This window comes from Scleropages formosus, chromosome 7, assembly GCF_900964775.1.
Source record: "Scleropages formosus chromosome 7, fSclFor1.1, whole genome shotgun sequence".
Lineage (NCBI taxonomy): Eukaryota > Metazoa > Chordata > Actinopteri > Osteoglossiformes > Osteoglossidae > Scleropages > Scleropages formosus.
Window position 1 is genome coordinate 29,814,906 of NC_041812.1, and position 121,896 is coordinate 29,936,801.

Here is a 121,896-nt window from a genome sequence, read left to right on the forward strand (position 1 = left end):
GCTGTCCTGAAGTAGCACTTATTTTGCTGAAAGTGCATGGACATTTCCACAGAGAAGAAAGCTAGATCCAAAATGTTGCCACTTCATTGCCACATGACCCATATAGGCTGAAATTTGACTAATTTTATCTTTAGGTAACAAAATCTGTAGTAGTCCCCAGCAAGGTAATAACCCTGAATTACTCCAGTAAAAACTGCCCGGCTTTACCAATGAGTAAATAAGGACTAATATAAGTATAATATAAGTAAATAAAACTCACTCCCTTTGTGAGTTTTATATCTCTTCTTGCTGATCAGTGTCAGCTGGATTTTTTGGGCTCATTTTATGAGCACTGAAAAAAAGCTCAAAAACATTCACTTGGTATCTTCTACATGTCACTGTCCCCACACTTGTCAAACAAAGCACATGGAATACCATTGCACCCCATCAAAACTTTGGACAAAACTGTGGATGGCCATAACTTCCAAAGTAAAATAAAAGTGCAACTGGACAGTATAAATCAGAGTTGAAGCTTGACTAGAAGTATCTGAAGATGAATGGCAGCCAATTTCCATATTCATCTGTCCGGCCGTGCACTCGTGCACCTCACCCAGATGCACATTAATGTGTGAAATGATAGCTGGCACTAAGTTCACTGGGCAATTACATCAGGGCAAATTTCCATAACAGAATGTGCAGCTGCTCGACACTGCCATGTGTGGAGATTTCTGGAAAGGGCGACTGGGGACACTGCAGTGCTGGAGCCCTTGGCCTCTCTAAGGGATTCCACTCTCAGTGGGTTAAGTGTGCCAGAAACTTCTGACTAAGAAAAGCTGTAGCTGGCAAAAATCTGGAGGAGACCACCTGAACAGTGGCGTGTTCCCTTTCCCTCACAAGTAGCATGGCAAGTAATTGCAAAAATCTGGAGGAGACCACCTGAAAAATGGTGTGTTCCCTGTGCCTTGCAGGTAGCATGGCAGGTAATCAATAGGACTTGTGTCATGATGGAGCTTTGAGAAAGGCCATTGATCTAAATTTCTTCTTTATTTAGCTGACACCTTGGTTCAAGGTAACTTAGGTAGTGAATAAAACAGTAGTCAGAGGAGTTTTAAGGCAATTAAATCAGATAGGTTTGTATACTTCCTCCCAGTGTAGTACACTTAAGCAATAAAAACTAAGAGTAAAAATTACCTAGTTGTAATCATGTTAAATAGTTGCAAAGAGATTGGGAGGCAGCTGGCAGAATCGGGGTTAGAGCTGTTGCCTTTGATCCCAAAGGTTGCAGGGTTGAGTCTCATCTCCAGCTGTAGTAACTGTGGGCTGCAGAGCGAAGATGCCGTAAATCCAAAACTCCATCGGACCTAGATGCTTACTAGTCACTCTTAGCTGCTTTTCAGTCTGCTCTCTCTTCAGCTAAAACCTCCTTCTTCCACAACAAAACACAGTCTGCATCCAAAAAACTACACAGACTCTTTGCGACCTTCTCGTCCCTTCTGTGTCCCCCGCCGCCTCCTCCTCCCTCTTCTCTCACTGCTGAAGACTTTGCTTTATTTTTCCGAGATAAAGTCAAAGAGATCACTGATAAATTCTCACCATCGACCCACCCAGTTCACGCTGGAAGCTGTGAAGCTATCCTCTCCAAATTCAAGCCGCTCATCGAATCTGAAGTCACTGACCTCCTGATATTGGACAGAGCCACCATCTGCTCGCTTGATCCGATCCTATCGTCACTCCTACAGAACACTTCCCCGCAACTCTCCTCCTTCATCTCTACAATCATCAACTCCTCACTCTTCTCTGGCTGTTTCCCAGCTGCCTTCAAAACTGTTCTAATTTGACCTCTGTTAAAAAAATCCTCCCTGGACCCCAATATGGTTGAAAATTACAGACCGGTCTCTTTCCTCTCCTTCCTGTCTAAAACCCTAGAGCGGGCGGCCTGTGATCAACTGTCTGATTTCCTCACCTGGAACCATCTCCTCGATGGTTATCATTCTGGTTTCAAAGTTGGTCACTCCACTGAGACTGCCCTTCTGGCAGTATCTGACGCTCTCCAAGCTGCTAGAGCCGCCTCCCTCTCCTCGTCCTGTCAATCACCAGATTCTACTCTCCTCTCTTAACCAGCTTGGAATCAAAGGTGGAGTACTAAGATGGTTTGAGTCCTACCTCTCTGACAGATACTATCAAGTGGTCTGGCAGAGCTCTCGTTCTTCTCTTCTGCCTCTCTCAACCGGTGTTCCACAGGGCTCGGTACTGGGTCCTCTTCTTTTCTCAATCTACACCTCCTCCCTCGGTCTGGTCATAGCCTCCCATGGATTCAAATACCACTGCTATGCTGATGATACCCAGCTCTTCCTTTTCTTTCCACCTGGTGCATCAGACATCTCCATACGCGTTGCTGCCTGCCTGTTGGACATCTCTTCATGGAAGTATGATCACCACCTCCAAGTCAACCTCTCCAAAACAGAGATTCTTTACCTCCCAGCTGGCCCGTCCTCCTGTCACAATCTATTGATCAAACTGGACAACTCACTCATTTCGCCTAGCTTCTCAGCTAAGAGTCTGGGAGTAATTGCTGATGCGAGTCTGTCATTCTCTCAACATATGGAAGCCACAACCCGGTCCTGCAGATACATCCTGCATAATATTCGTTGGATCCGTCCCTACCTCACTACTGACTTTGCCCAACTACTTGTCCAGGCCATGGTGACTTCCCGTCTGGACTACTGCAACTCTCTTCTGTGTGGCCTTCCTGCTAATGGCATCAAACCTCTGCAGAATGCTGCTGCACGAGTTGTGTTTGATTTGCCAAAGCGCTCCCATGTATCTCCTCTACTCATCTCCCTGCACTGGCTTCCTATAGCTGCCCGAATTAAATTCAAAACCCTGGTTATTGTGTACAAATGCATCAATAGAAGTGCTCCCGGCTATTTACAAGACTTAATCAACTGCTACACCCCAGCCAGGCCCCTTCGCTTGTCTATTTCTGCTCGCTTGGTGGTCCCACTCACGAAAGGTAAAGCTCAGAGGTTCTCAGTTCTGGCTCCGTTGTGGTGAAATGATCTTCCCCTGTCACTCAGATCTGCAGAAACTCTGTCTATATTCAAGAAAGGTTTGAAAACTCACATTTTCCAGATCCACTTTGCCCGAGATCTCTCCAGCTTATTTACAGTGTAACTGTTCACACATCATAACTCTATAAGCATCCCCAGATACAACCTTTATTCACCCACTACTCTGGCATTGTACTTGCTTATTTGTGTATCTTCTAATATTTAAAAAAAGAAAAAAAATGGTTGGAGGATATCGGGATTTTTCTATCCTGTGTCTTATGCACCTACTCGAACGATGAACCTCGGTGCAGCAAGTGGTAGGTAACAAACTAGGTTTGCTTGAGACTTTCATGTCTGCAGCTATGTTTCCTTCTCTCAATGTAATGCATAAATTGTACTTTTGCCGAGATGTACATCACTTTGGACAAAAGCGTCTGCTAAATGAATAAATGTAAATGTAAATGTAGTACCCTCGAGCAAGATACTTACCCTAAATTGCTCCAGTAAAATTACCCAGCTGTATAAATGGGTTTGTAACTGTAAGTATCTTAACATTGTAAGTCACTTTGGATTATAGCCTTAGCTAAATGATTAAATGTAGATTAGTAGACGATCCTACCATTGCTATTTGCCTTTGACGAAGGTGTTGGCTAAGAATGGCTTATGATGGCATCAGTTTCTTCAGTAGATTACCATCTATACATAGAAAAAACTATAACTTTACAATGCATAATCATATCGCTTAGTCGACACCTTTAAGTTGTTCTCAATTTATACAACTCGGTATCCACTGTATAAACTTTAAACACCTCTGTTGACTGGAACCAGCGCCATTCAGGCTAAAGGGCCATAGCTTTCACACAGCAAACTGTGGTCCTGAAAATCTAACACTCTCTATAAGTTAAATAATATGGTTTTAGATAAATATGTTAATAATGTAATCTGTCACTGTTAGCAGTGAAGGTAGATTCTTTTAAATTTGCATGAAGAACAAGACTCATCATTCGTTATTGGTTCCAGTGCTCCTTCTTTTGGGACATGAAGGCAAGTTCTCTTGTGATGTTCTCCTATATTCCTCTCCCATTAATCCATCTCAGCAGGGGGCCTGGTGGCGCGGTGGCGCAGTGGGTTGGACCAGGTCCTGCTCTCCAGTGGCTCTGGGGTTCGAGTCCCACTTGGAGTGCCTTGCGACAGACTGATGTCCTGTCCTGGGTGTGTCCCCTCCCCCTCCAGCCTTACACCCTGAGTTGCCGGGTTAGGCTCTGGTTCCCCGCGACCCTATATGGGGAGAAGCAGTTCAGAGAATGTGTGTGTAATCCATCTCACAGCTTGGCCAACTAACCTATGGCTGTCCATGACCTGCAGATCATCCAGTTCTGTTAAATTTATGTAGTAATACTACATTTATTTTTGTTTAATAGCATTATTTGCCATATTTAAAGACCTTTACTACATTTCAATGCATTTTTAAGTTCTTGCTTGGGCTGAATTTGTGCTCACAGCTTTACAAATCCACAACAGGTAGCATAATATCAGAGATGAATTAGAACAGATGGTGTCAGTATTGCTGGAGAAAATTTGGTCACATCATTGTTAAGTGCCTAAATGCACCTGTCTGGATCAGTCCAATATTGAGAGATGATGCCATATTCTCAGTGCCTCTATTGATTCTTCAGGTTGGGATAAACAGCCCATAAACAGCCAATGTTGCCAACACACAGACATAGATTATGTTATCTTGCTCACCCACTTGAATCCTTCCGATTGACGCGTTTGATCTAATTGCAGCAGCAGGGGAGTTCAATACAGCCAGAGGCGATAAACAGCTTTAGCTTTTTTCGTTCTCTGTGTTAAGGAGAAGGGAGGTGAGATATCAGAGCTTGTTTGCATTTGAGTGATCACTTCCTTGTCAAGCATCTCAGTCAAGTGCTCAGAGTCATCACCAACATTTGATTTCCTCACAACTTCAAGCACTTACCATAATTTTACTCATCATGGAAAAGTAGCATTTAAACTTAGAAACTAAGAATTATAAAGAAATACTGCATTGACCTTGTTTTTTAACAAAAGCCTTTGGAAACTTCATATTCCGTATTTGCATAGTGCATCAGAACAAGGAGTTGAAAAGCTGAATTTTGTTATACTTGTTTAATGGCAATAAAGGTGAATTGAATTGAAAAATAAATAAACATAACATTGATAAGCAAAAATCCATTTTTGGTATTATTCCACTTTTCATTTTTGAAGTGGTATAAAATATTCAATACATTCGCCCTTGAGGCAGACTATTCTGCTGTGCTATGTGTAGCTCAGCAGCATTTTGGTCACTCTTATGTGTAGACAGACAAGACATCCTACCATGAGTCGTGTGACCGTGTAAAGCCAACTGCCGACAACTCCTCCCCCTTCCCAGTCCAGAGGGGTTTCGTGTGGAGGACACATCTGGCAGTAAATGAAACCAAAAAAGGTAACACAAGAGCTTCAAGTCTGATGACTCAGTCAAGGTGAAACTGCTTAGTGTAGCACCCAGTCTAACTTTAGCCATGACCCGAGCCCATGCACACAAACAAGGAACACGACTACGGAATATTACCCCATATCACTCCCCATGTTCTTTATGCAGATAGAAACACACTAACAATTCAATTCAGTTCAATTTGTTTTATAAAGTGCTCTTCTCATGCAGTGACACAGAGCGCTTTAACACAGCAGCATTTTGTACCAACTGTAGCCAACATTTTCACCAACAACCGTAATGAGGAAAAAAGATCCTGCTGAATGCATCTCAGCTATGAGTGGCAACATGTGAATGAGTGTGGCTGCAATCCCCATGATGCTTTGGTGTGCTTGGTCAAGGCTGTCAACAACGAAACATGGCACACTCTTTCCAGCAGCTGTTCATACAGGTACGTGAACCCTGTAGGGATGATCGTTATTCTTGTAGGAAATAGTAAAATAAATGTAGAAAACCTACACCTTGAATCTTAGAATAAACATATAAAATGCACAGATGATAATAATTTTCACACCTGATTATACTTACCTACTTGTTTTAACTTATGTAACCTGGGGTTCACTTATTTTTCCACCTGCACTACTTCCTTGTTTGTACATTACATTTAGTCATTTTGCAGATGCTTTTCTCCAAAGCAACTTACAATGGATACTATGTAGTGTTACTAACCCACAAACCTTATTCAACAACATGACTTACACTGCTAGATATACTACTTACAATGGGTCATTCAACTACACTCAGTGAAACACACTCACTCTGTGTCACACACACTATGGGGGAACCTGAACAGCATGTCTTTGGACTGTGGGAGGAAACCAGAGCACCCAGAGGAAACCCACACAGACACGGGGAGAACACGCAAACTCTACGGAGACTGAGCCAGGATCAAACCCATGTCCTCTCACACCACCCAGGCGCTGTGAGACAACAGCACTACTCATTGTGCTACCATGCCATCCTGGATTAATAAATAAAATTCCAAACATGCATGACTTCCTTTAAAGATGGAATTGGTCATTACATCTATTGTGTCAAATAAGACAGACTGGTTCTGATAAAGTAATGATTTCCTGGTAAAACTAAGGAACACAAGGAGTTCCTGTACCATTAATATACTGTATATGCTTAATACTGCATACATGCATATGCACAATGTTCAAACTAGAGTATGCATTCTCACACACACAGACTGTCTGAAACTGCTTGTCCCAAGGCCGGTCGTGGCGAACTGGAGCCTAACCCTGCAACACAGGGTGCAGGGCTGGAGGGGGAGGGGACACACCCAGGACAGGACGCCAGTCCGTTGCAAAGCACCCCAAGCGGGACCAAAATCCCAGACCCAACAGAACGCAGGACCCGACCAAACTTGCTGTGCCACTGAGCCCCCCTATGCATTCTCAGAAACTATCATTATTATTTGTTGTTTTTCTTTACTTAGTAATGGCCTTTGTTAAGGTTTGGTTAGTATCAAGCAAGTGCTTACAAGGTCCCAAGAAAATGAAGTGATGACAATGCACAGCATCTACTTCAAATGTCAGAAGTTATATTTTCTACTTCACATATGTGCATATGTCACAAACATTAAAATATTTCCTTTATAATTCAATCATCTTTTATATACTTCTTTTATTAAAACTAGGGGATGAGACTTGCAATATCTTGTTAAGCATATAATAGAGATGGGAGTTGATTGCTGTCCCAGATCAATAACATTAATTTAAAACAAATTAAATCTAAATGTTTCACCGCTCATTTAATACCTATAAAATTATATTAATTTTTTTATATGGACGTGAAAGGAACCTTTATTTATACTTTTCTGTTACTCTATGCAGTGATAAATTATGTTTCATACATTGTTATTTTAATACCATAAGGACCTTTATTAATAAAGCAATATATAATATTAACATAAGACCTCCTAAATTTTACAATAGCTGTAAAAATGTAGGCATAGTTAAAATCCCAAGAAGCAGAATAATGTAATTTATACCTGTCTATTTACAAAACTGTACTGAGAAGCTGCAGAAAAAAACTTGCTTCACAGATACTGTATATCAATCAATTTGTCACGCCCACAAGTCAAGCAGCTGCACCTGACGACAATCAACAAGGCCAGGGACAAAGGCAGCGCCGTCCCGGCACGGGGTTGCGGAATCTTGCAACGCCTCCTTGCTTGACTTGTGAATTCAGTGCTTCGTCCCTTACACCCTGTTCCTCATTCCTGTGTTCACCTGGCTTTTGACCTCTGCTTGTTTTCCTGTGTACTGAGTATTGTCTTGCCGCAGAAATGACGCTTTCACCCTGGAAGACTGACGCCTGTCCCTGACCACCGATTTCGTCTGCCTCTGTGTTTTTGGATCCAGAATAAACACACCCGCACTTGGGTCCAAAACACCTATGTCCTGTCTCCGAGCCTTGGTGCTGACAGAAGATTCCGCCACTAGTATGGACCCAGCAGAGTTGGAGTGTCTGCAAAGGCGGTGTCTGTGCAGGGGGTCCTGCTTGGCTCCCACAAGCAGACCCTGCGTCAGATCCTAGAAACCTCCAGGGCTTCGTACAAGCGCAGCCGGTCGCCAAACCAGCTGAGAGGAATGCTCCTGAGATGGCGGCGATTGCTGGGGGCATTCCCAGTGCCGTTTCCGCAGCGCCTCCTGCATCATCAGAAGCCACCTTGAACATGGACCCCCAGTTGGCCACGCCTGAACGGTATGACGGCTCACCTGAGAAGTGCTGGGGATTCCTCCTCCAATGCAAGCTGGTGTTTGCAAGCCAGCCACACGCCTATCAGACAGACGCCAGTTGTACCACTTATATGATTTCTTTGCTGACCGGACCCACGCTGGATTGGGCAACGGCCATTTGGCACAAACGCAAGGCCACCACGTATGAGCGCATTCGGAAACAATTTCAGGCGGTGTTTGACCACCCACTCTCAGCTTGTGCCGCCAGTGACCACCTGATGACAATCTGGCAGGGCAGTCGGACCGTGGTAGCGTATTCCTTAGAATTCAGGACCCTGGGGGAACGAAGCGACTGGAACCAAGCCGCCCTCCTGGCATCTTTCATGCGTGGTTTACACCCGTGGATTCAAGCTGAAGTAGCCTACCGTGAGGAAGACTAGACTTTGGACCGGTTCATTGAAACGGCCTTTACCACTGACAACCTCGCACGGGACCGATTGCCACGCCCTTGGTTGTCCCTCGTGGAACCCCCCGCAACACTGGACGTCCCAGAGCCCAGGCAACTGAGCCAAGGGCACCTGACCCTGGTGGAGAGACAACAACGGATCCAGGTCCCTTGTGCCTCTATTGCGGAGGGTCTGGGCATTTCAGAGCCGACTGCTCCGCCAGATAACCCACCAGGAACCCCCGCCAGAGAACAGAGGTGAGTGCCCCATGTCGCTCAGATACCCAGTTGATGGTGCCGATAGAGGTGTGCTGGGGGTCGCCCGGGTGCAGGCGCGAGCGTTAATAGACTCCGGGGCTGCCAGCTGCTTTATGGATCCGGTCTTTGCTCAATGGCAGGGCATCCCAGTGCGAGAGTGTGATATTTACGCTGGGAATTAGTGCCCTGGATGAACAGCCATTGGGCACCGGTGTGGTGGAACGACAGAACGAGTCAGTACAAGTGCGTGTGGGGGCTTGTCATACGGAGGATCTCTCATTCTTTCTGATTTGGTCCCCCGATATGCCTTTGCTACTGGGGTTCACCTGGCTAGCAAAACACGGCCCGGCTTTCTCATGGAGCACTGGTGAGCTAGTGGCATGGGGACTGCAGTGCATCAACACATGCTTAGCCCTTACATTCCAGGCCACCTCGGTGGAAAGCCCAGACACCGCTGTGTTGGTAGCTAACCCTGCTGAGTATCAGGAACTTGCCAAAGGTTTTTAGCAAGAGCAAAGCCGCAATGCTCCTCCCTAACTGACCTTGGGATTGTGCAATTCATCTATGGCCGGGCACCACTCCTCCTCGGGGTAGAATTGTGAAGATTGTGCATTATATTTTGCATTGGAGGTCCGTCGCTGCTGTTTGTGGTGTTTCAGGTAAATGTAGTTGTTTTGCTACAGCTTTTTCCCAACGCGCATTCGTGTTGTGTAGCTGTGCGGATAGACACAATCGGTTGTCTGTCTGTGTAGTGTTGCATGGCAATGTAATTAATTTGTTTGTTAAATAGTATTTAGTGGTTTGTTGGGTGAACGTTCTCCGGATCATTTCTGTGTCTCATAGCAGGGAGTGAGTGTGACTCGGTGGTTCGATTAATCGCGTCTGTTTGTTGTTTGTTTTGGTCATCATTGTTGGAGTAGTTTCGGTTTCAATTAGGAATCTCAGCTGATAGGTAGTAGCCCAGTTTAAATAGCAGCTGGTGATCCGTAGCAGCAGCTTCTTGGTGCAAAGACAAGGGAGTCAACCTGTGGGAGTCCACCGAGGAAGGCCACCAGCACATTCATCTGCAAGGGATCATGCTCCCAACATTTTGACCGTCAAAGTCTTCTACGGTAAGCGAGCAGTGCAACTTCACCACCACCGGAGACCTGGGCGCTCTCGCTGCTACAGTAACCTGGTCTATCTTCACCTGTCAAACCTTCTGTCTTGCTCTACTTTCTCCATAGGACTCTGGAACTTCCAGTCCACTGTGAGAAAGGGCTGACTTCATACCACCCTACACGTCCCATTTCTCACTGGACCTCCTGGCCCTAATTGAAACCTGGATCACCCCAGACAACTCAGCCACACCTGCAGCACTCTCCACTAACTATTCTTTCTCTCACACCTCTCGTTCCTCTGGCAGAGGTGGATGCACAGGCCTGCTCATCTCTCCCTGGTGGGAATGCTTTATCTTTCTTCTTCCCTTGCATGATCTGTCCTCATTAGAATGGCATGCTGTCTCTTTCACTGCCCCAATCACTCTTGTTGTGGTTGTTCTTTATCGCTCTCCTGGCCCTCTCGGCTGCTTCTTGGATGACCTTGACATCTTCTTGAGCTCCCTGCCAGGGGACAACTCTCCGCTGATTCTCCTGGGTGACTTCAACCTGCATGTTGATGACATTCATGCAAGCGGCCTTCTGTTGCTCCTACAGTCCTTTGATCGCTCCCTGTCCCAATCCCCTGCTACTCATAAAGAGGCAATTGTCTTGACCTTGTATTTTCCCGCAACTGTGGCTGTCCTGCCCTCTCTGTCACTCCGCTGCATGTCTCTGACCACTTCTTCATTTCCTTTCAATCCTGCCTCGCCACTAACTCCTTGCCTGTTTCTGCATCCGTTGTCACCTTTCATCCCAACTTAAAATCTCTCTCACCTTCCTGCTTTCCTTCTGCTACTCTGGCCGCTTTCCCTTCTGCCGCACAATTCTCGGATCTATCTACAGATGATGCCACTAACACTTTCCTCTCTGTGCTATCCTCCTCCCTTGATTCTCTCTGTCCTCTGTCTTCTAGACCAGCACGTCCCATTGCTACCCCATGGCTGTCTGATGCGCTACATGCTAACAGGACCAAACTGCGGGCTGCAGAGCGAAGATGGTGTAAATCCAAAACTCCATCGGACCTGGATGCCTATCAGACACTCTTAGTTGCTTTTCAATCTGCTCTCTCTTCAGCTAAAACCTCCTTCTTCCACAACAAAACACAGTCTGCATCTAAAAAAAACCACACAGACTCTTTGTGACCTTCTCATCCCTTCTGTGTCCCCTGCCACCTCCTCCTCCCTCTTCTCTCACTGCTGAAGACTTTGCTTTGTTTTTCCGAGACAAAGTCAAAGCAATCACTGACAAGTTCTCAGCATCACCCTGCCGGGTTCACGCTAGACCTCCCTGCAAAGCTATCCTTTCCAAATTCAAGCCGCTCTCCGAATCAGAAATCTTTGACCTCATGATACTGCGCAGAGCCACGACCTGCTCGCTTGACCCAATCCCATCGTCACTCCTACAGAGCATTTCCCTGCAACTCTCCACCTTCATCTCTAAGATCATCAACTCCTTGCTCTCCTCTGGCTGTTTCCCAGCTGCCTTCAAAACCGCTCTAATTTGACCTCTGTTAAAAACCTTCCCTGGATCACAATCTGGTTGAAAATTACAGACCAGTCTCTCTCCTCTCCTTCCTGTCTAAAACCCTAGAGTGGGCAGCCTGTGAACTGTCTGATTTCCTCACCCGGAACCGTCTCCTCAATGGTTATCAGTCTGGTTTCAAAAGTTGGTCACTCCACTGAGATGGCCCTTCTGGCGGTGTCTTATGCTCTCCAAGCCGCTAGAGCCGCCTCCCTCTCCTCAGTCCTCATCCTCTTCGATCCGTCTGTGGCATTCGACACAGTCAACCACTGGATTCTACTCTCCTCTCTTAACCAGCTTGGGATCAAAGGTGGAGCACTAAGATGGTTTGAGTACTACTTCTCTGACAGATCCTATGAAGTGGTCTGGCGGAGCTCTCGTTCTTCTCTTCTGCCTCTCTCAACCGGTGTTCCACAGGGCTCAGTACTGGGTCCTCTTCTTTTCTCAATCTACACCTCCTCCCTCAGTCCGGTAGTAGCCTCCCATGGATTCAAATACCACTGCTATGCTGATGATACCCAGCTCTTCCTCTTCTTTCCACCTGGTGCATCAGACATCTCTGCACGCATTGTTACCCTGTCTGTTGGACATCTCTTCATGGATGTCTGATTGCCACCTCCAACTCAACCTCTCCAAAACAGAGATTCTTTACCGCCCAGCTGGCCCGTCCTCCTGTCACAATCTATTGATCAAACTGGACAACTCACTCATTTCGCCTACCTCCTTAGCTAAGAGTCTGGGAGTAACAATTGACGCAGGTCTGTCATTCTCTCAGCACATCAAAGCCACAACCCAGTCCTCCAGATACATTCTGCATAATATTCGTAGGATCCGTCCCTACCTTACAATTAACTCTGCCCAACTACTTGTCCAGGCCATGGTGACTTCCCATCTGGACTACTACAACTCTCTCCTGTTTGGCCTTCCTGCTAATGCCATCAAACCTCTGCAACTTCTACAAAATGCTGCTGCACAAGTTGTTTGATTTGCCAAAGCATTCCCACGTATCTCCTCTTCTCATTTCTCTGCACTGGCTTCCAATAGCTGCCCGAATCAATTTCAAGACCCTGATTATTGTCTACAAATGCAGCAATAGAGCTGCTCCCAGCTATTTACAGGTCTTGATTAACCGCTACACCCCAGCTACACCCCTTTGCTTGTCTACTTACGCTTGCTTGGTGGTCCCGCGCACAAAAGGTAAAGCACAGAGGTTTTCGGTTCTGGTGCCGTTGTGGTGGAACGACCTTCCCCTCTCACTCAGAACTGCGGAAACTCTGTTTAAATTCAAGAAAACATTGCTGTTGGCCTCCGACCTTCTCTCCTACAGTGGGCACATGATTCTCCAGCAGAAGGACACCCAGGCCACCAACAGACCCTCTCCCTCATTCAAGGATGGTATTGGTAGCCATCCATCTCAGAGGATGTACAGGAATTTGTAGAGGCCTGTGAAGCGTGCTCACAAGCCCGGTCTTTCACCCAGAGACCAGCAGGCCTGCTGGAACCCCTGCCGGTCCAAGCGTGGCCCTGGTCCCACATCTCGATCAGCTTTGTGGTGGAGCTCCCCATGTCCCAAGGTAATATCATGATCTTAACTATCCTTGATTGGTTTTTGAAGGCCTGTTGCTTGGTGCCCTTACCACAACTCCCGTCAGCTCTAGAAACAGCTGAAGCCCTGTTCCATAATGTTTTCCGCCTCTATAGCCTCCCAGATGACATCGTGCCAGACAGAAGCCCACAGTTCACGTCCCAATTGTGGAAAGCATTCTGGCACAAACTAGGGGTATCCATAAGTCTGACATCGGGGTACCACCCGCAGGCCAGTGGGCAGGTGGAAAGACTGCATCAGGACCTGGTCAGGTTCTCGCGTGGCTACTGCAGCCAGAAACAGCACCAATAAGCTTGAATACGGGGTAGAGTCATGCCCACAAGCTAAGCAGCCGCACCTGACAACAATCAACAAGGCCAGGGATAAAGGCAGTGCAGTCCCGGCACAGGGTTGTGGAATCTTGCAACATCTCCCTGCTCAGCTTGCGAATTCAGTGCTTCATCCCTTACACCCTGTTTCTCATTCCTGTGTTCACCTGGCTTTTTATTTTGCTTGTTTTCCCATGTACTGAGTATTGTCTTGCCCCAGAAACGACGATTGCACCCTGGTAGACCGACACTTGTCCCTGACCATGGATTTCATCTGGCTCTATGTTTTTGGATCCGGAATGAACACACCTGCACTTGGGTCCAAAACACCTACCTCCTGTCTCCAAGTCTTGGTGGTGACACTATTACTGAAATTATGGATGGCTTTTTAATTTTTGCTCCAAAAATCAAATAGTTTTAAGATTCAAAACCAATTTTTACCACTTCCAGAAGTCAGGACAACATGATGAGAATTGTGACCTGAAGATCCTCTGGGACCATTTAAATTTATTCAATTAGCAGACGCTTTTCTCCAAAGCGACGTACATCTCAGAGAAATACAATTTGTGCATTACATTAGAAGAAAGAGAGACCAAATGAAGGACTGTAAGGCTTCCGTACAAAAAACATCTGCGCAAACATTGTCTGACTGTCAAAAGGAGGCTGGAGAAAACACCAGAAGTCCTGCAGGATTATAAAAAGAAATAACACCAAGTGAATTAAATCGGGCAGTTTTCTTATTTAACAGAAGTTTCTTTAAATAAATATTTCAAATAAATGGCACTTTTGAATATGTGAAACAGCAAAAAAAGCCTCGGTAGGAAGGTACTTTCTTTCAACATCATCCCCATGTCTGGTAGGAAACACAGCCCTTCATCTCTCTAATAAAGTCCATTTCAATGTTAAAGACGGATTTGATTAGGGGACATCAGAGGCCCTGGGTGCACCCGACTGGAGACTACAGTACATGAGCTGGTCTCCACTAACAGCTCTCCCATGACCTCCACTCCGCCCAGGACCCCTGAACAAGGCTGAACTGGAAATAACAGCAGTTACAAAACCCCAAATTCTTCAGTTCTGAAGCAAAAAATACCTCAATCATATAAATGGCATGTTTATAATCACAGAGTTGAAATCTGAAGCGGCATGTGTCAGTAATTTAATTTCTTACATCTTGGTCTCTGGCATCCCAGGTGATTAAGGCTGATGTTTCAAAAAATATAACCTGAACAAGGACCTAAAAGGCCCTGGAATGGAACACAGCTGCTGGCAACACACTTACAGGGGTATCCGTGTATGAAACAAAGAATTACAAAAAGGTACTCATTCAAGAAAAGCAATTAAAGTTTAAGATCAACAGATTCCTTGTTTTCAGAGATTCGCATGATAGAAAGAAATCACTGATTTAATTTTGCATCAGAAAGAAATAGAGCAATGTTATTAAAATGAGATGGCATTATATTGCATTTCTCAGTCACATGTGAAACCCATTTAAAGCCATTAAGAGGCCCTAATGCTGTCCTCTGTCAACGAGGTAATTTAAAATCCGCCCAATTAATAGGCTCCTGGGGAAGATGGTCTGTAGCAGTTTTATTTCATTAACATTTACCATTTCACAGCAGCTACAGCAGAAGCAATTGAGCTGGGGCTGGGAAGACTCACCTAGAGAACTCAGTGTCTCAACATCCTCAAATATAGTTCAGAAGTATAAGTCACTTTTTAAAAATCCATTTATTCCAATGGTTCAAGGACATGCTATTTTATTTCTAAGATGACAAGTGTTGTCCCTTTGACTGGCATTTTATCCAAAACACACACACACACACACACACATACACACACACACAATGTCCACAACCGCTTGTCCCGAGGGGAGTCGTGGCAAACCGGAGCCCAACCCGGCAACACAGGGCATGAGGCTGGAGGGGGAGGGGACATACCCCGGGCAGGATGCCAGTCCATGGAAAGGCACCCCAAGCAGGACTCAAACCCCAGACCCGCCTTATCCAAAGCAGCTTCTATGTAGTAATAATCAGTTGTAGTGAGTAGGGTTGCGATGAATGAAAGCCGATCCCAGAAGCAATTGGCACAAGGCTGAGAGGAGTACAGCCTAGTTTGGATGCCAGTCCAATACAGAGTAGCTATAAATGCACATAATCACACATCCATTCACACACTATGGTTAATTGAGTGTCATCAATTCTCTTTGGAATGTGAGAGGAAACCAGAGCACCCAAAGGAAACCCATGCAGACATGGGGAAAACCTGAATTTTACAAAGACTGAGCAGGAATAAAGCACATGTTCTCTTACAGCATTGCTACTCCCTGCATCACCATGCTATATATACACACACACACATTTTCAGAACCGCTCATCCCTTACGGGGTCACGGGGAACCGGAGCCTACCCGGTAACACAGGGCGTAAGGCCGGAGGGGGAGGGGACACACCCAGGACGGGACGCCAGTCCATCGCAAGGTACCCCAAGCAGGACTTGAACCCCAGACCTACCGGACAGCAGGACTGTGGTCCAACCCACTGCGCCACCGCACCCCCTTCGCTATATATATATATATATATATATATACGTATATATATACATATATACATATATATATAAAACATACATATATATGTATGTGTGTATAATAAAAGTGCACTAAAAGAGAACAAACAAGAAAACCTTACAAAAGTCAACAGAATTCCAACTGTACTCTGGGAAACAAAAGAAAAATCTTAATTAACCTAACTATTCAGTTAATCAACTTGCTAACTCCAAGCCCAAAAAGGGGTCACAACCCCAAGGAAAGTCTTCCACCATGACTGACTACACTATTCTTACACACACACACACACACATTGACTGAAACCGCTTGGCCTGAGCGGGGTCGCAGCGAGCTAGAGCCTAACCCAGCAACACAGGGCATAAGGCTGGAGGGGGAGGGGACACACCCAGGACAGGACACCAGTCCATCGCAAGGAACCCCAACCAGGACTCAAACCCCAGACCCACCAGAGAGCACGCACAGGCCTAACCTGCTGTGCCACCACACCGCCACTATTCTTACACCACCTTTTAAAAAAAACTAATTGAACAGATACTGTAGGCAGTACATGTGGTGTTTTACACCAAAAACAAATCATTGAGAGTTTTGTAAAAGAAAGGTTCCTGCCAGCCTGTAGGGTGTAAGTTGACAAAGGATAATTGTCATTGGTTATTTCTTAAGTGAAGCGGGAATTGTTATTGGCAGCACTATATATGACGCGGGCTTTTTCGCACGGGAGCAGACGAGGTTCCGCGGTATGAAGGAGATTGTGACACAAGCTACTGCTCTTAATAAACTCTTTAATTTGCGCACTTCAAGTGGTCCAGTGCTTTGTTTCAGTGAAACCTCCAAAGAATGGTGTACCTTCCTTTCTGACACCACAGTACATAAATGGCATTAACAAAAAAAACCAAAGTATGAAAGCTAACTAACAGAGAGAGAATACTGTCAAATGTATCCCAAGAGAGCATTTTCCAAAAACAAGTTCTTTAAAATCCTCCAGGAAGTGCCTTTTCACATGGAGGAAATCCCGCCTTCCTGGTTCAGCGAATCACGATCATCCTTCCTGTGTCAATGATGATGGACGGGTGTCCTGCCCATTCCTATTCTGGGGACGGGAAAACCAAAAGGAGAAAGAGAAATGGACAGCCCTGTAACATAGTAGTATATAGGATTTTTATTAAAGCTAGCAAGAGGTTATAGGATGTGATGTAAGAAACAGGAGAGGTTAGGGTAGTCTATCTAACAGGTGGTGTGCATGTTTGATGTGTTACAATAACAAATATAGAAGAAAGCCACAACAATGTAGGCTTGTGTGCTTCTTTAAATATAGTGAAGACATGGCCAAAACAACAGGGTCTCAAGTAGATGAGATGATGAAAATGCCCAGTATGTACACATTAAGGTGCCATACCATTCTTTGAACATCTGAAGTTTTAATATTTAAAACACATATGCCACATGTATGTATTTATGTGTATCTCAGGAGCAGTATTTAAAAAAATATTTTCTCTACTATCATTCAGCCATCTTTTACATTAATTTTCTGACCTAATCCCCAAAGGAGCCCTTTTTCAAAAGTGCTTCTCTTTAAATTTCCATGTCAGACACAGAGCCCCATATATTTTAATTCTCCATAACAATGTTTGCATTTATAATAATAACCTCAATTTGAGAATGTCTGCTCTTTCGTCTGTGGAGACACGCTGTGAAGCTCCGGAGCCTGAGGTAGAGAGGAGCTGTGCCGCGGAAGAGGGAAGCTGCTTTGGGAAACGAAGCCGCGGAGGGAGAAGGCGAGAATGAAACAAAGCTGCAACCTGACGCCAGTCTAATGGGCTTATCGTGGCGGGAGCCAGCAGGAAGCCGCTTTGATGAAGACGTTCTTTTGCAGCGCCTTTAGCACATGCAAGCCTTCTGCGTTGTATTGACTGTACAGCAGTGAGCCGCAGGAATGGTGCTCCCACTCTTTGTTCAGCTCGGGATTGAAAGTGACTTTGGTGGTGCCGTCGCTAATTGCTGCATTTAGATTGGTCGCTGGGACCCGCCACTGTGTCACGCAGCATCTCTTCCAGTTGAGGTCTTCATTAACAGCACTCCACGTGGCCGTCCAATCACTTTGATTCCAGACCTTATTCCACATACATGCACTGACATTCTTGGAGCACATTCTTCTACTGCTGGTTCTGCTCATGTTGCTAAAATGGAAAAGGGATTACTCCTGACCTTTTACTAGTTTGTCACCGTAAACTGTGGTATTCCTTTCAAATAAGGCAACTCTTCAACTGTGATCTCAGACGGTTATTTTATGTCTTCTACAGTAGTTTTTCAATATGAAAGAGAGAAAATCTTCCCTTCAAAATTAGATGTCCAACACCACTATCATCTCAGGACAGGCAGAAACCACCCTTCTGGACACCCTTTTATACTACAGAGAAGTCTTGTCAAAAATGGTCTTCACAGAAGAGTTCCTCCAAGCTGGAAACAAAGCCAAGCAACTCAGCTACACACAAAACCACAAGGACTGGTGTGCAGAAAAATAGCAGTAGGTGGTCTGGACTGACAAGTTAAAATTTTACAATTTTTGCTCTAACGGAAGGCAGTTTGTCCATCGAAGGGCTAAAGAGCACTACATGGATGAGTGTCTGCACGCAATATTGAACCACGCTGAATGTTTCCTGCAGGTTTTGATCTGCATTTCTGCAAATGGAGTTGGTTATTGCTGCATGTAGCATAATGAATCATAATTAAGAATGCAGGTAATCATTGATTAACAACATATGCAACTTATGATCACTCGGACTCGCAACGGCCATCCCATCAGGCAGCTCCATCTGTTTTACAGTAACGTCAGCCAGACTGCTGCAAGGCACTACATTTCTCATTGACTCAGTCCATGTTTCTATCAGTGACTTCATTCTATTTACAAAAACGTTTTACTTACAGAACATTTTGTTTGTGACTCTGTTCAAGTCACTCTTGTACAATGGATAGCAAATGATGACACAAGCATTCTGGTGGTCCTTCAAAGAAAAATGAAACCACATTTACAAAGAAAGTGAAAATAATAGTGCAGCATGAAAATATTTATGAAAATTGGTGGAAAAATTTAACATGGGTAAAAACTGGTGAAAAAATTTAGAAAAGCCATGTTATACAATGTAACATTCATGCATGTTAGTTGTTTATATATCCTTACAATTTATGTAATGCAGTGTAAAGGGATTTGTGACTCACAATTAAGTTGACTTACGGCGAGGTCATCGGAACAGAACCGTAAGTTGAGGGCAACCTGCGTATAGGTCGAAAAATGGAACTTAATGTATTTTACAGAGTTTGAGAGTGCTGTCTCCTTTTTCATTCCAGTAAAATTCCCAGAGAAAACCTTTACAAACAAGGCAAGAATTGCAAACTGCACAGAGCTTGGGCAACTTACAGAGTGAGACAGAAGGCAGGAGAGGCTGCCAACGAGCCTGCAGGTTACCTTCTTTCAGAATGCTCTTCCACACAGATATGGGCACGCTTGGAATCGCCCATGTTCCAAGGTGAACGCTCTGGTTTGACGTGAAAGGGATTATTCCTGCTAATAGTGTCAGGCATCTTTTTCTTTTGCATTGTACACACAACAGGGAGTCTGGATGTAGGCCTACAGGAAGAGTCTTGTTGAGTCTTCCTACAAAAGGATTCACACAGTGTCAGCATTTTATGTGCTGCAACTCTGCATGGAGCAGCCTTATCACGAAGGAAAGCAGCTGCTGCAGAGGTGCTCCAACAAGTATCCTATTCTCGAAGGACATCCTTTTGGGATTTGAAAAAAGAGCAAAAAAAAGACCGTATTACAGTTTGGTCTATTGCCTGTTTGACTGTAAATCTCGATTTATGCAATGACCTACATACAGAGGAAAGGGAATCGTGTAGTCTCAATACATTTTTGAACCATTGTTTATTCTCAGAGCATGATGTTACACTTTCATATGCTGATGTCTGTTAAAAGTAGATTTCTATATACCATCACCAAATAATATATGTATTAGCTGTAAATAAGATAACATTTATTTGCTATACATAAAGCATTATTTGTGAATGACTACTGTTAAAAAAAAAAAAAGAAAAACCATTGGCTGGTAAGTATGTTTATCATTAAATATAATGTGAGTAGGAAAAACAAACATAAAATCCCTCCCCTAAATCATATAATTCCTCGTTTGATATAGCAAAGAATCAAGAAGCTATGAAAATATGTTGCCCTGTATGATTTCTACCGGGTGAATAACCTAGTAAGATAAGCTTAGAAAGTAGGATTCCTCTTAATATAATCACCCCAAAAACAGTCTTACTTGTATTTTATGACGAGATGGTGATTACATGAAGTAAAATAGAAAAAGCAATCTTTCAGCTGCAAAAAAGCATAGAGTGTTTTATCTCCTGGTGGCAATGAGCGTGAGCATATAAAAAAAATCTTGTGTCAAACTTCTGCTTTATTTGCAGAAATATATATTTTGAAAAACATTGTGTTTTAGTTTTGGAAGATCAGTACTGTACAGAGATGGTATTTTGATGATTTCTGTCTGCAAATTGACCAAGCATCCATTTACAATATTTAAATAGATGCAGAAAGTGAAAGCAATATTTATTGTGCAATTTAGGATAAATGTTGTTTATAAGAACTGTATAGCGATACATATATACAGTTCCTTTGTAATACCATTGCTTAATTGACATCATGAAGAGCCTGCCGCAAAGAGAGTGTCAGCTTTTGGGGAAAAGAAAAAGCTGAACAGACTTGGGCAAGTTCAGTTTGGAATTGAGTGATGGTATTTTGATGGTTTCTGTGTGCAAATTGACCAAGCATCCATTTACAATATTTAAATAGATACAGAAAGTGAAAGCAATATTTACTGTGCAATTTAGGATAAATGTTGTTTATAAGAACTGTATAGGGATACATACATACAGTTCATTTGTAATACTATTGTTGAATTGACATCATGAAGAGCTGACAAGGACACTTCGAAGGATGAGGCTGCTCCACATGAACTGTTCCCCACACTTGGCAACAGTCATCTGCAGGTCTAGCACTACATCACAGGAATGGACACATGCATGTCTGTGGACAGCCCAAGGAACTGGACTGCCCACAGGATCCTGCTGCGATAGTAAATGGTTCTGGCACTCCGTGGAGGCAGGAGGGCTGGAGGGACCTTCTCCAAGCATTGCCTGAACACGCTTCACACATTAGGCTGGGGTGATATTTTTGTACAGTCTGGGAAACTAAAAACTTCCTGGAGGATGGGATCTCTGCCAGTTCATGGAGGACCATATTGTTGCCCAGCCCCTTCACCATCACTAAATTATTGTTTTTGCAAGTGCTTTTAGTCAAAGTTGCTTAAGGATTTACATTGACTCATTTAGCTGACACTTTTCTCCAAAGAGGCTCATAATGTTGAGCTACCATTACTTAGCCATTTACACAGCTGGGTATTTTTTTTACTGGAATGGGTCAGGGTAAGGACTTTACTCAAGGGTACTGCAACGGAAGGTAAGATTTGAACCTGCAATCTTTAAGTCATTAGGTAGCATTTCTAACCACTCCAGTAGCTGCTGTCCCCTATAACTAGTCTCCTAGTACTGAACTGGTCTCCTGGTCCAGTGATAGTTAAGGTTGCTACATCAGGACCACTCCTGACACATGACCTAGTTTGACCAGTACTGCAATTAACTGTATGGGATTATTGTGGACATACTATACAGCCATAAATACACTTCCACTGTGCTGTCTCAGTCTGCCTCCAAACATAACTCAGCAGAAATGAGGTGGGAAATGTCGTCTGAAATGTCAAATCTACGACACTTTCAAATGTTCAAGCAAGTTTATGCAGTAACCCATGGAAATGCAGTTAGCTTAAAAATGCTATTTGCAAAACTTACATTGAAGGAAAAACACTGTTTTGGCTCACCAAACACTTTTTAGTACTTGAAATAAATAATAATTTCACTGTTACATCTTTTGACAACTTCATAATTTTTCTGGATCTCTTTCCCAGGTGTGAACTGAGCTCTGATCACATAAAATTCATAATGGATATACACGCATGATGAAAATCTGGGCTCGGTTAACAAGGCAAATGTGCAAGAAAGCAGATGCTGTGACAATGACAGTTCACACAACAGTCATATTTGATATCACCAAGCATAGATAGGACAAGCAGTAATTGAAGATGGATGGATGGATGGATGGATGGGTCCTTAGGTGAAATGTGAAGAATGGATTTTTGTTCCTACAACAAAATGTTCAAACATATTACTGCAAGCCTTTTACAGAGCACCAGGCAGTATAGTGGGTACAGTAGTCACCCTTGGGTTTGCAGGTTGTATGGGCTCATATCCCACTCCTTGCTATAATACCTCTGAGCAAGTACTGTGAACTGCAATAGCAAAAGATTCTCCAGCTGCACACATACACACATCGTCTGAAACTGCTTGTCCTAAGCAGGGTCGCAGGGAGCCGGAGCCTAACCGGGCAACACAGGGCATAAGGCTGGAGGGGGAGGAGATACACCCAGGACAGGACGCCAGTCTGTCGTAAGGCACCCCAAGCAGGACCCCTGGCATCCTGTCCTGGGTGTTTCCCCTCCCCCTCCAGCCTTGTGCCCTGGCGTTGCTGGGTTAGGCTCCGGCTCACCGCAACCCCACTTGGCACTCGTGGTTTCAGACAGTGCATGTGTGTTTTCTTCACTTATACATTTGGTAAAATTTATGTGCTGCAAACTTAGCTTCATGTGGCCAGCTGATAGATGTCAGCAAAACACACACATACACACACACACAAGTGTGTGGGACTGACATGACTGACTGACTGATTGACTTGAGCTGGACACTTTAAGCTCATATTTGATGTTCAAGTGTATTTGTGCTCAGGGACAACGGAAATGGTGGATGTTACACATTTATGGCATGAATCAACATTCAGCAGTTAACAGAAGTTTTTAGAAAAATTATAATCTTCAGTGATTTACAAGTTTTCTGAGTTTCAATGTCACTCAGAGTTAATAAAATCATTCCCACCAATAAATTATTCCATTTTTTTTCCATTTGTTAGAGCAATGTCTGAGACTTTTACCGAACCTAACCCGTTAATGAAGGTATGTGTCCTTATATAGCTATTATTGAGAGTTATTAGCTATTATTAAGAGTATACAACACTAACCAATGTGCCACCTTCAGTAACTAGAGTTGGACTGCTCCTCCCAAGCACATTGGTAGATTACATTGTCACTCTAAGCATTCACATTCTCACATTCTGAGTTCTCTGGCTGTCATCTGGTATTATTGTTATTACTGTTACCATCATGTATTGCTATTGCTGTTGCACTACTCACTGTCATTGTCATTGATTTGTTTGTGCGATAGTTCTATTGTCTCTGTCTTTGTCTATAGTCTGTGGAGAAGCATTCAGGAAGAATTTCATGATGCTTGTACATGGTACTTGTATCTATGACAATAAACTTGAACTTGAACTATTGATTGTGACTTTTTGTTACATAATTGTATGTAGAGTTATATATATATATAATAGAAAAAATGAATGAATGGGCCCCACCCTGGAGCCAGGCCTGGGGGGGGGGCTCGTATGCGAGCACCTGGTGGCCAGGTCTATGCCCACGGGGCCTGGCCAGGCTCAGCCCGAAGCCAAGACGTGGAGCCGCTCTTCGGTGGGCTCACCACCTGCCGGAGAGGACATAAGGGGCCAGTGCGTTGTGATTTGGGTGGTGGTCGGGGCCGAGTGCCCGGCCGACCCAAACCTCGAGCGCCAACTCTGGCTTTTGGGACTTGGAGTCACCTCACTGGTGGGGAAGAAGCCTGAGCTAGTGCAGGAGGTTGAGAGATACCGTCTAGATATAGTCGGGCTCACTTCCACTCACAGCTTGGGTTCTGGAACCACTCTTCTCGACCAAGGGTGGACTCTCCACTATTCTGGCATTGCCCAGGGTGAGAGGCGGCGGGCGGGTGTGGGCTTATTAATAGGCCCCCAGTTCAGCCGCCATGTGTTGGAGTCTATCCCGGTGAACGAGAGGGTTGTCTCCCTGCGCCTTCAGATCAGGGAACAGTCTCTCACTGTCATTTGTGCTTATGCGCCTAGCGGCAGTGCAGAGTACCCGGCCTTTTTAGAGTCCCTGGGGGGCGTGCTGGAAAGCGCTCCCACTGGGGACTCTGTCGTTCTACTGGGGGACTTTAACGCCCACGTAGGCAGCGACAGTGACACCTGGAGGGGCGTGATTGGGAGGAACGGCATCCCTGATCTGAACCCGAGCAGTGAGTTGTTATTGGATTTCTGTGCTAGTCACGGTTTGTCCATAACGAACACCATGTTCATGCATAAGGGTGTCCATCAGTGCACCTGGCACCAGGACACCCTAGGTCGGAGGTCGATGATCGACTTTGTAGTCGTTTCTTCTGATCTTCGGCCAAATGTTTTGGACACTCGGGTGAAGAGAGGGGCTGAGCTGTCAACTGATCACCACCTGGTGGTGAGTTGGATTTGATGGCGGGGGAAAAAGCTGGACAGACCTGGCAGGCCCAAACGCATAGTGAGGTCTCTGGCGGCTGTCACGGCGGCAATCCCCGAACACGGTGGTGGACAGCAGAGGTAAGGGATGCCGTCAAGCTGAAGAAGGAGTTCTATTGGGCCTGGCTGGCTCATGGGACTCCTAAAGCAGCTGACGGGTACCAGCAGGCCAGATGGAACGCGGCTCTGGCAGTCGCCGCAACAAAAACTCGGGCCTGGGAGGAGTTGGTGAGGCCATGAAGGAAGACTTTCGGTAGGCCTCAAAGAGATTCTGGCAAACCGTCCGGCGACTCAGAAGGGGGAAGCAGTGTTCTGCCAACACTGTTTACAGTGGAAGTGGTGCGCTGCTGACCTCAACTGAGGATGTCCTCGGGCGCTGGAAGGAGTACTTTGAAGATCTCCTCAATCCCTCTGACACGCCTTCCGTAGAGGAAGCTGAGGCCGGGGACTCGGAGGGGGACTCGTCCATTACCCTGGCTGAAGTTGCTGAGGTAGTCAAAAAACTCCTCAGTGGCAAGGCTCCGGGGGTGGATGAGATCCGTCCCGAGTTTCTCAAGTCTCTGGATGTTGTGGGGCTGTCTTGGCTGACACGCCTCTGCAGCATTGCGTGGAGTTCGGGGACGGTGCTTCTGGACTGGCAGACCGGGGTGGTGGTCCCTCTTTTTAAGAAGGGGGACCGGAGATTGTGTTCCAACTATAGGGGGATCACACTCCTTAGCCTCCCTGGGAAAGTCTATGCCGGGGTACTGGAGAGGAGAATCCGACCGATAGTTGAACCTCGGATTCAGGAGGAGCAATGCGGTTTCCGCACTGGCCGTGGAACACTGGACCAGCTCTATACCCTCACTAGGGTGTTGGAGGGTTCATGGGAGTTTGCCCAACCAGTCCATATGTGTTTTGTGGACCTGGAGAAGGCATTTGACCATGTCCCTCGTGGCATCCTGTGGGAGGTACTTCAGGATTATGGGGTTCAGGGCTCGCTGCTACGGGCTGTTCGTTCCCTGTATGACCGGAGCAGGAGCTTGGTTTGCATTGCCGGCATTAAGTCAGACCTGTTTCCGGTGCATGTTGGACTCTGCCAGGGCTGCCCTTTGTTACCGATTCTGTTCATTATCTTCATGGACAGAATTTCTAGGCGCATCCAGGGAACGGAGGGTGTCTGTTTTGGTGGCCGCAGGATCTCGTCTCTGCTTTTTGCGGACGATGTGGTCCTGTTGGCTTCATCAAATCAAGACTTACAGCGTGCACTGGAGAGGTCTGCAGCTGAGTGTGAAGCGGCGGGGATGAGAATCAGCACCTCCAAATCCGAGGCCATGGTTCTCAGTTGGAAAAAGGTGGATTGCCCCCTCCGGGTTAGGGGGGAGTTGCTCCCTCAAGTGGAGGAGTTTAAGTATCTCGGGGTCTTGTTCACGAGTGAGGGAAAAATGGAGCGGCAGGTTGACGGACTGATCGGTGCGGCGTCCGCAGTAATGCGTTCATTGTACCGGTCTGTTGTGGTGAAGAAGGAGCTGAGTCGTAAGGCGAAGCTCTCAATTTACCGGTCGATCTACGTTCCTACCCTCACCTATGGTCATAAACTCTGGATCATGACTGAAAGAATGAGATTATGGATACAAGCGGCAGAAATGAGTTTCCTCCGCAGAGTGGCTGGGCACACCCTTAGGGATAGGGTGAGGAGCTCAGCCACCCGGGAGGAGCTTGGAGTAGAGCCGCTGCTCCTCCGCATCGAGAGGAGCCAGTTGAGGTGGCTCGGGCATCTGTTCTGGATTCCTCCTGGACTCCTCTCTGGGGAGGTGTTCCGGGCATGTTCCACTGGGAGGAGGCCTCGGGGCAGACCCAGGACACGTTGGAGAGACTACGTCTCCCGGCTGGCCTGGGAACGCCTTGGGGTTCCCCCAGAGGAGTTGGAGGAGGTGTGCGGGGAGAGGGAAGTCTGGGGGGGCTCTGCTTGGACTACTGCCCCCGCGACCCAGTCCCGGATAAGCGGAGGAAGATGGATGGATGGATAAAATGAACAGAGTTTCATACTGGCCTACATACTTTTGTAAGGTGGAGAGCTAACATACAGGCAGTCCCCAGATTATGAACGAGTTCCCTTCCTAAGTCTGTATTTAAGCTGGATTTGTACGTAAATTGGAACAGTTAAGTACGATTCATATGTAACATTAATCAAATATTCGTCTTGGTATGCAGTATATAGTGTACCTTTCTATGCATAAAAAACATTAAACACTTCCGGATACACTAAAACATCTTTAACATAATAATAATAATAATAATAATAATAATAATAATAATAATAATCCATCCATTTTCTTTCCCGCTTGTCCTAGAAGGGTCACAGTGGCAACAGGGAGAGCAGAGAGGCCCATCCGCCTCTGTCCCACCCAACTTCCTCCAGCTCAGCGTGGGGGATCCCCAGCCGTTCCCAGGCCAACTGTGAGATTTAATCCCTCCAGCAGGTCCTGAGCCGACCTTGCAGCCTTGTCCCAGTTGGCCGTGCCTAGTATACTTCCAAAGGGAGGCACCCAGGGGGCATCCTTATCAGATGCCTGAACCACCTCAGCTGGCTCCTCTCAATGTGAGGAGTAGCGGCTCTACTCTGAGTTCCTCCCGGATGGCCGAACTCCTCACCCGGTCACGGAGAGTGAGTCCCAACACCCTGTGGAGAAAACTCATTTCAGCTGCTTGTATCCATGATCTTATTCTTTTGGTCATTACCCAAAGTTCATGACCATAGGTGACGGTAGGGACATAGATCTTATTTGCCTTATGGCTCAGCTCCCCCTTCACCACTACAGTCCGGTACAGCAACCGCATTACTACTGCCGCTGCTCCCAGTCTGCGGCCGATCTCACGCTCAAGATACTTAAACTCTTCCACCTGGGGCAAATTCTCTTCCCGTACCTGGAGGAAACATGCCATCCTTTTCTGGAGAGAACCATGGACTCAGACTTTGAGGTACTGATCCTCATTACAACCGCTTCACACTCGGCTGCAAACCATTCCATTGCATGTTGGAGGCAACCATGTGACAGTGCCAAAAGGACAACATCATCCGCAAAAAGCAGAGACGTCACCTTCTGACTCCCACACAGAAAGCCCTCCTAACCTCGACTGCGCCTTGATATCCTGTCCATGAAGACCACAAACAGGAGTGGAGACAAGGCACAACCTTGGCGGAGTCCAACACCCACATTGAATGGGCGTGACTTAATGCTGAGTATGCGGACACAGCTCTCGCTCCACGTGTACAGAGACCGAATGGCCTGCAGTCGCGACCCCAACACCCTATACTCCCTAAGCACCTCCCACAGAATTTCCCGGGGAACACGGTCAAAGGCCTTCTCCAAGTCTACAAAACACATGTAGACTGGATTAGTGAACTCTCATGCCCCCTGAGTTATCTGTGAGAGAATAAAAAGCTGGTCCACTGTTTCACGGCCAGGGCAGAATCCTCATTGTTCTTCTTCAATCTGAGGTTCAACCATCGGCCAGAGCCTCCTCTCCAGCACCCCGGCATAGACTTTCCCAGGGAAGCTGAGAAGTATGATACCTCGATAGTTGGCACACACTCTCTGGTCCCATTTCTTAAAAATAGGGACCACCACCCCAGTTTGCCAATCCAAAGGCACTGTCCCCGAGGTCCATGCAACATTGCAGAGACGTGTCAACCATGACAACCCTGCAACATCCAGGGCCTTAAGCAGTTCCAGGCGGATCTCATCCACCCCCGGTGCTTTGCCACTGTGGAGCTTACTAACTACCTCAGTGACTTCCACCAGGGAAATGGACTCTGACAGCCCAGAAGCCTTTGGCCCTGACTCTTGTAGGGGAGACATATCTCTTGGGTTTAAGAGTTCCTCAAAGTGCTCCTTCCACCTCCCGATAACATCCTCATTAGAGGTCAGAGTTTCTCCACCCTTGTTGAGCACAGCCTGAACGAGGCTCCTCCAACCCCTCCGAAGCTGTCGGATGGTCCTCCAGAAGCACTTTGAAGCTGACCAATAGTCATTTTCCCACCATGACTGGCACCAACAAGCTTTTGGATGCAGTTGTGCCTGGCTGCTTCCACAATGCTGGTTTTGAAGAGGGTCTATTCAGACTCCATGTCCCCTACCTCCTCCAGGACATGGAAGAAGCTCTCCCGGAGGTGCAAGTTAAAATCATTCTGGACAGGGTCCTCCGAAAATCGTTCCCAGCACACCCTCACTAAATGCTTGGGTCTACCGCTTCTGTCCATCAGTTTTCCTCGCCATCTGATCCAACTCACTACCAGATGGTGATCAGTTGACAGCTCAGCACCTCTCTTCACCCAAGTGTCCAGAACATGTTGCCTCAAGTCAGATGAAACGACTACAAAGATGATCAGTGACTTTTGGCCCAAGGAGCTCTGGTACCAAGTACACACATGAACATCCTTGTGTTCGAACATGGTGTTTGTTATGGACAAACCATGACTAGTACAGAAGTCCAATAACATTTCACCATTCAGGTTCAGATCAGGCAAGCCGTTCTTCCCAATCACCCCCTGCCAGATTTCCCAGTCATTGCCAACATCAGCGTTCAAGTCCCCCAACAGGACTGTGGAGCCTGTAGGTGGGGTCCTGTCCAGAACCCCACCCACCCTCTTCAAGAAGGTTGAATACTTTGAACTGCTGTTTGATGCATAAGCACACACAACAGTCAAAGTTTCCTCTCTGCGACCTTAAGTCGCATTGAGGCAACCCTCTCGGCCACCAGGATAAACTCCAACTGTATGGGAGCCAGCCGGGAGCTTGTGAGTATCCCCCCATCCGCCCGGCACCTCTCACCCTGTGCAACTCCTGAGCAGGAGAGAGACCACCCTCTATTGAGGAGTTTGGTTCCAGAGCCAACACTGTGAGTGGAGGTGAGCCCAACTATATCTAGTTGGTATCGCTCAACCTCCCCCACCAGTTCTGGCTCCTCCCCCCAGTGAGATTACATTCCACGTGTCAAGAACCAGTTTCTGTCACAAGAGGCCGCGACACCATGCGCTACCCTGCCAACTCCTGCCGCCTGATATACATCGCATCCAACCCCCATGTTGGACTTTGCGGGTGGTGGGCTCACATGGCCCCCCACATTGCCTTTTCAGGCTGAGCCTGGCCGGATTACGTGGGCTGCCCGCCCACCAGGGGCTCGCCTAGGAACACTACCCCCCAGGTCTGGCTCCAGGGGTAAACAGGGTAAACGTTCACTTGTTTACTTTTTCCATGGAGGTTTTCGGATCGTGTTAGTCTGGATTTTCACTCCAGACCTGTTCGCCTTGGGAGACCCTACCAGGAGCATATTGCTCCCGACGACATAGCTCTGGAGATCACGCCACGCCAAGACCCCAATCCAGGAAGGGAATAATAATAATAATAATAATAATAATAATGACAATAGTAATAAATGTAACATAGTATTTAAAATAGAATTAACAAAAAAATTAAATCCAAATACAGTAACACATGAGACACTTTTCCCGTGTCATACTGAGCACACAGGAGACTGAGGTAGGTGTGTGTTTGTGTGTGTATGGACCCAGTCATTGTCGGTACACAGGGGAGCAGGAGAGATTTGCGGTTGGGGACAAGTGTAGGTCGGTTGATGCACAAACACAGGTCTTGGGGCGAATCCAGAGTCGTGGTCAAAGAGGCAATGCCTGAGTCGGGAGCCATGGATGTCGGGAACAAGGGATTGAGGAGGATGAGGGACTTGGAAGGCTGGGTGGGTTGTCATGGGTTTACTCCCAAGCGCTGGAGAGATGGATTTCTCAAATGAGTTTCCACAGGTGCAGGATGTGTAGGTGCAGCTTCTTCATACCCTGCTACTCTGATTTTGGGCAGGTGTGGATGTTAGGGCGAGGTCGTGGGTGTGACAGTCTAACTGAAAAGAGGGAAGTCTTTGTCCTACCTCAGGCTCACACACCAACGAACCACTGTAGATGTGCAATGTTCTGATGTGTGTCACAAAGTAGCGTCATTTGTTATTACGAACCATTGTATGTAACTCGAATTTTTAACATAGTAGACTTTACGGGGGGTGGTTCGTAACTACAGGTTGTACTGGAGTTGGATGTTTGTAACCTGGGGACTGCATGTATTTACTTTTAATAGATGTATTTATCTCTACGCAGAGTCAAGGCGAAGTAAAACACGCTCCAACCAGAGAGTGTTGGTGACATGCTTTCTCAAAGCTGCCAACTGATCTCACAGAGAGTAAGAATTTCAAGGACCAGGGGTTTGCAGCAAATATCTGGGTGATAATATCCCCCCCATCCTCTAAGCAATGACAGGACACGTTTCCCATTCGAGATTTTTTTTTATAAGGACCACAGAAACAGATGTGTTAGACATAAGTACGCAAGGTGACATTTCTAATGTTGCAGAGAACTTCCAAACCCTCACATCCCCCCCACCCCCACAACAAGGGAGAATCGGATTCTCAGCTGTGTTTACTTTCCACTCCGGGAAAGCCTCGCCTGTCTCCCTTTGAATCCGAGGTGCATGAATTCTTTATAGCTGCCGCCCCTGTTTTCTGACAGCCCAGAATGGGAACCCACAGAGGAGCCCGGCGAGACAGGCAAGAGGCTTTGTTCTTTGCGCCCAGGATGAGGAACAGAGCTCTCACCCATCCTTTGAGGAGACACTTTGTGAAGGCCTTTAAAACGTGCTAATCGGACATGTCATGCCCCCAAATTAGACACCCTTGTCAGCCAGAGGAGTCAGTGCCCCTACCAGTAGGGGAGAGCTACTCCTGTAGCAGTAGGAAACATAGGCACATGCTCACCTGTTCCACTATCAAGTGAAGAGAGGTGGCCTACTAAGTGTTGTATTGCGCACACAGACAGACACAGACTGACTGAAAGCGCTTGTCCCAAGCAGGGCTGCAGCGAGCTGGAGCCTAGCCCAGCAACACAGGGCGCAGGCCTGGGGACACACTCAGGACGGGACACCAGTCCGTCACAAGGCACCCCAAGCAGGACTCAAACCCCAGACTCACCAGCCAGCAAGCAAAAGCTGCTGTGCCACTGCACCCCCCTGTTGTATTGCAACTGAACAAATACAAAAAAGTGTATTTTTTGGTTGGCTGGTGCAAAAAAAAAGGCTTGCATGACACTGCTACAAGGTATTTTTCAGAAAATTAACATGATATAGAAAAGCATGGTGTAATTTTTCAAAACATTAATGACTTTTTTGCACAGCATTCCAACAATGCCGTGTGCTGGAATTAAATGGTTCACACTAGTAACGTTTTTGTCTCCAGTGAAGTAACAACAAAACTGAAAAAATCACCCAAATCAATTTATTAGGCAGAAGTTGGGCTTTTTTTGCACAAAATGTTGTTGCTAAATTTATTTGTTTCTAATGTCACTAAGTTAGGCTCTGGTTACGGCCTACTGGGACCATCAATGGACCCTGCTAGCTACAAGAATTGATCACTCGCAACACCCAAACCATATGTTTAATACTATTTTTTAAAAAAAAATGGGAAAAAAAAACCCTGTACGCAGCTACTCGTGTAGTGATTTTGGTTTACACAGTGGTATGTGACAAATTGACTGCACTCAAGATTTAAGTATCTGCATTCAAATCTCTCCCTCTGTTGATGTAACACACATATTTTTCTCCAAGATGTATGTCGCTTTGGCGAAAAGTGTCTGCTTGAATGAATAAATGTAAATGTCAGTGCAACTTTTGGAGAGCGACTAGACTTTTCCACTGAAGAAAGGGAGGGGTTAGTCTGGACTGCTGTGGAGGCAGTAGGCAGGGAGACCCATGCTGGATGGCAGGTGCCAGGCTGGGAGCTTATCTCCTCACTGCCAGCCTTGTGGCCACCAGCCATGCCCGCGGCAGGTATAAATGTGCCAGTAGAGGACGCAAGTCACCTTTGGCTCCCTTCTGTGCACCAGGAGTACTGCAGATCACTTCCAGAACCCAGCTGGCACCAATACCTTCTTGGACGTCTGCTACAAAGACAATGGCTTCACACATACAGTGCATAATGAACTTGAAATCAACTTTTAAAGGACTTTAAAGTAAATCAGCAGTAGCAGGTATTACTTTTAATGGCTAAAGCCAGGTTAGAAACCTGTAAGAAAATTGCCAGTAAGTGGATTGTTGTGTTGCTTCAGCAACATTTCCAATGTTGAAGATGCCACTTCTTGACAGTGAAAATGTCAAGATCACTGAACATTTAAGCCAAAGAGATATTAACTGCTGTGAATATGATAACCAGAGCCACTTTGAAAAAGTAAATCGTGTTTCACCTAAATCTGGTCTAAGAACCACATGACTTTGCCATTCTCAAGAAATCATTGACAGTGTGCACAATTTTGGTTATGCAATAAGTTTTTATGGAAATATTTTAGTTGGTCCTTAGTCACACAAACATATGGTCATCATGGAAGTGAATGCTGCTCAATGTCACCCTGGGTTCAGGATGTTTTTCTTTTTTATTTCCAGAGACCAAAAAATAAGACTTTCAAACGTTTCCATTTTTTAATGATTTTTTTTTCCATTATTCATAGGATCTTTGGTGTTCCCACAACACTTAGTTGTACTTTATTAATCTCCATTTCGCTTCTAAAATACACTGTACAAACACCCTTAAATCACATTTTCCTTCAAAAAAAAAAAAAAAAGACACCTTCTTGTTACTACAAATACAGTCAGCAGATATCATGCAGATAAGAAGTTATTTCAAAACCGGTCCTGCAAAGAATGCCTCCTACAGGAAAAATGCATGTAAAGAAACAGCTGAGTGACATGATAGTTTGTCTGCCTTTATTTCCATTTGTTTAGCAAGAAAAAAGATAATATCTGATCTAGATAAGCAATTGTGTTTGGCTAACCTGCTCAAGATTCAAAAGCCTAGTACATGCTCTCGGTTGTAATAAAAAGTGGTTAGCATAATGCCTATAGCTAAAATCATTACGTTCAAGTTGAGTGTTGTGCAAATCTAAATTACTTACTGAACTATGAATATAAAAATTAAACTTGTGGCTCCCATGCCAAAAGACTTAACAGAAATGTTAAACCTGAACAGAGAAAATGTGTATGCATGATGCTTAAGATATGAACTAGTGACGTAGTCAGCCAGAAAAAGCTATAATTTGATTAGTTTTCTGTGTAATTTCTATAAAGGAGTACATGGATAAAAAAAAAAAAAAAACCTTAATGAAGTGTGCTATAAAACCAAAGACCTTGAAAAGAGAAAGTCCATATTCACCCTCTCACCATAGATGTCTGACAATGTTTTTTAAAGACAGGTACTCTCAGTTCACCATAAGTTCTTCCTTCAACTTCTACTACAATGAAATGGAACCCAAAGCATTATAATGCTGTACAGTACCGAAAAGCACAGCAACAACCTAACCACCAGCACATCAATTCAAGGCATTTTTCTGTAAAACAAAGAAACAACAAAAAGAAAAAAAAACAACTAAATACATGAAAAGAAAGTGAGACGACAACACCACAAGATGTCAGATGTAGTTTTTGAATGTTGCTGCAATCCTTTAGACAGATTTGGGTCACACTAATACACTGAAATTAAGTATCTTGTTCTTGCTTATTCTTTTTGAAAACCTTTCAGGTTAACTGAAATTGGCTGAAAGAGCCTGTGTGCCCTGCTGCCATGGTTTCAATGGTAAACTGTTTGATAGCAAAATCAAAGAGGTATGCTTCAGGAGTATCACACATTGCAAATATTCTTTATAAAAAAAAAAAAAAAAAAAAAAAAAAAAGACATTTATGGGTGGGAAGGTCTATAAATTTTTGATGGAGTTTTGGAAACAGCCTGATGAGACAATTAAAAAATGCCAAGTTTTGTGTATCTTTTCATTTACAGATTCCTGAACAGCATACACTGGCTGTAGCACATTTCAAACATGACAAATATTTGTTATTTTACTACTTAATGTATTTTCCCCAATCAGAGAGAGAGATGCACCCACTGAATTACCTTTTTTGCTCCTACTCCCTTATGTTCCAAGACCTACAGTAGCAAGAGAAAAGAATGATCCCTGTCTACAGAGGGCTGAATGTATGAAATACAGCACGAAGCATGAATCCCAAGGTTACTGACAATCTTCCACCTTCACCAATCTTCCTTGGTTTCTTCAACCACTGGAAGAAATCAGAGAGGATGACTCTGGGACTTGTACTATTCTGACATGAGCTTTCTGTATAAACTTCAAGCCACAACCTTAGCTTAAAAAATTAAAACACACAACAAAATAAGAAACAAACAAAATAGGCTTTGAAATTAGCGGTGATGCTTCAACCTCTTCTGTGCTACCAAAGTCAGAGGCTGAAACATAAATGAACGAGCTGCTAATAACAGAGTACATCATCACAGTTACCAACGCAATCTTCAAGTAACTTGTCAACCCGATGGCAGACAAAGGATACACTGCTGCAAAGACAGAGTTGTTAGCCACCACTATTCCATACACATAGTCTTAAATGTGTTACATTTACAGCCTAAGGGGAAAGAGCAACAAAAAGAAGTCTTCTAAGACCATATTCACTGTACGCATGTTCTCTGAAGGGGGCAGTTTTATCTTTGCATCTCCGAATGCCAAGATTGCCAGCTACTAAGCCTCAACACTCAGCAAAAGACCTCCTTAAAACAAAACAAAAACCATCTAAACTAAAAAACACAAGCGTTTCAGACCAATGCTAACTTTTAAACCACAATTTAAGACAGAACCCTGACAGCGGTATGTAAGCATACATTCATCTTCAAATAAAGGCCTTGCCAACAATCACTTTGAAGCGATACCAGCACAACATATTATTAATGTGAGCCTGTATCAGCGGGGTCCTTTCTCTACAAGTCTGCACCGTCCTCAAGGCACAACTTGTCCGAAGCCATGTAAATTTAAAAAGCTTGTTTATTGTTTCTTCTACCATCCCACTGTCCAAAAAAGCCATATAAAGAATCCTAAATCCTTCAAGGCCATAAAGGGTATCAGGTTTTTTAGGATTTTGGCCCCAAAGAAAGGAAAGACCCCACTATGGCAAAGACCCTTTTCACTGTAGGTTGTGAAGTGCAGGCACTATTCAGAAGAGGGCTGGAGTATGAAACCTCGATCAGAGGATGGTCCCACTGACTTTTCCCATAGGTTTCGCTACAAATTTTAAAAGCGAAAAATGCAAAGGTTTTCCACAATGTGAATTCACTTTAATGTGTATTTCCATAATCTCATAATCAGTGATTGAGTTTTAAGCTCTTTTTTGCTTATAAATTCAGCTTTGGAGACTCCCAGATATCAAAACCGACACCCCTGATATAGGCAAGAGATAAACGCAGAGAAGACAGTAATCGTTCCAGGTAACAGACAACTTCAAGTTAGCATTTGACTATCTACTCAAGCTGTTCTACAGTACAATTCTCGCCTAGAGCATTGGTCACCGGTCAAGATCACATTTCCCCCTGTTGAAAAACACCCTCATCATCTATTGTATTAACCGCTCTTTGACTCTTTGAAGCAAATGGGGGGGATACAGTAATCGTAGTGAACAAACATTACAGTCCATCCCAGCAGTAATGCAGAATCATCACACTTATAAAGACAGCTTTCTCGCAATATGTGTATATGTTCACGTATGCTATGTACAAAACCCTTACTCATTGGGGGAGCGGGGAAGACTGGGGAGGGAACCAATGTCCGGAAACAACTTACAGCATTAACGGCAAACATAAGGACAGCGACAACCATTAAAAAGAGTGCTTTAAAAAGTATATATGATCAAGTCACGTCAGAGGGAAAATTCCACACGTTAATGCCTCTTCTTCACCACTAAAACATCACACTGTCAAGTTCTTGTGTAGCTTTTTTCCTCTTTTCCTTTAACTCTGTTTCCATGAGTCTACCTATGATTATGGTTGTGCGGTGCAAAGGATTGAGGAACAACTGCCTACTAGAGTCAGTGTCTACACTGTACGTGTGGACACTGGCAGCAGTTCCTTCCTTTGGTTGTTGCAACGAAGATACCGAAAAGACTGGTGTCATTAACATGGGGCGTATCCTTCTCTGAAATCTTACAATGATAAAACAACCCTGCTAACAATTTACACTGTGTCCCATTATAAAAATGTGCTTCTTTACTGGGAGTTATGTGATGAAACTTTTCTGAAAACGATACTGTGTTAACTGGCGCCATCTGATTATTTACTAGCGTCAGAAGGTTTACATCTTATCAGTGCATCGCATTTCTTTCTGGAAATGAGCAAAGTGTGTGGTCTTTTGCTGGCAGGATGAGGTAACAAGGGTCCAGTCTCAACAGGAGTGTGGGAGTTCAGCAAAAGAGCAAAGAAGCAGGGCCACCAAACCCTGTTTGTGGATTTGAGCCAAAGCCAATCAGGCATCCAAGCTCAGGAAAGAGCCTGGATAAGGCCCTCAGCTGACTTGGTGATAACTCTGACCTATCTCTTAGCTGGCTCTGACGCTCATTCCTGCCTAAAGTGAATGCTTATCAAGAATTCAAGTGTCTTTCGTCTCATGATTCAGCAGGGATGCTTTATTCTCCGATCACAAGTACAGTCGAAAGTCAGCTTTTCACATGACATACTGCAGGCTTCACTGCCCCCCCTCAAGTTCAGTAACCACAGCAAAAGTACAGAGCAGCTCGACTGGAAAGAGATGCTACATTTATCTGCTAAGTCTCCTCCCCCCACCCCGTCCCCACAGGCATGCACCAACATACGCTCACTAAAATTGACACACAGGTGTTTTTCAGTGCTTCCCAGCAGTCTACCTGCTACAGCAAGACTTCGGTTAAAGTATAGGAAACCCGCGGATCCTCCCACTCCTCAGCTCCCTAGTGTTTTACCGATTTCTAGTGGTAACAACCTTGTGCAGAGCCTGCTCTTGGTAATATCAAGTTTTTTTTTTTTTTTTTATTTTTTAGCTAAGTCCCAGAGGCTCTTGCAGATGAAATTCTTCATCTGGACTTTTGCTGGATGAAAAGTTGAGTGGGGGAAATGAAGACGAGATTAAACCCTGACATCGACCTTCACTGTAGGACCGCAGGTCCATATAAGTACTAGTGCAAAGGAAAGCAATGATAGTGCTTTCAGAATTTATCCAGGTCCTAAAGCACAGGAAAATGCTTGCCCCATTTATGATTCCTTTTCAAGGTAAATTTCTTGTCTTAGAATCTAACACGCTCTGGTAGCAAACAAACTTCATGTTGACAATGATCACCTGTGTGTACGAACAATGCAATGGTACAGGGAGAAGGCGTTGCCAACACAGACAAACATTTTGACCAAAAAAGTGGGCACATTCGTTCTTGAAAATTCACAGCAATAAGAGGGGATGGAACTACAGTTTTAAGTAACAGGGTTATTACAGATCTGGTCTGATCCTCTGTCTTGAGAAACTGACTGCAAATATCTGTGGCAGGAATGCTGAACTTCAACTGCTTGTCAGTTAAACACTTGCAAGCTGTACAAGAGGATTCAAAATACATTATTTTTTCCATAAATCCCAGGAACATTATTTGAACTCACAGCTGCTAGGCTGGCACTGGTAGACTTGCCAAGGAAAAAAGAAAATATATATAAACATGGCACCAACCGCATAACACTCATCTAAATATGTACATATTAAAAAGAACCTAAGGTGGTGTTACGTACTTACATGGCACTTTGGATGCGGTAAACATTTTTTTTTCTTCAAGCTTATGTGAAATAAAAGGACAGCAAATGCAGTATTGGTACCTCAATAATAGAATTCAAGTACAATTTTCTCTCTTGGAATGACTGTAGTAAAGGTTCTTGTTCTCCATTTGGGTGACAGTCAAACTCTCCAATTAAGTGCAATGTAAGTAAACCAACAACTCCCCGGGACCTGAATAAATACCCTAGTGCTTGAAAAAGTAACAGATGGAGGAGTGGTGGTGGACTTCTGTTGGTTGGGGGAAGGAGACGAAAGGAAAAGGAAAATCAGCACCTCTCCGTAAACAAATAAGGCTGATGGAGGAGCAGACATCACCAGAAAGGATATTCCTGTGTCGCAACACTGCCAGTCTTTAGTGCAAGTCTCCGGTGACAGTCTCAGCAGCGACGCCCATCCCCTGTGAGCTGGCGTGCTGCTACTGTTACTGGGCACTGGTACCAATTCAATGCCACTCTACCTGCTGTGTGGAAAGTCAGGGTAGGCGCTGCTGCTGCTGCGATTGTTGTTAGGGAAGGAGCGGGAGGGGGAGGAGCTGGAAAGAAAGGGGCGGGGCACAAGGGTATCCATCTGGTTGCCCTCGAACACATCATCAGTACCTGCAGGCTGCTCAACACCGCGATCTGTCGCCTCGGGGGCAAAGATGTTGACAAACGGCGAAGGTGCTGCCACTGTAGGTTGACCCTGCACCACGGGAGGCTCAGTGGGGCTGGAGGACCTGTGAGTCAACTGTAGCATGTGGGCTGGGCTGGGGGCATGCCCCAACCCCAAAGCCATGGGACCCTGGGCACTAGTGGATGGGCAGCAGGAGAGACCAGGGAGGCCGGGGGGGGAGGAAGCGCTATCACTTGCCACAGGAGCCCCCCCACCCTGTGCCACACCAGCTGCTGTGGACTCTGCCCCTGTCTGTGAGCTACGGTGGATGCGGTGACTGACAATGATGTTGTTGCCGAAGCCGCCCATGGATGCCATGGTGGTGCTCTGCTCCCGTTGAACCACGGCTGTCATCCCCCCCTCAGCAATGAGCCGACGGATCCGTGACAGGGCGTCTTCGCTGGATCCGTACTCCGAGGCGTCACCTATGGGCATGGAAAACTGATTAAGTGAAATGCCTGTTTAAAAAGATACAATAAGGTAGGCCTTAATTAAACAAAATGGTCTGCAGGTCAACGTACGCTTTAGGTCTCCAGCTGTACAAAAAAGGGCATCAAAACAAATTTGGGCTGCATTTGAAGAGATATTTTTAATTAATATATTGGTGGTACCAGCAATTTTTGAGACAGTATAAAAATTTCATTTTTTGAACTGAATGCAGCCAGACAGCCTGCTGTATACTGCAAAGCAGAAAATGAGATTTGGGGCTTTTCCCAGCAACCACTTTCCCTACAGCATTTTAAAAAAAAAGCTGTAGTATCATGGACTGAGCAGTTCACCCAAGTCAACTCTGAATACTTGTTTTTGCTTCCATTGGCACATAGAACAAACACATTTTGGAACTGCAAATCAGATTTCTTTACTGGTTGTTCCAAATCAGTTCTCTGAAAACCAGAACAAAGTTAACTGTCCACAGTTTTTCTGCACTTAAACGCAATTACTCTACACAGTCATGCAGATGGATGTGTCAATATCACCCATCATCACACAAACAAGCAGAACCCCCAAAAGCAACCAACCAATATTTTGTGATACAACAAAAAAAGTTCTACATAAAGTATCATTAAATCATTACAAAATACAAAACTGAACCATCACTGTAAGCCATATGGTCACACCCAGAACATTACCAGCGTTTTATAGACTTACTTAGTGTGACGTTTCCTTCTTTCAAAGGAGGATTTCCCCTTGAAGATGACTTGTAACAAAACAGCGCATTTATTTATGCTGATTTGTTTTTCACAAAGGTGGAAAAACTGTGTACATGTGTTCGGCACAAGGGACAGACAAATCAAATGTGGGCTAGGAGCTAGAACTGTAATAATCATGTGGCATTTCTACTAGGGCTAAATACTAATAATATTAAGATGAGTGTAAAAATGGTAGTACAGGGCAATACTTTGTAAATGTTTGCCTGCTGAGTTATCATGGGGGAGGTGACAGTGTGGTTATGGGACATAAAATCATTAGCTCCTCCCGATGACCACGTCAGTTGGATAATTACCCACGCTGCCGGTGGCTGACCCTGTCTCGGTAGTCCCATCCGCAGGGCCGCTGGTGGGTTGCAGAGCATGAGGAAGCGTCTCCGAGCTCCTTCCGCTGCTGGTGCTGGGGAGCGGGCCTTCCACTTGCACCATACCTGCAAATAAAGAGGAGAGGGCTATAAACGTGTTCGCTTCGTTCCAGACTGTTTGGGGGTCAATGGGTCAGACACCGTGCTGAGGATCTTTGTTCAAAGTTCAATCACTAAAAACTCTTAGATGCATGCAGCTCTGCAAGACACTATAGTTCAAGGTTTATTGTCATAAGTACAAGTACCATGAAATTCTTGTTTGAGTGCTTCTCCACAGACTATGAACAAAAAAAAAAAAAAAAAACAATAGATAATATTGCACAAAACAATAACAATAAATAATGCCAATAATTAACAATAGACAGCCAGAGTACTTAAAACTGAGAATACTTAAAGATGATACTATAGATGGCCATTACTTTGTTTATATGTCTATATTAAGACACTGCAAGTAATTAAAAGGTTTTTTGTGGAGAGCAGCTGGTGAGCCTCAAACGCTTAAATGTCTTAAAGGTTAAAACTCATCTCTGACAGCTGAAGTGACTGGCCATTAGCTTCCAGTCAGGGGCTATAGGGCCAATTGCTTTCCACTAATCTCAAGCCCCTGTTATTGGATAGGGCTACATATGCAATGGGTAAATAAGTGGTTAAGGCATCACACTCCCTGATGACTTGGATTGTTGCTCTGCTGCAAACACAGAAGGCTGTGCAGAAGAAAAAGAAAAAACTGGGAGACAAGTGTGTAAAAGGAACAGCATGTCATCGGCAAGGTGTTGGGCCATGACGAAGCCACTGCAGCGCATCTGTGTCAGCACCTCCAATACTGCAGATGGAGCACTTTAAGTCACAGGGATGGAGGTGGAGGGGAGAGAGTGACTTCAGTAAATGTGTGAGAGATGAAGCCCCTTGAGCAACACACCTCAAATACTGAGCAAGCAACCAAGATAGGTCTGTGTCCAACTCCATTACCGGCGTGTGTAAAAAAACGTCTTTCATTTACACAGCCACAACAGAGTGATTTTGTCTATTATTTATTTCTATTTCACTGCTTACCTGGCTCACTATATTTTGTCAATTATACAGCTTGGTTTTTACAGGAAAAACTTCAAGTGTTCAAATGTAATGAATGAATTGTTCTCACGGGTTGTGCTATGTTAGTGAGAAATGTGTTGATCAATAGTAGTGAATCAAAAAGAGAAGTACAAGACAAAGATATAAAGATTGTGCCATGTGCTAGCCATTTTCTTTGGGCACTTGCAGAGACTAAAGCAGTTTTTACAAACAGACAAAGTCCACTAAAGTCCACATTAAAGAATATAACTGCAGTAGTATTGAGCTGTGCAAAAAAAAAAAAAGGTGAACATGTCAATTACAAGATAGAGACCTTCTGCAGATTGAAGGCTGTTGGACTCCTGCAGGTCCCGGTCTGTCTGGGTCTCGGCGTTCTGCAGTTGCACGATGGGCGTCTGTGTGCCCTGTGAGGTTACGGAAGGGGTAGGGTGGCGGGGCTGCAGGCCAATCGCATTCATCAAACCCATGTCCCTGTCAGACCTCCAGTTTGCTCTGCTTGTCCTTGTTAAAGAGATTGAGGAAAAATCTGAAAGTCAGCCTTCAGTCTTCCAATAACCACATCAATTTTTACATGCAACTGCACAATATCTTTTTCCAATGATATTTGTCAAAAGTAACTGATAACTCTGACCACTTATTACAGCAGCCCTGCTCAATGTGAAAAGAGCCATTCTTAGGGCTTTACAAGGCCACGGTGACCAAATGCATGTCTTTAACCATGATAGCTTCTGCTGTTGAGAAACACTATACTATGTTCATAGCTGCATGGTGGCTCTCACCCAGGACGCTCAGAGCCCCGCCCGCTGACAGCACCAGCACCATTGTTGATTGAGAATATGGGTTCGGTAGCGAGCTCGGAGGAACCATCACCGTCACACCTGGAGTCCAAGAAAACAGAAGGAAGGAGACATCAGAGTGGGCCCCTGGCACTTCCAGTTGGTTCACAGCTTCCCTTTAAAGCACACGAGGGCTGAGCTGCAGATCAAACTGCTGCACGCCAGCTCCTGGGACAGAACAAGAACCTGGCACATTAACTGGTGGAGGAAAAGCAATGGGGAATTTTGTTCCAGAAAGTAATTATTTAAAAAAAAAAAAAAAGAAAAAAAAAAAAAAACTTCCTAAACTTCACATATCCCCTTTATTAAAGTGAATGGGAATAAATCTTAGTGGTTTGTACCTGTTTTGTTCCAGAAGCCTGCAAAAATATACAGCTATCAATCTGTAATGCTGGACACAATGAAACTTTGGAGGAAAGCAGAAATAAAATCTCCCACTGGTTCTTAATAAAAGGAAACTGCTGGAGTGGTACCACTCTTTTTTCACTTTCACATTCCACTTCACATTTATCCAGGGATAGCACTTTAAAGCTTTCTCACAATCTTTATTTAAAAATGCACATAATAAATTGTCTCCTCTACTTTTCACCTTATCAGCTTCATAGCTGTATTACTGATATTACGCTCAACAAATGTATTCCTTCTAATGACACTGTGGAACAGCAGTTATATTAAGACCTTCTGCTTTCATATAATGCTATTGATGGTATCATAGTAACACAAAAAATATTTTTGTCTGAACAGAAGACGACCACTTTTCGCATTTTTCATTTTTAACCTACAGAAGATTTATGGTTTAGGCTATGGCACATCAAATGTCATTTAATGTAATACAATTCTCCCTGAATTCACAGAAATTTGGTTATGTTTTAAGCACCTGCTATTGTCTAAACCAACTTGGTCAACGTATCAAGAATGTAGTGAATTTTGCTTCTCTTCTCTTCTAGCATTACTTAATTTTTTTAGCTTCTGAAAAAGAGACATTTACATTTATTCATTCAGCAGATACTTTTCTCCAAAGTGACGTACATCTCATAGAAAACATGCTTAATATGAGCTCTCAAAGATTACACTTCTACCTGTATGAACTGAAACCAGCACAAAATAAAATGAAAATTAGCAACTGGAATCGATACCTCCACTGATGTACCTCTAGATCTCCTGCCTGATTTTGCCCACTTAGAAATCCAACATTTTTTCCTTTTAAGAGCTAACCTTCTGTTATGTACACAGTGGCAATGATCTGGTTTGTGTTCATTTCACAGTCTTCCAGCAAAAAGCCTGAATTTTTCCACCAATTTCTTTGTCTCCCTTTCATGTAAATAAGGAGTAAAAGGAATGACGAAAGTCCCCTGGCAAGTTGTTTCAAGGTATTTAATACCGATTTTGCAGTATTCTTCTGAAGAGGAGAAACATGAACTTCAAAATGAATTAAATTTGACCAAAAAAAAATGTATCCTGTCCATATCCCATTCATTAAAATGTTCCTGGCAGCCTGTAAGGTACTATTCACCATTTGCTCTATGTCAGCAAAAATCCTTTGGCTAAGCAACTGTGACCCATATATTCCGCTTAACTGTTTCTTCTGGACACCACACAAAATGTCAAGTAATAGTTAGGTATAGACCTAACACTGCACCATATGGGGTTGGAAAAAAAAATGCAAGAGAGACATCAGTTGCAAGTTATGACCTCACCAACAGCAGACCTGGTTCCAGCTGACTAGGACCTTGCCGACAGCCAGCTCCAGTGACTTTTCCAGTGAGGTGTGTGGATGTCAACCCTATCGGTTACAGTAGTTAGAGAGTAGGATGTGGAGGACTTACACAGGCCTGCAGATGACCAGGTCCCCTTTGTTGGTCCCATAGGCCAGCCCCATGCCCGGCTCAGGAAGCCATCTGGCAGAATTAATACTGACGTGTCTCCGTTGGTCCGGGGCCATCGGGTAAACCACATTGAACACTCTCTGTGGACGGAGAAGTACACGATGACAAACTGCAGAGAAACACTCAAATTCACAGCAAGCATACGCATTTGTGCCCAGCAGGTATGACAACCTGGAGCAGAGCCAGACCTAAAGGGAGTACCTAGAGCTTAACGATGCCTTGACAGAAGGACCGTCCAACAAATGCAACAAAGCACAAGTTTGGCAGTGGGCTATAGCTCTAAATAGTAAGAAAATTTACTACATTCTCTGTCACTTGGGAAGGCACTGCAGGCTACTGTAGTGTACTTTCAAGAGCTCCTATAGTTATTTTTGGATGTTCTTCTTCAGTACAGGAAAACGCGAAGCCTGGACACTTTCAGTGTATCAACAAGACCTTAACTTAATTTTTTAAGCTTTATTGCAGGCCACAAGAGTAGCTACTGTGGGTTGACATAATAAAGCAGTATAGGTCTTGGCTCTGGAAGAACACCTAGAAAAACTGAGGTCTCCCTGATTGCTGTCTGGAGAACCACAAGAGCAAGAGGCTACCCTTAAATTACACACACCACAAATTAGCCGTTATTTCAAACTCTGCAGTGGAAATTTCTACCAATTCTTAGACAAGTAAATCTGTAAACCACTAATAGTTTTGACTATTCAACAGCCATATTTACATTTCAGTATCATTCTTTAAGACTGCTGATACACACCAGGAAATCTGATGGCTTTGCAGAGGTCATGCCAGCAATTATGAGGTAAATTCAAAAGGCTGATTCAGTGGGTGAAGAAGGAATGAGAATAATTGCCTCAGATGTCACAGAATGAAATGCCTTCACTACTTCAGCAAGTTTACAAATGGAAGCAGATGTACCCATGGAAGAAAGTACAATTACACTATAGGCAAAAAGTTCAAGGGGGGAAAATATTGAAAAATTTAAAAATCTACTTTTATTGGTCAGCCCCCCTGAATGAACTACAGTTGCACATGTCTACATTTTGTCCTGACTGTGCCAGATGCTCCTTCATATTAACTGAGCTGATGCTCCTATGAAGTACGAAAGGGAATTAAACCCAAAGCGCCTTTTCCTTACACAGATGAGCAAAGTGCAAGCCCATTACATGAATTAACACTTTATCTGAGCACTGCACAAAGACCGGTGCTGTAACACATGGGCTGGGGTGGCAGCTCTACAGCTTGGCCATCCTTATGACTTGAGTTTTCTGTACAGGCTGGCCTCATGTTCATAATTGAAAAACGGGTCAAGTTTCAGCCTACTAAAATGAGGGAAAAGCTTCCCAATAACTCTGAAAAGTAAAGGAGGTATCAAGATAAACAACACATACTGCAGAAAGCTTGCGGCTTGGTGTGGGAGTTTAACTGAAAAGTACTTGATGATAGTGACTCTCCAGGTATGTGAATCAGGTCTTATCCACTTAAACTGCTGGATATTCGATAATGACGAAAATTCAGGTCAAGTGCCTTTCTTAACAGAATAACAGCAGGCCTCATTCTGGGGCATCAAGTGAAGTTCTCTAAACTCTCTTGTAAAGAAGATAAGAAGCACCTGAGATTCACAAGGAAAAGAACTTAAGTTTCTGGCAGGCATCATTAAAACTTCAGAAAAAGCAGACAGTTTCTGCAAGCTCATCTAAAGACACAAAAAGCCCACTCTTTGAAACAGATGTAATCACTGGGGGGGACACGAACAAGCAGAATCAAAGTGTGCTGCTACTCTTACAAACAGTATAATTACAAATCAAGCCCTTCATTAATGCAGCCTTTGCCCAGCACTTAGTTAGAAAGGACTTGATCAACCAAGCTTCCCTGTGGTCCACTTAACTGACTGTCTTCATCAAGGCAGGCAGGATTTCAAAGTTTCCTCAAATCCCTGAAAACCTTGACTGCCAGTTGTGACAAACACGGAACAAGGCAGCAATTAAGGAACCAAACGACAAATCTGATCGGTGACAGCGTGCTGGAAGGCAGAGTCATTATTGGCAATATTACTTGGACATCTAAGACAAGGAAATTAGTCTTCAAACTAATTAGCTGTTGCACAACTATTTCTAAGAGTCTTCAACATTACAACATGAACCTCACTGTATCAATGCCTTGATTGTGACTTTATGATAATCTACTAGGCATTTATGTGTTTTGACCTTGGTACCTTTTTCGCCATCTATGCTATCCAGCCATAACATGTACTTGTAATAATGCCTCATTAAAAGGTGACTATTCCCCAGCTGCTGGCCCATTTCAGGCCCCACTTCTCACCATGGGACTAAATATGACTTGGGGTGATTAGGTAAAAAACCACATCCTGAAAGGCAGCGCTGCTTCACTGCAAGCTGTTACAGCATCTTTGATTTTAGATCATGGTGCTGGGGGAAACAGAAACTTACCCTCATGGACGTCTCTCCTCCGTGAGGCTGCTGGAGGCGGAACACCTGTGCCACCATATGATCTGGGGTGGGGTGCAGCAGGATCCTGCGGGAGGCTAGGCCCACCATCACGTAGCGGCCCATGGGGGACAGGCTGACCGAAATTGCATTGGGACCTGTCGGGGTGGGGTGGGTAAGAGAAACAGACAAAAATGTACATAATGCAATATAGTTTTTTTAATTTAAACTACAGACAACCCAATTTACTAGTAACTCAAAATTCACAGTAAAAGTAGATCAAGCCATAACCAAGCCATTTTGTGGGAACCTCTTAGCCATTCCCAGGAAGATGGATTTGATGGTCTTCAAGATCAACCTCCACATGTTCTGTTTTGAAATGGGTCCCTGATATGGATTTCAAATTATGGCTGCAAATCTAAATGTTGAGCAAGAGCACATACCTGCAGGTTTATCTGAAATCCTTCAAAGTATCACTTGAATTACAAAATCACTCATGGAGGTATACGTCTTATTCACAACACTCAGCAAAGCTGCAGAACATTCTATGGCAAGCAAATTCTGTGCCGACAAATGCTGTGCGTAATCTGCCTTAAATCAGACTTTCCCCCATGCTGCGATAACCTTCAGGGCACAGAGTGTTCAGGCTATTTAAATTGGGGCATGTTTTAACACATTTTTAACTGCTGACATAAAGGCAAGTTTTGCTTAGTCACTTGTAATAAAGCAGCATGCCAATGAAAAGTCTTTTCAAGATGGTTCTCTTGGGTTTGAAAGAGAAAAAAGGAAGTGTGTTGGATCAGAAGGACCAGAATGAAACAGAACTGTGCTTCAAGGGCGCATAACTAAACAAACACCCTCCTATTGTCACCTTTCTTAGTACTTTTTAATTCTGTATATTGTACATTGACTGCAAGTGCTGTCTTTCATGGACAAATTAATGCAAGGAAAACTGGACATCTGCAGGTATTATAATTAATGCCTGGATTATGCTGTAGCTTCACACCACTAAGATGCATTTTTGGTGACCTTTGAGTTCTTCCTTTCGTTGTCTAAAAACGGTAACTCTTGTGAATGTTTATAAAGAACTACAGATATGCTATTCACTTCAGAATCAAAAAGTTGTTGAACTCTTTATTTCGATACCTACAAAACAGTGTATCAATGTTTCATGTATTCCCAGAATATGCCTTCACTGGGACACCCACCAAATCTCTTGGTGTAGAGCATCTCCCCAAGATTGTGTGGGGCTAGAGAATAGACGGCCAGGATGCCCTCATCTGGAAAGCCCCGCTGGCTGCTGGGAATAAATACGGCCAGGAGCTGCCCATCGGCAGAGATGTCACAGCTGGCATCGTTGTAGATCTTACAGCTCGGCACCAGGACATTGACAGTGGCTGCACAGAAAGGAAGACAGGAAACAGTGAACAATTTTAGTGATTTCCATGCATAGTTTGCTCTGTTCCTCTGCACCACAAATTTAATCATCTCTGGGGTTGTGGCAACCATAAAATACCTTATATTATCCTTTAAAAAGAAGCACATAAGAAGCAAAACAGGCTGCAAGCAGACTCACTAGTTACAAAAATGGCTTGTGTGCAACAAAGTGGGTCTAAAGTGTCAGTTTAGACTTGCACTCTTGAGAATTTTGCCAAAAATACCAGCATTGTGAAATACAGGTATAGCCTGGTACACGGTAGACTTTTGGTGTAACGGCCCTAGAAAAGTTGTACTTATGGCATATGGACCCACTGCTCCCGGTATTACATACAGTATTATTTTCTAGTGCTTGTGGGAGATTTTCCCCCGATGATTTAGTCATGTGCCAATGAGGCGCAGACTTTTCAGTAATCTATTATAACCTCTTCTTAAGTTTCCTTTGTTTTCAAATTGTTTTATTATAGTTGAGATCTTTTCCATGTACCTCTCAAAATTTAAGAGGGATCTCAATACCCACCTCTTTCAGACTCACTTCTCCCTAATCTCATAAGTGGTTGACAGTGCATACGTGCTTGGTATGCATAATAAGTTTAATAGCAGCTTGTTTGGTCATGGAAAAGCCTATCTGCAGCAACTCGTGTAATATCTACTGGTTTATAGAGTGGTATGTGACAAATTGACTGTACTTAAAAATTAAGTGCTGCATTGCATCCAAATTTCTCCTTCTGTTGATGTAATGCACTTTTTATATTGTTCTGAGATGTGCGTCGCTTTGGAGAAAAGCATCTACTAAATGAACAAATGTAAATGTACTGTATGTGTTTTTCAAATGTTTACATGCACTCGCTGTACAGAAGTTTAGTAAAAAATACATTTCTGCTGCAATTTAGTCTTTGTTAATTAATTGTTTATGTTTAATATTTTACCACCATAATGGTTTGATTACTATTTCTTGAGACTCTTATTAAGTGTCTGAAGAGAGTTTTTAGAAATATTTGTGCACGTCCATAAAGTCCAGGAACACATTTTTTTGCCCATTTAAAATAATTGGATAGCACCTCCCGGTTTACAGACTCTTTGTTTTCAGGAATGAATTAAGTTCATATAACAGGATATACCTGCACCTTGTTTTACACAGGTAAATACTTGGGTTAATTTCATGACAGACACAACGTAACAAAAGTACAGAATTAAAGGGGAAGTTTGAACTTTAACATTTTGGTTCTAGTAATATTATAATATTAAACATAATTAATGCACTTGTATTTTTCTGTGAAATATACGTCGCTGTGGAGAAAAGTATCTCCTAGATGAATACATGTAAATATAATTACATATATATATTAATACAATTAAAAGCAAATAAGGGAGAAAAAATGACACCAAATATGCAATAAAAAGGTAAACTTTCCCTTTAAGCAAAAAAAGTTTTAAAACTGCTCTGGACATTTCATTTCACCAAAAACGGCACAAGGTAATAACAAACAGCAAGTACCAGAGAGATAATTCTAAGGACCTAATAGCTCTTGAAACGGGCAGGCTATTAAAATGTGTCAGCAGCACTTGACTTTAACACTGTGCCCTTGGTTTCAAAGAAATTGGCGCAGAAGGGGTTTCGATTTTCCAGATTCACACAACCACTCTGTCAAATCCATGCAAGAGCTGCCGACATTCCACATTCAAACATCTGTTCACCGTTTCTGAAACACAAACAAGGCTCCTAAAACATCAAGGTTAACATGCAGCTCAGGATGAATTACAGTGCTGCACGTTTATCGAAGGCATAGGAGCCGACAGCAAGACGGTGAAAGGTGAAAGTATAAAGTGTGTTTTAGAGAGAAACAAGGCCATTCCTGACACCTTCCATCTAGACCAGGATACAGGCTTATTGTTTCACTCAACCATTCAAAAAAAACTTTGAGCAAAAAGTTTTGTTTTTCCCCCCAAGTAACTATCCAAAGTCTTGTTTTGGGACAAGAGTTTATGGAATAAACAGCCTGATTATTCTTACATACCTGGCAAACAAGTGTTTTTTAATGATATGGTCTACACCTGAAATTGTCTGTTTACATGTGGAAAATTTACATTTCATCTGCATGACCATCAGAAACTGAAGATTCCATGCAAAGATGTCCACCACTGTCTTGAGAAAAGATGGCAAACTGCACAAGAGGATAAGTAAATGACAGACTGCAATCTGAGAAATAGATGCCTTACACATCCTCAGCTGCTTACTTAAGCTTACTTGGCTGCTTACTTAAATATTTCCTTCAATTTCTTGGCAATCTAATGCGCAAAATAATCTTCATTTTGAAAAACAACAATAGACTGACATGATTCTTGAGAAAGTGCTTTCGTTTTAGCCATTTTTGACCCCACAAATGAACAGTAGGAACAGCAGTACACTGAAACCCAAGGAAAGAACATTTACTTGCTTAGCAGCTCTGCTAACACAATTACAATGGTCTCGCTACTATTAGGACCATTACCATTAGAGTTTACTCTCCATAGGAGCTGAAAATGGGGCTTCGTGCTCATATGTGAATAATAAATCAGATATCATTTAGTTCAAGCAGTAACCGACATCTGCAACATTAGTAATGATGTATTTGCTGTATTTTTAAATTAATTCAATCGTACCTTGTTTAAAAAGGATCAAAACTTTCCAAAAAAGGACAATTTCTGGGTGATCCCAAACTTTTGAATGGTAGAGTAAATATGACTAATCATATACAGAAACCTGTTTAAAAAATAATAAAAAAAAGATTGTTATTCTCTGTTAGAGCACCTGTGGAGGGCCTAGCTACTTCAGGAAGATTTAAGCCCCATGGAATCATGTCAAATGACTGACTTAAATAATTAACAGGTAGCCTAGGGGAAGAAAAGGAGCTTGGTGCCAAGATGTGTGATTAAGGTTATTAGCCAGTGTTATTGGGTTCGTTCTGGCAGGAAAGGGGACAAATGAACGAGGCGAGCTGGAGTACTGGAGTGAGGCTCATGAGGTGCCGCCGTGTAATTATATCAAATCACTTCCCTCCCACTCAAAGATAATTAAAATGGACACATGAATGGATATGCAATGTCCCCTTCAGGCCTCGACAACAATTATTCAAAACAATTTTAAAAATAAATAAAAAAGTGGAATTAATTAGATATGCTGGAAAAATTATGGCTACGGTGTATCAACTTTTACTGAAATGTCTACGCTTATAAAAAACATGTACAGCCTTTCAGGGACAAGTAACCAAGTAAAATTAATAAGAATCGAGTATTTTTTATAGGAATTGCAAAGCTTGGCCCAATTAACCCCTTGACTAATACAGCAATGTTTCTTTCAAGTTAAATTCCAGTTGGAATTTATTACTTTCAGCCAAAGTAATAGAACAGCAACTCCTGCTTGGATTACATACTATATGAACCATGGCCACGACTTTGGTTAATTGCAGTGAGGCTCTTCTAGAATAAAATCAACCCGGATCATTTCTGAGGAAAAACGTTTCTTTTTTCCCCAAATATGATTTAACATGACAGACAGTATGTCTCCTGAGCAAAGAAGATCAACTGATCTGATTTACATGTAAAGTCTTTTCAGCTTCACCAGGTCTAATGACTAAAAACATCTGGGAGTGTCATGATCATGAAGCTAAACCACAGTGCAAAGAATAAGTGCGACACTGTGACTGACATCAAATGGCTGCACAGAGGTAAGTCTTTTGGACCAAGCAGAAGCTGTTCAATGCAAGGAAAGGTCAACATTTTAAAGAACTCATGTAAAAGTGTTGGTAAATTAATTTTAATTAAGTTGGCTGTAGATATGCATTTTTCATGGATTAAAAAAGACAAGACTCACCAGAACAAAGCGGATAAATAAGAGTTATTTGTAATATATATTTTAGAGGTAAAGGGGGGGGTGTGGTAGCACAGCGGGTTTGGTCAGGTCCCGCTCTCTGGTGGGTCTGGGGTTCAAGTCCTGCTTGGGGTGCCTTGTGGCAAACTGGTGTCCCGTCCTGAGTGTGTCCCCTTGTGGCCTGTGTTGCCGGGTTAGGCTCCGGTTTGTTGCAACCCTGCTTGGGACAAGCAGTTTCAGACTGTGTGTGTGTGTGTGTGTGTGTGTTTTAGAGGTACTTCCCACTATACATGTATATCTGTTATTCTATGCTGTAACAGCACTAATGGTGCCTCCTTGTTTCGGGGCTGTAATTTCAGTGCTTGGTTCAAATGCGCTGCTGTGTTGAGTTTGCAAGATCCTTCCATCTTTTTGAGCGGTTATAGTAAACCCCTTCTGTACCCTCTCTTACTGTGAAAACCACATATATGGTCATCAGTAGTTGACCCTGAATTACTGGCAGTTCCTGTACCCTTTACAGAAGAATCCAGACATAGAGATGCCAACACTTGACAGAGAAATGATGTAAAAATACAAACCAAGATACTCCATTTCAAAGTTTGTTTATTTAAATCAAGCTCTAATTACTTAACACTATATAAAAAAGTAATGAAGCTGCTCCATATTCCTCACAACTGATACTGCCCAACTACTTGTACAGGTCATGGTGAACATCCAGTCTGGACTACTGCAACTCTCTCGTGTGTGGCCTTCCTGCTACTGACATCAAACCTTTGCAGCTGATACAGAATGCTGCTGCACGAGTTGTGCTTGACTTGCCAAAGCGTTCCCATGTATCTCCTCTACTCGTTTCTCTGCATTGGCTTCCTATAGCTGCCCGGATCAAATTTAAGACCCTGGTTATTGCCTACAAATGCATCAATAGAACTGCTCCCAGCTATTTACAAAACTTTATCATCCGCTACACTCCAACCAGACTGCTTCGCTCGTCTACTTCTGCTTGCTTGGCGGTCCCACGCATGAAAGGAAAAGCAGGGAGGTTCTCAGTTCTGGTTCCGTTGTGGTGGAATGACCTCCACCTTTCACTCAGAACTGCTGAAACTCTGTCTACATTCAAGAAGGGTCTGAAAACTCACCTTTTCCAGACTCACTTTGTCCATGATCTCTCAAGCTCACATATGGTGTAAAGGTTCATGCACCGTAACTTTATGATCATGCCCAGATAAGCCTTTACACAGCCGCTACTCCTGAATTGTATGCAAATATTTGTGTACCTTTAAAAAAAATTGTAGGAAGGTGATCAGAATTAATCTATCCCGAGTTCTGTGCACCTACTTGTAGGATGAACTTCGGTGCATAAAGTGGAAAGAAACAAATTAGGTTTTCTTAAGAATCACGTCTGCAACTACGTCTCTCTTTCTCCTAATGTAATACACATTGTATTTTCTCTCAGATGGAGAGGAGCGTATGCTAAATGAATAAATTTAAAAGTAATGTAAATGAAAATGTAAACTCATTAATGAATGCATAATTGTAGAATTGCCCCCAAGAATGTAACATTGCAAGATGCATTGCAAATTGAGATCTAATAAAACTGTGGCATTCATTACAGCGTTAACTTCAAACAAGATAGGGGACTTCTTTTAAACTAAACCATTAAGGATTCTCCACTAAATGGGGGGGGGGGGGGGGGGGGGCAAATTCTAATTTAAATGAAATGTGAAGTCTTGGCTGCGTAAGTACAGTGGGAATTTAAAATGATACTTTCCTTGAAACTCTTTTTATCTTTGCAATAATAAACAGCACTGCAAAACAGAATACTTACTCTGCTTCCTAAAATGGCACTAAAATGAAGAGGTTCTCAAATTTACCTTCTCTCTGCAATTACAAGCTGAAGTTCTTAGAAGGAAGTGTTTCCTAGTAAGAATCTGTCTATCGAAGTTAAGGCACTGTAAAGAGGAAGAGACTCAAAGTATGAATTGCCTCATCCACTGTCATTACAACCATGGAGCACTAAAAGCATTGAACTAATTAGAGCCGATAAATGTGGTAATACCCAATATCCTACTACATTATGCTCACCTGGCACAACACAATATTAAACAGGCTACTAAGGTAACTGCTAGCTTCTTCGTGAATATTTAGTACATGGTTATGGAAGCCAAACAAGTGGTACAACCAGAATCACACTGCAAGAGACATCTACTCACCGTTACTGATCTCCGGAAGATCAAAATGGGTGAAGTCCCACCACTGGAGCCGGTAAGTGGTATTGGCAATGTTGCTGGCCACAGCGGACTGACCATCTCCTATCACTGCACCTGGAATGCAACAGTAAAACTGCTGGGACACACTGCACCAAACAAACAAGGTTCTGGGGTAAAATCACAATCGTAGCTATAATGTCACATAAACAGTGGCACAATGAAATAGATTTTTTTTGTTTTGTATTACGATCTGCTGTCTTTTCATAGTTCAAAAGGTAATATGACATTGTCAAAATGTTTGCCATCTAAGTGATCAGAGAGATTGTGTTAAGTGTATACATACCTCACTCACACATGCTTACAGGCAGTACTGAATACAGAATATTGAATATGTTCAATCAAAAGTAATATGCTACATACAACCAAGCTTTAAATTACTAATAAGCCCCTGAGGTTTAAGGTTAATGGATTCAAGCTCCTTATTTAGAAAATGAATTAGTCTCATTGAAACATGTTTCCATGACTACAGAGCAGCACACAAAACCAGAAATATAGATGGTTTACAGCACCAGTTTAAACAAGTAGATCTTCTGAACAAACTGCAGCTACCACTGCATACAAGCACAAGCTACTGAAAACGTGTTCAGTTTTGTTTGTTCAGTGTGACAGAGAAAAATAAGATGTATACATATGTTGCAGTATTTATATGCAAGTAATATGCTTTCAATTACAGCAAAACCATAAGCAAAGACACTGAAATTAAGTATTTTTTATAGAAAGCAATGAAACCAAAACACAAAAGTTGCAGCTTTCTACCAAAAAGAGTGAATGTGATTTACAAGTAACTCACACAGCAAAAACCCTCATTACCGGTGCCAAAACAAAGGTATTTCAGGGCAACAATTATATTTCTGAGTATGGGCAGTTTATTTCTTCTGAAAATGCAGAGCTTGTTGCTAAAAAAAGATTTTTTAAAAAAGCACACCTAAAAGCAGTCCAATCCGTGTCTCTGACCCTGAAAAGAAAGATATGTTCAGGAATGAGCAAATGGGAATCAACGAAACAAGTAAAAACTTAAATGTATAATGTGTGTGTATGTGTGTGTGGGGGGGGTGTTCTGAAAACAAATGGAAATGGGCCTAAAACATACAGGACACAATGTCGATCGCACAAATAATGTATTCCAGTTGCCTGGAAATGAAAGGCAGCAACGTATAGTGAGATGGAAGAAGGCTTAATGTGACATGATTGGTTATGCTTCCTCGACACAATTTTATCATATAATTACAGCCAGTGTGCAACTTGAGGGATTAATGCTTATGTTTTTAATTGTCTGCAGCCTGAAAATACCTAAATTTCTTGCACTTTCTATTTGTACAACTGCATTATTTCAGCAAACTCATTCTGACAGTCAGGGGGCAATTTGTCTGCAGAGAATTACAGAGACAAAGCAAGGACTGACAATGGATCAAAAGATGCACACGGCAGAGAGAGGCTAAAGTCTTTCACTGTATTCAGGTAGATTTTGGCCAGTTGTCATCTTGCGGCATGGGGCCTGCGAGGAAGAAGCCCACGCTCAAAGAACAGAGGAGCAAGGTACATTTCTGAAAACTGAGTTTGTCCAGGAAGAAGCCCCATGAAAACGGGCTGCATTTTATCAACATTTTACATTATTTCACACTGCTTTTGAACGGTTACCTGGAGGAGAAACTCCCTCCAAGTCCCAGCATGACTGAAATGCAATAAAAAGTGCCGGAGGTCAACCCTGTCAGTCTTGGTCACTTCATTTCCGCTGTCAGCTCACAGTTCTAGCTGACAACATGCTTCCATGCCGCAAGATTATGCAAAAGAGAATCTTCCTCCTGAGTATCGGCCATTTCGATTTCACTTTCTGCTGCAACGCATCATCACCTTGGGCGGGCGTAAGTTGGTCCTAGGTTCCCGTTTTGAACATTCAGTATGAGGGCGACTAATGAATAAACTGAGTTCCAGGACAGAGAACACGACAGGATGTCAAAAGAAAACTTCATCTGACTCTAAGAAACAAAAATTACACAGTGTGTGAAGTGTGGACAAAAAAATCTTTGAATATTAAATATATTTAAAATGTCTATAAAAGACAAGTGAAACGCAGTAACATGAAGTGAAAATAATCTGCAGGTGAGCAGCATGGACCATCAGACAGCCAGAAAGCACAGAACAGACATGACTATAAAGAAGGAGGAGGCAAAATAAGAGGACAGGTGAGCAGCCGATGTCCTGACGTGAAGAGCCCACAGCCTGTGATGGGTTAGTAAAAGCTCTCCATGCACCGCCAGGCACCGTGACAGAGCGCCTCTGTGGAGTCAAACTGGGAAGAGAGAGGAAAAAAAAAAAAAAAAACAAACTCATTCTGTCTTTGTCTAAAGGCCCAGAGAAGCCCCCTTCAGTGCAGCTTCATATGGTCTACATGTCATCACTAACTAAATAAGAGCAACTAATGTTGCTGTTCTGAATTATCTCTGCTAAGGTCCCCTGAGAAGAGCTACAAAAAAAAACACAAAACATCAACACCGAAGAGAGGAAAAAGTGCACTCTGCCCCTGTTCTGGAACTTTCCAAATATTTATATATGTGAAAGCTAGTAGTGTAATAGTTAGAGCTGCCAGCTTCCACTTGAAGGACACAGGTTCAAATCCCGCCCCCTACTGTAGTACCACCACAGTACCACCGTGCATTGTACATAACCTGAAGCACTCAGGTATAAATGGGTAAACAACTGCAAGTTGCTTTGGAAAAATATACCAGAAAAATAAATACAAATTTATGAAAGCTCCTCTTAAAAATGTAGTCAATTTTTCCCCTGAATGCAGCCTTCATTTTTATTTATTCAGAGTAACACTGAACCTACAGCTCAGAGGTTCTTACAAGTCTCGCTGCAAAAGTGTGACACGGTGTCAGCATTTCAGACAGCAAACGGAACTATAGGAGAGGAAAATGTAAAAGATGTGTAATTATTTGCAATCTCTCACAATTATAGCATGATTTAATAAACTGCTAGACCAATCCTCAACAACTGAGCCTTTAATTATTGTGAAAGCAATATGAAGGAAATGCCCTGGTAAACACAATGCCCTGTGATGTCCAGGTAGACAGTTCCTTTATTTATACTCCCTGTTCCACTTCCCTTTCTGTTACCTAATCAACATGGACTCCTCCACAGGGCTGCAGACAGGCTTCACTGTGGTACAGCTTCAAAGCAGACTTGTTCAGACAATCGCCCGATGTTGCCTCACTGTCAAGGCTCCTTCTCCATTGTACTGGATACCTGTCAACCGTGGAGCGGACGACTGCCACCCAAAAAAAGTGCCACTTCCCCCAAGCTCTACCGAAACTCGTCTGTAAGATTCAAGGACTCATGAAAAATTACAAAAGGACATACAGATGCTCATTTTCCCATTCCCTCTTGACAATGATATTATAAATTTAAAATGTGCCTTATTTAAATTCAGGGGTTAACAGGCTCCCACGTAAAGCACTGTGCTATTGAGGAAAGGGGCCGAAGTTCATCTAGTTAAACGAATTGGATGCAAATGGTTTCTTACATGAACAGCCCTCTAGCAAATCAGATTGGCCTTCTTCATCCAGCTACACATAACAGGCAAGGATGACACAAACATCTTTAGGGAAACTATGTCAGCCAAGGAAGATAGATACTTGATGTAAGGAAAGCCCATGTGGAACAACAGCTGTTGTAAAAACACAGACCAGACTAACGGGGACGAACACTGCTACCTTACGCTCATCGCGCCAAAAATGGAAAGTAGAGTAGGAATCAACAACAGTACAGAGTAACACTGAGACTGAAGAGGACAACCACCCAGTGAAGACAAAGTACGCTGATTAAATGGTACTGAAAAAAAATCGATAAATGCATTTTGATTTCATGGGTGAAGACTGTGGCTGATCCTCTGCCTCCATGATTATAATCCCACTGGTGTCTGTCTGTATCTGTTCATCCAGGTCTGCTGCAGATGGCTACGAACACATGTGCAATGCTGCGCTCTGCATGTGCAAAAACAAAAAGGGGGTCCAAGGGATTTCTAATCAAAATCAGGCAGCTTTGAAAATGACATTTAAAATTCAGCTGACTGCCCTTTACCTCATCTCACTACAAAGTAGCATGATGCTCGGCGTTGAGCAAGGATGAGGTGGGAACCACATTTGTCAGTGTAAAAACGGGGGATGTTCCTTGCATGCAGTACCCTTCAAAAGTTGTACAAATTATGTTGTGAACCTTCATTCTTGGGCTCAACCAAAACCTGGTAAAAATGCAGGTTTAGATATTCCACCTGAAGCAAGTTTGTGCTCTTCTGGCTCGTATCCAAATCTCTGTGATCCTCTTTCCCTCCAAAGAAACTAAGCAGCGGAGTTAATGGTGCTGTACTGCTCCCAAATGGAACAATGCTTTCACGCCTTGAGGGAGCAGGATCACCCGAATTACTCCAGCGAATATCCAGCTGAGTAGCCCGCGAGACACAATAAAGCTTGGCAACATCGACTGAGTAAATAATACCGCGAGATGGATTTTAGGGGAACCTGAATGTCAGGATATAAATACAAACCAGCAAAATGCTGGGTGATTCCCACCATCTGTTCAGCAAGAAGACTGCGGGGAGGTCAGAGTACAGGGAAAGCTGTATAAACTACCGGTATTCTAGAAGCCTACTAAATCCATGAGGACATTAACATTGACCAACCAGCAGAGAGTAAACTACAGACCCACAATGTTTACACCCAAACCTACCTACAACCTCTAGATCAAAACCCATTAAAATTAGTCCAAGTAAAACACAGCTTTCATTACATTCTGCAATTCTGACAGGGTAAATTAATATACAGTAGGCACATCAAAACTCATTCTTTACTGTGCGTAGAACAGTAAGGGGTCTATCTTTTTGTCTACTGCAACCGAGCTATGCGACACCACCACCACCAGAGACTCAGACGCTCCTGCTGCTACAGCAACCTGGTTTATCCTCGTCTGTCAAACCCTCCATCCTGTTTAAACCTCTCCACGGGACTCTGGAACTGCAAGTCTGCAGTGAGAAAGGCTGACTTCATACCAGCCTACGCCTCCCATCTCTCACTGGACCTCCTGGCCCTAGCTAGAAAGCTTAAGATGGCGGGGCGGTAGCACGCAGTGGCCACCTTGGATCCTCACATATGGTGCATGTTACGTGTAGTCTTCAATTGAGAAACTCTTACCAGAGATGTGCATCGAAAGCACTGGTGAACATGCTTATCATCGCCAACTCCTGCTGAACAATGGAAAACAAAGCTGAGGAGGAATAACTGATGGACTTCGGGAAGAGCTACGCAACCTCGGGCTGCTACGCGAACCAGGCCCTAGGACCGCGGAATCGCCTGATGCCGCGAGCAGGGATAGTGGGTGCCGGAAACGGCGTGCGAGGCAGCGGAAGCACGGTAAGCGAGCCAGCATTCGTGCTAGGGTAAAGGCTAAGCACAGCCACCCAGCATCACGATCCATTCTCCTCTCCAATGTTCACACTCTTAACAATAAACTGGACTTCCTCAGACTACAGCTAACTACCCAGTGCGAAGTCAGGGACTGTCATGTTCTCGTTTTTACGGAAACATGGCTCAACTACAGCACTCCAAATGCAGCCATTCAGCTAACTGGGCTAACTGCACAGTGTGCCGACAGGATAGCAGCACTGTCTGGTATGACTCGTGGTGGTGGTCTGTGTGTTTACACAAACAAGAAATGATGCGGGAATGCTGTTGTGGTCTCTAGTTACTGTTTGTCGCTGGTGGAGTTTATGATTGTGAAGTGTCGGCCATACTACCCGCCCAAAGAGTTCACCGCCGTGCTCACTGTCGCGGTGTACATTCCACCTGGCACTAACGCAAGGGAAGCGCTAAGTGAACTCTACGGGGCTGCCAGCAATTTACAGACAGCACATCCTGCTGGATTTTTCATTGTCATCCAGGACTTTAACCACGTGAATCTGAAATCAGTGCTGCCAAAATTCAACCAGCATGTTGATCTCGCGACCCGTGGTAGAAACACTTTAGATCTTGTTTACACAAACAATCCTGGTGCGTACAAGGCTGCACCCCGCCCTCACCTCGGTTGCTCGGACCATATCACTGTTATGCTAATCCCAGCAGACAGACCACTCCTGAAACGTGCCAAACCAGTCCATCTCAGCACTCCAGGACTGCACTGAACACACAGATTGGAAGATGTTCAGAAAGGCTGCTACATACCGTAACACCACAGACTTGGAGGAATACACAGAATCAGTGACTGGCTAGATCAGCAAGTACATAGATGATGTGCCTTCCTTCAAGACCATCACTACAAGTGCAAACCAGAAACCGTGGATGACTGCTGAGGTGCGCTCGCTGCTGAAAACCCGAGACACTACCTTCAGGTCTGGTAACAAGACAGCCTACCGCACAGCAAGAGCCAATCTGTCCCAGGTTATCAAAGAGGCGAAGCGCAACTACATAGGAAGAATCCACCATCATTTTCTAAATTCCAAGGACACAAAACGCATGTGGCAAGGCATTCAGGCCATCACAGACTACAAAGCTACATCACTTGGCTGTGATGGTGATGCCTCGCTCCCAGAGGCGTTGAATGATTTCTACACAGTTCAGAGCACAGAGCAACATGCAAGCAGGTAAGACCACCCCAATTCCCACCAACCGGGTACTTTGTCTGTTTGCAGCATGACTCCATACACTACAAACTGCCTACAGTTCACAGCCCATATCCGCATCCACGTCCTGTTCTGTGTATTTACTTATTGTCTTGTACTCCTGTTCTGTGTTGCACCATGGTCTCCGGGGAAACGACATTTCGTTCCACTGCATACAAGCTATATAGAGGAATGACAAACAACTTGGAACTTTGCTGTCTCCTCAGCTAAAACAACCTTCTTCCACAACAAAATAGTCGGAAACTAAAAAAACCACACAGATTCTCTGCCACGTTCTCGTAAGTACTGTGCCCTGCACTGCGTCCTTCTTCTCTGACTGCTGGTGACTTTGTTTTGTTTTTCAGAGTCAAGTCAATGCGATCACAGACAAGTTCTCGGCATTTGCCTGCCCCGTTCGCGCTGGACCTCCCTGCGAACTTACGCTCTCCGAATTCAAGCAACTCCCAAAATCCAAAATCTTCGACCTCCTGATATCACACAGAACCACCACCTGCCCACTAGATCTGATCCCATCGTCACTCCTATAGACCACCTTCATCTCTAAGATCATCAACTCTTCGCTCGCCTCTGGCTCCTTTCATCTGCCTTCAAAACTGCTCTCATTTCACCTCTGGTAAAGAAACCCTCTCTGGATCCTAACTCAGTCCAAAACTACAGGCCAGTCAGACTCCTCTCCTAAAACTCGAGAACGGGCAGCTTGTGATCAACTATCTGACTTCCTCACCCAGAATCATCTCCTCGATGGATACCAACTGGGATTCAAAGTTGATCTCCACAGAGATGATAGTCCTGGCAGTGGCTAATGCTCTCCAGTTAGCTAGAGCAACCTCCCTCTCCTCAGTCCTCATCCTCCTTAACCTGTCTGCAGTGTTCGACACTGTCAACCACCAGATTCCGCTCTCCTCTTTTACTTAGCTTGGGATCAAAGGAATAGCACTAAGATGGTTTCAGTCCTACGTATCTGACAGATCCTACCAAATGGATCTGGCAGAAGTCCCATTCTTCTCCTCTGCCTCTTTCAACAGGTGTCCCGCAGGGCTCAGTACTGGGTCCTCTGCTCTTCTCGAGCTACACTTTCTCCCTTGGCCCTGCCATTGCTTCCCATGGATCCAAATACCACTGCTAAGCTGATGATACCCAGCTCTTCCTCTCCATTCCATCTGGAGCATCAGACATTTCCACACGCATCACTGCCTGCCTGTTGGACATCTGTGCAAGGATGTCTGATCACCACCTGCAACTCAACCTCTTGAAAACAGATCCTTCACCTCCCAGCCAGCCTGTCTCCTGGTCATGATCTCATAGTCAAACTGGACAACTCACTCATTTTGCCTACCTTCTCAGCTAAGAGTCTGGGAGTGATGATTGACTCAAGTCTATCTTTCTTTCAGCATATCGAAGACACAACCCGGACCTGCAGATACAGCCTACATAACATCCGCAGGATCCGTCCTTTCCTCACAACTGAGACTTTCCAACGACTTGTCCAGGCCACAGTGACATCCCGCCTGGACTACTGCAACTCTCTCCTGTTTGGCCTTCCTGCTACTGCCATCAAACCTCTGCAGCTGATACAGAACGCTGCTGCTCGAGTTGTGTTTGACTTGCCAAAGTGTTTACACATATCTCCTCTACTTGTTTCTCTGCAATGGCTTTCCCATAGCTGCCCGGATCAAATTTAAGATACTGGTTATGGCCTACAAATGCATCAGCAGAACTGCTCCCAGCTATTCAAAAAACTTTATCATCCATTACACCCCAACCAGACAGCAATGCTCTTCCACATCTACCTGCTTGGTGGTCCCACACACGAAAGGTAAAGTGCAGAAGTACTTGGTTCTGGCTCCGTTGTGGTGGGATGACCTCCCCCTCTCACTCAGAACTGCTTAATCTCTGTCCACATTTAAAAAGGGGCTTAAAACTAACCTCTTCCAGACTCACTTTGCCCATTATCTCTTCAGTTCATGTAAGGTGTAAATGCTCATGCGCTATAAGATTGTCTACAAATAAATTTTTACGCAGCTACTCCTGTAATGTAACATAAATGTTTGTGTATCTTTAAAAAAATTGCTAGGAAAGTGATCAGGAATCATTGATATTGTGAATGTTTTATGCAACTGTCTGTGTAATGAACATTAGTGCATATGGTGGAAAGAAACAAACTGACTGTACTTAAGAATCACATGTCTGCAACCATATCTGTCTTTCTCCTAATGTAATTGTCAGACAGACGGGCTGGAGATAGGAGGTAAGGTAATGGACCAAAGTGTGGATCGGCTTTATTTCAGGAGAGGAACGCTGGGGCAGACGAAAAGAATGGTCAGGGACAGGCGAAGGTCGTTCGAGGCGCAGACGTCAGTACACGGAGGAAGCAAGTCTCCGTAGCCGGGAGAACACGCGAGGGTCAGGAGCCAGGAGATCAGAACACGAAGCAGGGATGAAGGGCAAGGAGTAAACGCTGAAACTGCAAATCCATGAAGGGAAGCGTCTGCAAGAATCCGCACCTCTGTGCGGTTATGGAGCTCCCTTTATACCTGGCCGGGTTAACAAGCTACAGGTGCGGTTGCTCGGCTTGATCCCGGAGGCATAACAGTAATGCACAAATTGTATTTTCTATGAGATGCATGTCGCTTTGGAGAAAAGTGTCTGTTAAATGAATAAATGTAAATGTGGTGCCACTAAAATCCTTGCATCCTCAAATGGTGCTCTTTTCAAGACAGAGAGCACCTGAAAGCCTAAGTGGCAACTGGAGAAAAGTGATTTGCAGCCCTCTCAGCCACCTGCCTCTTACAGTTCTGAGGGATTACCCATTCTGCACTTTCATTTGTTGTTCCATTCGCTTCCGCGCTGTTTCAGAGTGCAATTCAATGTTCCTCGTTGGCACTTGCTACAAACTGTAAACGTGCTTTCTACAACTTCACAAGTGTGTCTTTAAGATAAACTGAGGTTTGCACAAGTTGTCAAAAGGTCAGCAGCACATTGTGAGGAAGGTTCAATTTGAATGTTAGTAGAATGTTCTTTTGACAGCTGTCACAAAACCAAAAATGTTTCCCAACAATTTCCTGGCGATGCATTGTTATGTTAATAAGGCATACAAGATTATAATGGAGCTGAAAAATTCTTATCAACTAGCAGCCTCGTAGCTGTCGTAACATCGTAGCACAACGTGTGACTCGCGTGTTCGTGGTGGTGCTGGTGTAAACAATCGTATAAAAGTATAGCACATAGTTATGTACAGTATATAGTACTCGATAATAAATACCTGTTACTGGTTTATGTATTTACTAAACTCATTAATTTAGTGTACTCTATGTATTAAAAAAGTTTACTGTTAAACAGTATGCTGTGTTACACCAGCATCATAAATCTTGCATTTACCACATCTCTTGCTAGGAGAAATAGGCTACACCACATAGCATAGGTGCAGTAGGCTATACCATCTAGGTTTGTATAAGTACACTATGATGTTTGCACAACAATGAAATCGCCTAACGACACATTTTTCAGAATGTATCCCCTTCGTTTAAGCGACGCATGTCTGAAAATGACAAACTATATTTAGCTTTCGAACACTGGAAGGCTTGCTAAGTTGATGTGCTCTGTGTTAGAACAAATTAGGATATGTGTCGAATGTTTAGCCAGGCACAACAGCAAAAAGGAAAAGAGTTTTATTGTTGAATTGCTGTGCTGCAGTATCAAGTATGTGTTTGGCCAGAAGATGTCATTTCACTAAACTAGATTGGCTGTTAAAGCTTTATGAGGGCTTCAAGACTCCCTTATGGGTTGCTCACCAAAAATAAAGGTGTTCCTTTAACATGAACTTACCATATTCTATAGCAGGCCAGCATGAGGGGTAAGGAGGAGGAGTTGATAAAAAAAGAAAAATGTAATCATATAAAGACCAATTACTGTCACTTTGCATGACTGCTGGTAGTAGTTACATCTATCTTTGCCCTTCTTTCTCGTGGAGAACTGCAGCAAGTCCTTACAATTAAATTAAACACACAAAAAAAGGTCTTTAGAGAAAAAGAAACACGGTTCATTGCAGAAAGGCCCTGTATTTCTTTTAAAAAGAGGGCAGCAGATAGTGTAATGGTTAAAGCCACTGTGTTGCACTCAAAGAATGCAGGTTCAAATGCAGGTATTTACCATGAAATGCTTCAGAAGAAATCACCAACTAAATAAATGTAACTTCATATATAATTTAAACACACACACACACACACACACACAAAATCTGAAGTACTACGGTAGATATTCATGATAAATACAGACTACAAGTCCAACCTGGAAGTCGAACCTTTGCTTTAAATGAGTCACTTAAAATAATGGAAGTCCTTGGGCACTAGAATAAGAGACCTGGCTCACAAAAGAGTTGCTCCCCTAAAGGTAATTAGGTTTTTATTTTGGATTTCATGCTCTAAAAAGTCTAAAAGGTAATCTACAGGGTTTTACTACGAGCAAAGCATACGGCTGACGGGCAGTTTGCATACTGTATGTGCCACTGTGATCATGGAAGCCATTCATCACAGAGCAATGAATGAGTGAAAAGCTAAAACATCCAATAAAGAACAACATTTATCCATTCATAAGAATACTGCTGAAAAAAAAACCATTACGTTAAATTCTTATTTGTGTGTATAAGATGAATGAGAAAGACAAAGTGAATTACTTTCAACTGTTAAGACTCCTGTGCTTACTGCAGGACACAAAGCATAAAAATGTTCAAATAACACATATGCATATGAGTGAAATATGATGTTTGTCATTGAAATACCATCCTTAGGGAACTTTACAGATTTATGCCTTAAGGTATTGAGGACCACTATGTCTTTGAGACTTCAGAAAATGTATGACTGTTCCAGGCATTTCTGGAAACGGTGCTATGGACACGTTACACCCGTGTGAAAGCGATTCCTGATGGTGTGTCTGCAACGCACAACCCTAAGACAAGAATGTGTGTCACTGCAGGTCTGCTGGGGGCATCCACTAGACCAGAAGCACTACACCTTGTTCCCCCGAGTATGCTCTGCCCCTCTGAGAAAGCCAACACAAGCACTGATGACACGTGTCCACTGCACGGCTCCTCCTCTTCAACCCCCCTCTTCAGTGTTACTTTCCTATGAGAGTGACCCAAGAGCAGACCTTCTTGTTCCCATGTCCAGTGCAGCACTCACCCTCAGGCGAAGAGTCAACTCAGACACTTACCTGCACAATTAAAGCAAGACTCTTTCTTCACAGAGAAGCAATTTTTGCTAATGAGTTGGTTGCTGTCAACATCGCTCACTCTTGGGAGGTGTTTTGAATCTCAATGAACCGTCCTCAAGGACTTCCTGACAAGATGTAACAGACTAAATATGCCACAGAGGAACGGGGAGATGAGCAGTCTGTGTGTGACAGACTGAAACAAAGCTCATTCAGATTTTTATTTTTGTTTTCTGTCTGGCTTTTCTCGGATGGGAAAGGAAAAACCGAAGGGCAGCACAAGATTCCCCATTCCCCACCTTCAGAAGAACTGCTGAGAGTCGGGCACAGTTGTTTTTTTTTTTCTTTTTAAATTAACACAGGGGCATATGACTTCACCCAGGTGATACAGCACATTAAAGCACAGGGATACTCAAAATACTTTTCATTTCCTGTCACGAATATAATGTCACAACAGTGTTTTCAATGTGGGTTACAGAAAACCAGTTTATGCTGGGCTCTGCTAACTTCCTGAGACCCACTATCCTGATGAAAGAGACTCAAAGCCACACCCCTGAGGTCAGAGGCTCTGAACCACGGGGCCGAGCCCCCCAAGGATACCGTGATGCACAAAGGCCAAGTACAGGGAATCGGAGCTGATTTTACGGTCTGCAGAGCAGCATTTACGGAACCAGGACAGCGAACAATGCTTGACACGAATAGAAAGCTTTGACAGATAGCCAAGTTCACAAACACAAAAACAGACAAACTGCAGTGCATTCTGGGTTACACTTTGTCTAAACAAATAAACATCCACAGAGTGCTGGGAAGAAGTCTAAGTTACATTCCGTTAGTTGCTTCCTTTTGTCTGACGTGTATGGCCTCATCCAAATCCCTACCACAAAAACAGAGGCAAACCTTCTAACATATCCACCCTGAACAAAATTCTCCTACCTGGAACCTACTCGCTTGCCATTAACTAGACATGTCAGGAACTGCACCTCAAAACCTGTAATGGGGCAAAAAAGAACTCAAACGATAATCAGAATGATCACATCTTTGACTGAGCTCCACAAATGACAAAAGCACAAAATTCATAGTTGGCAAAGGTGTTTCAAGGAAAATGTCTTCCAAGCAAGTAATCAATAGAAATTAGAGTCTGTAATTCAACTTCTCCCTCATCCAGTTTACAGAAATGTTTTTATTTGTCCCCAGTAAGTGGAAGCAGCATTGTAATGATTACTGATGAAGTTCAAGAAATACCTTGGGGACAAGAAACCTGAATCTACATAAAAAATAAAACTACTCCAGAAATTCCAGTCTCCTGTGCAGGATATATTGACCCTCTAGCAGCTTGAGTTTGGAAAGACATTACACTGGAGGAAAGGCAAACTTAAATAAAGCTAAACATGCAACTGACACTTTTATTACATAATTTGATATTCTGCACAAGTCAGAATTACTGGAGTTGTATGACAGCTAAGACTGCCAAAAATGAGATGTTTAAGACAGTGTGTAAAGCATGTTAGCTGTGTTCTGATGGAATACCATACAGCACTAAAGATAAAAGCATCAGCTAATTAAAAAAAGTAAATAGTGGACTATGCATTCATTTTAAGGAAGAAATTATCCAATGAAAATCTGCAATTTCTCGGTGTTTCTTGCGTATGTACATTTATCTGCCACGTTCCAGGCAGGTAATAGGGACTGTTTTCGCTAACTGCATTTTACATTATCTGTGAAAAACAAATAAGTAGTAGTGGTATGTTTGTGTCCTGCTCATTTCTGACGGCATATCAGACATCCCCACGCTCAACTCACAGCGAATATTTTGCACCTGAAAGAGTTGAAACCTATGAAACAACCTAAAAACTGGGAAAAGTGCTGGGATATAATGGTGGGTGACAGGTAAAACCACCAAAGGCAAATTACAGTACAACAAACTTTTGCACTGCTTTGTATTAATGCAATGTGATCACTGCGGCAGGTTCCCTTGGAGCAGCCAAGGAAAGGCTGAGGAATGGTGCACTTTGTCTCGTTGAGGACACTTCTACAGGAGTGGAATTTGCCCCCCCGCCGTTAACGGATCCATTTCGAAGGTAAGATGTGGTGAGGGTACAAACCGGGATGAAGCAGAGGCATGAGATAAAGGTGTCAAGACACTGAGACACCTAAACCGTTCAAACAATGGACGTGTGTGTTACGTACCTTGTTCCTACACAGGTAAAGAAGGTTGGCGAGCAAAGAAAAAACAAAAGCCATAAAAAGCAGGATAGACTCCCCTCTTCCATGACAAGTGTCCTGGGGTGTCAGTAAGGCAGCAGGTGTTGTATTGAGAGAAGCAGAGTGACGAGACAAAGCCCTGCAGTAAGCTCCCCCACCACTCCCCCTTCGTGCACTCTGCAGATGTATTCATTTCAGCAACAGTGCCTACTGCGCACTTATCTGCGGGCCTGAAGAGGTGCATGCTGGCACTGCGTTTACTTTGTGCTGCTGGGGTGCACGGGGGCACACCTCTGCCTTTCGTGCACTCCTTTTTGAGAGACTGTGCGGGAGGCACAGCGAGAGGGGAAAAGAAACCATCGATGACTGGGTGCAGCAAATAAAATTACTCCATTTACTGTAAAACAGATTTGCCGCCTCTTTTTTTAAAATCAACATTCAAGTTTGGTTATTAATGCCTGTTATTTTATCTCTGTACATGTCTACTTTCTTGATGGACTTCATCTTTCATCAACACTTTTTAAATCTTGAATAACCAATAGTTACTCTGTATAGCCATCATCTGTCTGGACACTTCCTCCAGGTTTGACCAGATGAGACACTACATCCAGCTGAAACAGTTCTACTTATAAATGACACTCTCGGTGATGCAAGTTTGATGTTTTTTCTATCAACATTTTCCATCAGCGCGAGAGATACACTGCACAGAGAAAACCTTGGACTGTTAGGCCATTACATATTTCCGAATAGAGATTCCAGAACGCTGTATCATCTTTTTAATATCTAAACTGCTACCTGAATCTTGTCAGCAAGCAGTCATGTGTCAAACTGGGCACTATGCTGCATACAGGCTCCTACCAAATGAAAACAGAGTTACATTGTTTTACTCAGCTTTGATAAAAAACACATCTAATTGCTGCACATCAAAAGGAATCATTAGAAATGTGTTTAGAATCATTTTGCTTTTACACAGCTACCATGAGCAGTGAGCACAGACCACTTTACCGCTGGGATTTCAAAACTATTAAGACCATTTCCTAACTTGCTCATCATCTATGGGGTTAATGCAAAATAAAGTACAACTCTTCTGTACAGAAGGCTCAAAAAAGCACTGATTTCCATAATAAGCATACAGTTGGTAAGTGGTGTCCTCTGCTGGACAAAGCATCAACAACATCATTTCTGAACAATCAGTAACTGCACCACGAGTACCTCGCTCCATTTTCACACATCTCAGAAAGAGGAAATGTACCTGCAAACACACAGTCTCTACTAAACATAAAACCCATAAAAGGCTCAATCTCTCAAGGCACATTAAAGAAATTAACTGAAATTCTGCAGGACTCTAAGGTGAATCCTGGACCAACTCCCTGAAGACACTAACAATGTATTATGGGCCTTGGTCACACCTAAAAATGACCCATTGCACCTGGTCAGGGTGAAGTACAGTTCAGCTTATTTCTCTTACATCCTAGATGTTTCAGATGAGGTGAACATTTCTACTGCCGATGGGCTTGCATCAAATCAATCACATTACACACTCTGATTTAGTGCTAAATGCTTCCCCCTTTTAGGTGAGTCCACAGAGATATTTGCAACACACATTTCACAAGTTTCCCACCAATCCAAGAGCAGCTGACAAAACCATTTAGAGACTGGGGGCATGATCGCTGGCATTATCCACAATAATATGTGAACCAAAAATGCATGCCAAAAGAATGTCCGTAATGCTTAACAATGTGTAGAACACAAGGAAAAAAAAAAAAACAATGCATGAGCAGCCAAACTGAAAACAAGCAAGCGTGTGAGCAGGGACACAGCACACCAAAGCAGTGCAAAGGTGCCACCTACCTGCCAGGACTCTGTTAACAGATGAGTGAGTGGCCAAGCCTGGCTGACCCCTCTCGTGGAAAATGCCTGCATATGGCAGGTACTCGGGCAACAAGAACCGCCTATAGCAGGGAGAAGAATGAAAAGAGATCAAACCGTGCAAAGTACATGCTGAACACACATCTGATATGACACACTACAGTAATATACTCAAATGACCAATAACTCATCATTATTGTTTCGGTGTTTACCCAGCACTCACATTCAAAGCAATTTACACTTTTACATTTATACCACAGAATTATTTACTGATCGATTCAGGGTAAGTACTTTGCTACAGAGTGCCCCTGGGGGGGACTTCCGTTAAAGTTAACCACAACACTGCCTTTTAGCTGTATTTGCAAACCAATATTTCTTGTGTAATGCACAGTGACTACACCTTCTGCATCCTGCCACAACACAATGGAATTAAGAGCTGAGGAAATTAAACTAACTTCCCAGCTGAGGCAGACAAATATCGGGTGTGATGAACAGCGACTGCACTCTCTGCTTTCCAGCGCAGCAAGATGAAATTAAGAGCGAGAGAAATTGGCGGAGGTTTCCAGAATCACACTGATGCTTATGGCTGGCAGTTCACTGCGCTCCCTAGAGAGGCGCTTTGAAGAAGCCAGGTGTGCTCTAGCGCGTCTTCCACATTTCGTTTCTTTTGCTCCAGTTTCATCACAAACAATACGTGGAATTGCTTCACAGGTACGTTCAGCTATTCCTTGCATGAGCACAGACTTGTAAGCAGAGCCAAAAGTATGGCGTGTGTGGGCCATGTAGGCAGTACGGTTTTCACTACATATACAAGAAGGGATATTAAAGTGCCAAAAAAAATATCATTGGAAAATCTCAGGAAAGTTACTGAAACTATGCAATGAGAGGAAAACATTTCCAGCAGCAAGTTTGTCAGGTTACACTGTTAACAGATGTTAATCAGATTTGACCAAAGACGGCAATAAATCAAATTCCTGCATATGCCTTGTTGTAAAAGAACCTGTTTGACTTATTTCCAAAGACTATGCACAGTTCAATAGCACAGCTCGTGCAATTTTCAAAGCAAATGTGTAAAATGATGGCGTGTTGGCACCCCCATCCAACAGGGAGTACCCAGTTTCTTGTCCAGTGATTACAGGATAGGCCCGGGACAACAACAACCACAGGGCTATCAATAACAAATGTAGGAAATGTAGGTCTAGTTTGGCAATAGGGAGGCAGAACAGTTTACAGCCTGCAATTCCTGAATCTCCTTTCCTTCAAAGGGCCTTAGAAGGGTCGCAGCTACTGACAACATGGGCCATGAATTAGTCTCACCGGGGAACGAAGCGCCCAAGGGAGGGAGCCGACATTCGAGCATTGCGTGGTGTTCTGTGCCTTGCCCGGTCACCGTTGTCCCTGTCAAAAAACAACAATGTCACTGCAATCCAGTTCACTCAGAACAATTTGAAGGGTATCAATGAAAGAAATTAACCAGCAGCAAACACTCCCTATTTACTTTTATTCAATTCTCCAAAATGATTTACAATTCAGAGGAAACAAAGACACAACGGCTTCAAATACATGAGCACAAACAACAAGGGCAATACGGTACATGTATTATTTCAATGGTTTTTACTAACAGCATACTGTATCACAAAATGAACAAAATCAAGACTAATTGTTGTAGCTGAAATCTGTTCAAAAGGGGTGAGCTGAGACATTCAAAGCTTCTCAATCAGTATTAATAAACAAAGCTTTGGCTTGAAGTAGGGTAAAAGAAAAATGTGCTCCATTATTTAATAGTAATTTCATTAGTCATTAATGGACTGTAATGCCTGAGGCAAGAACACTGAGACCTTGAGCGTTAAGTATTAAATGACTGTCACATATTTTAATTGCATTACAGTTTGTACAACAGAGCATAATTTGTTTATTAATTACTAAATGTCACCTCTTGTTAATCGCTGTGCCTCTGGTGTCAATCACTGAGCCCTGCCAACTCCTAGTGTGACAACCACATGCAAATCCCTACAGACTCAAACCTGACCACTGAAATATTGCTCTTTCACAGCTTGCCCTCAGCTTCGCCTCTTGTGCACAACTTGGAGAAGATGCCCCTGTGGCCCATTTCAGAGCCCTGCCTCATCAGACCCTAAAACGTTCATCTCTCCTTATTTCTAGCCCCTAACCATTATGCTGCGCTTCATCTGTGGTTCCATATTCATGGTCAGTGCTCTTATGAAATCAGCTTTTGGAAAAACAAAACCTCCCGCAGTCGGTTTCTAAAGGTCAGTGTCCCCCTTTGCTAATTCACTAGTGCTATAATGAGCTGGGAGTCAATATTAGCAAAGTGCAGTCTTATTACCTTTGGTCCTCCTTAGAACAAACCTTCACAATTCTTCCACTTTCAAAGTAAATCAAAAGGCTGGCGCACAGTGAATTCCTTCATCTCTGCATATTTTTCTCTATTTTACTAAAGCATCTAAGAATGTCTTGTGTTCATAATTTTCAATTAATACTGGACACACATGTACTATATGCTATACATTTATTGAATGCTTGGTTTATATTAATGCCTCCTCAGAGAGCTGTCAAAATCAGACCCTCTAGCGAGGACATTTTGGTGGAGGTAGCCGAGGGTATTTTCTAATATAGTAATATGAAAACGATATGGACAACACTAGCACCCATTTTAAGCTTCTTCTCCCCACAAGGGGCAACACAGTGGCGCAGTAGGTAGCATCGGTCCCCCTCAGCTCATGGACAGGACCTCTGCATGTGGGATATGGGTTCAAACCAAGCTGAGTCTCTGTGAAGTTTGCATATTATTTCTGTGTGGGTTTCCTCCAGCTGCCCTAGTTCCGTTGCACAGTCCAAAGACATGTGCTTCAGGTGAACTGGTTACCCTAAACTGTCCTTAATGCATGAAAATGAGTGTATAAAGGATGGCTGCTGCCAATACACATTTATATTCACAACAGAGGTATTCACAAGCCAGTCTGTTAGACACCTTCAAAGAGCTGTATGTGGTGTTATTTGCATTTTCTTTGTATATAGTTTCTGTCTACGTTGCTGTGGTCCAGTTCTGTTCTGCTGCTGTTTATTATTGCAATTACCAGTATTCATTGTGCAGACACTTTTCTTCAAAGCAATTATACATCTCATAGAAAATGCAATGTGTACATTACATAATGTGCATGGATGAGTAACCCCTTGTAAGTAGTGTATCTAGCAATGTAGTCACCTTGGTGAATAAGGTGTGTGGGCTAGTAACACTACATGGTATCCATGACTGTAAGTCGCTTTGGACAAAAGCGTCTGCTAAGTGAATAAATGTAAATGTAAATAAGTAGAAAGAGGCAGATGTGTGATTCTAAAGTACAGTTAACTATTGTGGGGTTTAGTTATTTACTGTTGAGGGGAAAAATTCATTAAGTTTACCAAAATCATACTTCTGGGTTGCAACACACCCAGATGACCTGCCCCACATGTGACTGGCAGGACTGAATATCTGTTATTAGCCATTACCTGCGCAAATCAAAACAATCTTTTGTAATTACGTTGAACTAAAATATTATATAATTTACTTTCATTGTCGTAAAATGGCACACAGGTATTTCATAGTCGGTGAAAAACAATACACTGCTTTATTAGTGTAGCTTCAGGACCCTGCAGAAAGCAGAGCAACCAAATTATGCTAAAAAAAATCAGGTGAAAAGAGGCCTGTTGTAATTACCGGGGTCTTCAGACGAAGCATGCCGATCCTGTTTTCCATAATGAAAGTTAACATTATTCCCCATCAAGCTCCTGAGGGCAGCTGAATCCTTCGAGTCATGGAAACGTGCGCCTCGGCACACCAATGACTATTGCCAGATGTGCTCTATTCGATATGCGCCTACATTAACTACTAGAAAATGGCCCTCGAAGTACAGCACCGGCAGAGTAGCCTTCTAGTTAAATGACTTCAATAACGTAGGTGGAGAAAATGCTAAATATACAAAAGCAATTAAGCTGTTACAAATAACTCACAAAAAGTAAGCTTCATTTAGGAGGATAAAGAAGAAAGACAATTTAAATATATGTTCATACAAAAGCATATAGGAAGGAAACAATACACTGAATACGCTTGCCTGCTACCACTACACTGTCTGAATACAAGTAGTGATTTTAAAATTGACAGAAAAGAAACTTAAAAGTCTGCAAAGATACTGCAAGTGGGAAAAGAAAAACTTAGCAACATTAGCATTAATGTGGCTCTCCTCACAAGGAGGATCGATACTTGTCATTAAGAGCCTGAATTCCACTGCTACACTCACCTGCATATTTCCAACAAAAAAAAAAAACTAATTAGTATATATTTTAGGCAAATACCTATGTGCACAAAGCAAGCAATACGCACAAAGGATGTGATGACATAAGTGTTACCGTTCATTTATTAGGCAATCCTTATCATAAGCAGGACCGACCATAACTGTTTCTGGGACCTGCTTTTAAGGGAAAGCTTTTTAAGGCACTCTGCTCTGGCACCGCCTGATAGATACGAATTCTTTTAATTAGCTCCTTTTTCCCGTTATCTTGCCCGTTTCATTTGCGGCACTATGAGCAAACCGCTGTAATTATGCCCTCCCTGCTCTTCCTGGCTAAAAGATGTATTAATGACGTCCCTCCTCATTGTGGGAAACTGGGAGCGGTGCATACAAGTGTGCGCATGTGTAATTAGCTTGGCTCGCCTGTGAGACAGCAACCGAAGGATAGGAAGGAGTGTGACACAAACAGCGGTCGTCGCAGGGCACCGAAGAGTTTCTATTTAACTTTTTTGGGGAAAAGGAATGTGCAAGCATGTCTTCCTGCTTATCTTCTAAACTTCACTGTTACTCCTGTTTTCACAATGCATCATACTCACATTTTGTAAGAAACGGGCAACTTCAAATTCTGTATACAGTATCAGTTTTGTCCACACCAACACATTTTGCATTTCAGTTGTATTTGTGGTGTCGACTACTAACCGGTTAGCTGTTAAACGTACATTTATATGATATGCTTAAAGGAAGGGGAGCGGGTAGAATTGACACTCCAAAGCCAACTCAGGGTTCTAGTGATGACTTGCGACTGGTCAGCGAGTGGTCAATATATGAAGACCACTTGAGCTTCCAGTCACCACCACAAGGACATGTCTAAATCCAGGCATCGTACTGCTGTCTGAAACCTGTAAACAAGCCGGCCTGCACTTGCTTCACAAGAAAAGATGGAAGAGGGTGTTGACGGGAAGATAGTGATGTACGAGGAACGGGTGGAGCAGTGCTCCTCAAAATGCTAGAGAGCAAGTTTTACACCCATTGATGACAACCTACAGGATTTTTGCAGGATGGACCCTGTGTAGTGCCTGCAGCACTCTGGGTATCACACACAGAGCAAAAAGTATACAAAGGAGTTACTGACTTTGTGGAGGAGGCACAATAAAATGCACACGTACATAGATATTTATACACTATTCATGGAGAAAATGCATACTAAAAACTATTAGATCAAAATGTCACTCATGTCCCTGCAATGTCAGTGAAGCTAAAGATGTACTGTCACTCAGGAGCATGCGAGTCAACAGTAAAATCGTTTAACTACTAACAGGACAGCAACTTGGCACAATGTGTAGGGCTATCGTCTTACTCCTCCTGAGCTGTGGGTTTGGACATGGGTTAGAATCCAGCTCAGTCACTGTGGATCTTCCATGTTCTCCCCGAGTTTGAGCAAGTTTCCTGTGGGTGCTCCCGTTTCCTCCCTCAGCGCAAAGATATGCGTTTCCAGTTAACCAGTGAGTGACTTGCTCATACTGTCCGAATGTGTAAATCAAAGTGTGTGACTGTAGCGCGATGGACTGGCATGCTGTCGAGGGTCTATATCACACCCTATGCTTCTGGAACAGGCTCTGGACTCCCACATTGGGCAAGCAGGTGATAAAAGATAAACAAATGCATGCTGTTACACAGGCAATAGTGGGCCATGTTGTGTAAGAATAGGCCTGGTAGGTCTCTCAGATCTGCTTGGACTGATCAGCTAGCAGTGTCCAGAGCTGAGACTAAACATGATGAAATGGTTTTCAGCCATTATGCTGTGCGTTGCTGGAACCAGCTCCCCATGGATCTCAGATATGCCCCAGTGGTAACCATTTTTAAATCTAAGGCAAGAACTGTTTTCTTCTCCACTGCTTTTAATTGATGAGTTAATTTTACTTTACTGTTTGTTTTTCTTTTCATTTCAAAGAATTTTATTATATTGTTTTTGTGTGTGTTTTACTGCACTCTTGCACTTTAAATTTACTATTAACAATTATTTTTAAGGTACATTCTTTCATAAGAAGTCTTAAATGTTTCCAACAGCGCTGAGTGAGGAAAAAGATCTGTGGCAATAATACTGTTTGCAATTAACGCTGTGCGAACAATGCTGTAACTTGTTTACCGGAGGGGGTATTTCTAAATCGAACATTTAAACACTTGAACACTCTCCTCAAGAGTAATTGCCTTCCTCTTCTTCTTGTCACCAGTAGCAGGAGACACAGATGGGCATTTCGTAGACATGATGGATGCACAAAACACAACGTAGATACGGGGGCATATTCAAAAAAAAACCACTGGAAACACAGAACACTGTAGAGAATCAGTTGTATACACTAGCGACAGTGCGGCAGACTGGAAGATTTGGATCGCTACCGCTGTCCAGCATCACGAGACAGTATGATAGCGCATATCACTTGCCCGGGGAAGGGGAGGGGGAGATTCAAAATTCAAAGTATGGCTTCTACTGAACGCATATCGCTATTGCACCATCATAAAGTCCAAAAAAAAAAAAAAAAATATCGCAAATCGGACCATCGTAACTTGAGGGCTGTCACTATGATATTTTCTTCATGATGCAATCATGCAATGTTGCCACACATTCACATATGAATACTTTAGAAAATACATACGGATTTTAGAAATGACCTATATGCTAAAAATATGACAGCTGAACCCATTTTGCAGTTACTCATTAATGGTAGGGAAATAAAACTATATGCCAACAGTTAAAGTAAAAACTCTAGTGAAGCTCTAATGAAAATATTCAACCAATAGTAAAACCACTCAAATATCAGTAAGACTGACAAAGCAGGGAAAACTTTTCCCACATTAACTGGACTGAGATAAGTTAAGCCCTATGATACACACTCACTTCAGAGTGAAACACACTGCTTTCAGACAGCAGAGAATACCACCTTTACTCCTGCAAAAAAGAAACATGGACTAGAGAAGAACACACATGAAAACAGACCAGTTAGAGGAAAAAATGTAGGGTCAGTGCCATATTTAAAGGGTTTCCTTGACTTCAACGTGAGGTACAAAATAGTGACTCACTCAAACTCCTCAAAGTCCACCTCACTGTTCTCTATGGGGGGCGATGGATTGCTGGCTGGGCCATCAGAGGATGAGGACGAGGACGAGGGCAAGGGCCGCAGGCGGTTCTGCTGGTAGCGGAGGGAGCGCTGGCGGATGCTGTCACGCCGAGACAGGTATTGGATCATGCGCTGGGCGTAATAGGCAGCCGGGGACAACCTGCATGAAAAAATTCATAAAAAATGTTGCGTTCGTGTGCGTGCCCAATAAGAGCAAGGAGGAAACTTATCCAACAAATAAGGCAGAGCACATTTTTTCTGTGGAAACTCATTCTTATATTGTTTTTACTCAGCAGCACTGACTGTACTCTATTAAAAACTCAAGGGGAAAAACAAAGGATGTTGGACGTACGTTAAACTCAAAGGACTCAGGTTAGAATCCCATTATGGTCAACACCCAGAGTTCTCTTTCTAAATATGTAGGTTACTTCATTTTCTCCTACAATCCAAAGAAATTATGGAAGGTCTGGGCACCATTCTGGAACTTATTAGACAGGGGTACATGAGTACACGTGAAATATTGCCATCTTTGCCTGCCCAAAAAATTGCCAGCAAAAGAGGGGGGGAAAAAAAAAAAAAAAAAAAAAAAACACACCACATAGAAATACGTACGTTTCTTTTTTCAGAACTGGGGAGGGTTGATTAAATCACATGAATATCAATCAAATTAATTTCTCCTGCCATCATTTCTGCATGTTGACCTTTTCAGCTTCATAATTTTGAGAAGCTACATTACTGAAGAAAGCCTAAAGACACTTCTATTTTAAGTTATGCTTACCTTATCTGGAGGTTTTGCATAATTAAGATGTGATTCAGTGGATGAGGCAAGAGGAAAATAATCTAAATTATCATCTCTGACAAAAGATTCCTTTCTTTAAGGGTATCTGGCTAAAAGACGACAGCTTAGGAACACAAGATCAAGACCCGAGGAAACAGCGCTAAAGACCTTGAAATACAATGTCTACTTTTACTCATAATGAATGTGAGAGTCATAAGCATTCGCTGTCCACAAGTTCACAGAAGGGCGAGTTCTCAAAAGACATATCTGGGAAACTAGCTGCACAAACAAAAAAATCAACTTCCATACGAGGCCTCTTTTGTATATATTTTCTGTATGTTTTTACTGCAAGGCACTACATAACTGCAGAGTCCCTTACTACACAACTGCAAGGGGGTGCTGTGGGAAAGGTATTAGCACCACAATAAGCAGATTACATACGGTACACTTGTCCACATATAAAGTATTGACTGTTACAGCCACTTGTATAATACTGGTGAAGAAATAAATTATATGAGTGATTACTCAGTGCTAATCAATACCCATAAAGAGAAACTAAAAATATAGGAAGGGAAGTACTGATGGACAACCTGTGATTTTTTTTTCTCCATTACAAATTCACACTGAAAACTGAGCAATACCTTTGACCGTGAAGCTTTGCTCTATGCAAGTGGATGTATTTGCAATGTCTCTGTAACCCTGTGCTGTAACTAAAAAATAAAATTTATAAAGACCTGATCACTTGCTACACCCGAACCAGACTGCTACACACCTCCACTTCTGCCCACTTGGTGGTCCCACACGCAAGAGTTCCAAAATCAAAAGCACAAAGGTTTTTGGTTCTGCCTCCAGTGTGGTGCAATAACCTCCCTCGCTCTCTCTCAGAACTGCTGAATCTCTCTTCATATCGTTATGAAGGGTCTCATAACGCCCCCTTTCAGACTCACTTCTCCTCTGATCTTCTAAGTGCTTCATGAACATGTAAATCCAAATCTGTCTTTCTGTTGGTTTAAGGCCAGTCTGCATTATTCTGAGACGTACGTTGCAGACAAAAGCACCTGCTAAATGAACAAATGTTTAATTAAAAAAAAAAAACCCTGAGAAATACAATTAGCTTTCCAAATTCAAAATGAAATGTGTTTGCCCACAATAACGACAACAGAGTTATGCCAAACCCAATGCTGAAGATATTCAGGGGCAATGGAGGTCTTCCCGTTTGGAGAAAACAACATGCAGTTGGTCTTTCAAAATGCCCAGTGCACAGCCTAATGACCCTGTTTTGAACCATGATATGATTCATCTGTGTTGGTCCATTTCACCAAATACTACATTATGATAAACACTAGTAGCAAGATGAATAATGTTTTCATTTCAACAGAGAAGAAAGTTTTGGTAGAGGGGTTTAAGTTTCTAAAGAAATGTGCGTAACAACAAACGATGTGTATTTATGATCTGAAGAACAAGGAAGTGTTTCATTTTCACAGTTAAAAAGGCTGAAATACTAACACTGTCTGTGCCCATGCAACAAATAAACAAACTCAAGCAATTAAACCTGAGGCAGGGATTTTGCAGACATCGCTGAACGGGCTTTGATGTTGATCAGCCGGTTTCCTCCAGGCTCGGCAGAAACATGTAATGATCCCATCGCTGCTGCTACACACCACCTTGGTAATGACAGCTCGCTCTGCCTTTTCTTAAGTTTGCCTATGATTGTTTCTCAAAATACATGCACAATTCTCCAGCTATTTCCATTTCTAATAACTCAAATAAAATGCTATAGAAACGGGAAAAAATGCCATTTCTTCACAAAAGTAGAATTATTGAATAAACTGGACAAAGTCACATTGTAAACGCTAAAATTTAAAGACATTTATCAGTGTTTCTTTTTCTTGATCAATTTATCTGAAGAATTTTTATTAATAATAAAGCATAAATCGTTTTCATGATCATATGTCATTCTGGCATTCTAAACTTTCAAAAGAAAATAAAATCCCAAATGCTACCACTTGCACAGCACCATGAGAACCCTAATCATTAAAATGAATTACAAAGTTACACTAACCTGTCATCTTCAAGAACTAAGACTGAAAGGGGTGTGAGTGTTCGACATGTTTTCAGTCTTAGTAATGAAAAACATATGAGGAAGGTGTTTTAAGTGTTTATTAGACATGTGTGTTAACATAAGAGATAGAGGAAGAGAAAATGCAGCTATTCACACTTTAAACCGCAACACGTGTCTTGGAAATTGGAGTTGTCAAAGATCCAAAATTGAAGCATCGATCCCAGACTGTCAGGACCTACCTCGCAGGATCCGGGTAGATGGGATGGTCTCGGGATCCAGATATGTCGTATCGAGAGAGAGAGATGAGAGAGGACTCTAGCAGTCTCCTGTCAGCAAAGGGCCAAAACACTGGGTCAATTTGGAGGTCAATTCACAAACATTAGAAAATAAGAACAAAGATGACTATGGGTTTGCTCTTGAATTATAATTGCTTAGTTACAGACTGGCTTATTTTTGTTGGCCATGAACGCTTCACCAGCAGCAATATATTTATAAGCAGCCAAAGTTAACTTTACAGATTTTCTAAAAATAAAAAAATAATAAAAAAAAAGAAAGATGACTCTACTGCCAGGTGATACACCACATCTCACACTTGTGAGATTTGATGCTGTCCCTCTCACGGGTCACACAAGCTGTTTTTGACAGCAGCAAAATCCAAGAACGGATGTCCTGAGGAGGAGGCTGTGAGCATCAGTCGGTTAACTGTTCATCGCCAACTGGTGCGCAGTTAGCAGCACAGGCTGAAAGCAAGTATGACACAAACAGCAGAACCACCTCACAGCAAAGAGGTCCCCCATTTCAATGCGCAAGAGAACACACACACGGGATGAAAACATCTGTGGCTCTCCTGGTTTAAAGCTGCCCCACCATCCTGACATTCACTCTTAAGCAATATCTTCTCACTGCTTACAACAGGCCAACAAACACATTCACTGAGACGTATTGTGCAACGACGAAAAAGCATTCACTAATTGTTTTAATCAAAACATGCTCATCTGTAGCATACATAAAAATCTGGCATTATGTCAACATGTCAGCTGCCAGGGGCAACCGGTAGCGCAGTGGTTTGAGCTACTGCCTTCGGACCCAAAGCTCACAGGTTCAATTCCCATCTCCAGCTGTGATACCATTGAGCAAGATGCCTACCCTAAATTGCTCCACTAAAATTGCCCAGCTGTATAATTAGGTAAATAATTGTAAGTATCTCTATATTGCAAGTCGCTTTGTTGAAAAGCATTAGCTAAATGAATAAAGTCAATGTAAAAATACACTTACCATATTTTTGGCATTTTTCTCCAAAGCAGCACACACAAAGTGCTCTTCACAACAGATTAAAAAAAATTACCATCATTCATCAGAAGACATGGATTGTATGCATACAAACTACTGTCGGATTATTGGAAGTACTGAGAAATGTCTTACAATGAAATCCTATTAGCCTGAAAGGAAAAAACAAACTGTGCTTAAACTTGCCCTAATATTATGACGTTTTTTTCTAATCCTAAAACTCAATATACAGTCTGAATAGCCCAATACATTTTAATTACAAGAGTACCCCAAAAGCCCGGTAGATGGATATGGATCCATGTTACACTTGGGCAAATTGGGCATTACGCCACCAAAGATTTGTGGGCACCTCTAGCTGTAATTCCCACAGCTAATCAACAACATATAATTACAAGCATTATTTGAAAGTAATGAAGACCAATCAGTGTAGGTCTGTGTCAAATTCAATTTTCCTTGACTTTGGGACCCTTATAATTGAAATAATTAATCCCCATAATCACATTAGAGAGTCTTTCCCTAAATCAGAAGTTAAAAATCATTGTAACTTATCTCTAATGTAATAAAACTATACATATTTCTATCCAGGTATACATGTAAAAACTATAAATATCATACTGTATAAACATTTATTAATTGAATTTTGTTGGGTTGGAATTTCAAAACAGGAGGTAAAATAAATGTCTTTAATATAAAGTATGCGGAGCGATCCTGCCAATAGTTTTTCAACGCATGTTGTTTTGTACTGTACTATACTGCCACCAAGAGGAAAGCTGGGCATAATTTTCAAGTTTTGTTTGTATGCCTCCTTAGTACCAACCTATTTAGCGGAAATATTTCTCCAAGTCAACAATGACTTAGCCATTTACATAGCTGGGGAATTTTTACCAAGGTAATTCATCAAGGCTACTGCAGCAGGAACAGGGATTTGAATCTTTGCCCATCGAGAGCAAGGTGTCACCTTTCCCTGCCAGCCAAAGCAATCTTCCCATCTGAGCCATAACCCACAGCATTCCTGGCTTCAGTTAGTGGAGATAAAGGCTAAGGGTCCGCTGGTAATACCATGAAGAAATGACACAAGAATGGATTGTGCAGACACACCCACCATATCCAGAATAACTGCCAGGCTACTAGTCTAATGTAAAAGCTTGAACTTGTGGTTCAGACCCCAGAGCGCACAGGTTTAAAGAATTTTAACTGTGCAGCTGCAAAACTGCAAATGTGTAGCAAAAACAGTAGTAAGTTCAAGTTTCACAGATGCAGACATCAGGATTTAACCAAAACCTGGAGCAAACAAACTGCGAGTCAAAAATCCCAGCTGTTATCTCATGCTTGAGAGCAAGTGAGATTGGAACAGGTCAACTGTAAATAAGAGCACAACTTTCACATCTCTCAGACAAATTATTTACGATGACAGAAGTCCATGTACTGTCGTACTGTTTAAAAAAAGGAAAACAGACAAAATTTCTTTCAGCATCATGCTGCAATAATGTGAAGGCACAAAGTATGGGCTGTCCCAAGGAAGAGATTGTCTGGATTTTACTTTTTCGGATATTACTATGGTATAACCAGTAGGTTTTCCTTTGATCTGTGCCACCACATAGCACCCTGCATTTTACAGAGGAAGCAGCAGGTTGTCAGCCAGAGAGTGCAGTTAGCATGAAAACTAAAGTGAAAGGGCAGCAAAACTGAAAAATACTAGAAAATGAGAAATACACTGTAGTAGTAGAACTATTACTAGAAGAAATAGATATTCATTTAAAGAGGACAAATAGCTTGAAACATCTCAAATACTCTGTGAAAGCCAGGCTGGAAGATAACGTTGGAAGAAAAGCAGCGAAATACAGCGCCAAAGCCTGCATCCTAGAAGCCCGACCAGGACCACACCTTAAAACTAGAGCTTTAGTTGCCATGCAACACAGTTTCTAACACAAAGGGTAAAAACCACATTCCACATTTCAAACAATCTTCAACGGAACATCTACAACTGCTTGGTGAATTTGAGAGTGCTCCAATTTAAGTATTTATTCATTTAGGTGACTTTTTTCCTCAAGCTACTTACAGTCAACCCATTTATGCAGGTGGGTAATTTTTACCGTTCCTATTCAACGTTTCTCAGGGGTGCTAAAGCAAGGGTAGTGGCTCAAAGCTGAGTCTTTCAAGCGAAATGGGACAGATCCGAGGACAAAGCACCTTGTGTCTATCAATTAGAGAAGTTCACGGAATTCACAGTTTTTGGGCTTTAGCACAGGTTAATGAACGTCCCGCATCCATAACTGAAAAGTCTCCACTAGACCTGACAAAGAGGAGGCTTTCCGGGGTTAAGTACCTTGCTCAAAAACCATCTGGTCCCAGAAGCACCGACATGCAGATTAGATGCGTGTTGTTAAGCAGCAGGTGGACGCAAAAGCTCACCTTCGCAGCGAATCCTCGTCCGAGCTCTCCTCAGGCATTTCTTGGTTTAAGGCGTCTTGTGATACATTCCCAGTTCGGCTTGTGGCGGACTGCCTGTAAACGCGCTCCCACTGGCCCGTCTCCTGGCTGTACACCAGCCCCACAGTCTGCTCCCCTTGCTGCCTCGAAGTCCCTGCATGGGGGAAATGTGACCCAGAGGTGGATGGCATGCTGCCGGCCGCTTCCGCCGCTGTAGCCACCGCTCTCCTTTCGGTGGGCTGGCGCTCACGTGGCGACCCCTGGCCAAAGGCTTCGAAGGCAGAGCCTGGCGGCTGCCAGGCAGTGCCCTCCTCTGAGCTGGAGGCAGTGGCAGTCTGCACAGTGCGCTCCCAGCGCTGAGTGTCGTGGTTGAATGTGAGCAGGTTGTGACATGCACGACAGCGGTTTAGGTGACCGCGCGGGAGGCCAGAGTTGCTCTCGCCAGGGTGCGGCAGTTGATAGTGTGATGGGCCCGGTCGCTCAGAGTCAATGTTATTGTTGTTGAGCAGTTCCTGCGTCTGCTGCTGCTGCTGGGAGCTGCCTTCGTTGCCCACGGCACCCATGTTCTGCTCCACGGACTGCATGCGGTCGTACTCCATAAAGTAGCGGCTCAGGTTGCACTGCAGGACGTTTCGGATGGAAGCAGGGCTTTTTCTACCGCCCTCAGCCACGGGGTGGTGCCCACAGCTAGTGCTCGCCCCGCTCCTGGGGTTGCTGCTGGAGGGTCCAGGCCCTGACCCTGGCAAGGAATAGCCCCGCCCCTCTGTACCGGAAGTGTAGAATGGAGGCTGGGAGGTGCCCTCCTGCTGCCGAAGCACAGAAAGCAGGCTGACGGAGGAGGCACTAGTCCTAGGAGGAGGCATGCCGTCACCCACAACCCCGGCGCCACTAGCGGGCCCTGCCTCTGTACGAACATTCAGCACACCGCCTGTCCAGTCGGCCGGCGCCAAGTGATCGGAGTCCCGGTCAGCCTGTGAGGAGTGGCCAATTGGGGGACTAGTGACGGCCAGAAGGCCCCGACGTACAGGCCCTGTTGACAGGTTGCGCAGGGTGTTGCCTGCCGTGCTACTGTATACGCTGCTGAAGGCAGATGCCCGGCTGCTAGAGCGTGCCTCAGAGGGCTGCCGTGGCTCCGTACGGGCAGAAGAGAAGGTAGAGGCATGGGAAGGGAGTTCTGGTGGGGGCGGGCCGGCCGAGTCTTCAGGAGCAGGCGGCGCACGTGATGCTGCGCAGCGGCTGCAAAAGCATACCATGCCCAGATGCTGCACACAAGCATGGTATGAGGGCCGCTCCCGCAAGGAGGTGTAACGACCCAAGGGCAGGACAGAGGGCTCGGCAGGGGGTGGTGGGGCTGCAGGCTGCTCCCCGGCCTGCACTGCAGAGCTGCGAGAGGAGAGGATGTGCAGGAAGTTGTGGAGGATGGGAGTGCGCCGCACAGGCTGCGACTGCAAAAATGGCCGGGGCCGAAAATGAGGCATCTCCACACTGTCCATAGGGACCTCGGAGTCATCGTCGTTCTTCCAGATAACATGCAAAGGGACACAAAGGAGCAACAGTGAAAACTCACAGGCCGCCGAAATACAGATGAGTCACAGCAAACAAGGAGAGACCTGATCCCAAAGAAAGGAACCCAGAAACATATATGGGTCAACACAGCTTTGAAAAGGTGTATGAAAGTATGCCAGACTAATAAACTGAGGGAGCTCAACGTGCCGGAACCCCAAGGGTTTCCCTGTTCAGGTTTGGATTAACTTGGTTTTCTCGAAATAAAGCAGTTATATGCAGAGATTATTGGATAACATTGTTTAAATCAGATCCAGTGTGTGAGCACCGAGGCACAAAACTTACCTGTTGGTTTGAAGGGTTTACAATAGCTGTCAGAAGGTTGTGTCCTAATGGGTCAAATCTAACCAACCTGTAAATGATGACAAAAACTATCCAGTATCTGTTGAATTACTAGGCAAATTAAACAAAATGAAAAGACAGATGAAGGTCATGTGACCAAGAGGAGGCGCAGTAGAAAAGGAGTCTCTCAGACCTGACTCGCTCGGTCTCACTAGCAGTCTTAACCACCGCAAAGGGCTCCCGTCGACTCCAGTCCCAGAAGTGAACCTCGTTGTTGGTTGCGATGAGGAGCAGCTGGGCAGTGGGGTGGAAGGCCAGAGAGGCAATGGCCACATTGCTCTCTGTGAACCAGCTCTCACTGCCACCCTGGGAATGGACCATGTTTCAAGGATATGAGTTAGAATTTTGGATCAATGAAATATGACTTCCAGAATCACATCCCTAATTTCACAACAACAAGACATAAGTAATCATCCATTTACATTTATTCATCTCTCCAAAATGACTTCCAACAAACTCTATGTAATGTTATCAGCCCACACACCTTATTCACCAAGGTGACTTACACTGCTAGATACACTACTTACAATGGGTCACTCAGCTATGTCAGTGAAACACACATTCACGCTCTCTCTGTCACTCACACACTATGGATGAACCTCAACACCATGTCTTTGGACTGTGGGAGGAAACCGGAGCACCCGGAGGAAACCGATGCAGAGATGGGGAGAACATGCAAACTCCGCACAAACTGAGCAGGGATCGAACCCCATGTCCTCTCGCACAACCCAGGTGCTGTGAAACAGCAGCGCTACGCTCTGTGCCGCACACACAATTATTCAGGGAGGACCTGAACAGTACGTCTTTGGACCGTAGGAGGAAACCCACACAGACACAGGGAGAACACGTAAACTCCACACGGACCAACTGGGGATCGAACCCATGTCCTCTCGCAACCCAGATGCTGTGAGACAGCAGCACTACTCTCTGTGACGCCCACACAGTTATTTTCCACACACAGTTATTTTCAGAAAGGACAGCCAACATAAATGAAGGGCTGCACTCACATGCAGGTCCCAAATACGGACTTCTCCATCAAGGCAGCCAGAGGCCACCAGGCCCAGGATGGTGGGGTGAAAGGTCACACACCATGGTGTGCGACGATGGCCCACCAGAGAATGGATGCACTTGCCCGTCTTCACCTCAGTTATGTAGATGTTGTGGTTCACATGGGTAGAAGCCATTAGTGTTCTGCAGCCAAGAGGGATGACAAAAGAGTCATTAAGGGCTACATTTTGTGACACAGCTTAAGGAATACGAAAATAAATATATTAAAAAATTGTGTTCTTACCTATCCGGGCTGAAGGCCAATAAGAATGTTGAACGAGGGCTGTCTGGCAACTCCACTTTCTGTGAAAATACACCCCAATCTGTCATGTCAGTCCAAAAACTAATCTCAGGTTACACCTGATTCTTGTCACAACTTCAAAATAACATTAAATGTAACAGTAACTATAATTATTTTTTCTTTTGCAGACTTCACAAAAAAAAGACCACAGACTTCTGTACATTTGCAATCTGGCATATCCGAGTAGCAGCATTTTAACATAATTCTCAGATATATTCCTGGAATTGCCTTCAATACATTCAACAATGCAGTTTCTTCACAAAGCTTTGCAAGAACATGTTTAATTAAAATAAACCACACAATCACTCAAGTACAGGAGATTATTTACAGCACAAGAAAGATTATTTACAAGAAAATGTCAAGTATGTTTACTAAACTTTTTTGGCCCAGAAAATGCTTAAATATATTCTGTCTTCCCAGATTTGGACTTCCTTATAAATTATTCACGACAACTGGAGTTAATTATTACCGACAGTAACCACTACCAAATTGGGCCAGCAAAGTAACATACCTTTTCAGTTAATTAAATTGACTTGTGAGGCAAGTAATCAATTTATCAACTTGAAGGTGTGGCTGAAAGCATATCTGGTCATGCCTCAAATTCTAACAAAAACATGTTCATTACTTGCAGTTAATTTCCCCCTTAAGTTAATCAGACATGACCTGTTGATCAGCGGAGATATATATGGGTGCAATTCTGTATTTCTACATTCCAGTCACATTTAGGCATCCTTTCATGTTTTATGCAAGCACTCATTCCATCACTTTCATGCATTTTAAATCACCACTGTGTAACTGTCCAGACTCCAATTTCCCCTGGCAGCCACTTAAAATATATCAGGCGATTACCTACTACATTCCATAGTTTAGAGACCACATTAAATTTAGAAGTGTTAAAAAGTCCAGTAAAAATGGTAAAAGAATAAGAGGACATTCTTCAGCATACAAACTCCTGTTATTATTCTCCATCCTTAGTCACTGTGATTAAGCGGTACAGAAAACTCAACTCAAAGATACCAGGACAAAAAGTCTAAAAAACAGATACGTCATTTCGAAGACTTCACTCACAATATTTACACACATTTCTTGAAAATGCGAAGCCAGCTGATAAGTATATATCTGAAATGCTGCTGGATGAAAACTTTACAAATGACCTCTAAGAGATCTATAAGACTGGCTAAATAGTAGAAGCTCTCTTTAAAAAACCTCAGGTCAATGAATTTGATGACCAATACATGCAAACAGTTAATGTCATTTTGTATTTTTCCTCTGGGAATCTGGTTACCAGTTTGGCAGCACTGTAACACAACATTCATACATGAAACCTCATCTTACTCACACCTATAACTCTTACGGTGCATTTTCTATTTTATTTGTAAGTAATTACCTTAAGCTGTGTAAGAGGGAAGACCTGAGACTGCCAAGCACAAGGTGGAATGGGAGAACGTGCATACATACACCATATCCTAGTGGCATCTGGCTTTGAAAAGCTGACTCCATACCTGGCTCTGCCACTTCATCCAGCGGGTCTTCTCCTCCACCAGCTGCTGCAGGAGCCGCTGGGAGCCGCATGTCTGAGCGCCGCGCTCCCGGCCGGATAGGATCCGCACCGAGTTCTTCTGGTGGGAGCCCTTCATCGCCGCAGGCCGGGGCCTCGCGCACAGCAGGCGACGTCACTTGTAGGACTATGCTCGTGCCATGTAGATTCTGTGTAGGCCACGAGAGAGGTATGCACCAGGTGAAATGGGCAGAAAAATATTCAACCTGTATATCTTCCTAAAGCAGTCTCCTTTAACAACACATAATTCCTGTTTTCCGTGTAACCTGAACTCACTGTTGAATTCAGGAAGCGCACAAGTACTAAGTACAAAGAGAGAAGAATCTAACAAGTTATTTTTCCAATAACTTTGGAGTGTTTCATTCCCACAAAAACTTTTTTAAATAAATTTTGAAAAATTAAACATAAAAATATTAATTCGACTGGCTTAAGAGCAGTAGAGAACCTACATACAATAACAAACACTACACATTTCTATAGAAGAGTTGAAGAATATTGAAATTCTCCAACTGCAAATCACCAGGTCGTTTTTTAAACTAGACAAGAAAATTTTTCTGGCGTTAACTGCAAAACCAGCGGCAGAGGAAATTATTAAATCAAAAGATAAATGCACCCATTACTGCCCCGAGGCCTACTTAAAACACTGAATGAATCCTTACAGATGTTACGCAAAACAGCCTGAAAACTGGTACGTCGACAAGACCAATGTGCAATAAATGAGAAGGAACGCAAAAGTTAAAGCTGAGTAATGTGTTTTTAGGACAAAGGGAACATTCTGGGAATAAAACTGAAAAACAGCCAATGTAAATATTTCCTCAAAGATTTTTTTTTTTTTTTTTTTTTTAATAGATTCTAAAAATGCCTTGGACGCTGCATTTCCTTTACTTCGTAGTCAATAGTTACACTGCTTGACCCTTAGTTGTTGCAACACGAGACCAAGAGAGATGCCAAAGAAGAAGAACAATCCGAAGCCTGGCACCGATGAGGACAATGTGTAGAAGCAGACCACTACGTACCCAGCTTGTCCCAACACGCACCTTGTGCCACACATTGCACACAACATCTGCATTCCACAGCTCATCAATTTCATCTTTTTCCATTGCACAAAAACTGCACTTGCTCCACTCGTACACTGCGAAGTGTAAAGCCGCCGCTCTCTTGGGAACAGGCTTGCCTTACACCTAAGAGCAGCATTCGGGAGAACTCGGCCAGAGGTTCGCTGTCGAAATGTGGAGAGACAGTCCATCGAAACAGAACGAAGAGAAGTCAGTGTGTTGTACTATATGATACAGCGTGGACACACACCATCTGAACCGCTTGTCCCACAGGGGGTCGCGGGGGAACAGGAGCCTAACCCGGCAACACAGGGCGTAAGGCTGGAGGGGGAGAGGACACACCCAGGACGGGACGCCAGTCCGTCGCAAGCAAGGCACTCCAAGCGGGATTCGAACCCCGGACCCACCGGAGAGCAGGACCCGGTCCAACCCACTGCGCTCCCCTGTTATATGTATGATACAGCAGCACATGAAATTAACCAAACTCATCATGAATTACTATTTATTCGTGAAAGTACAAAACAACATGACAAGCCAGAGGACTGACTTATGCGTTTTTAACAGACACCACCAGGCAGGAGCTGTTAAGACAACAACGACTTGCTAGTTGCTGCAGTTCAATGTAAAAAATGGGCTCTCTGGGTCTGGTCTGGACTGGTTATGAGCACATCGGTCCGAGACAGGGGTTTCTGGTGTGACATAAAAGCCTGTACCTCTGAAAAGAGTCCTCCTTTTTACATAGCAAAAATCAGGAGTTGATGAATCCATTCAATTACAGATCTGATAACAACTATGATGATGTTATTATAATACAGCAGCAGCTCCCCACCGCCGTCCACTCACTGCAGACAACTGCAATGGTCAAACAAGTTACGAAAGTCGCGGAAATAACACATAGAAAAAGTAACACGTGATAAAATGAAAGAGACCCTAACTACATCATGTGAAGGGTTGTACGAAATTGGTTAATACTTGCACGAGTATTTTCACACCAACACAGTTAGCCGAGCCAGGCAGGGAGGTACAATTATTTTCCCATCACTCGGAAAAACAGACTAAGGCAGATGGAATTCAATTCCCCAGACGCTTTGTAATTACACCGTGTTGGCAAAAGTCCGCTATGACTCCAAGAAGCCCAGAAATCACATTTTAACGGTCTTTTTTCGAAGCACAGTTAGCATCCAGCTAGCTGCTGCGAGGCTGCGGCCTACCTTTTCTCCGGGATTTTTTGTTGCGATTTTTCGCAGACGTAGCTAGCTAAGCTAGCGACAAACGCCGAAAAAGCATGTCCACCGACACAGCTGGCTGAAAAACGGCTGCCTCTTTTTACCCTTCACAACGTGACTCTACTCCTCTCCCGCACTATATTTCTTAAAATATTTTTTAGTCTAAAAACATTAAGGTTACACACAAGCCTGGAGACACCACAGATACATTCAAATAGGCAGGCAGCGCTAGTCGAGCTCGAGCTCGAGCTCCGAAGCGCTTAATCGAGAGTCGAGCGCATCCAACGGCTGCCAGTTGCATCCGTCTGCCTGTGGAATATCTCCGCTGCGTATAATTCTTATTTCAGCCGTTATTTTGTTGAAAAATGTTCGGTTGCAGAATAAATGTGAAAGAACAAAATAGTGTTCGGAATTACACCTAGTTAAGCCATTGCACGTTAGTTTTCAGTTGTCTGAGAAGAGAAAATTGAGTGGCTTTGTCACTTTTTCTTTTGAAAATTTGTAGTCGAAGTACACTAGGAAACAAAATGTTTCAAACTTATATTTGAATAAATGAGCAGGTAATAGGGAAAGGGCTTGTAATAGGTTGCCGGGTTGCAGAAGCCCTGTTTCTCATCATAATTTAATTCTCCAAATATTTTTTTTTTAATAAAAGTCAATTGTTATATTCGTAATTAAAGCCCAACAGGAAAGTAATAATCTTAATTTTTTTTATATTATCAGCAAACTATCTTCCATAACAATGTTACAGTTTTGAGGTAAACTGAAATAATATACAGTAGAGTACTATATAGAGTATAGTATATGTATACTGTAAATTATAGTATACTGTAGAGAGAAATGCTCATTTCTGAGGGATGAGCGTTCACATTTTATAAATGCACTTTAAATTCAGCACGAAAAGCCCTGTGTGGCCTACTGTACCTTATTTCACAGTTCTTTAGTCATTCTACAATTTTAGCTAAAAACTGAGGTTCATGCAAAGGCAAATCTTTAATTGTGAGGAGCGAGCAGCAAGGACCCACCAACACACACACACACATTTTCTGAACCGCTTGTCCCATACGGGGTCGCAGGGAACCGGAGCCTAACCCGGCAACTCGGGGTGTAAGGCCGGAGGGGGAGGGGACACACCCAGGACGGGACGCCAGTTCGTCGCAAGGCACCCCGAGCGGGACTCAAACCCCAGACCCACTGGAGAGCAGGACCCGGTCCAACCCACTGCACCACCGCGCCCCCCGCAGCAAGGACCCATGAGCTATTAATGCAATTTACACCTTGTTTCCCTCAAAACAGTCATGGTTGACAAGCCTCTTTGCGTACCTGTCCTTGGGAGCAAGTCACTCGCACCAGCTGAGAGCAGCGAACAAACATCCTGCAATTGCAAACATGGCACTCCCTTCCACACATTCGTGATGCACATTCCAGCGAGACCAGCAGTAGAGAGGGAGCCCCAGCCTTGGTGAACCCATCCGCCGGCGCTCACACAGCCCACTTTGGGCCCCCCTCGCCTCTCCATGGATGGTCAGAGTGGCATGGCCCACGCTTGTATACACCCCTGGATTTCAATCCGTGCCTAAGGTTACACGGTGACAAGTCAGCGCATTGCTATGACCATCTTGGAATCGCAATCGTTCACATCGTTGGCGATTCCGCATGGAAGGAAAACAGGGAGAGGAACCACGACCCCCCTAGGAGTTTGGATCAACGTGGGAACGTGCACGGACGCTTTATCTGTGAGCCATGAAGGAATGTGGCACGGCCTTCTGGAGGGACCCAAAATATGTGTGAGGCACTTACTTCCATCGCAGCGTACCACCAAGTCTCGATACTTACATACGCAGCATTTGAGCGAGCTGTAAAAGTGGTAGAAACACACAACTTGTGGGTCGCCTGGCGCTGTAAGGCGCTTTCGAGAAAAGTGTCAGCTAAACAATACATGTACATGTGTAGACTGTCCCCCCTCCCACCCCAAAAAAAGTAAACATTGTACAGCTTTAAAGCAGGACATACACCTGCGTTAAACTGAGCACTGAGCACAAGCATGGCAGGACTATGGTGTTGTATCATGGACCGTATACAGCGCCATGGTGTTCATTAAAAATCAGTGGCGGAGCAGTGCGGTACCATGATGCTACCTTTGTTTATTTATTTACTTAATTACTTTAGGGGGTGCAGTGGCGCAGCGGGTTTGCCCAGGTCCTGCTCTCCGGTGGGTCTGGGGTTCGAGTGAGTCCCGCTTGGGGTGCCTTGCGATGGACTGGCGTGCCGTCCTGGGTGTGTCCCCTCCCCCCTCCAGCCTTATACCCTGTGTTGCCGGGTTAGGCTCCAGCTCCCCGTGACCCTGCTTGGGACAAGTGGTTTCAGAAAATGTGTGTGTGTGTTAATTACTTTATTTTTTCGCTGCCCAAAGTGACTGAGCACTGTCAGATTGACGCACTTTACAATGATTTACCCATTTATCCTCCGTGCTATTGTTCATGTTTCCAATCCGGGTTTATATCTTTTTTAAAAAAGTGCTACAGCAGGAGGTAAAAAAAAATTTAAAAAGTGTCAAAGAAGGTCTTTAATATTGAATAAGTGAGTGAGGAGGAAGCGGAGACATTCAGAGATGTAAGGTCTTGCTGAAATGAATATTAGTGTTTAGTGACAGAGAGAGTGTGTGTTCCACTGATGAGCGACCCATTGTAAGTGGTGTATCTAGCAGTGTAAGTCTTTGGGTGCTCTGGTTTCCTCCCACAGTCGAAAGCCATGCTGTTCAGGTTCACCCATAGCGTGCGAGTGACGGAGAGCGTGTGTTCCACCGATGTATGGATGAGTTACCCAGTGTAAGTAGTGTATCTAGCAGTGTAAGTCACCACGGTGAATAAGGTGTGTGGGCTGGTGACACTACATAGAGTTCATTGGAAGTCACTTTGGACAAAGTGTCTAAGTGAGTAAATGTAAACATATTGTAAATCTGTGCTGAGGTGCCTGCTGACATGCTGTATTTGCGGCTCCATGTTCACTGTGGTAAAAGAGAAAGTGGGTCCTTTGGGAAAGAATACAGGCCTTTTCATCTGTGGAGGACAAGCTAACAAAGACATTTTGTTTACAATTCACTGGGGGAGTGTTAACATTTCTTCTAATAAGCCCATGACTGGTGTTATGACTGTGTGTGTGAGAGAGAAAGAGAAACAGCCTAGACAGGCTTTACCCCCCGCTGGAGGTGGAAACCGCCTGTTTGCAGGAGGGAGGTGTCCCACTCTAACCAGACACACACACACTGACAACAGCGCCGTTACAACTGCACGGGAGTGTGTGAGAAACTCGTATCAGGGCGAAGTTTCCCACAGAAGATCCCTGACATGTTCCTCCTCCTCGATCTCCCGAAACGGTGAGTAGCAGTAGCTCGGACACACCGCCCGCACCATTTCAATACAAAATTGAATATTCCAAGACATTTTCTCTAATACTTTTGTAATAGTTTGTTGCAGCTCGCAAATTTCTTTGAATCTTCGCGCGCCCTACACTCGTTCTGATCTTTACAACATCCCGACCGCGGGCGCAAAGGGGGCAAAGGAATGCGGGTAGAGTATATTTTCCCACGAGCACAGTGTGTTAACTTATACAGACAGAGTGAAGGGTTTGTGCGCAAATGAAGCGCTGTTTTGGCTACGTGCAGGGCTGTGTTTGTTGTGCGAAGAGATAGTGTGACAGGGCGTTGGGGAAAACGCCTCACTTCGCAACTGTTTCTCGAACAATTCCCGCTTTTGCTAAGCTAAGGGTTCGCAATGAATGCACTTTGTTGGTTTAGTGGAACGGTCCGATATACAGTGGCTTCAGCAGGGAGCTGGAAACTCGAGCACCTCAGGAGATGGCGGCACCTCCGCTCCACTCAGCACGCGCCGCTCTTTCCTCTCCCTCTCCCTCTCTCTCTCTCTCTCTTTCTCTCTTTCTCTCTTTCTTTCTTTCCTTTCTTCTACCTTTTGTTTTCCAACAGCTTACATTTTCACGGGAATGAACGTTTACTTTCCTGAACGGATCGATGGAAGGGGTTTTTCTGCGAGAGTTAGGGGCCGAACGAACGGTTTGGCAGTGTTGAGATGGTTCCCTCGCTTCCATTCGCACGCTCTTCTCTTTGGCGGGAAACCCATCACCATGATAGTGTACACCACAGTATATCACAGTACAGTACAGCTTTGCCCTTTTCTTACTCATGAAGCACTCTGGCACTACAAAACAACCATCCTGGTGGATTGTCTAATGACATTGCCCCACAAAAGCCCTCATCTGCCATCACCAGACTCCATAATTGTAACGTACAGTGTTGTTATGACACAAGGTTGTTTTGAACGTTCTGCCGGAGGTCCCTCGTCTTATTACTTATGATATTATTAAGAGAGAAAAAAGAACACGTGGGGATGGTCCACCTTTTATGGAAACAAAGTCCTGTTTTATCTGGATGGTTTGCGTAGGCTGGTCGAAACCAGTATGTTTCCGTGACGCTACCACTGCCCTAAGAGTGTACTGTGCTGTGTTTACCTCATATTTTCCTGTATCTCAAGGCGTCCCAAGATTTTTGAGCACCTACGGGGCGAGCCGGTAGGGTACTTTGTAAGTAAATTCTCCACATGCGACCTGTGCCCCTCCATAACACTGTGTCACGTGAGTTAGTGAAGTAGAAGATACATGTAACCATGTTTTAAATTGCATGTGTGTTATACATCATATTGAATTGTACTAAACTGGGCTTTGGCTACAATACAGGGTCATTGGTACTTCATATTTTAGCCCATTCCTCCACCGTCTCTATATTACATATAGACGACATCTCGATAATTTAACGTTGCTTTCAAAAGGCACCTTGATAAAGAAAACGATCACGATTTTGCCTTTCATTTCTATTTTTCCCATAATTGGAGCTGGAATTAATGATTTAGTTGCTTTTACCACCTGCAAAATTTTGACAGGTGCTGGCAGGAAAGAAGCTCACCTTTGCCCGTCCTCAGTGAAGCTCTGGTGTGATGGGGAAGGAATGTTCCAGGTTCTATTGCTCACACTTGCAATTCAGGACAGCATAAGAAGAAGTATTAAAATAAATGTCACAGTTATTCTGAACCGCTCGTGATGATTCTGATACAATACTAAGCTATTCATCACTGGTAGCAGGAAATGGAGGACCTGCGTTTGCTTTCTTGCGTAGACCTGGGGTTGCTTGCTAGGTTGTATGATTTCGGATACTGACAAGTAGTATTTTACGTGTTTATGCTGACGGTTATCTTTGAAAAAGGTATGATGGGGGCTGCAAAATGCTCTATAAAACATGAGATGTTGTCTTAACATCTAGGCTTCACACTGACTTTCTCACATGCGCAGTAAGGTTTAGTCCTCCGAAATATGTAAGAAATTGTCGTAGGCTGCAAAATTGGTGCTTAAGAAATGTATCACGGGGGGTGCGGTGGCGCAGTGGGTTTGGTCAGTGCCCGCTGTGTGGCAGATCTGGGGTTCGAGCCCTGCTTGGGGTGCCTTGTGACACACTGGCGTCCCGTCCTGGGTGTGTCTCTTCTCCCTTCGGCCTTTTGCGCCCTGTGTTGCCAGGTTAGGCTCCGGCTCGCCACAACCCTGCTTGGGACAAGTGGCTGTTGTAAATGGAAGTGAATGGAATGGAATAGGAAATGTATCACTTATGCTGGGACATATTAATTTTAAATTAAGAATATATAGAGAATGGTTTCACTATGTGGGCTTTGGTGATTAGCAGACCTAGGCAAATACTTACAAATGCTACTTTGGGTGCTGTTGAAATATTTTACCTGCTTACCTTGTCTATAATGATATATTTGACCTTAATGCTGTTGTAGGACTCGACTCAGATGTTTTTGCCAGTTAACCAGGAGTTATAATCCCCCTCTGGTTTTATAGGAAAGGGATGCTGTAGAATATACCATTTATAGCCTGTACTGCAGAATTCTGGTTTGCTTTGGAAATTTATGCAGCAAACCCCAAATGAATTTTTTTTGACAGAAAGCCTATAAAAAACCCAACGTGGAGTTATAAATTTGGATTTTTAAATTCCCCCCCATCCGTAATGTTCTGATGAGCTTGAAAATGAAGCCTTTTCATAAGCTAAGAGAGTGTTGGCTTTTTTGTTTTTCTGTGCTGTTTGGCACAAAAAAATGGAAAGAATAAGTGCATGGAACAAGCTTGCCTTTGTGCTCAGGGCTACTCAGGGATTTGAGGGACACTCTGCTTTCATTAGCCCAGTATATTGAACTGAGGGGTAGTTGAACAGTAGGCTCTTATTTGAGGGCGGCCACATCCCGGAAGCAGCACACAGAAAGCAACTAAGGACAGGGAATGCCTTGCATGCACAATGACTCAGTAGGCACTTGGCCATTGTTGGAGGCTTCACTTCAGTGGGGGATTCCACAATTTTGTATAACAGCAGTGTGAAACCCAGTCAAGAGCAGGTGAACTTTTTGCATTTCCCTATAATCACTGTTTCTCACTCAAGTATTGGCACAACAACTTACTTAGTGTGTCTGTGTGATCAGAATTTTCGTTCATAAATTATGAAATAGTGCATTGTAAGAATCCTTTAGAAATTGTACAGATGCACCTCAGGATGAATGTGTACTTTTTTCCATTTTCACCAGCTGCTTGTGCTGTGCAAAGCTGTTGCAACCCTATGACAAAAGACTACCTATCAAACATTTTAGAGTCCAAACCCTTGCCCCCAGAAAACATTGATTTCTTATTCTGTGGTCATCTTTAGCTCACTTAATATGTAAGTAAAGTATATAAGCACTGTGCATTTCTTGTCCTTCAAAATGTCATTCATCATCCTTGTCTGTTTCCTGCAAGTTTGGGCCGGCATGGCATTGCCCGGAATAACTGGTTTTTAGCACTGGGAGTTGTTTCAGTTTGTTTTACCCAGGACATTTTTTGCTTGATGTTCAAAACGTACCTCTTCTTCCTGTTTCATTTGCCCTCTTATTGAGACGACTGTGAAATTTCAGTCCTAATCAAGTGTTTGCAGCAATGGGGGCAGTAGTATACTGGCAAATAGCCCTTTTCAGAACCCACATTAAAACAGTTCTAATTCCATGACTGAGTCTTTATTCCTGTGTATTATTGATGTATCTGATGACCACAACGTGGATAAAAACTTTGAGCCTCTTGCCTGAGTAGTGTATAAAGTGCTTCCAGTAAAAAACTAGATATGAAAGTTTAAAATGCCAAAAACTAAAATAAGACAAGAAATTGTGTAAAAAAAAAAATAAATGTAGCATCAATAAAAATTAAATACAGTTTAATGATGCAATTATATATTAGTGTCATATCCCAGGATATTGCCGTTCAAGTTTAGAGAATTCAACTTTACAACAAGTTTCATTTAATATGCCTACTTTAACCTATAAGGCATTAACAAGCGCCGAATATGGTTTGTTGCATCTCTTGACGGCAGAGCGGTGCCAGATATTTATTCATTTAGCAGACACTTTTCTCCAGTGTGACATCCAATTGTAATGTAGTATTTAGCCAACGTCTTTAACCAAGGTCTCTTACAGAGCTAGATATAGTATGCTAAACTCACAGCAATCATTCACGCAAACTATGGGCAATTTAAAGGGACAAATTCACCTGAAACACATACTTTTGGATTGTGGGAAGAAAACTGTAGCACTTGAAGGAAAGCAACGCAAATTTGGAGAGACCACGAAAACTCGACTCAGAATGGCAGGGATTGAACCCAGGTCGATTGCACAGCCCAAGCACTGTGGCACACTTGTGCTTCCTTTCTGTGCCACCGTGTTGCCCAGACCAAAGAGCAGCACCACCACGCGCTCATCTTTGCATTTATAGTTTGGCTTGTACGATGTTCTCAGCTTCCATTGCCGTTTTTTTTGCTATTCTACCTATTCGTCTCTGTAATCATGACCCCATTTGCACTTGTTTCGCGAATCTGAAATAATTTGCATTGTTTTCATTGACTGCATTTGTCTTTCTGGTTCTGTGTTTTCATTAGAGGTTGATTTATTATGTAAGCATGTATGTTTGTAATGACTTAAGTGTACAGTAGGTAATGCTCCAAAAGGCTGAACTAGCACAGGTAGATAGCCATACATTGTTACAGTGTAATTTATGCAGGTAAACAGCCTTGTTATGTTGTGTTAACTCATGTTAATTGTTGATGTCACTGAGTCCATTTTAATGGTATTTTGTGATAGTTTAGCATAAATTGGTTTCAGGACCACAAGCATTTTTGCCATTGAAATAAATAGTGATTATGTTTTTGAGTTGTCAGAATTTGCCATACAAAGGGTCCCCCCAGCAACCTATTACTTTCGTAAGGTAGGCAAAGACTATTGTCACTGCTTGTTACACAAGGCTGCCTCTTGTAACTTGGTTTATCATGTATGGACTGAATATCCATGCAATATTTATTTTTCTTATATTTTTCAAAATCATGTCAGTATTCTTCTTTGGAAAGTATTTAATTAGTTGACAAGTGTAATTAGTATTACATTCCTGGTTGTCTTCAGTGTCCTGTACCCCTGATCTTCAGTGAGTACCACAGGCTTCATACAAAGATAAAAAATATAATACCCATATTAATTGAAGTCCTCAGTGTGTTGGTGAGAACTGAACTCCTGTAGGAGTCTATAGGACATTGTTTAACTATAAACACGGTGGCTCACGAGAGCAGCGCATTTGAGCCTGAGGCCGAACTGGAATGTTTTTATGTGACAGGTCACGACTCCAGCCTGTCATTTGTGTCACTCTGGAGGGGGGAAATGTTGCACAAGGGACAATTAGCACATGCAGTGGTCTGTGGCTGGGTGTTAACACAGTGTAGCCAAAACCAAAATGAAGAAAACATGCTGTCAAAGAAGAGATTGGTTGTTTGCGTCTCTTGCAACCAAATGTATTTTGAAAGTTTTGAATGGACAGTTGAAGCCTTAGTGTTTCTATTAACACTGAATCCATAATCTAGACTGAGTCTTTACCTGTAGAATATTTGTTCTACAGCCCAGTCTTTTCCTTCTTGGGCTGTTTTCCTGCATATTTTTTCTTCCGTGATACCATTTACCACATCTGTCTTCTGTGCCAACAGCCCTTTTTTTGCCACTTATTGATCCTGAGAAGTTACCCCAACTTTGTTTTTGTGAGTGTAGAATTTCAGTTCAATGACATAATACTGCTTGTCACCACAAAAATAACATCCACATTCTGAAATGAAAGGAATAATTTGAGTCCTCGTTCAGGTTCTCCCTTTCAGTTTCTCGGTGTTTAAAATACCCTGAGATGACCTAAGGGTGAATGTCCTCTAATGTGTAAATGACCTGAACACACCTCCAAACAGTGGAATTGTTTAAAGCCTTGGCTTCCCAAACACGCTGAATAATTCAGTGTATAACAAACAGCTTATGATGTGCATGTTAATTTTTGATGACCTGTGAGTGTTTCCTGCTTGTATTTTGATGCCGATCTGATCAACCAATCACAAGAGAGTTCTGATTTTTCCATGATTGAAAGCGACATTCCAAAGGGTTCCCAGGATGACCTTTCTAAGCAGCAAAGTGAGGGAGCCTCTCCAGAGTTTGACACTCATTTGAAACATCAGCAAGACATCACAGGATGCGGTGCAGTAAACACTTGGCACTGCTTACTGTTTTTTCTACATCACACCATTTTTGGTGGCAGACACTCTTGCCATTTGACAGTGATTGGGCTTTGGTGCCTTCAGGGTGTGAACTAATACAGTTGATTGCAGTGTTCCTTGTTTATGAAGGTCACTGGTGTTCTACATCCATGTCATCAAGATGCAGCCTATCCCACATAAACTGGTACTCCATTCCGGAAATGAAGTACAGTTGGTCCCTGATTTATGATGGTTGGACTTATGACTTTACGATGATGAGCTGGCAATAGACATTAAGTCGAAACCGTACTTCGAATTTTGAATTTTGATTTCCACCCAGGTAAGCAATACATGGAAAGATACATTCTCGCGATGCTGGTCAGTGACAGCTATCTGCATCTCTCATTCTGTCATGCAGAGGTATGTATTAGGTGTATTAAATGCGTTTTTGACTTACGATATTTTAAATTTATCATGGGTTTTGGGGACTGTAACCCCATTGTAAACCGGGGACCACCTGTAGAGTACCTGCTTGCTCCATGTAGTACTGCTTTCTTTTAGCATGCAATGGAGGAACTTTTCACTTGCAATGATAACAACCATGTTGCATCTGGAGCAACAGGAAGTCAAATGCATCTGCAAAGAAGACATCTGCTGGAGCTGTAGTTAACTGACCTTCTACCAGCTTTGACATAAAGGCCTGACCACTTGGATGCAGGATATCCCATGCATCTGGAGCATTCTGTCTTCTCAGGGAACTAGAGTTATGTGAACAACTTTAGTGTCAGTGCACCCCTCAGATTTAGCTGTACTTCAAAATAAAATAGACTGTTTGACTTCTTCTCTTCAATGATATATAGATTTTTCTTTTTTTCTTCAGATGGCATAATGGGACTGAGTACCTTCAACTGACCTGTTGGCTATTTATGACCTTATGTATAGCAGCACAACAGTTTCAGATACTGCCCTCGAGAGGAGGCCGAGTATCTAAGAAAAGCCTGCTTTCTTTTTACATTTATTTGATACTTTTTTTTTTCCCCAAAGTGACTTACAATGTGGGGGGCGTGGTGGTGCAGTGGGTTGGACCTGGTTCTGCTCTCCAGTGGGTCTGGGGTTCGAGTCCTGCTTGGGGTGCCTTGCGGCGGACTGGCATCCCGTCCTGGGTATGTCCCCTCCCCCTCTGGCCTTACGCCCTGTGTTACCGGTATGTAAATAAACCTGTATGGGACAAGCGGTTCTGAAAATATGTGTGTGTGACTTACAATGTTGACCTACTTACAATTATTTACTCATTTATACAGCTGGGTCATTTTACTGGAGCAATTTAAGGTAAGCACCTTGCTCAAGGGTACTACAGCTAGAGGTGGGAATTGAACCTGCAACCTTTGGGTCGAAAGGCAGCGGCTGTAACCACTATGCTACTAGCTGTTTTCCTCTCAGGTTTAATTTCTGTAAGCAGCACGTGAGAGTAGCTGTCGAACACTGTCATGACCAGCATTGTCACACTATATCTTTTTTCAGGCCTCTGAAGTAAAGAAGCAGCACAGGAATGCAGAAATTGTCCATCAAGCTGTTTTTCAGTCTCTTTCAGCTAACAAAGTATCTTTAGGAGCTCCGGACAAGGTAAATGGTGTATCTATACCTAGTGGTGAAAAAGAGAACCTTTTCAGATTTTTCTTTTTTATTAAAATATCTCAGTCACAGATTGGGGGGAAAAGTCAAGGTCAGGTTATACACATACCATCATAGGTCTCCTCACATGCTTATGGAAAATGTAAAGCTGATATTTATGTAACATTGAAATTGAGATTTTATTAACTTTGTGGTAATGTTGTAGTAAATTCCACCTCCATCATTTATTTCCTCCCCAACTGCAGTGGCCAGAAATAAGCTCTGGCGGTGCTCTCCCTTGAGCATCAGCACTGGCCTTGTTCCAAAGACAAGCATATGTGTAACAGGAAACAACGTGACCTTTGGAACAAAGGTCAAAGGTCAATCTGGATTGAGGAAGGAAGGAGGAAACTGTCCAGAATTCAGGGGTTTTGATGGAATTTAGCTCTTGTTTCTATCACAGGAAAAATAGATTAATTTTTAAAAACCTACTGGGCTTTCCATTTTAATGTAAAAAATATTTTGCATGGAATGTAGAAGCAGTATGGAATCTCTGTGGAAACCCATAAAATATAATGGAATCTCCAGGATTGTTCTTTTTTTCCCACTCAAGGCAGGAGGTTGTAAATAAAATGAGACTGTTGGACACATTTGGCATAGCAGGAAAAGTCATTGCTTTTTTGTGTGAGCATTCAAGAGTACTCTTAAATGCATAGCTATTACTTGCATTATTGTATGCTCTCCTGTATTCTGAATTTAAGCTGTGTATTACTGCTTTCTTTTTACAAGCTTATGTTGTCAGTATAATTACAGGAAGAGAGGGTGGTGCCATGCCGTACAAAATTGCAACATACTAATAGGTGTGTCATGTCCTGCGTCACTTTGACAGACAGCTGCTGCCGCCCTCCTTTACTTCACGCCAGCTAAGCCATGTCTTCAAACGGAGACCTGAGAGAGAGCAGTAGCAGTGGCAGTTTTTGGGAGGTACACACTTCTCAAAACCACGTTCACACCACACACTGCTAATAACCTAATATTTTTGTCTGACCCCAGAGTTATCTTTAGACAACTGGCCAAGATTCTCAGTGTCACTGACTTCTGGACTGTACAGCCAGTGATGCCCAGAGTCATATTGTTCCCACATTCAAATAGCTTGGTTAACATTGCTCCTTGCCTTTGATTTGTCTGCTTTTGTCTATTTTACATCAGCTAAAACCGTAAAGTTTCTTGAAATCACACTGAAATATTTCTTGTGCTTTACAACAAATCTGTCACTCTTCAGTTATACAGGTGGTCCCCAACTTACGATGGGGTTACGTTCCGCAAAACCCATCGTAAGTCGAAAATATCGTAAGTAGAAAATGCATTTAATATACCTAATACACACCTCTGCATGACAGAATGGGAGATGTGGATCGCTGTCGCTACCCAGCACCGCAAGACAGGGATTGTACCACATATCGTTTGCCGCAAAGTTGAAAAACATCCTAAGTTGAACCATCGTAAATTAGGGACTACCTGTATAGAGGAAATGTGAGTGCACTATAGAGGGAGGTGAAGAGAACGTATTAGTACAACATACTAAAGATACACAAGTATTTGGAATCACTCAAACTTTTGTGTATTTTTTCGTTAATTTTAGTTTGTTTCTTTGCAAGAATTGATACTTTTTTCATCATAGTACTCTTAAACTGATTTAAAAATGTAGCCAAGACATCATTGCTAATGTTGCAAATTATAACTGTTTGAAATGATTCATTTCTAATTTATTATTCAGATATGATTGCAAAGCACAAAAATTGAAAGAATACATTCAGCGACCATTACTCCAGTGTCCTAATGATAATGGTCCAAGTGATAGAGAAACCTTTGTAATTGCTGTAGCGCAACTGAAACCCGCTATTCTGCTTAAGAAAGTTAGTGTGTTTATCTTAACACCCAGTGTTTTTATAAATGGTTGTGCTATTAGATACAGAACTTGCATGAAAGAGAAGTCTTCATATACTGTGAAATTATATTTTAGCATCCAGTGCCTTCAGAAAGCATTGAGGCTCCTCCGCTTTCTCCATACTTTGTTGTGTTGTAAACATATTTAAAAATAAGGTGCTGCTGTTGATTTTAAACAATTAAACTGGTTCTGGGGGTATTTTTGGTGGCCACCTACCTGTGTAACTGAACAGGTATGTCTTCACTCAGCCGGGGAACTACAGGAGCACAGTGAAGCGAATCGACGATGGTCACAAGCTCTGCAGTGAGCTGGTCAGCTGTTTTCAGGAACGGGCCAAGATCGAGAAGAGCTATGCGCAGCAGCTGGCCGAGTGGGCTGGGAAATGGAGGCTCGCTGTGGAGAAAGGTGAGCTGGAGTCATACGACATCTTGCATTCCCTGAAAGTATCCAGAGGAGCACAATAAATGCTATAAATACCTCCTTGGTGAAAATGAACAATGTTGCAGCTGGTGTGATGCAGAATGGAGCAGGTGGTTGTTCTCAGCCTAATGCGGTGTCTATGATTTAACGGTAACACATTTGTTGAACAGCTCTGCCTTTGCTATGTGATGATGTCTATAGAAGCTCTTATTCCACAAATAATTGTCCAGTGTTTTCTGTTGCATGCTAACAACCTTTAAATGGAAAGAAAACAGGGCTTATAAAGGATTACCTACCACAGCACTTTGCCTGTGCATGTAGAATGAGTCTTGTGATGAGAATGTGATTGCATGAAGCTGCAAAGCAGGCGCTCTCATGCAGGGAAAACATGTACAATTTACACTATTTCAACCTATAGACATAAAAATGGTCAATTTTTTTCTTCTTTTCTTTGGCATCTTTCTGACAGATTTATGTGTAATATTAGGGAATGATAGTTTCTGTATATTTCACCACTGAGAAGATTTTAGTGTTCATGAGTTTGTTTGAAAGGACCATTTTCTCATGGTTGATGGTAAAGATGATGCCTATATGAGAGTAGGTTTAACATGAGCACTTATCAGCATACGTTTCATCAAGGGCCAGAGTATGGCACGATGAAGAGGTCCTGGCTTGCCTTCATGGACACCACCGATCAGCTTAGCGAGATCCACATGGAGCTGAAGGAGCGCCTGGCTGTGGAGAACAGTGAGAAGGTTAAGAACTGGCAGAAAGATGCCTTCCACAAGCAGATCATAGGCACCTTCAGGGAGACCAAGGAGGCTGAGGAGGGCTTTCGCAAGGCACAGAAACCCTGGATCCGGAGGATGAAAGACGTGAGTGTTTTGGAACAAAGAAAGAAAAGGGTTCTCCACATATCTGTGCACTTCTGGAGCACAGAAAAGAATATAATCCAGTGGAATTCAGATGAAAGCACAGTTATAGGTACACTAATGTATCATGTAATCATTTTGTAGTTTAATACTGCTACATTAGTCAGTCTTTTTTTTTTCCCCTTATGCCCAAATGCTTCAGATTGATGTTTTTTGTGTGACCAACAGTTGCACGGGTATTTAATACTGAAAGACAAAAATTATTCTTTTCCGCATTTCCTGTACTCAAAAGAAGGCAAGTAATTTTAAGAAGCGCAGTATAGAAAATACCAACCTTTCAAGTTTTCTTGGACATTACCTAAATGAATAAGTATTTACTGTTAGTAACCATTTCAAGTGTATGTACAGGCTTTATAAGTCACATTTTCATTCGTTTTTATGTACAATAGATTTTTTCCCCCCTTTAATTACAGTTGATTGTTTGCACATGTACTGCTGATGAAATTGCAGGCCTAGGAAATTAAAAACAGAGGACAGCTTATTGAATGTGTCCTCTTTGCTTTTCATATGACAGTTAAATTGCTGGGTCAAACCACTGCTGTTGACTGCTTTGCATGTTTCACTCAAGTCTCTACATGTTAGACACACAGGAGCATAGTTTTTGGTTTGGCCCCTTCCTGGCCAGATGGACAGAGCTGTGGGAGCTGGCCAGCCGCCACCCCCTGAGATTCCATCTCCTGTTTACCAGGTGGAGTCGTCCAAGAAGAGCTACCACCAGGCACGGAAGGAGGAGCGCACCGCGGTGACCCGGGAGACCCACGCCAAAGCCGACCCCACCAAGTGCCCAGAGGAAGTGCAGAAGCTGCAGGAGCGGGTGGAGAAATGCAGCCAGCAGGCCGAGAAGGTGAGGGGCGAGGGTCATCTGACAGATCCTTCCTCTTTTTTCAGGATCCAAGCACAGTGGAACAACAAACAGCATTGCAGCAGCCCCTCAGATATCTGTCTCCTTTTACTGCTTGTTTTCTAAAAGGGCACAGGAAAGACTGGGGAATATCAAGAAGCAGTCCGTATCAATCATATCTTCCATTAAGTGCTAAGAATTAGCTTATAGTAATAATTTTACAATGTTTTTTATTTTTTACGCTCTATCATATAACAAAGTCCTGCGAGATGAAAACCCACTAATGAATGGCTTATGAAAATATCACATAATATAATATCCTATATATTAGTGTATATACTTATCAGACTTTTTCCTTTTTTCTCTACAGCAGGCTTGTTCAGTGCAACATTTTTGTCTGGTTACACAGTCGTTTTGCATATTATGTGTTTCGCTTTCCAGTGGAAATACTTTGCTTATTAGAACCAACTACTGTATATGCTTTATACATTTTATGCTTCCTCTTGACAGTCTTAACCAATCACGACCTTCACTTCATCTTTATAGTGCATTCAGGTCACTGAACAAAAGATTAGAGACACAGTACAAGTAAAAGGTTGGCTGTGCATTAAATTGCAATAATACCTTCAATTAAGGTGTGTAAATAAAACATATTGCTGCTACAATAGATTTAGTACAATTAAGTTAGCTTATATTTTTTGTTTTTTTTTTCTGAAGCGATCTACAGTTTTAAGCTACTTACAACGGTTGACCGTAATGTACAGCTGGGTAAGGTTTATCCAGTGAAAAACAGAGTGAAAGACAGTAGGAAGTGATATTTTGAACTTTTTTCCTTGCATCATAAGCATCTATGAGACAAATTGTCACAATGTCTCTGTCCAGGGTGCACCCTGTCTCTCACACTGTACTTCCTGGAAAGACTTTGGGCCTCTGCACTGGTTACATTTTCATTCATTCATCTCTTATGAGTATCATTAAGAAACCAGCTAGAAATAATAATTTTTGCTGCAAATAACACAAAATATATTAAAAATACCTTTTATTTTTGTTTAATTTTAAGTGATGGTTTTTATCCAGTAATGGATTTTACTTTTTCTTTTGTGAAGTAATGAACATTTAACCCCCGTACAAGAGGAATGAACCTTACCCAGAACAAGAGGAACAGGGGTATTTTTAAATGACTGTCTTCAGTTTCTAATACTGATTTACTTGCCTGTTCTTGATTACGTTGAGCATTCTTTAGACAGACGTTCAGACAGATGAGACTTTAAAATAGGTTCTATAGTGACAGGTTGTTTGCTGTGTGAACAGTTGGGTGGAGCCCACTGAGACATGCGGAGGCCTGTCAGCCTTCAGTAGAACGAGTCCTATACTGTTTCTCATTCCTTTCTCTTGTGCAGAGTCAGGGACTGTGGGGTGTTTTTGATTTAATTCTGTTCGCAATGTGGAATGCATGGATTATAATGTCAGGAGCGATTAAAAGTGCATTTCAGTCAGTGTTGAAGTCATAAGATTTTCTAATATTTGATCTAATATAGTCAAACATAACTTTCCAGGAATATTTTTATTTTTTTTGCCTTTTTCCCTCATGCTGAATGTTACTCAACACAGTATTTTTTTATTTTTTTTTTAATTTCAAAACACGTTTGTTGGCATAATTATGTCTAAAGCATGTGAGTGGAGACTATCAAAGCAACAATAAGCTGGTTACTTACTGTAAAAACAGAATAAATGGGCCATTAGTGTTTTCTGATGCCCGCACTGTTCCACTACACACTTGTAACAATTACTACCTGTAGCAATAAATTATTGGTTACTTGCTTATTCAAGCTTAACATTGTGCCAAATTGTAGTTCATAAGCAACCAAGCCCAAATTATGGGCTATTTAACCATAAATAATAGTCCTGATAGCCAGTCACAAGACGGGTCAGTCTCATGACCTTGTTCTCTGTATCTTGGATTTAGGGGGTCCAGACAATGTCCCCCTAGGACAAAACCCCCTCTTTTGAAACACAAAGTGGGACAAACCTTCTTAATTAAAAAAGCCAAAAGCCCCTGTTTTTTTTTCTGTTTTTGCACTTGAATGCCATTTAATACCATTATAATTGGAATAAAAAATATAATTTAATACTGAAGTAATCCTAGAAAATATTACAATCTTTCTCTGTGTTGGTTCATTTCTGAATGGTGTAGGACACAGCATCAGGTGATAGTAATTTAAATGTAATTAAACCTTAACACTCAATGATGTTTTCAATATTGTTTTTTTTTTATTTTTCAAAGATATTATGTTTTTAATACTGCTTTAATATGATTGTAGAAATAATTTTATGTTGTAAAACAGTGAGCTGTAAATTTATAATGCAAGTATTAATGTATGCTACAATACTTCTAATGGTTTCCATATTGCAGTCTTATTATATAACAAATGTAGTAGTATTTTACAATTCAGAGAAATCTTCATAAACTACAAATAATCGGAAGAACAAAAATTTTAATTATTTGTCCTTGGGGATTTCTCCTACACTCTGGATTTATATGGCATGGCTAACAGCAGCTGGACAGTTGGAATGTGGAGACATTTACTGCATGAGTCTGGAATCTGAACAGAGGCTCCAAAAGAAAAGTGAAACAAAGGTTTCCTTTGTCTGGATCTGTGTATTGGAATTTTGCCTGGGCAGCCACATCTGTGCAGTTTGAAGGCAAGGGATGACTTGCATGTTAGCAATTTTATATTCATTTTTTCTGTACTGAAAGTTTCATTATTATCCTCTAGGACACAAAGTATCCCATCCATCCATCCATCCATCCATCCATTTTCTATCCCGCTTGTCCTAATAAGGTCGCGGTGGTAGCAGGGAGAGCAGAGAGGCCCAGACACCCCTGTCCCCAGCAACTTCCTCCAGCTCAGCCTGGAGGATCCCCAGCCGTTCCCAAGCCAGCTGTGAGATATAATCCCTCCAGCGGGTCCTGGGCAGACCTCGAGGCCTCGTCCCAGCTGGCCGTGCCTGGTATACCTCCAAAGGGAGGCACCCACGGGGCATCCTTATCAGATGCCCAAACTACCTCAACTGGCTCCTCTCAATGTGGAGGAGTAGTGGCTCTACTCTGAGTTCTTCCCGGATGTCCGAACTCCTCACCCTGTCACGGAGAGTGAATCCCAACACCCTGCGGATAAAACTCATTTCAGCCGCTTGTATCTGCGATCTTATTCTTTCGGTTATTACCCAAAGTTCATAACCATAGGTGAGGGTAAGGATGTAGATCGATCCCCTTTCTTAAGGATAGGGACCACCACCCCAGTTTGCCAATCCAAAGGCACTGTCCCCGAGGTCCATGCAACATTGCAGAGGCGTGTCAGCCACGACAGCCCTACAACATCCAGAGCCTTAAGCAGTTCCAGGCAGATCTCATCCACCCCTGGTGCTTTGCCACCGTGGAGCTTACCAACTATCTCAGTGACTTCCACCAGGGAACTGGACTCTGACAGCCCAGAAGCCTTTGGCCCTGACTCCTGTAAGGGAGGCATATCACTCGGGTTTAAGAGTTTTTCAAAGTGCTCCTTCCACCCCCCGACAATGTCCTCGTCAGAGTTTCTCCACTCTTGCTGAGCACAGCCTGAGTGAAACTCCTCCGACCCCTTCTGAGCTGCCAGAACCTCTTTGAAGCCGACCAATAGTTTTTTTCCATAGCCTCTTCAAACTCCTCCCATGCCCTGAATTTTGCTTCTGCAACCACAACCGCTGCTGCCTTTTTTTTTACCTACCGGTACTTATCTAGTGAGTCAGGAGTCCATAGAGCTAACCAGACCCTAAAGGCCTCCTTCTTCAGCTTGACGGCTTCCCTCACCACCGGTGTCCACCAGCGGGTTCTCAGGTTGCTGCCCTGGCTGGCACCAACAAGCTTTTGGCCACAGCTGTGCCTGGCTGCTTCCACAATGGAGGTTTTGAAGAGGGTCCATTCAGACGCCATGTCCCCTACCTCCTCCAGGACATGGGAGAAGCTCTCCCAGAGGTGTGAGTTGAAATCATTCCATACAAGGTCCTCCGACAGTTGTTCCCAGCATACCCTCACTAAACGCTTGGGCCTACCGGTTCTGTCCATCAGTTCTCCCCGCCATCTGATCCAACTTGCCACCAGATGGTGATCGGTTGACAGCTCAGCACCTGTCTTTACCAGAGTGTCCATAACATGTGGCCTCAAGTCAGATGAAACGACTACAAAGTCGATCATTGACCTTTGGCCTAAGGAGCTCTGGTACCAAGTACACTTATGAGCATCCTTGTGTTCGAACAAGGTGTTTGTTATGGACACACCCCGACTAGGACATAAGTCCAATAACATTTCACCATTCGGGTTCAGATCGGGCAAGCTGTTCTTCCCAGTCACCCCCCGCCAGATTTCCCAGTCATTGCCAACGTGAGTGTTGAAGTCCCCCAGCAGGACTATAGAGTCTGTAGGTGGGGCCCTGTCCAGAACTCCACCCACTCTCTCCAAGAAGGTCAAATACTCCGAACTGCTGTTTGGTGCATAAGCACATACAACAGTCAAAGTTTTCCTCTGTGCGACTCTAAGTCGCATTGTCCCGGTGGACGAGAGGTTCACCTCAAACTCCAACTGTATGGTAGCCAGCCAGGGGCTTGTGAGTATCCCCACATCCACCTGGCACCTCTCACCCCGTGCAGCTCCTGAGTAGGTGAGGGATCACCCCCTATCGAGGAGTTTGGTTCCAGAGCCAACACTGTGAGTGGAGGTGAGCCCAACTATATCTAGTTGGTATTTTTCAACCTCCCGTACCAGTTCCAGCTCCTTCCTCCCCAGTGATGTAACACTCCACATACCAAGAGCCAGTTTCTGTCACGCGGGGCTGCCACGCCATGCGCCACCCTGCCCTCTCTCACCGCCTGGTACACATTGCGCCCAACCCCCATGTTGGACCTTGCGGGTGGTGGGCCCACATGGCGTCCCCACGATGCCTTTTCGGGCTGAGCCCGGCCGAGTTACGAGGGCTGCCCGGCCACCAGCCGCTCGCCTAGGAACACTACCCCAGGCCTGGCTCCAGGGGTAGGTCTCTGTGACCCTCTTCCGGGCAGGGTAAACGTTCTTTTGTTCCCGTTTTCCATAGGGGTTTTTTGGATCATGTTAGTCTGGATTTTCACTCCAGACCTGTTCGCCTTGGGAGACCCTACCAGGAGCATACTGCTCCCGATGACATAGCTCTGGAGATCACACAAGCCCTTCCGCCACGCAAGGCCCCAGTCCAGGAAGGGTCCCAGTAGTCCCAATATTCATAACAAAGGGTCCCAAAGTAGCCCAGTATTCATGACAAACCCGAAAATGGACGATTGAAACAATAACTTTGCATGTGTTCTGTAACTATGATGATTTTTCTCTGTAGCTTGGCCATTGATTTAGTTGGTCCTTTATCTATGTTTTTAATTCTGGCTTCATTGGCAGCAGTTGAATTCTGACTTTATGTTCTGGGTGGTACGGTGGCACAGCAAGTAGCGCTGCTGTCTCACAGCGCCTGGGTGGTGCGAGAGAACGTGAGTTTGATCCACGCTCAGTCCGTGTGGCGTTTGCTTGTTCTCCCCGTGTCTGCGTGTGCTTCCTCCGGGTGCTCCTGTTTCCTCCCATAGTCCAAAGACATGCTGTTCCGGTTCCCCCGTAGTGTGTGAGTGTCACGGAGTGAGTGTGTTTCACTGATGCATGGGTGAGTAACCCCTTGTAAGTAGTGTATCTAGCAGTGTAAATCACCTTGGTGAATAAGGTGTGTGGGCTGGTAACACTACATAGAGTTCATTGGAAGTTGCTTTGGAGAAAAGTGTCTGCTAAGTGAATAAATGTAAAGGTAAAATGACTACACACATTATTGTTATTTAAACTTTCACTGTTTTGTCCAAATAATTTTCTAGACAAGCAACTTTACAATTATTTACCCAGTCACAGAGCAGGGTATTTTTAACATATCGCTTCATGGTAAGTCCATTGATTGAGGGCACTGGAGCAGGCGTTGGATGCAAACGAGCACTGTCGAATTCTGAAGCAACAGTACTCCATCTGCTGCCCTTGAAAAATTGATCGAAATGTAAAAGAACCTCAGTTTTCTGCTTCATTAAAAATGTTTTAGTATCCCAGGAACATAATCAGTCCAAATGGAATATTGTCCATTTAGAGAGAATATTTGTTAAACTAACTGAGTCAAGCTGTGTGAATTTCCAAACCTGTCTTCGGGGACCCCCAGCTGTTCCACAGCTTTGTTCCGTGCCATCTCAAGCAGAGCTCTTTTTTTTTTTTTCTTCCAATTAAGAGCTTGATGATTTCTTGATTGCCTAAATCAGGTGTGCTGCAGATGGGTTAGAACACACTTGAGAAATGACTGGGTCTCCCCAAAGAGATGATGTGTAACCACTGGACCAGTGCTGTGAACTTCAGCAGTAGTGAATTGACTCAAAGTTCCAGCTTGTTGAAAAGGGCCCAGAGACTCTCCTCTCTTTTGCCGGATTGCTCTGTAGTAAACCTGCTTACAAAGTTGCTGTTCGGCAGTGAACAGCAAAGATTTATAGGTGGCAGAAATTTGTCAAACTCCGATATTTACATACAGCAGATTCTTTTCTCCAGAGCAACTTGCAGCATCAAGTTAATTATATGAATTTACCCATATAGATAACGGGGTCATTTTTACTGAAGCAATTTAGGGTAAGTAAACCTGTTCAAAGGCAGTACAGCAGTAGGTGGGATTTGAACTGGCAACCCTTGGAGCCCAAGGCAATAGCTCTAGCCAGTACTCTGCCTGGTATAACAGTAGGCTGCAACGGATTCATATATACAATTCCGCTTAATATGTTCAGGCACCAGCGGATAGACGCAAATAGTTTTGATGTAGATCACTTTAGTCATGACACTGAGCAGAAGATGTAAGCTGATTTGGTTACACACCATTAAAGGTATCGAATGGTTGATGACTATGAAAGCAAGCATTCTGCTTTCAGCTCTTCTTTGTCACATCTGCCACATTTCGGATAGGCTTCCACCACCTCCCAAGGACTTTCTGTGGGAATATAACTGCTTTGGTCCTGTTGCAGAACAGTCTGACCTCCGGCTTTCGGCAGAACGGCCTCGTCCCTGAACTTGGTGGAATGCAGTTACAGCCGAAGCACTTAGACTTGGCACAATACCATTAAATACGCAACCCAAAAAGACCGTGTTCTGCAGTGTGTTCACGACGAGGACGAGCTGTGTCAGTGTCTGTTGGGTCAGTGTCATCACACTGTGTGTGGTGGACTGCAGGGGTGGCTGCATACCGCTCTCCAGACATGATAGAAATGTATACATATTTCTCTGAGCTGTGAGTCTGCCAACAGAGCCTCTTATCTGTGAGAAATTCCTTCATGTACAACTCTCTTTGTCCCCTGCCCCCCCCCATCGCCTAACAGGCGTAATTTTTTTCTCTTCCACATACGGATATAGTTCCTCCTGCAGTCACACTTGGCTCTTGACCAATCCCTTCGAGAGGAAGTGACGGTACCAACAGAAAGGGGGAAAATGTGCACAGCAGTTTGCAAATCTAGCCTTTTTGTGTCAGTATCCTCCGCCATTGTTTGTTGACATGCAAAAGTGAGGTTTGTTGTGGCTGCTTGGTGAAGGAGGTCAGGATTCAGCTGAGTATGTAAACACTCTACTGTGCAGCTGCACCCTCCAAGTCCTTAATGGCTAGAGTGGTATGTCTTATACCTGCCATTACTATAGGAGGTAACAAAGTAATGGTGCACATCTCTCCACATGATGGAGACCCAGGACTAATTGCACATCAGCATCATACTCCAAAGCAATCGCTTCTGGCAGTTCCAGTTGGACACTTTAATTACTTTGGATTTTTTAAAAATTGATTTGGGATCATTTTGCTGTACTCTTGTGCTTAAAATGTGCTTTTTGTATGATATAAGCAGTGAATGTGCATCTTGTCGCATGAAGAAGGGTAAACAAGCCTTTCCTTTGTATTCCAGGCAAAGCAGCGCTATGAGAAGGCCCTGGAGGAGCTGAATCGCTGTAACCCGCGCTACATGGAAGACATGGAGCAGGTGTTTGAGATCGCACAGGAGGCTGAGAAGAAGCGCCTGTGCTTCTTTAAGGAAGTCCTCCTGGACATCTACAAGCAACTGGACCTCTCGAGCAATGATGTGTATGTCAAGCACCGTGCACCGTAGTTAACCGGAAATTATGTCTCTCTTTCTCGTTTAAATTTTGGGTAGTTCAAGAGGAGTTAATTATTGTCACTCACAAGAGGTGTTAAGCAGTATCATATACAACTGTGCTTTTTTTGACCTTGAAGTTTATCTCTACAGGTTTAAAGAAATATATCAAAACCTGGCCAAGACCATAGCTGGAGCCAGCGATACCGAGGACCTGAGGTGGTGGCGAAACACACATGGACCTGGTATGACCATGAACTGGCCACAGTTTGAGGTTAGGAACGAACGTTCATTCGGTATAAACATTAAAGCAGTTGCGTGGAACTGTTGCTTAAACATTGCATATGTTTCTCTCTCCATTCTGTAATTCCGTTTCAAAGATTCTCTGCCATCTAAATACCTCAGTGTACTTGATTATTTAATTATTTCAGTTTTTAATTAAGACGGGTGCAGTGGCGCAGCGGGTTTGGACCGTGCCTGCTTTCTGGTGGGTCTGAGGTTCAAGTCCCTCTTGGGTGCCTTGTGACGGACTGGCATCTCGTTCTGGGTGTGTCCCCTCCCCCTCTATCCTTGCACCCTGTGTTGCCGGCTTAGGCTCTGGTTTGCCGCGACTCTGCTTGGGATAAGTGGTTTCAGCCAGTGTGTGAGTTTTTAAATGAGCTCATCAATTCCATGAATTCATATTTTACCAGGAAATGACAAGATTTAGGAAAATATTCTGATTTTTCTAATTTCGTGAAAAGATGTATAGAACAGGGCAAGACTTTCAAAAAGCCTTTATTAGGGAAGCATTTTCAGATATTTGCACACAGTCACATGTTTATGCCCTCCAAGGAGTGGACGCCTGAAACGAGTCACTCCATCAGTCGCAAGGAGAGGAACAGCCAGGCTGAGAACGTGGTCACCTTGACCAACATCGTCTCTGCTGGGGAGGAGGTGCCTAGGAACCCCCCGGAGAACACCAGGTAATGGGCCCATTACTAATAAAACTCCCAGTAGTCCAATGAAACAGCCACTTATAGTCCTCATGTTGGCACTATTCCACACAATGTTTCAAAAACACGGTCTAGTTGTGCAGTGCGCAAATCGCTGTCCTTCCAAATCCAGGCATGCTTTGTTATATTTTAATGTCCTGTTCAAAATAGTTTCGTATACAGTGCCAGCGGGAGAGATGTAGTCCAGGCTGTAATTACAGCTAATTTTCTAATTGGAAATTTTGTGTTTTTTGAGATTACTGAAGGTTTTTTTTATGACAGATTTACACGATAATGCAGTGTAATTTTTCGATGTAGAACAGGCAGAATTATTATGGTTCTAGCTATGTTTATAGTGTATTTAATACAACACTTAGCATTTAATTTGCAATGTTTTATATTTATTTCTGTCATGTTTGCCCAGTGTTTCACTTTTGATTTTCCAAAAGTTATAGGGAAAAAAATCTCTTGGAGCTATTTATTCAGTAATAGTATTTAATTTTTCACTGCTTCTGCTGATAGATCATGGGATCACGGAGGATGTTTTATATTAACAGTATTACCCCCAGGGGCCTGTTTCCTGTGTCCTGTGAGCAGGGGAACTTAATCAATGTTGTGAATGGTGTTTTCTCTGCTGCACAGTGTGTGGATGGCATCACAGCTGGGGTTCTTGAGTAAATATTTAATCCAGAGTGTAAACAGATGCCAGGATTATTATGAGTGTGTGTCAGATCTCCGCCAGCAGACGTCAGTGTTCACCGTTACATTTCTCACTTCCCTTTTGGTTAATTCGGTCATCAGGGTGCAGCTGCCATGGCTTAATGCAATAGGTGCATTAAAATGACTCTCTTCATTATCTTGCATTATCAGGTACACCTAGGTTATTTGTCTTATTTTTTTTTAAATGATTGCTTCCAAATTATATTCCCTATATACTGTAGGTTTAATGGAGTAAAGTGCGTAAAGGTGGAATATTTAGGAATGTGTAGTCCTCAGTGTTGTGGTAGAAGTGAGAATGATTAACAAATGACTAGATTACAGCTCAATATGCCTTATGTGTCCTGTTCCTGAAAAATCCTTAATTCACTTTTTATATACATTTCACCAACTTTGTCAGCATACAAAATGTCAGATGGATTCTTACAGTAATATTAAGAAACAACACAATTTTTGTAAAAGGAGAGAATCAAATATTATGCCACGGTTTATTATTGAGTTTTTTTTTTTTTTTCTTCTCTCCCCTCTCTTGATTCTGGTTATGATGCTGTTTGTGTCACTTGCCTCTGCAGAGGTGGAAAGGGTGACTCTGCAGACTGTTCCGATGAGGACAGTGCTGCAAAGAGCATGGCCACCAACGGCGTGAGTGAGGAGGGGAAGGCGATGGGCGAACGTGTGAGAGCTCTATACGACTATGAGGGTCAGGAAGCTGACGAACTGAGCTTCAAAGCAGGTATCCAGCCCTACTCACCTATTCAAACACCAGCCAGCTGCCCTGTTGTACAACATTTATTTGATGCGCTTAGATATGGAAGGCACAATGACAATTCCTGTCATACCCCCACTGTTGTTTATAGTTTCATTACACAGTCTGTAGTCAACTTTCTTCTTTGTCTGATGTATTTGTTTCTTTGCTTTATGCCTGTGTTCAAGTGCTCTATGCCACTATGTGAGAAGAGTGCTCTATAAAAATAAATTGAATTGAATTGAAAATGAAGGTGATGTTTGGCATTTGAAAACAGTCCCAAGTAAAGGTCATGGTTGCAGTCTTGTAACCTGATGGGTTATGGTTTCATGTCCAAAGAGGGTCACTCCAGGTACTCTTGAAAGGGGCTGAGTTGAATGACTTTGGTCCTCTTTTTTTGTTTCCACTCTGGACCTGCAGGTGATCAGCTCATGAAGCTGAGCGAGGAAGATGAGCAGGGCTGGTGCACGGGACAGTTGGACAATGGAGAAGTGGGCCTCTACCCAGCCAACTATGTCCAAGTTATCTGGGACAGTTGATCTGAATGACAGTGACGGGCGCGCTGTGAACTTTGATTCCAGGTGTGGCAGACCTAGTGGAAAGAAGATCTTCTTTTATTAAGTGTCAGGTCTTTGAGTGGGACCTTGACATTTTGGTGCCCTTCGAAGGACATACGTGACATTTCTGCACTGCTTGTCCTTGGCTGGTTTTGCAGACACCAGCTACAAGGATCCTTCCAAGTCGAGGGTTTAATCTGGTGGACTTTGCCACAGAGCAGGTCACTAACCTGCCACATCTCACATTTCTGCAAAACTTGTCTACAGGACTTAGACAAGTGCAGATCTTCCAGAAAGTTCTATGAAACAATATACTTACCATTCCACTATTTCACGGTATATTCGAACCAAATTAAACAGATTTGCCTGTTGGTAGGTTGATTTTCTTTGGTTTCATTTATTTGTAAAAGTTCAGATGTTCTGACAGGCTTATGAACATATTTTTAAAGATCTCTAGAAATGGTTGTGCATTTTTGAGGTGTGCTTCACACCCTTATTATTAATGCGGATCACACTGCACACGTGTTTAGTTATTAGCAGGGAATATAACGGAAAAGGTCTCCCCCCAAATCTTTTGGGTTTTTAGGTAGTCTGTGTGTCTGTTGATGTACACCTTTTTATATGTTTCGCTTCTTAAAATGTTTACATACATGTTTCTGTATAAATGAAAAGATATACCAGTGAGCTAACTTAGATCTTTGGAAGGAGAGATGTTTATTGGAAAGTGGTGATACAGTATAGCCCCCTAACATTTTTGTTGTTGATATCAGAATCTCATACATAATAATACTGTGACTTATGGGCTAATTGAAATATATATTTGTATATGTCACATCAAAACATTTAATTTTGTTTTATATGATGTCAATGTGTGTAGAGAATTTTTAGAATCGATTAGTGTGAGAATTATGTTTTATAATTTTTTTTTTGCATATTTTGGAAAAAATCGGGATCATTTCAGTGCCTGATCTTGACATCTGAGTGCATTTACCTGAAAGAAATAAAAGTGAATCACTTTAAATATCTAATTTCTTTAAGGGTGATCATTTCCAGGCTATTTCGGCAAATGGCTTTAATACTGGGTCCTTGCTTTCACGGAGGGGGAAAAAAAACGAGAAATCTTTTTTTTTCCCCCCCAGTGATTTTAATCTGTCTCTAACAAATGAGAACGATTCTCCACATTTGTGAGCCTCAGCAGCCTGCGCCCTCAGGACAGCAGAAGCCAGCTGAAGAGCTCCTCCAGGTGAGCAGTGAATGCTGCCTCCGTCATGTTCCTGCCTCACACTTGTCAAAGTGCCCATCAGCAGCTCCGTGGACAAGGGAGTGGATTGCATCCATCCCCCAGTGGGTGTAATGGATGGGCTCGGTGGTGATGTCCCATTTAATGTAGAATTTCCAGGAGAGGTAGGCAGCCACTGGCACTTGGACCACCAGAATTTTTTTTTCTCCCTTAACTTTCAGTTGGGAATTTTTGTTCCTTTCTTTCGTGGCCAGTAGGCATACTTATAGCTTTATAAAAGCATTGATAATTTATTATGCTAGTCTGTAGTTTCTTTGTTTCCTTGTCTGGTGTATTTCTTTCTTTGCTCTGTGCCTGTGTTCAAGTGCTTTGTGTCACAGCATGAAACATAAATTGAATTGAATTGATGTGCACTTCCCTCTCTGTCAATTCAAGGGGAGTTTGACTTTCCGTCACGGATATTTTTCCGTCCCCTGGATGTTGGGCTAGTTGTCTTTCTCTTTGGTGACTCTATTTTTTCAGTCAAGCATTATTTCAGTCATTATGTCACTGTGTTCACGAAGGGAGCGGAATTTTGTCCATTGTCAATAACCCCTTGTCCTGAGCAGGGTGGTGGTGGTGGTGGTGGTGGTCTGCCGTCTATCTCATGATGAATGGGCACAAGGCTGAGAGGGGAACACCCTAGATGAGACACCGGTCCATCGCAGGGTAGTCACACACAGCCACTCCCCCATTCACACACTAGAGGCAATTTAGAGTCACCAATTCACCTGAATCGCATGTCTTTTGGTTGTGGGGGCGGGACCCAGAGGAAACCCGAGGAAACCCACGTAAACACAGGGAGAACGTAGCAACTCGAACCTATGACCCAGCCCAAGCACCGTAAGGTAGCAGCACTACTTGCTGGGTCTGAAATTCATTGTGTGTATTTTCCTAAAGTCATGGGGGTCCCTGCTCATCAGTTTGAAATGTGGTGTAATGATATCATCTGACCAGTTGATGGCGCCGTTAGTTCCTGTTTCCTATCCACAGGCTTTGTGTGGAATAATGTTTTTGCATGTTTATTTGTAGAGTTGCAGTGTTAAAAATCCCATTCCTTGACTTTGGTTTAACCAAACATTTAAAGCGACTCCATGTGTGTTGTGAGTGTGTAAGGCAGTTTGTGGGCACACGCCATACTTTCCTCCTCTCTGCTGACACATAGCGGGGGTGTGATGGGGGCCCAGCTGTTTTCCTCCAAGGAGAAGAAGCTGGGGTGGAGGACAGTGCAGGACAGCTCCTAGCATCTGTCTTTTTCATATGAACTATGTGTACAGTTGCAACTGTGCTGTGTGTAATTAAAAATACCATATGTACATTTCTTCTACAGCAGGACTTCGTTGTCAGTTAATGTAGTTTTTCTCATTGAGATTAATGCAAAGCTTAACTTATTTTTGTTCAATCATCACATTTTTTCCCCTCCTCTCCAAGGCCACATACAATTTTAAGCAATTCAGGGTAAGTCCTTGTACTTGAAGTAGGAGGTGGGATTTGAACCTAGGCCCTTCATGTGCAGGGCAGCAACCACTGCACCAGCTGCTGGTCACGTTTGCAGTGTTTCATGTATCTCAGTCCTTGGTGACATAATGTGGCCATAGATCCATCGCTGCTGATTAATTTATTAGTGTCACTAAAACTGTGCCAGTGTTCATTCTGTTTGTGGTTTGTTTTATTGTTGTTTTTAACTGTTTTTAAATATTTATATTACTTCCTGGAATTGTTAGTTCTGTATGGCTTCATATATTGGTTGGTCTTCCTTGTTGTTACTGTAGAACTGTTTCATTCCCCCAACAAATGGTGTTCATCGTGTTTTCCAGTGTTGCTCCCATGCAGGTTAACAGCTGATTGCTGTTCTCTTTCAGAGTATGACCTCTAACAGGTCATGAAAGAAAGTCATATTATGATGTAAGGGTAAGTTTAAAAAAAATAAATAAAAAAAATTGACCTTTGTGTCCTTTTTCAGTCCTATCACACACCTATCAGCAGTGTACCTGTACCGGGAGTAGAGTGTGGAGGCCAGGTGGACGTGCTCCTCCTCTTCGCATGCCCATTGGGCTGCCTTTGGCTGTTCTTCACACCACGGGCCAACTGCACAGCCAGGCGCCCGAGAAATTTGCACCATTTGGAAACTGTGGGTTTCTGGCACTAGACAGAGCATGCAGACGGTCAAGCCGTGCTCGGAGGCAGCAGCCGGTTAAGGCACCCTTTGAATTTTTCAACCTAATCAGCTGTTCGTTGGGCTGCATGGTGTGGGCTAGCCCTTAGCCCCTTCTTGTGAAGCCTTAAAAATGTTGTGGATATGGCATCACTTCTGACCTGGGGTATTCCTCAATAATAAATTAACTGCAGTCTTAGAGTGGAGTGGATCTATAATTGATGTTTTCACTTGCAGCAAGAAGTAGAGACACATACGCTACTTTCACTACTTATTCACTTTTAAATCACAAATCAGAAATGTCTGCGTTTTCTTGTTTTGCATTTTAGAGCACCATGCAAGAAGCGTCTATATTCCAGTTGTTTTTTTGAAATATCATTGTGACCTCTGTGGGACTTCACTATCTGCAACAGTTGGGGGGGGGGGGACCTCATTGGTGTTTAACATTAAGTCTGAGCGCACTTGTTTTTACTTATTTACACTTATTTACTTGGCTAATGCTTGTTTACAAAGTGATTTATGGTGTCAAAATGTTTTTACCTCCTCCGTGAACCGCCACCTTAT

General features: G+C 43.3%; 2 protein-coding genes across 3 annotated transcripts; one reads left to right on the top strand and one right to left on the bottom strand.

Moving 5' to 3' along the window:
• Window positions 1-34,364: 34,364 nt before the first annotated feature.
• On the bottom strand, window positions 34,365-91,557 carry ambra1b (autophagy/beclin-1 regulator 1b). Of its 2 annotated transcripts, XM_029253510.1 has the most exons (20): window positions 91,318-91,557; window positions 88,996-89,200; window positions 87,437-87,495; window positions 87,153-87,336; window positions 86,279-86,451; window positions 86,089-86,155; window positions 84,223-85,757; window positions 80,763-80,849; window positions 77,646-77,843; window positions 71,596-71,676; window positions 70,261-70,361; window positions 55,258-55,287; window positions 54,276-54,386; window positions 47,987-48,175; window positions 46,782-46,936; window positions 44,278-44,417; window positions 42,395-42,493; window positions 41,929-42,116; window positions 40,476-40,610; window positions 34,365-39,396 (listed from the first exon to the last, which is right to left on the bottom strand). In XM_029253510.1, the coding sequence occupies exons 2-20, from the start codon at window positions 89,128-89,130 to the stop codon at window positions 38,774-38,776; spliced, it is 4,290 nt and encodes a 1,429-aa protein (XP_029109343.1). In that variant the 5' UTR covers window positions 89,131-89,200; window positions 91,318-91,557; the 3' UTR covers window positions 34,365-38,773. The 2 variants fall into 2 exon arrangements, with proteins under 2 accessions (XP_029109343.1, XP_029109344.1); XM_029253511.1 differs by lacking the exon at window positions 55,258-55,287.
• A 2,945-nt stretch (window positions 91,558-94,502) lies between these two features.
• On the top strand, window positions 94,503-119,039 carry LOC108929072 (protein kinase C and casein kinase II substrate protein 3-like). The gene is made up of 11 exons (XM_018743382.2): window positions 94,503-94,708; window positions 102,482-102,583; window positions 103,461-103,555; window positions 104,768-104,924; window positions 105,579-105,814; window positions 106,560-106,715; window positions 114,720-114,895; window positions 115,059-115,179; window positions 115,740-115,870; window positions 117,169-117,329; window positions 117,762-119,039. The coding sequence occupies exons 3-11, from the start codon at window positions 103,502-103,504 to the stop codon at window positions 117,878-117,880; spliced, it is 1,311 nt and encodes a 436-aa protein (XP_018598898.1). The 5' UTR covers window positions 94,503-94,708; window positions 102,482-102,583; window positions 103,461-103,501; the 3' UTR covers window positions 117,881-119,039.
• Window positions 119,040-121,896: the final 2,857 nt, after the last annotated feature.

What these genes read in the sequence shown, in the direction of transcription:
- ambra1b (XM_029253510.1), bottom strand. Translation starts at nt 89,130, where the DNA reads ATGAAGGGCTCCCACCAGAAGAACTCGGTGCGGATCCTATCCGGCCGG. An exon ending in GAGGAGAGACGTCCATGAGG is followed by an intron (nt 44,418 to 46,781) that starts GTAAGTTTCTGT and finishes CTCCGTCCACAG; the next exon opens with AGAGTGTTCAATGTGGTTTA. An exon ending in CTGGTCATCTGCAGGCCTGT is followed by an intron (nt 42,494 to 44,277) that starts GTAAGTCCTCCA and finishes CTTGGACTCCAG; the next exon opens with GTGTGACGGTGATGGTTCCT.
- LOC108929072 (XM_018743382.2), top strand. Translation starts at nt 103,502, where the DNA reads ATGTCTTCAAACGGAGACCTGAGAGAGAGCAGTAGCAGTGGCAGTTTT. An exon ending in GGATCCGGAGGATGAAAGAC is followed by an intron (nt 105,815 to 106,559) that starts GTGAGTGTTTTG and finishes CCTGTTTACCAG; the next exon opens with GTGGAGTCGTCCAAGAAGAG. An exon ending in CGAACTGAGCTTCAAAGCAG is followed by an intron (nt 117,330 to 117,761) that starts GTATCCAGCCCT and finishes CTGGACCTGCAG; the next exon opens with GTGATCAGCTCATGAAGCTG.